We start from the raw sequence: 144,179 nt of genomic DNA, 5'->3' as shown, positions 1-144,179 counted from the left end.
TAGCAGTCTGCACCACACAGATTCACGTGGTAGCTGTGGCTGAGCAGTCAGACTTCTCTTAAGAAAAGTTGAGCAGTATGTGGAGTATACAAAATAGGGCAATTCTTCACAGCAAGACAAGCAAACACGCAACGAGGCTTAGTGTAAAGATATTAAGGTATTTATTTATAACAAAATGTCTATGAAAAACACTAAGGAAAATCACGGCAAACAAATCAAACACAATTACTCTACGGAGTAGACGATCAATCCCCCTAGCAATATCGACAACTCTAGGTTCTACTGGTACCACTTATTTTCAGACAGAGGTGTATACCTCAACCCAGATGACACTCGAATATTAGTTAGGACGGGAGAGAAAAAGATAGGCAGGTTACGAAATCAATTACCCCTACTAGTACGTCCACAATAAGATGGTTTGTACTAGTCCTGTTAGTAAATTTAGGTCTAGTAAAGCCAATGGTGACTTTACATGCCCGGGGAGACAGTAGTCAGTCCCCGGGTATGGAGTCTATGGTGGGGGACCCGCTAGGGCGCCCCCGTGTTACGGCATGTAGGGTGCGGTGTAACACACATAGAAAAACATATGAGACCCTATGGAGTAAAAGACCCCATAGCCCATCAAACACATTGACATTTCAAAAGGAATTACACACATACATGTCCAAGAGTGGGAGAAAAGAGTCTCACTCTTGGCAGGATGGAAAAAACAAACTCCAGAAATCCAGCAAAGCTGCTGGGGGACTCACTAGGTTAGGAAATTCAGCCTAAACAGAGAATTCTCCCTAACACGGGGCATGAGCGGGGGGTGGGGGCAACAAGAGGGAAACACGGGGCATGAGCAGGGGGTGGGGGGAGCAGGGCAGACACGGGGCATGAGCGGGGGGTGGGGGGTACAGGGGGAGACACGGGGCATGTGTGGGGGGTGGGGGGTAACACAAGGGAGACACGGGGCATGAGTGGGGGCTGAGGGGCAACACCAGGGAGACACGGGGCATCAGCGGGGGGTGGGGCAACATGAGGGAGACACGGGGCATGAGCGGGGGGCAGGGGGAGCAGGTCAGACACGGGGCATGAGCGGGGTTGGGAGGTACAGGAGGGAGACACAGAGCATGAACGGGGGGTAACACAAGGGAGACACGGGGCTTGAGCAAGGGGTGAGGGGCAACACGAGGGAGACACAGGGCATGAGCGGGGTGTGGGGGAACAGGGAAGACACAGGGAATGAGCGGGGGCTGGTGGTAACACGAGGGAGACACGGGGCATGAGCGGGGGGTGGGGGCAACACGAGGGAGACACGGGGCATGAGTGGGGGTGGAGGGCAACTCGAGGGAGACACGGGGCATGAGCAGGGGGTGGGGGCAACACAAGGGAGACACGGGGCATGAGCATGGGGTGGGGGGAACAGGACAGACACAGGGCATGAGCAGGGGGTGGGGGGGCAATAGGAGGGAGACACGGGGCATGACCGGGGGGTGGGGGGAACAGGGGAGACACGAGGGGTGGGGGGAACAGGAGGGAGACACAGGGATTGAGAGGGGGCGGGGGAACAGGAGGGAGACACGGGCATGAGCGGGTGGTGGGGGGTAACACGAGGGAGACACGGGGCATGAGCTGGGGGTGGGGGGCAAAAGGAGGGAGACACGGGGCGGGGGGTGGGGGTAACATGAGGGAGACACGGGGCATGAGCGGGGGTGGGGGTAACACGAGGGAGACACGGGCATGAGCAGGGGGTTGAGGGCAACCAGAGGGAGACACGGGGCATGAGCAGGGGGTGGGGGGCAACACGAGGGAGACACGGGGCATGAGCAGGGGTTTGGGGGCAACACAAGGGAGACACGGGGCATGGGGTGGGGGGCAACATGAGGGAGACACGGGGCATGAGCATGGGGTGGGGGCAACACGAGGGAGACACGGGGCATGAGCGGGGGTGGGGGTAACACGAGGGAAACACGGGGCATGAGCGGGGTTGGGGGTAGCATGGCAGACACGGGGCATGAGCGGGGGGTTGGGGGTACAGGAGGGAGACACGGGGCATGAGCGGGGGGTGGGTGGTAACACAAGGGAGACACGGGGCATGAGCGAGGGGTGGGGGGAACAAGAGACAAACATGGGGCATGAGCAGGGGGTTGGGGGCAACACGAGGGAGACACGGGGCATGAGCGGGGGTTGGGGGCAACATATGGGAGACACGGGGCATGAGAGGGGGGTGAGGGGAACAGGGCAGACACATGGCATGAGCGGGGGCTGGGGGTAACACGAGAGAGACACGGGGCATGAGCGGGGGCTGGGGGCAACAAGAGGGAGACACGGGGCATGAGCAGGGGGTGGGGGAGCAGGGCAGACACGGGGCACGAGTGGGGGGTGGGGAGTACAGGGGGGAGACACGGGGCATGAGCGGGGGGTGGGGGTAACACAAGGGAGACACGGGGCATGAGTGGGGGGTGGGGGGCAACACCAGGGAGACACAGGGCATGAGCGGGGGGTGGAGGCAACATGAGGGAGACACGGGGCATGAACGGGGGGTGGGGGAAACATGAGGGAGACACGGGGCATGAGCGGGGGGTGGGGGAACAGGACAGACACAGGGCATGAGCGGGGGGTGGGGGGCAATAGGAGGGATACACGGGGCATGACCGGGGGGGAACAGGGGAGACACGGGGGTGAGGGGAACAGGAGGGAGACACGGGGCATGAGCGGGAGGTGGGGGGAACAGGAGGGAGACACGGGGCATGAGCGTGGGGCAGGGGGAACAGGAGGGAGACACGGGGCATGAGCGGGTGGTGGGGGTAACACGAGGGAGACACAGGGAATTAGCGGGGGGTGGTGGGGAACAGGGCAGACATGTGGCATGAGCGGGGGGTGGCGGGAAAAGAGGGAGACACGTGGCATGATCGGGGGTACGGAGGAACAGGGGAGACACGGGGCATGAGCGGGGGGTGGGGGGAACAGGGGAGACACGGGGCATGAGTGGGTGGTGGGGGGCAACAGGAGGGAGACACGGGGCATGAGCGGGGGGTGGGGGCACAGGATGGAGACACGGGGCATGAGCGGGGGTGGGGGAACAATAGGGAGACACAGGGCATGAGTGGGGGGTGGGGGGATCAGGAGGGAGACACGGGGCATGAGTGGGGGGTGGGGGTAACAGGAGGGAGACACAGGGCATGAGCGGGGGTGGAGGGGAGCAGGGCAGACACGGGGCATGAGTGGGGGGTTGGGGGGTACAGGACGGAGACATGGGACATGAGCGGGGGGGGGTACAGTAGGGAGACACGGGGCATGAGCGGGGGGTAGGGGTACAGGAGAGAAACACGGGGCATGAGCGGCGGGTGGGGGGTAACACAAGGGAGACCGGGGCATGAGCGGGGGGTGGGGGAACAGGAGGGAGACACGGGCCAATTTGCGGGGGTTGGGGGTAACACGAGGGAAACACGAGGCATGAGCAAGGGGTGGGGGGGAACAGGAGCGACACGGGACATGAGCGGGGTGTGGGGGTACAAGAGGGAGGCACGGGCATGAGTGGGGGTGGGGGGTAACACGAGGGAGACACAGGCATGAGCATGGGTTGGGGGGCAATACGATGGAGACACAGGGCATGAGCGGGGGTGGCGGGCAACACGAGGGAGACACGGGGCATGAGTGGGGGATGGGGGCAACACAATGGAGACACGGGGCATGAGCAGGGGGTGGGGGAACAGGGCAGACACGGGGCATGAGCAGGGGCTGGGGGGGTAACACGAGGGAGACACGGGCATGAGCGGGGGGTGGGGGGCAACGCGAGAGAGACACGGGGCATGAGCCGGGGGTGGGGGCAACACGAGGGAGACACGGAGCATGAGCGGGGGGTGGGGGCAACACGAGGGAGACACGGGGCATGAGTGGGGGTGGAGGGCAACTCGAGGGAGACACGGGGCATGAGCAGGGGGTGGGGGCAATACAAGGGAGACACGGGGCATGAGCAGGGGGTGGGGGGAACAGGACAGACACAGGGCATGATCAGGGGGTGGGGGGGCAATAGGAGGGAGACACGGGGCATGACCGGGGGGTGGGGGGAACAGGGGAGACACGAGGGGTGGGGGGAACAGGAGGGAGACACGGGGATTGAGAGGGGGCGGGGGAACAGGAGGGAGACACGGGCATGAGCGGGTGGTGGGGGGTAACACGAGGGAGACACGGGGCATGAGCTGGGGGTGGGGGGCAAAAGGAGGGAGACACGGGGCGGGGGGTGGGGGTAACATGAGGGAGACCCGGGGCATGAGCGGGGGTGGGGGGTAACACGAGGGAGACACGGGCATGAGCAGGGGGTTGAGGGCAACCAGAGGGAGACACGGGGCATGAGCAGGGGGTGGGGGGCAACACGAGGGAGACACGGGGCATGAGCAGGGGTTTGGGGGCAACACAAGGGAGACACGGGGCATGGGGTGGGGGGCAACATGAGGGAGACACGGGGCATGAGCATGGGGTGGGGGCAACACGAGGGAGACACGGGGCATGAGCGGGGGTGGGGGTAACACGAGGGAAACACGGGGCATGAGCGGGGTTGGGGGTAGCATGGCAGACACGGGGCATGAGCGGGGGGTGGGGGGTACAGGAGGGAGACACGGGGCATGAGCGGGGGGTGGGTGGTAACACAAGGGAGACACGGGGCATGAGCGAGGGGTGGGGGGAACAAGAGACAAACATGGGGCATGAGCAGGGGGTTGGGGGCAACACGAGGGAGACACGGGGCATGAGCGGGGGTTGGGGGCAACATATGGGAGACACGGGGCATGAGAGGGGGGTGGGGGGAACAGGGCAGACACAGGGCATGAGCGGGGGCTGGGGGTAACACGAGAGAGACACGTGGCATGAGCGGGGGCTGGGGGCAACAAGAGGGAGACACGGGGCATGAGCAGGAGGTGGGGGAGCAGGGCAGACACGGGGCACGAGTGGGGGGTGGGGAGTACAGGGGGGAGACACGGGGCATGAGCGGGGGGTGGGGGTAACACAAGGGAGACACGGGGCATGAGTGGGGGGTGGGGGGCAACACCAGGGAGACACAGGGCATGAGCGGGGGGTGGGGGCAACATGAGGGAGACACGGGGCATGAACGGGGGGTGGGGGAAACATGAGGGAGACACGGGGCATGAGCGGGGGGTGGGGGAACAGGACAGACACAGGGCATGAGCGGGTGGTGGGGGGCAATAGGAGGGATACACGGGGCATGACCGCGGGGGGGGGGAACAGGGGAGACACGGGGGTTGAGGGGAACAGAAGGGAGACACGGGGCATGAGCGGGAGGTGGGGGGAACAGGAGGGAGACACGGGGCATGAGCGTGGGGCAGGGGGAACAGGAGGGAGACACGGGGCATGAGCGGGTGGTGGGGGTAACACGAGGGAGACACAGGGAATTAGCGGGGGGTGGTGGGGAACAGGGCAGACATGTGGCATGAGCGGGGGGTGGCGGGAAAAGAGGGAGACACGTGGCATGATCGGGGGTACGGAGGAACAGGGGAGACACGGGGCATGAGCGGGGGGTGGGGGGAACAGGGGAGACACGGGGCATGAGTGGGTGGTGGGGGGCAACAGGAGGGAGACACGGGGCATGAGCGGGGGGTGGGGGCACAGGATGGAGACACGGGGCATGAGCGGGGGGTGGGGGAACAATAGGGAGACACAGGGCATGAGTGGGGGGTGGGGGCTCAGGAGGGAGACACGGGGCATGAGTGGGGGGTGGGGGTAACAGGAGGGAGACACAGGGCATGAGCGGGGGTGGAGGGGAACAGGGCAGACACGGGGCATGAGTGGGGGGTTGGGGGGTACAGGACGGAGACATGGGGCATGAGCGGGGGGTAGGGGTACAGGAGAGAAACACGGGGCATGAGCGGCGGGTGGGGGGTAACACAAGGGAGACCGGGGCATGAGCGGGGGGTGGGGGAACAGGAGGGAGACACGGGCCAATTTGCGGGGGTTGGGGGTAACACGAGGGAAACACGGGGCATGAGCAGGGGGTGGGGGGAACAGGAGCGACACGGGACATGAGCGGGGTGTGGGGGTACAAGAGGGAGGCACGGGCATGAGTGGGGGTGGGGGGTAACACGAGGGAGACACAGGCATGAGCATGGGTTGGGGGGCAATACGATGGAGACACAGGGCATGAGCGGGGGTGGCGGGCAACACGAGGGAGACACGGGGCATGAGTGGGGGATGGGGGCAACACGATGGAGACACGGGGCATGAGCAGGGGGTGGGGGAACAGGGCAGACACGGGGCATGAGCAGGGGCTGGGGGGGTAACACGAGGGAGACACGGGCATGAGCGGGGGGTGGGGGGCAACGCAAGAGAGACACGGGGCATGAGCCGGGGGTGGGGGTAACACGAGGGAGACACGGAGCATGAGCAGGGGTGGGGGGAACAGGGCAGACACGGGGCATGAGCTGGGTGTGGGCGGCAACAGGAAGGCGACACGGGGCATGACCGGGGGGTGGGGGGAACAGGAGAGATACACGGGGCATGAGCGGGGGGTTGGGGGGTAACAGGAGGGAGACATGGGGCATGAGTGGGGGGTGGAGGGGAACAGGGCAGACACGGGGCATGAGAGGGGGGTTGGGGCCAACACGAGGGAGACACGGGGCATGAGCAGGGGGTGAGGGGAACAGGGCAGACACGGGGCATGAGCGGGGGGTCGGTGGAACAGGAGGGAGTCACGGGGCATGAGCGAGGGGTGGGGGGAACAGGAGGGAGACACGGGGCATGAGCGGGGGGTGGGGGGAACAGGGCAGAAATGTGGCATGAGCGGGGGTGGGGGTACAGGAGGGAGACATGGGACATGAGCGGGGGGTGGGGGTACAGGAGGGAGACACGGGGCATGAGCGGGGGGTAGGGGGCAACATGAGGGAGACACAGGTCATGAACGGGGGGTGGGGGCAACACGAGGGAGACACGGGGCATGAGCGGGGGGTGGGGGAATCAGGAGGGAGACAAGGGACATGAGCGGGGAGTGGGGGGAACAGGAGGGAGACATGGGGCATGAGCAGGGGATAGGGGGCAACATGAGGGAGACACGGGTCATGAGCGGGGTTGGGGGGCTCCACAAGAGACACGGGTCATGAGCGGGGGGTGGGGGCAACACGAGGGCGACATGGGGCATGAGCACAGGGGGTGGGGGGAACAGGGCAGACGCGGGGCATGAGCGGGGGGTGGAGGGTACAGGAGGGAGACACGGGGCATGAGCAGGGGGTGGGGAGCAACACGAGGGAGACACGGGGCATGAGCGGGTGGTGGTTGAAACACAAGGGGGACACGGGGCATGAGCAGGGGGTGGGGGGAACAGGGCAGAAACGGGGCATGAGCGGGGATGGGGGCAACAGGAGGGAGACACGGGGCATGTCCGGGGGAGTGGGGGGAAAAGGGGAGACATGGGGTATGAGCGGGGACTGGGGGGGAACAGGGGAGACACGGGGCATGAGTGGGGGCTGGGGGATCATCAGAGAGACACGGGGCATGAGCGGGGGGTGGGGTGGACAGGAGGGAGACATGGGGAATGAGCGGGGGTGGGGGGATCGTGAGGGAGACACCGGGGATGAGTGGGGGGTGGAGGGTACAGTAGGGAGACACGGGGCATGAGCGGGGGGTCGGGGGGACAGGAGGGAGACACGGGGCATGAGCGGGGGGTGGGGGGATTGTGAGGGAGACACGGGGGATGAGCGGGGGTGGGGGGAACAAGGTGTTACGCTCACCTGGCTCCCACAGAGGTGTCGATCTGAACTGGACAGCTGCGGTCTCCACCAATGTGACGCGTAGGGCCAAGGTGATGGACTGGACTTCTTCTGTAAATGGAGAAAGGGATTAACCACCCGTGGGGTTGAGCGTAAATCCTCCCACCCCCGCTGTTCTCCCCACAGATCACCTTTGATGTCTCCGCTTATAGTCTCACCTGATGGTTTGAAAAGATGAGCACTCCATCCTGCATTGAGCGCAGGGGCGCGCTCATAACCAGTTGCTTCACTGGCTCGAAGGAATTGGTGAGTTCCAGAGCAATATTGACTCCGAAATGTATGTAGTTCGTAAGAGTTCACATGCCTGACTTTCACTCTTGTCCGATTCCTTGCAGTTTGCAGCTTGACCCCAGCGAATAGTTCCTCGTGGTTGCTGACGAAGTTCAGGTAAGGATTTGGCTTATCCTACACAGTTCATTAAAATAAGGCCAGAATGTAACCTGTGGCTTGCTCCCTTATTCTGGTGTGGAGAGAAAATATGAAGTTCGGGGAATAGTGCCTCCGGCGGTAAAATTAGTTAAGTCTATTGTGGTGAAAAGAGTTCCCCTTCTTTGTCCCTTTGTTTCACCTTGTTGTCCTTTTGTTCACCTTAGGGGCCTGGGTACGGCAAGGATGCAATGAAGACTGCGCCGACTTTCAAATGCATCTGGTGTAAGTTGCTTTGCAAATGTAGCAATGAATATTCTATTTCAATTGACACCAATTGTTAACAATATTTACTTACACAGTACAGACCAATTGTGTTTGCAAATGTTAGTCCTTCATAGAAATGCAACAAACAATCCTGACAACACATACAGTATTTACGGAATAAGACAAGAATTGGACTAGTGTGCCCGGAATGGTCAGGTTCACTATAAACACACAAGAAGATCCACAATAATGTCTAATGTACTTACTACAAGTACTGGAAAACAAAAGAATACCTATAAATGAAATCTTCCAGATGTCATACATGTGGAAACATACATGCACTCTCTGTAGCAATGTCATACAGGAACAAATCCCAAATGAGCGATCCATACCTAATTGTGAATCCATTCCATTTCAGCAACTGGTACAGAATGCAAACGATGCCAGATTATGTACTATGTGCAATTCAGACAATCGCTCCACCTTACTGATACAAACACATAGTAAGTACATAATACTTATGCTGCTACGTTATAATGCAGATGGTACGAAAAACAACTGCAAGCTGACTGGATTCACACACGGTCAAGTGTCACTTGGAAAGAAAACCTTTACAACAGTAGGTATAATCTACCATGCAGAAGCTACAACCAATGCAGGCCACTACACTGCATACATTAAAAAGAAATGTGGATGGGTGGAATGTAATGATAGCACCTTTACTCTAAAGCAGAGATTGCCTCCTAATCTTACAAATGTGTATTTAATCTTCTTAAAGCCAAAATTTTGTGACTAATGTGTACTTCAACATTACCAAAAAATGAAGTGAAAGCCTACATATAGTTAGAATATGCCAACATGTATCTAACTGCCCACGAGTGTATTACAACAACAAAGATAAATGAATACCACAGAAGCATAATAGCAAATTCAGTTAGAATACGCCAACTGGTATCTAACTGCTCTTAAAAATATCAGCAAGGCAACAAACATAACATTAATCACAAAGAAAAAGGAAACACTGAAGGAAAGCAAAGAAATAGTTTGTAGCAAAGCAATTAAAGTTTGTAGTATAGCAATTAAAGTTTTTTTTTTTAAGCCAACGAGGATTTTTTTTCCCCCAGACACAAGGATTTCAAAAACAAACACAGAAACTGAGCAAAATGCACAGTATGCTGGTTTGTAAACTAAATATGAGGGTAAAAAAAAGCTAAACTGTCTATTATGCAATGTAATAAGTCTTCATAAAATGCAAACACCAACATGCTTTTTTCTTTTATCACAGAAATTAAAAAAGGCTAGGTCTGCCAAGTACTGCAGTCACGTAAAACATATGGATTCTGCACAAATTAAACAGTAAGTATAATTACAGTCATTTCATACATATGCAAAGCAACACAGCTGATCTATAGCAGTAATATGGTGCGGTGGCTGTAGGCTGGGCCTAGCATCTATGATGTATAACCTACCACCTACGCCCTTCGGCCAAGCAACCCACACTATAGGTCCTACCCACAACCATCGCTACATATCAAAACCATGGTGCTCTTCACTACTTCTAAGTTTAGTTTTGGGTGCATGGTCTGCAGCCATGCAACCAAGACACTAGAACATGCACACAACCACTGCACCACACCACGCCCATGTTCACTTATAACCTCACTGCTTATCACTTCAATCTTGGCTGCAGCCATGCACCCAAAACTCTGGGTCCTGGCCAGAAACAGCAAAGCATGTCGCAACCATTGTGGCTTCTAATTTCACTACTTACAAAGTTGGTTTTGGGAGCATGGCCTTTGGCGATGCTCCCAAAATGCTACGCCCTCCCCACAATTTCTTTTTGCAACAAAAATTCACAGTAGCCCATATATTTGCAAAGATTGATGATGATTTGTCCAGGGGGAGCGGAGTTATAAGCCGCCCAAAAAGTGCTCTTCCTATGGAAACAGCAACTTAACCATAACTACACGGCCACTAGGAATTTTTGGGTTTGCTTGTAATTTTGCCCGCCCTGTCAGATTCGTTCTGCAAAGGTTGGCGAGGTTTCGGCAAGGGGGGGCAAAGGTTTAGTGGGGAACCTAAAATGAGTGGTTTTTTTGTTCGCATAGACGCAGTGGAAAAATATTTTTTTCTCAAGTCTACAACCCAAACTGCTGGATGGATTTTCTCAAAATGTATGTCAGGAGCGGCGGCCTGGTACCGAATGCATACTTTTTCAAATATGGTGTAAATCTGTGCAGTATAGTTTTTTAAACAACCAAAAAGTAGGTACAAAACAATTTGTGATATCTGGGTTCGGTCCCTGGATTCACTTCCCTGTTGGGGCCTCCAATTTTTCCAGAGGCCAGCGTGTGGTCTGCATACATCGGACGTGACTGGCTGATTGGTCAATACAAAACGTGAGGTGCGTTACATTTTTGGAAACACCCGCCATTTTAGATTCGTGGACAAGTGCCTGTGTCCACGGACATCGCGATAAAAGCATATTGAAAAACACATTGCACTTGTCAAACCTATTAAACAATCTTTGGGGAGTTGAGGGATGATGAGGAAGGGATGTGCTATGGCCTTAAAAAGTAAAAAAACTGGTGTTTTTCTTCTCCAGGTACACAAACAGCTGAGGGCAATTCTTAGATGTTCGTAGGCATCTCTGCTTATTTGTGCATTATAGGGTTGGTGAAAAGCAATTGTTGGTTGGCTTATAACTTTGGTCGTCACTCAATGAAACTGCATGCAATTTTGGAATTTCATTCTAGACCTGATTCTGAATGGTTTTGGAAAGTGTGGTGTTGTTTTGTCAAGAATGAACACACTTAGGGGGGGTCCCAAAATATTGTAAAGGCGTATAGCTGTAGTGCCATTTAACGAATCTGCAAAAACATTTGCAAATAAATGCTAGATATAAATGGTTTTGCAATGTTTGGTGGGATTTTGTCAAGATGGAGCTAAATTAGAGGGGGTTCTCAACATTTGTATATGGCTTATAACAGAAATATTAGAGAACCAACCTTGAATGTTTGTGCAAGGTCTGAATGGATTTTGTCAAGTGAAGACTACGTTATATATGACTATTGCATGTACGTACATTTTGACACTTTTGAAAAAGTGTTTTTCCAAACAATAGTGACATATATTTGGTGACTGAGGTATAGCCTGTGGCCAGATTGTCAAGGTCATGGCATAAGTTCTTGATCTGAACAATCTGGCCACTGGCCATGACCACGAGGGATGACAACTGGGGATAAAGCGGCCATTCCCAACAGGGACCGGCTATGTGGTAAAGTCTTTCGAAATTGGGATGTGATAATATGGTCATCAGGTTCTCTCTTCGCCTCTGCAGGCCGCCATGGATTGGGAAGAAAGGATTTTCCTTCCTACAGTGGGACACAGCACGCATGTCCCGGTGTATAAAGAAATTTTATTTTTAACACCTCAGGTGCTACCTTCCCCACCTCCCCTTCCCCACCTACCCTGCGCTTGCGTTTCCTCAATGTCACCTGGCCTAGTGAGAATGTTGGCTCTGCCTTCCCTCTGTTCCCCTCCCTTGCCTCATCGCACCTTGAAACACTTGCATATAGGCGTGTTATATTTGCCATATCATATCATGTCATACCGCTCTGGCAAACCGGGGTGCTAATGGCTGTCATCCCCCATTGCAGGGGCTGGAATGGAGGATAATGGTCTGGAGCTTCACTAGGGTGGATAACAGGGAGTGGAACAGGGAATGAACACCAAATTATTCCCATTAACATAACACAAAATGCAAGTGGAAATGTTGGAAAATCATATTGAGTCTATGTACTTTACTGAGAAATGAAAAGTAGATGGAGTCTGTAAGATTCCATGATTCCGCATGAGCGGGGGGTGGGGGCACAGGATGGAGACACGGGGCATGAGCGGGGGGTGGGGGAACAATAGGGAGACACAGGGCATGAGTGGGGGGTGGGGGCTCAGGAGGGAGACACGGGGCATGAGTGGGGGGTGGGGGTAACAGGAGGGAGACACAGGGCATGAGCGGGGGTGGAGGGGAACAGGGCAGACACGGGGCATGAGTGGGGGGTTGGGGGGTACAGGACGGAGACATGGGACATGAGCGGGGGTGGGGGGTACAGTAGGGAGACACGGGGCATGAGCGGGGGGTAGGGGTACAGGAGAGAAACACGGGGCATGAGCGGCGGGTGGGGGGTAACACAAGGGAGACCGGGGCATGAGCGGGGGGTGGGGGAACAGGAGGGAGACACGGGCCAATTTGCGGGGGTTGGGGGTAACACGAGGGAAACACGGGGCATGAGCAGGGGGTGGGGGGAACAGGAGCGACACGGGACATGAGCGGGGTGTGGGGGTACAAGAGGGAGGCACGGGCATGAGTGGGGGTGGGGGGTAACACGAGGGAGACACAGGCATGAGCATGGGTTGGGGGGCAATACGATGGAGACACAGGGCATGAGCGGGGGTGGCGGGCAACACGAGGGAGACACGGGGCATGAGTGGGGGATGGGGGCAACACGATGGAGACACGGGGCATGAGCAGGGGGTGGGGGAACAGGGCAGACACGGGGCATGAGCAGGGGCTGGGGGGGTAACACGAGGGAGACACGGGCATGAGCGGGGGGTGGGGGGCAACGCAAGAGAGACACGGGGCATGAGCCGGGGGTGGGGGCAACACGAGGGAGACACGGAGCATGAGCAGGGGTGGGGGGAACAGGGCAGACACGGGGCATGAGCTGGGTGTGGGCGGCAACAGGAAGGCGACACGGGGCATGACCGGGGGGTGGGGGGAACAGGAGAGATACACGGGGCATGAGCGGGGGGTTGGGGGGTAACAGGAGGGAGACATGGGGCATGAGTGGGGGGTGGAGGGGAACAGGGCAGACACGGGGCATGAGAGGGGGGTTGGGGCCAACACGAGGGAGACACGGGGCATGAGCAGGGGGTGAGGGGAACAGGGCAGACACGGGGCATGAGCGGGGGGTCGGTGGAACAGGAGGGAGTCACGGGGCATGAGCGAGGGGTGGGGGGAACAGGAGGGAGACACGGGGCATGAGCGGGGGGTGGGGGGAACAGGGCAGAAATGTGGCATGAGCGGGGGTGGGGGTACAGGAGGGAGACATGGGACATGAGCGGGGGGTGGGGGTACAGGAGGGAGACACGGGGCATGAGCGGGGGGTAGGGGGCAACATGAGGGAGACACAGGTCATGAACGGGGGGTGGGGGCAACACGAGGGAGACACGGGGCATGAGCGGGGGGTGGGGGAATCAGGAGGGAGACAAGGGACATGAGCGGGGAGTGGGGGGAACAGGAGGGAGACATGGGGCATGAGCAGGGGATAGGGGGCAACATGAGGGAGACACGGGTCATGAGCGGGGTTGGGGGGCTCCACAAGAGACACGGGTCATGAGCGGGGGGTGGGGGCAACACGAGGGCGACATGGGGCATGAGCACAGGGGGTGGGGGGAACAGGGCAGACGCGGGGCATGAGCGGGGGGTGGAGGGTACAGGAGGGAGACACGGGGCATGAGCGGGGGGTGGGGAGCAACACGAGGGAGACACGGGGCATGAGCGGGTGGTGGTTGAAACACAAGGGGGACACGGGGCATGAGCAGGGGGTGGGGGGAACAGGGCAGAAACGGGGCATGAGCAGGGATGGGGGCAACAGGAGGGAGACACGGGGCATGTCCGGGGGAGTGGGGGGAAAAGGGGAGACATGGGGTATGAGCGGGGACTGGGGGGGAACAGGGGAGACACGGGGCATGAGTGGGAGCTGGGGGGATCATCAGAGAGACACGGGGCATGAGCGGGGGGTGGGGTGGACAGGAGGGAGACATGGGGAATGAGCGGGGGTGGGGGGATCGTGAGGGAGACACCGGGGATGAGTGGGGGGTGGAGGGTACAGTAGGGAGACACGGGGCATGAGCGGGGGGTCGGGGGGACAGGAGGGAGACACGGGGCATGAGCGGGGGGTGGGGGGATTGTGAGGGAGACACGGGGGATGAGCGGGGGTGGGGGGAACAAGGTGTTACGCTCACCTGGCTCCCACAGAGGTGTCGATCTGAACTGGACAGCTGCGGTCTCCACCAATGTGACGCGTAGGGCCAAGGTGATGGACTGGACTTCTTCTGTAAATGGAGAAAGGGATTAACCACCCGTGGGGTTGAGCGTAAATCCTCCCACCCCCGCTGTTCTCCCCACAGATCACCTTTGATGTCTCCGCTTATAGTCTCACCTGATGGTTTGAAAAGATGAGCACTCCATCCTGCATTGAGCGCAGGGGCGCGCTCATAACCAGTTGCTTCACTGGCTCGAAGGAATTGGTGAGTTCCAGAGCAATATTGACTCCGAAATGTATGTAGTTCGTAAGAGTTCACATGCCTGACTTTCACTCTTGTCCGATTCCTTGCAGTTTGCAGCTTGACCCCAGCGAATAGTTCCTCGTGGTTGCTGACGAAGTTCAGGTAAGGATTTGGCTTATCCTACACAGTTCATTAAAATAAGGCCAGAATGTAACCTGTGGCTTGCTCCCTTATTCTGGTGTGGAGAGAAAATATGAAGTTCGGGGAATAGTGCCTCCGGCGGTAAAATTAGATAAGTCTATTGTGGTGAAAAGAGTTCCCCTTCTTTGTCCCTTTGTTTCACCTTGTTGTCCTTTTGTTCACCTTAGGGGCCTGGGTACGGCGAGGATGCAATGAAGACTGCGCCGACTTTCAAATGCATCTGGTGTAAGTTGCTTTGCAAATGTAGCAATGAATATTCTATTTCAATTGACACCAATTGTTAACAATATTTACTTACACAGTACAGACCAATTGTGTTTGCAAATGTTAGTCCTTCATAGAAATGCAACAAACAATCCTGACAACACATACAGTATTTACGGAATAAGACAAGAATTGGACTAGTGTGCCCGGAATGGTCAGGTTCACTATAAACACACAAGAAGATCCACAATAATGTCTAATGTACTTACTACAAGTACTGGAAAACAAAAGAATACCTATAAATGAAATCTTCCAGATGTCATACATGTGGAAACATACATGCACTCTCTGTAGCAATGTCATACAGGAACAAATCCCAAATGAGCGATCCATACCTAATTGTGAATCCATTCCATTTCAGCAACTGGTACAGAATGCAAACGATGCCAGATTATGTACTATGTGCAATTCAGACAATCGCTCCACCTTACTGATACAAACACATAGTAAGTACATAATACTTATGCTGCTACGTTATAATGCAGATGGTACGAAAAACAACTGCAAGCTGACTGGATTCACACACGGTCAAGTGTCACTTGGAAAGAAAACCTTTACAACAGTAGGTATAATCTACCATGCAGAAGCTACAACCAATGCAGGCCACTACACTGCATACATTAAAAAGAAATGTGGATGGGTGGAATGTAATGATAGCACCTTTACTCTAAAGCAGAGATTGCCTCCTAATCTTACAAATGTGTATTTAATCTTCTTAAAGCCAAAATTTTGTGACTAATGTGTACTTCAACATTACCAAAAAATGAAGTGAAAGCCTACATATAGTTAGAATATGCCAACATGTATCTAACTGCCCACGAGTGTATTACAACAACAAAGATAAATGAATACCACAGAAGCATAATAGCAAATTCAGTTAGAATACGCCAACTGGTATCTAACTGCTCTTAAAAATATCAGCAAGGCAACAAACATAACATTAATCACAAAGAAAAAGGAAACACTGAAGGAAAGCAAAGAAATAGTTTGTAGCAAAGCAATTAAAGTTTGTAGTATAGCAATTAAAGTTTTTTTTTTTAAGCCAACGAGGATTTTTTTTCCCCCAGACACAAGGATTTCAAAAACAAACACAGAAACTGAGCAAAATGCACAGTATGCTGGTTTGTAAACTAAATATGAGGGTAAAAAAAAGCTAAACTGTCTATTATGCAATGTAATAAGTCTTCATAAAATGCAAACACCAACATGCTTTTTTCTTTTATCACAGAAATTAAAAAAGGCTAGGTCTGCCAAGTACTGCAGTCACGTAAAACATATGGATTCTGCACAAATTAAACAGTAAGTATAATTACAGTCATTTCATACATATGCGAAGCAACACAGCTGATCTATAGCAGTAATATGGTGCGGTGGCTGTAGGCTGGGCCTAGCATCTATGATGTATAACCTACCACCTACGCCCTTCGGCCAAGCAACCCACACTATAGGTCCTACCCACAACCATCGCTACATATCAAAACCATGGTGCTCTTCACTACTTCTAAGTTTAGTTTTGGGTGCATGGTCTGCAGCCATGCAACCAAGACACTAGAACATGCACACAACCACTGCACCACACCACGCCCATGTTCACTTATAACCTCACTGCTTATCACTTCAATCTTGGCTGCAGCCATGCACCCAAAACTCTGGGTCCTGGCCAGAAACAGCAAAGCATGTCGCAACCATTGTGGCTTCTAATTTCACTACTTACAAAGTTGGTTTTGGGAGCATGGCCTTTGGCGATGCTCCCAAAATGCTACGCCCTCCCCACAATTTCTTTTTGCAACAAAAATTCACAGTAGCCCATATATTTGCAAAGATTGATGATGATTTGTCCAGGGGGAGCGGAGTTATAAGCCGCCCAAAAAGTGCTCTTCCTATGGAAACAGCAACTTAACCATAACTACACGGCCACTAGGAATTTTTGGGTTTGCTTGTAATTTTGCCCGCCCTGTCAGATTCGTTCTGCAAAGGTTGGCGAGGTTTCGGCAAGGGGGGGCAAAGGTTTAGTGGGGAACCTAAAATGAGTGGTTTTTTTGTTCGCATAGACGCAGTGGAAAAATATTTTTTTCTCAAGTCTACAACCCAAACTGCTGGATGGATTTTCTCAAAATGTATGTCAGGAGCGGCGGCCTGGTACCGAATGCATACTTTTTCAAATATGGTGTAAATCTGTGCAGTATAGTTTTTTAAACAACCAAAAAGTAGGTACAAAACAATTTGTGATATCTGGGTTCGGTCCCTGGATTCACTTCCCTGTTGGGGCCTCCAATTTTTCCAGAGGCCAGCGTGTGGTCTGCATACATCGGACGTGACTGGCTGATTGGTCAATACAAAACGTGAGGTGCGTTACATTTTTGGAAACACCCGCCATTTTAGATTTGTGGACAAGTGCCTGTGTCCACGGACATCGCGATAAAAGCATATTGAAAAACACATTGCACTTGTCAAACCTATTAAACAATCTTTGGGGAGTTGAGGGATGATGAGGAAGGGATGTGCTATGGCCTTAAAAAGTAAAAAAACTGGTGTTTTTCTTCTCCAGGTACACAAACAGCTGAGGGCAATTCTTAGATGTTCGTAGGCATCTCTGCTTATTTGTGCATTATAGGGTTGGTGAAAAGCAATTGTTGGTTGGCTTATAACTTTGGTCGTCACTCAATGAAACTGCATGCAATTTTGGAATTTCATTCTAGACCTGATTCTGAATGGTTTTGGAAAGTGTGGTGTTGTTTTGTCAAGAATGAACACACTTAGGGGGGGTCCCAAAATATTGTAAAGGCGTATAGCTGTAGTGCCATTTAACGAATCTGCAAAAACATTTGCAAATAAATGCTAGATATAAATGGTTTTGCAATGTTTGGTGGGATTTTGTCAAGATGGAGCTAAATTAGAGGGGGTTCTCAACATTTGTATATGGCTTATAACAGAAATATTAGAGAACCAACCTTGAATGTTTGTGCAAGGTCTGAATGGATTTTGTCAAGTGAAGACTACGTTATATATGACTATTGCATGTACGTACATTTTGACACTTTTGAAAAAGTGTTTTTCCAAACAATAGTGACATATATTTGGTGACTGAGGTATAGCCTGTGGCCAGATTGTCAAGGTCATGGCATAAGTTCTTGATCTGAACAATCTGGCCACTGGCCATGACCACGAGGGATGACAACTGGGGATAAAGCGGCCATTCCCAACAGGGACCGGCTATGTGGTAAAGTCTTTCGAAATTGGGATGTGATAATATGGTCATCAGGTTCTCTCTTCGCCTCTGCAGGCCGCCATGGATTGGGAAGAAAGGATTTTCCTTCCTACAGTGGGACACAGCACGCATGTCCCGGTGTATAAAGAAATTTTATTTTTAACACCTCAGGTGCTACCTTCCCCACCTCCCCTTCCCCACCTACCCTGCGCTTGCGTTTCCTCAATGTCACCTGGCCTAGTGAGAATGTTGGCTCTGCCTTCCCTCTGTTCCCCTCCCTTGCCTCATCGCACCTTGAAACACTTGCATATAGGCGTGTTATATTTGCCATATCATATCATGTCATACCGCTCTGGCAAACCGGGGTGCTAATGGCTGTCATCCCCCATTGCAGGGGCTGGAATGGAGGATAATGGTCTGGAGCTTCACTAGGGTGGATAACAGGGAGTGGAACAGGGAATGAACACCAAATTATTCCCATTAACATAACACAAAATGCAAGTGGAAATGTTGGAAAATCATATTGAGTCTATGTACTTTACTGAGAAATGAAAAGTAGATGGAGTCTGTAAGATTGTCTTTTTAGTTCTATTTTTTAACTGTGAAACGTGGTTCCTAAAAGAACCTTTTTTGTTGTGTTTTGATTATTTATTTATTTTTGCAAGAGAGTTCAGAAAATAAGGTGGGAAGAGAAATGAAGGAAGAGGTACCAAGCACTAATATGGATGGGCATTTGGACAGGGGAAGATGTTGCGCGTGTAAAAGATCTAAGATAGGGGGCAGTGTTTTTCATGCTCTTTGGTTACAGTTTCAAAAGCACTTCCAAATTGCTCCTCCCTGCAGAGTGGTGTGTTGCAGTATATATAGAGGACTGTTGTCTTCGAACGATATGGATCAACAGCCTGTTTTATTGCTTGCAACATAGCTGGTGGGATTTTGTGCCCCACAGAAGTAGCCTGTGTGGCTACAGTATTGGTTGAGGAAGATGAGATGGAGGAAGACATCCTACTACCTGCTTAGTATGGAACAGCCTTTCTGAGAGCATTGCAGCGGTTGGATTGGGTGTGGGTGTGCATGGAGGTGATCCCGTAGAACACTGTCCAGGTAGTCCGCGACTGATTATAATGTTGCACTCAATGTATTTCACTTTGGTAGCTTTAGCCTTTGGTACATTCCCAACAGTGGTAAATAACTGCCACACCCATGATTCTCTCTTGGTGCTAGAGGTAGCCACTTCCTCTATCTCATTTTCAGTGACAGTTAGGTCATCAATGACATTTGTGATATCATCTTTGATGTCCTAGGTGTTAGCCTTAGTGGTGCATGTTGGTGGCGCGAGTTATGATTGCTTAACTTCATTTCAGAGGTTTTTCCGATTTTACTTGTAACCATTACATCCGTTTAACAAAGTGTTTTCATTGAATTTCATAGGTTTTTATTAGGGCGACTTTATGGTTAAGTTGCCCTAACAAAAACCCATGAAATTCACTCCCCTATGATTCTAGGCTTTGTGAATGCTGTTTGACATCTGCAGACTACCACACTGTTGGTGAACTCCATATTTGCCACATTGGTGGTGAATATATTATGAGGAACTTGTAGCAGATTCAGGGTACACTAGTAAAAACTTACAAAATTCACTGAAGATACTTTGCTAAAGGGACGTTATGGTTACGTTGCACTAATAAAAACCCATGAAATTCACTGAAAAAAGTTGTTAAAGGGACGTTAAGGATAAGTTGTACTAACAAAAAGCCATGAAATTCAGTGAAAAAACGCTGTTATAGGCACGTCATGCTTACAAGTAAAACCAAAACATTTCAGAAATTCGCCAGCTCTGGTAAACTAATCAACCATAACTTGTGCTACAGCACGCACTGCTAAGACTAACACCCAGGACATTTATATATATAATTGTTTTTTATAACCTGCCTAATACCATACCTGAGTTCAGTTTCTAAGCGCAGATCTGGGATTCAAACCGCTGTTGCTCTGCGTGGTGTTGCTTCCAAGACCAGCAAGTTTCCCCTGTGCTATCATCCGTTCACATTAAAGATGACATCACAAAAACAATCGGCCTCATTACGAGGAAGTCGGCTGCGGAATGAACGGTGCCGGTAAGGGACCGCACTGTTAATTCTGGGCCACCACATTATGAGGTCTGCAGCAGGTCCCACTCTGGATGTCTGTTCAGACATCCTTCGCGGCACCCGCTAGCAGACCAGGATGCTAACAACGTGCCCGTCATTAACTATGGGGATCCAAATGGGAATGGGAATGTACCGGGTCCAGGTCCCGAGAATGAGAATTACCGGGCCCGCTAAAGTTGACATGGCCCGGTAATTCCCTATTTCTGGAACCCGGAGCCGGTACCCGGTTTGGAGGTAGCCATGCCGCTAAAAACGGCATGGCTACCTCCAAACTCGGAATGAGGTCCAATGTCATGGCAACATTTCGAACAAAACCACACACAGCTTTATTGACGTTGCGCCTTGTTTTTCCATTTGTGATGCAAATGAACTGGAACACATTTAGATCTGTTCCTGGACAATGCATGACATTTATTATCTTCGAATTAGGGCACATTTCCTTCAACTTTCCCATGTCTCCTTCATTGCAAAAGGCAATGAAATTCCAGTCACGTTTCCCAAACTGTTCCCTCCACAATGAACGATAATAATGTCCAAATGTTTCAATTTAACAATATTTCCACATAATGCGAGCACATCCACCCACTTCATGATTCGCACTTCAGACCAGAACACTTCCAATTCATGGAATCCACAATGCTCAGCATACACCTTCAACCAATGGACCTAATAGTCCTCCAAAATCCAAACACTCTGTCTGCTGAAACACATTGCCATGGCCATTTTCAATCCTCTCATAACTCCCTCTAACAAAGCTCCTGCTATCCTCTTTTTCTGTAAACCACACCCAGGAAACCTGATTGGCTGATCCCTGATGCCCGCAGAAATCCACTACTGTCTGTGGTCCCTGCAGTCCCCTTAACATACCAGGCATCTTTAAAAGACCCAGATGTGGCACGTGCCGCCTGTGGATTACTGCAGTGTCCGTGGACAGATCATCCAATTAGATGGAGTGGCAAGGTTTACATTTAATGTAAACAATTTATTGTACAATAGTGGCTCTTAAAAGAGCCTTTTTATTAATCGTTTTGAGTTTTGATTTTTTTTTTGCTTTTCTGATTTGTATTTCCCAAAACAACTTACAAATGTTTTCATATGTACTGTACATCTTTTACACATACACTTTCTCAGTGCAATTGTTAATCTTTGCAAGAAACATCTGATTCCCAAATCAGTAAAATTCACTCCAACCCCCCCTCATGCCCCCTGTCTGAAAATTGTTTCAACATACACCTTGATGTTTTCATTTTCAAAAGATGCTGTGCCCACAGCGTTCAAAAAACATATACAGATTTATTTACAAGTTGCCCACTCTCTCCAAACCAATAGTACCAGAGATGGTAAACAACTCAGTGTACCTTTTCAAATTATTCAACCAACAATCTCCCAACATCCACACAGTGAGCTTTTATTTAGCACTAGCCACATCTATCTTGCCTACACACAACAATCACAATACCTATTACTCTCTCTTCCTGTAAAACACAACCAGAACACCTCATTGGCTAATCTCCACAGCCCCCTTTCCCTGCCAGCCATCCTAGAAAGATCCGGATGTGGCATGTGCGTCACAGCCACTCAAATGGTTGCGGGGGGAATTAAACACAATTTAAGTTATTTAATCTTTAGTGGTGGCACCTTTTTTTTCCTTTTTTTACTTGTATGTAGAGTAGTACTGTACACTCTACATCTTCCTTTAACATTTCCTTACAGGAACTTTTTCAATGCATTCCTTTGATTGTACAGGAAAATTGCATTTCTGACATCTGTGAAGTGAACTCCATCTTGACCAAAAAAATCACATCATCAGATCTTAGCAAAAATATGAAATTCCTGCAGCATATAAAAAGCAGATACAGCTTTATTGACAAGCTGGCTTGATTCTTCATTTTGTGGACTGAAAAAGTGTGGAGGACAACTCCATGTTCACCTCTGATTTATTTCTGAAAAATGATTTGACCAGCAGGAAACAGTTGCATTCGGCTCTAAAAGAATCCTTCAGGGCAACTTGCAAGGACACTGAAGTCACACACCCCAGACTTTCCCTTCCACAATTTTCCCTCCACAATGCCGAATCACAATGTCTGGACATTTAAAGTGAGCAATACTCTCACGGAATAAAAGCAAGCTTGCCCAGTTTAAGCCACAAACTACATGCCAGAAATCGTTCACTTCCACCAATCCAATATTTCCAAGGATGCCATGATTTTCAGCATACAGCTTCAAAGACTGAATTGAAGAGTCGCCCAGAATTCACATAGTCTTCCTTCTCAAACGCATATCCATAGCCATTGTCACTGCTCTCACAACTCCTGCAAACAATATTCCTACAACCCTCTCTTCTCACCACACCCAGAAAACATGATTGGCTAATCCGCAAAACCCCCTTTCCATTCCAGACATCCTCAAAAGACCCAGATGTGGAAGAAGCTGTCCGCGGACCACTGCACTGTCTGCAGCACCGATAACACTGAGGCAGCCCTTCTACCCTTTCCACTTTCATGTTCTCAACACTACCTCATTGGCTGCTTTTAAAGAGTCACACATCCATCCACCAATCACATTCAAAACCTCTACATCTAACACTGTCATCTCACTTCAACACTTCAGATGTACTTGTGAATTCTCAGAGTACATATCTCCTGTTAATGAAAGACATCAGCATCAAAAACTACTCTGCAACTGTCCAAGATTTCTATTTCCAGATTCAACAAGATCTGCATCTAACAAACCATTGCACACGTATGCTTAGATTTAAAAAAAAAAATTCAATTCCTTCACAAATATATATAAAATATAAAGGATTCCTGCCACAAACCCTGTAATAAGCTACTCAATAAGCATATTTGTTTTTTTAATCACTCTTGCAAATGCCATGCATTGCAGCATTCATCACCTGCTCAAATGAAGCAGCAAATAATTACAATGTTTTGCACTTCAACATGTTTCTATGTACAATCCTTGTGATGAAAGTTAAAAAAGTGCATATGTCAATGTACAACAGCACTGTGTCATTGTTTCATAACATAAAAGAAAAGCATATCAAATAGATCTTGAGACCACTTTAAGTGTCTGCCAATTTAATATGTTGGCAGCACATGCATACATCCGAACATGCCCATTCCCATCTATTTTTTCCTTTGCATTCTGTCACTTCCAATTAACTTTGCTCAGTATACATTTCAAACCATAACTCCCAGAATGTAAAACAAAAAACATGACTTAACTTCAAGATTCAAAACGGTAACATGTATATCAAATAAACATATCAAATGTTGTGCTTTTCAAAATATTTTTTGTAAGCATGTTGTAGAATGTTTAAAAATGCATTTTTGCTTCTGCAGCAGTACAGTGTCACTTTTTCATAATAGAAAGTAAATGCAGATAAAATAGATGTGTACACCATTTGTTATTGGCACTCAGTGTGTGGCAGTTTAATATATTGACAGTACATGTATACTTCCGAACATAACCCATCCCAATCATCAGCTGCTTATGCAGTTGTACTTTTTTCTCTACATTCTGTGACTTGTACTCCAACTTTCCCAATGGAAAAAGTTGAACTACAAGTCCCAGAACGCAAATAAAAAATCACAGACTACATGAACACCCTCAGATTAGAATGCATCATCTTTGCAAGTATGCTTATACTCCTACTCCTAACATATTCAACTTCCACACACCAACTGCCATTGACAAGTGTACTACAAATCTTTTCCAACAACTACCTTCCCTTTTACAAAACGTTTCAGAGCTTCTACAAATACACATATGCATTTCTTAACTTTCATGAAAATGCTCCTAAAAACAACAATTTTTAACTGTCCACCAATTTCATTAACTGTTTCCCCTCTACTCCTCCTTCCTTCAGAAATATGAACCTTGCTTACTAACAGTACTTCGCCATTACCACATATCCTCACTAACTTTCTTTTACAATTACAAGAAATAAGCACTTTACTGAAAAAATGCCAGAAAACGAATACACTTTGCATCCAACAAAGTAAGTACATTAATGTACCATGTATATGTATGTCATTACAGCTGCACAGTTCCACTATATATTTTCTATGACTACTCTTTTCAAACCAACATTTATTTCACTCTAGCCCATTATATTCCACCATTCACACTCTTATTATGCCCATCTACACACCACCATTGCAACACCCACTCTGTTGCTCAAAATGGCACAATCACCATTCTACTACAGAGAATCTTGTGCATTGACTATACTATGCAAAATGTTCTGCTCTAGAACTGCAAAATTTGAATAACATTCTCCTACATGGAACAGCCAAAGAATTGCTTCAAGAATTAGAGCACATCCCACATAAATGCTTTGGAACTGAATGTGGCTTCGAAACTCTTTTAGAAAACATGTCTGTAAACCACATAAACACCAATGTTCTAATGAAGACATACAAAAATGAAATAGCTTTGTTTAAAAACACATCTCCCGAAATACCAGACCAAATATGTGTCTGTTGTCGCAGAACGTTTTATTAGTAGATCTAGCCAACAAAATAGAAGACAGAGAAGAATCCCAATGGTTCCAATTAGTTTTATATCTAACAGCAGACACTAAATACAATATAACTAACCCCTGAACGGTGTGCATATACTGAAGCACAAAGCTTGATAATAACCAAATATGCCATCATTAATATTTCTACTTCTGAAAGCTCTCCAACAGCTCTCCAAGCTCTAATGTATTTACCATTTGATCTACAAGAAAATGTACAACAGCCAATAGATCAACATTGTATTGTACTAGTTAATGGCTTGCCAACAAAAGACAAACACATTTGGAAACAACTAGTTGATTTAAACAAAGTTAAACAAGCCCTACAATATCTAAAAAAAACAATGAATACTACAAAGAAATAAACATAGAGGAAAACGTAAGAGAAACCACCCAAATTATTCAAGACTAACCAGAAACTGGCAAATTTGAACATGTGGATCCTGTTACTGCAGCCACCATTTTAGAACAGCGTACAATTCACCCACTACATTCCAAAGACACTACAGACGATGTATTAGAAACATATCAAATGCATCAAGCCAAAGGATCCCCTATTTCCATCTATTCTTTCCTACAGGTAAAGGAAGATACAATGAAAGATCCACACAATTAGTGCATCAGAATTTCGCTCTTTACGAATGTATTCTGAAGAACCAACATTCAGACAAAATGTAGAAAACATGTATTGAAAGTGAACGGGCAACACTTTGTAATGGAGTTGCACACATATTAAAATAGGCTCTCTTTTCTTAAACATGTCAGCTATCCAACTGCTTCAAAAGATATAAAACAGAGATGCAATTTTGCAGTCAAGTATCACAAATCTCTTGGCAAACATGCATGGTATAAAAGTATACTGGTTCCTACGTCATGCTGATGTATGTTGTATGCTAAGGAACCTAACCCCACCCACATGGTGTGTTACTTTGAGTTGTGCACCGTATGCATGGGATGACTTGCATGACTTCTTACTCACTATAAATCAAAATAAAGAGGGAATAGATATAAAAACACGAGGAGAACTGTGGAATGATTCTGCCAAGTTGGGTGCAATTTCCTCAAAAGGCGGCCAAAGTTATAGGGGATCCCAACATTTTTGAAATCCTCACAGACACAATTGAAAAACACAATTATGCACCTACAGCCGAAACCGCTTGATCTATTTTCAACAAAGGCCAGAAGCAGTGGATTGGTCTTGAAAGCATGCTTTTGTAAATTTTGTGCAAATCTATCCAGTAGTTTTACAAACATTGCCCAAAAGTAGGTAAAACAAATAGTGATATATGAGTCCGGTCTGCGGACTGATTTTCTGGTTCGAAGTCCGCAGACACCCCTTGACCAATAAGTGGGTGGCTCGATGTCCACGACCAGCAAAAATGCATGCTGATTGGATGTTAAAAACGTGAGGTGCGTAATCATTTCTGAAACTTTCACCATGACCGTGGACACTGCAGTGATAAAAAAAGTCTGGAAAACTCACTTGGGGAATTTGGTGGCTGAATGAGGGCCTGGAAAGAGTGGACAGAGTGTAATAAAGTTAACATGGAGCTGTTTTTGCAGGTGATAAACAGGTTTACAGGTGTGGCTGAGTCCGCAGACTACGCTGCTAACCATGGATAGCACAGTGAGAAACAAGTCTGAAAACACATGTTGGGCTATTTGATGGCTGAAAGAGTGCCCCGGACAGGGTGGGGGAGTGAAATAAAGTTGACATAGAGTTGTGCTTATAGGTGTAAAAAAGGTTTGCAGGTGCCACTGAGTCCGCAGTCAGTTTTGGATTGCAGGGGGTTCTGTGTGAGTCTTGTTATTTGCCGGTGTATTGTATGTACTTGCTATATGGTTTCCTCACATTGTGGTGGCTGCGACCATTGGCCCCACATACTATATTAATATGTGTATAGTAATTATAGGTAAGGTAGGGGGAGTATAAAGTATTTGTATTATGGTGGAATTATATAATTAAAGTGTATATGGTATTTATGAATGTAGTACAATTGAGGATAGTGCTTATGGAATATGTATTTGTTTCTTTGTTAAGATAACAAATAGTATAATACTTTGTATGGTTACTCAGTTGCATACGGTAATAAAGCTGGCATCTTTGGTTGTTTTTCTGTGAGAAAAAGAAACAGTATAATTTGTTAACCAGGATACTTTAATGCTTTATTGCATACCATTTTACATTTAGATTTACTTTGTTGACCCTCAGAAATAGTACATTCCATTTACTATGTTTGGTACAACATTAATGTGTGCTACACTGTTGTTTTACTGACATGAAATACTCATTGGGTAAAATGAAAATCCATAGAGGATTTAAAAAAAAAAAACTACTGTCATTATATGAGTGTAAGTGTGATCGTATGTTTGTTTGAAGTGTGTTATAATTAAGGGAATGCTTAAAGTAGTTAGAAAACCGTTGGTGTATTCCAACTATATTGGACTTTACAAGACGTTTTTCAGTAAGAATGCATGTGATGGCATGTTTGAAGTGTATTGTAATGGAGGGTATTTTTGAAGTAGCTAGATACATGTTGGCGTATTCTAACTGTTTTGGGTTTTAAAAGTAAGCTTGTGGTATTGTAGACGTAGTTAGATACCAGTTGGGGTATAAAAACTGTTTATTGTACTATATAGTTCAGCGAGTACATTTGGGGTGAAGGAATATAAAGTGGGAATTTGTTGGATTTGGTGTTAACATTATCAACATTATATTGGCATATGCAAGAAATATTGCAGTAACAAGAACTGTGATGGCATATTTGAAGTGTATTGCAATGATCGTATTTTTGAAGTAGTTAGATACCTGTTTCCGTATCCTAACTGTCTTGGGTTTTAAAAGTACTATTGTAGTATTATGGATGTAGTTAGATACCTGTTGCCATATTCTAACTGTTTATTGTGCTACATTTTAGTGACTACATTTGGGTTGCCGTAATATTAAGTACACATTTGTTAGATTTGCTGGTAACCTATGTTTTGGAGTAACAGAGGTGTTGTTACATTCACACCAACCACTTCTTTTTTTGACATATGTAGTGTTGTGGCCTGAAGTGGTTGTAGCACCAGTGTGGTAGATTATGCCCACTGTTGTGAATGTTTTCTTTCCAAAAGATACTTGGCTCTGTCTGAAGCTGTGTTTTTGATACCATTTGCATTGTATCTTAGAATCATTAGAATCACATGTCAGTATATTTGTATGTTAGAACGATTGTCGGAAGTACAAAAATGGCATGATATGCTATGATTTGATTATGCAGAAGCTAGTCAAATGGAATGGATTCAGAATTTGGTATGGATACATGCACACATCGTTCATTAGGGATGTTTTCTTGGGAAAAATGGTTACAGAGAGTGCACGTGTTGTTCCACGTGTATTAATTCTGGAAGGTTTAATTTATAGAGATGTTTTTGGTTATCAGTACTTGTAGAAAGTACATAAGGAATTCATGTAGATTTCCCTGTGTGTTTATGGTAGATTTTACCATTCTTGTACAGTAGTACAATTTGTGTCTCATACATGAGACACTCTAAGTGCTATCAGAATTATTTGTGGCAAGCATTTGCAAACACAACTAGTCTGAGCCATTTAATTAAATGTTGTGAACAATTGTTGGCAATTGGAAGAGAAGATTGATTGCTATATGTGCATAGTGATTTACTCCAGTTATGTTGCTGAAATTAAATGGACCAGACAGTTGTGCCTCTGTATCCTTTGGTTTGCCTGCAGTTGGTTTTCGAGGAGAGACATGTGTCTCTTTGTCTTCTGATGTACATGCAGTTGATTTTGGACTGGACAGTTTTGGTAGTTTTCTTTTTAAAGTATTTCTTTTGTAGGTAAAGGGTACATATCTAGATGGGGGTTGTCCGTGCACATAGCCTGTTGTATTCTAGGATGCAAGGAATATCAGCGTTGATTTTGTTTGCATCAAAGTTAACTAGGAATAGACCTTTGAGTGTATGCAGACATAAAAGTGCAATGTAACACATACCTTCTTTAAAGAATGTGCTGCCAAAGTCAATCAATGCTTGACCTAATGTCCGTGCAATGTGTGAATAGCGGCAGCATATGCAAGCGATACAGAGAACTGTTCTCTGTGTAGGTTCTTGTTTTTGAAAAGAAGGAAATGTGCTATTGTTGCTCCTATTTCTTTTAACTTCTGCAAATTAGATGAAGATGAAGTAAACATTGTTTCCAACCTCATTTTACTTCATTTCAGAATTCAAGAAGTCCTAAAAACCGACTACATAGAACTGTGTGGAGGAAACAAGTTATTGTATAGAAACAATTGCATTAAGGCATTGCCCTCCCTTGCTGCAGGAGTGGACAATGGAAATACGCAATTGAAAAACAGACAGCAGGTATTACATTGGCAGTAGAAGATATGAAAAGCTTAATTGCCACAGTATTGGGGGACAAATCAGATGACATTTGGAAACAGGCAGGCTAGCCAGAGGTACGGTTAAGTGATGACAGTCATGGTGGGGCACACCTTAACGATTGTTTTGCTAGAGTGTGAGCTTCATTGAGAACAGCATATCCTGACACACCGGACATACATTTAATTATGGTACGCACTTTCTCAGAGGCATTCTTTCTTTTCCCACCTTCCCCCAGAACTCAATGTTTACAGAGCTCTGGTCGTCTCTAGGCTGTACTACTGCACCAGCCTCTTCCTCAATCTTCATTTATCCTCCCTTTGCCTCCTTCAACTAATCCAGAATAGGGCTGGAAGATGTATCCTTGGCCTAAAATGAGTCATATTTGATCGTTCACTTTCTTTGTCCCGTAAGAATTTAGAGATCGCATCAAGTCTTCAGGAGGCGGGTCTTTCCGTTTCTCCTTGTACATCTTCCAAAACTCTAAACTAGCTAGCCTTTTTTCCAATTTCTTTCTCATGTAGTACGCAGTGTGCAAATATGTAGTCAAGTGTTGAAAAACTGATTTTGACAGTGATACCCCTTGTGGCCATGGCATGAACATCTTATCTGCCATACCCATAACCCTTTCTATCCTATATTTCTTAAGCTTGAGTGTGTGTTTTGGCATCTGTTTGCACAGATGCATAAGTGAAGTAACATCCTCCATCGTGACAAGTCGCAATCGACTGTCAATACTTACCGTTATTTTACACAGAAAATATAGTTCAGAAAAACTATACAGTATAGGCACCAATCGTCGCCGCTCCAAACATCTATGTCTCACTTTACTTCAATCCACCTATTCAATCAACACCATTAACAACTAAGTAAATAAATAATCTATTCTCAGCCTTTTATCATAATCTATTATTTGTCGCTCTTTGACATTTCATAATTTTCTCAACACATATAACATATACAATACACACATGGGCAGACTGGCTGGCCCACATATATCTCTGCCAATGCTCCTATGGCTACTCTAGATCCTAAAATGACACCTGATGGCGAGTGTGAATTGTTTCCTTTGACAGATCTATCTGTTTTTAGCCTAAATATCCACTTGGATTTTGAAACAACTCCTTCTAGACATCCCTGGATGTAAGATTCTGGGCTTATTTTATGGTTCACTCCTCGTCCATATATCTTTAATTGACACTCTTCATCATAACTCAAATACCCAACCAACCCTCTGTTACTTTCTTCCCATTATCACTTTCCCCATTTAATACACAATCATTTTTGCCACCTCACCATTTGCTTTTCAGCTCCTCATCCTCGGGATCGTCTCCTCATCAATTGGCCACCTTAGCCTTTGGTACACTCAGCTGCCAGTAGAAACCGGGAGGGGAATTCCGTGAAAGAGGGACCCATCCCACCTGTCTCGTTGTGTCTTGCAAGATCTTATTTTGGCCGCTATCCACTGGAAGCCACATGGTCCTCCAGCTAAATGGCAGAGGACATCCGATATTTCTGATACCCTTAAAAGCTTAGTTGGCCAACAGATCTTGAAGCATCCTACCTCTGCTAACATTTGAACAAATAGACGTAGGGCCCTTTAAAACAAGGTTGCAATACTTAGAGATGGATGGGGATGCAGAATTTACTCAAACATCAATAATCAAAACCAACTCAGAAAGTTGGCAACATTTTGTTCTGTTTTATTTGCAATTGTCTAAAACAGGGAGGTTACAATGGACATCATCTGACGAGCTCTCAATACATTTCATAAAAAAACATAAATTTTATAGTCAAAATTCGTCATCAATGACATCACACTATGTGGCAAACTACAAAAACATACTTTGGGATATGATAGGCTTCCACGGAACATCTAAGTTTATGTTCCATAATAACGGGGGTAGTGATTGGATCTCTAATATCAGGTGGACAACTAAGCCTTCCTCTAATACAAGTCATCTTCATCATCATAAAATAAACAACAATCCATTGGTTACACAAATTATATGGCACTCTTAATGCATGGCATGCTGCAATTAGTTGGCACACTTGTAACCTTCATGAATATTCCACATGCTAGCAGCATGCAGTCTACCACTCCAGGTGCAGGGAAGGTCGGCGTGGTCATGCCTTTCCATCCAATTAGCCCAACATCTATCATCACTCATGCCGTTTGGCATTCAATTAAGGCTTTGAACTTGGCCTTGCAGAGGCTCTCTGTGCCTGAGAATTAAAGGAAGTATGGAATGGTCTTATCTTCTGGTTTCGGGTAAGCTCGACCCAATGTCTATTTTCATCAGACCATATGATTGGAGACCACATTTTCAATCTCTTTCCTGCATATAATACTATTAAATGATGAACTCTTGAAGCCTTCAGTGTTTTTCCATTCCATCTCAGACAGAAGTTTGTTTCTTTCTCACGTCATGTAACTACTTGACCTACAACCAGGCTCACAGTGGCCTCAATTCTTGGTGGTGGGCCAGCCAATCCATTCTTGAATTTCTCCTTTGCCAATAGCTGTTTTCCAACTGTGCCACACTAAAAACCCTTTCCAATCGCAGGTTGGAAAGGCCTTAAGCCAGCCTTAGGATCACTTTGTCTACTTGCATTACTGCAGCTGTACAAGTATAAACTGTTTTTGCCTTTTCTTCAGTGTTTCTTTGCATGAGCATTTTCATCTTGAGCCCAATATGTTGCTCATCTTTGACACCTCCTTTTCAGATCTTATAGAATGTGTATGTCCTTTTGTTTTACATATCTTTTCAGGATGCGTCAGTTCTGCTTCGTGTGACATCACCAGCCTTTATTCTCATTCATTGTCATACTTCTTCCGGGACTTCTTCCCGAAGAACGTTATTTCTTTGTGCATGCATATAGGGTTTTCTCAATGGATACCTTGTTTCAAGGATTCTTTGCGGTAGAGGCAGTCTCACTGGTACTGCACCTGTTGCAATTTCTGGTTCCCAACATATAGGCAACATGGGGGCGGAGCTTCTGGTGGGGGTATTTGACTCCTCCTCTACACAATAATAGAGTTTATTAATATTATCATTATAAAAACACATACACACAATTCATAATTGAATAAAGTGACGTGTGCAATTATTAAACTAGCTTATGCATAATAACAGCACAAAGTGCATATAATTAAAACTCAACAAAAACTAACATATGAGAACTTTAGGCAGATGAAAAAATAATGCCACAACGGCAAGCACCAGCTTATATTTTGGAATGGATCAGACGTTCTTAACATCTGACAGCAGAAATAGATTCTTAATGTCCTGTACGATCGAAGCACCTAAAAGCACATTGCAGAAAACAGCTACTATTAGTGCTGCTGTAAATGAACTTGGGTGCTCTTCCCAACATTTGTTAAAGAGGGGCTCTTACCACTGGATTCACATAAATACAGTCTTGGTGTGCCAAGCGTCTTATTAATAGAGGTATGCCTATCAAAAACAGACAAACAATATGTGTTGTGTCAAAACCATCCGCTCACCAGAACCAAACAAATTAAATCTCATACAGTCATTGCTCTAATACAAAAAAGCAATTATTGTACTGGACATAGGACACAAAATCCGTTATTCAACAGAGTGGCCTTTATAATGAAGATTTTTCAGGTGCTTACAACATCTAATCCATAGTTGCCTCGCAACTCTGTTCTGTATAAGTCACCCCCATAATAATAGAAAGAAAAAGTGGGGGGAGAATAAGAAAACAGGAACCAATAATCGTTAACCCGATTTCGAAAAATAAAACTAAGACCTCAATAACCCACTCTATTACAACTTTGTAATATGGGCTTCTTCACTTACTCATAACACTGCTTAGTACTGTATTATTTATTATTTACTTATTTATTTGCATTTCTAAAGCGCTCACACAGCCCGTGGGCATTGAGGCACTTTTACAGGAATTGTTTGTTTTTAGTTGCGTTGTTGTTTGAATTAGTTGCATATTTATAACGCGCTTAAATACCGAGAGGTTTCCAAGTGCGGACCCAGGGATGGAACAAGTTTGCTTCGTGTCATCTTGCTTCCAAAGAGAGCACTTTGCCTCTGAGCTATCCTCTCGTGACTGTAGATGAGCCAGTGTAGAAAAGTAACGGTCCTTAGCAAATCATTTAAAAAAAGCTGCAGCGTGCAAACAGTAGTATCTGCAAAACACAACCAAGCAGCAGATTGCAGATGTGAGCCACATACCCCGACACACCCAGCTCAGTTCCTCATCTGCCATGTTTATTGCTATACCTGTTTCGGAAGGAGAGCAAGTGCCTGATTGCGTCATTTATGAAGATTACAAAGGTGATTTGGTGTGGGAACAGGAGAACACACTGGATGCGCCGGGGTGTCCTTTTGTAACTGGGCACTCTTTTGTAAATTGTAGGCTTCATTCTCTCTTGTGAACACTCGAATATGTTTAGAAGGTCTAACCACTGCTTACTGCTGTCCACATTAAATCTGAAATATGGTCACATCAATAAACACATTCTGATGCCATTGTCCTTTCATCATGGCCATCCCAAAAGATGCGGCAGGGCATGTAAGTATGAATGTATATAAAACCTCAAGCCGTGAAGAGCACTGCAAACGATAAATATAAGATAAGATAGTGGTGATCTTCTGTGGGGTTGGTCAAAATCTCAATTTGCTTGGAAATTCACTGAACATTCTCTAAAATACAGTAACACTGCATGCAGATCAGTATTGCAAGTGTAAGTAAATGCAGGGTTATATTTGCAGAATATTTTGTTACACCATATACCAGGTGCAATCCAAAGGTGCAACACCACTCAATGCCTTACAGCAATCAGACAGGACAAGTGTCAGCAAAAAACAAACGCAAGAGGCGTGGGGGAACAGCAATCACAAGCGATCACTCGGTCAGGTTAATCACCTTTACTATCAACAACAAAGCACTTGTAGCAACAACAGCTGTTGATAGAGGAAGATTGTCCTAACACTGGCACATCCGAGAGATAAATCAATCGGTGCACAATGGATTCAAATTATTACATAATTTATTGTTATTGCATAATGGTTAAAACATATTGGTGCCTTATTTTGCATTGGTTCAATTCTTAAAGTTGTCACAGTAAGAAAAGAAAAAAAAAACAGATGTGCAGCGGAAAAGCAACAACTACAATTGTATTCTGATTGGTATATCCTTGTTAGTGGGAGCAGTACGAATGATGCATGCCATTGTATTTAACTGTATTTAACTTGTGGTCTAGCACATATTGCGGTGATTGGTCAACAGACGGAAAACAAAGATTGATATGTATCTATGTGATAAGGTTCTTGTTTTATTAATTGGGGAAGGAATAACAAGCTGATTCAAAGAAGTACAGATTTTTCAGTAAGGAAGTTTGAGCACATTATCATCACTTTTTTTGTCTCAAGAAGTAGTGCTGTCAATGGACATTTAAGAGTCTAATATCGCCATGGTGATGTATTATAATGGCATGCAGAGATGCACTAGGATAAAAGCCATATGATGATACCTACAGAGTTAACGGTAGATGTATTTGGGTAATAATCACACATTAAAGGCATGAAACGGAAGAAACAATTATGTAAAAGAGTGAAATGCACGGAATCTATTCATGGGGACAAGAATCTTAACAGCAGGACACCATACATCATGTTCAAGAGTGCTGGTCATAAGAATTACAAATACATTCAACAGAACAGTTTATACCCCCTTAAGAGCATCAACCACAGCATGTGGGAATACATTTTCAAGATGGCATAAACTGCCTAAGGGAAGAGCATGGAATGTTGGAAGCACAAATACACAATACATCAAAGACATGTATATGAGCTCTGGAACTTCTTACATCAATCATGATCAGTAACTCAAAAGTTTAATAGCAATATCCCCAATGTTGTTGTTAAAATAAGGTTATTCCAGGGAGCTTCCTGCACCCAACAGCATAACAACACCATTTTGGTAGTAAATCATCAAATATTGTGTTTCATTGGGATGGATTAGAGTAGCCAAACCGGCACTTAGCCTTTAGAGGAAGGAACGTTGTGCCATCCATTGCTTGTGTGTGAATGGTTAGAAGGCAATGTTGCAGCATCATTAACATCAAACTTGATTACAAATATATTTTAATATCTAAGTCCTAGTCACACATCTGCATAGGTTCTCATCAGGAGTTGGGCGGTATCCCAGTGATAAAACCACCGTGATACTGCCAATGCAATTGCCGTTACCGTTTGGAACTTCTTACATCAATCATGATCAGTAACTCAAAAGTTTAATAGCAATATCCCCAATGTTGTTGTTAAAATAAGGTTATTCCAGGGAGCTTCCTGCACCCAACAGCATAACAACACCATTTTGGTAGTAAATCATCAAATATTGTGTTTCATTGGGATGGATTAGAGTAGCCAAATTGGCACTTAGCCTTTAGAGGAAGGAACATTGTGCCATCCATTGCTTTGGGGTGAATGATTAGAAGGCAACGTTGCAGCATCATTAACATCAAACTTGATTACAAATATATTTTAATATCTAGATCCTAGTCACACATCTACTAAGGTTCTCATCAGGAGTTGGGCCGTATCCCAGTGATAAAACCACCGGGATACCGCGAAATGCAATTACCGTTACTGCAACTTGGTCCAGCAATATTATCGCCGGATAACCATCGTTGTGGTGGCAGTATAAGCACCATTTTTTTTTAGATATTACTGAAGCTGTAATTGCACTGCTGTAATTGTGACGTAAATGGGAAGAAAGTCCACGCATTCACCTCCTGCTCAGTTTTCCCCAAACACAGGACTGGGCACTGCAGTAATGCAGCAGTAATAGTGTTATCGCTGCATTTTTACTGCAACGCCCAACCCCTGAAGAGGTCATGTTGTAGAGACCATCTAGAAAATCCATGTGATATGCTTCCCACATTAAAGACATTCCAAGATTGTTTATGTTTTTCTTTTAGAATTCTTTATTTGCTGAGAAGTAGTTATGGTTTCTGACTCAACGTGTGCTATGTGCAATGGAACCCCTAACATTGACATAGAAAAATGAATGTAATTGTGCAGTTTAGTTAAACACATTTAATAATGCATTATGTGTTGATTTTCCTTTTTTATTACCCACACACAACCTCCTATTTCTGCTTCAGAATTCGTTTTTAAATTAGCAGCTGTGGAGGGGTGTCGCCAAGCCCATCCTGGCAAGGTAGGGGAAGTATTGGGTGGTATTAGGGCCAATAACACTCTACAAGAGAACACTGATCAAGGAGGTCTACAACCTCCACCTTGTTCATAGTTGACCCTGCTGGTCAGGTGTGATGGGTGTTGTATTGCAAGCCACCTGGAGAACTAGCTACTGTGGAGCTCTGCTCTAGGAGCAAGACGCCTCCTCATGTGCCTGTGGATGAGGTAGCAATGAAGTAAATAACAGTCCCAGTCGTTAGCAAAAGGGCCGTACTTGGACATTATGGGCACGATTCACAAAGAAAAATGCAATATTTAATAAGAGGTCTTGGCCACTGATGACACCGAGAATGGTTTAGACACAGGAAACACATTTACTGCCGTTTGGGTCTCAGATACAAGGCTTAGGTACACCATTAGGGAACATCAGGTAAGTTACATGGGGATAACATACACTGGCATTCTCTCTGTCACCCCATTTTACAACTGACCCTCACAGAACCAGTCAGAACATAACATGCTCACACACAGAATTCTATGTCAGTAACTTCTAGCATTCCATGCATACAGGCTAGGGTGAAGGGACAGGCAAGACACAACACACCTTCCCCCTTCAATGACACAAGACAACACCCACAAAGTAAGATACAAGCATACAAACACCCTCATGTGTGTACATCCCTCAACTTCCACAGCAAATCCTCTCGTCAGGCACCCAACAAAATCCCTGTAGCCGTCCTCACCTAGTGGGACATATTTTCACCAAGCAATGCCTCTCCCATTTTCTACAGAGTAAGAGAGAGACAACACACAACTGAACACAGAATAACACATCAGAACTCTCAATCAACTTCAGGCATAGAGTCCCAAACCACATGACACAGGCAAAACGATGCTGTACAAACATGTCAGTACTCCAGTGGGCATGGAGACAGGATTTCCTAAACACAAAACTACATATGCACTCGTACTTCCCATATGGAACAACTACTTCTCACAGGCCACACCATAAGAGGCATCCAATACCCCAGAAAATAGAGCACTCAATGCACTCTTGACAGCCAACACCCTAGAAGTCACAGCACTCCAAGCACCCTGGGTGTCCAACACCCCTCAGAAAGTCAATACACACCTGTGTTAGTGGACCACACACCATAACTCCAACATATGAAACCAGCCAAAATTCACATCAAATGCATTCACTCACACAAGACATAGGGGAAACACATGTTAGACAGTTTTCTAACACATGAGAATAAACATTTCTCTGAGCACCTTACAATGCAAATATGTTCCTGATAATGCACTGAACTCTGCACTTTAACAGTTATGCCCTCACTAAAGGTGAATCAAGAAAATCCAACCTGTAAACACAAAAGGTTAAACCAGAAACACGTCAACACCAGGACCATGTCCTATTATGCTTGATAAGTCCATGCCCTAACTAATATTCCAATATGTCCACTGTGAAGAAAACAGTGGTTAAAACACATGTATTTCACAATCTAACATCCTACTTCCTATAGACTTCAAACTCCTAAACAGAGGTCATGTCATTCAACGAATCCATTCAGTGCACTCTCAACAATAAATTCACCATCCCTCACATCAAACAATGAAGCAAATAAGCTTCCCTTGTCCCAAACGATATCTATCTAAAGAAATGTTAAAACTCTGGATCCAGCTCCTGCAAGAGTATTAGGTGACTGTTCCCGGCACTCTCAAAACAGGGCCACACTTTAGGTTATTAAGTCAATAACATGCTGCTTCCTCCTCAAACACTGCCTCGTGCAATCCAAAACAGTTACACAGGGATAACATCGACTGGCATCCTCTCTCAGTCACCCCATCTTCCAACTGACCCTCACAGAACCATTCAGAACATACCATTCTCACCCACAACATTCCCTGTCAGTCTCTCCTAGCAGTCCATGCCTACAGAGCAGGGTGCAGGGATAGGCAAGGCCCAACAAAACACATTTGGGTAAGCATATTTGAAAGTAAACAGCACTGATGCTGCATCCTAAATTCTCCCTGCCTTTTGTTGTTTCATTTAATTGTAATCACGTTTATTTCAACACAAGATATAGAAATACATATTTTGTAGATAACATTTACAGGACAATTCATAGATTTCAGCACAGAGGCAGCGCACACGAGCAGCGCAGAGAGCTAGCGTGCGCCAGCCATGTGCGCTAAACAGCATTCTGGCGCACCGTGTATTCATGGAATATCCAAGCCATTTTGAGCGCTGGCACAGAGAACAACCCCCCAGAGCCAGCTACCCCCCCAAGAACGCCACTTGTCCAAGGATAAGGCATTGAAATCCCCAATGCAGCGCAATGGGCCGCGCTAAACCTGCACCAGTTCACAGGGCTGGGACAGTGCATTTGGGGGGTGCGCGGGGAGATTCACATGCGATAGGCCTTGGGGAGCGGGGTACGTGTATTCCAGGGGTGCGTGTGGAGAATCACACGCGATCGGCCTTGTGCGAGCGGGGTACGTGTATTTCGGGATGCGAGTGGAGAATCACAAGCGATCGGCATTGTGCGAGCGTTCTATGTGTATTTCAGGGGTGCGCGTGGAGAATCATACGCGATAGGGCTTGTGCAAGCGGGGTACATATATTTCGGGGGTGCGCATGGAGAATCACATGCGAAAGGCCTTGTGCGAGCGGGGTATGCATATTTCGGGGGTGCGTATGGATAATTACACGCGATAGGCCTTGGGGAGCAGGGTACATGTATTCCAGGGGTGCGCGTGGAGAATCACACGTGATCGGCCTTGTGCGAGCGGGGTATGTGTATTTCGGGGGTGCGCGTGGAGAATCACACGTGATAGGCCTTGTGCGAGCGGGGTGCGCGTATTTCAGGGGGTGTGCGTGGAGAATCACACACGATAGGCTTGGGGAGCAGGGTACATGTATTCCAGGGGTGCGCATGGCGAATCACATGCGAACGGCCTTGTGAGAGCAGGATACGTGTATTTCGGGGGTGCGCATGGAGAATCACACGCAATATGGCTTGTGCGAGTGGGGTACGTGTATTTCAGGGGGTGCGCGTGGAGAATCACAAGCGATAGGCCTTGTGCGAACGGGGTACATGTATTTCGGGGGTGCACGTGGAGAATCATATGCGATAGGCCTTGGGGAGCGGGGTACATGTATTCCAGGGGTGCGCGTGGTGAATCACACGCGATCTGCCTTGTGCGAGCTGGGTACGTGTATTTCGGGGGAGCACGTGGAGAATCACACGTGATCTGCCTTGTGCGAGCAGGGTATGTGTATTTTGGGGTGTGCGTGGAGAATCACACGTGATAGGCCTTGGGAAGCGGGGTAGGTGTATTCCAGGGATGCGCGTGGAGAATCACACGCGATTGGCTTGTGTGAGCGGGGTACGTGTATTTCGGGGATGCGCGTGGAGAATCACACGTGATAGGGCTTGCGCGAGCGGGGTACGTGTATTTCGAGGGTGCGCATGGAGAATCACACGCAATAGGCCTTGTGCAAGCGGGTTACGTGTATTTCGGGGTGCGCGTGGAGAATCACAAGCAATAGGCCTTGGGAGTGGGGTACGTGTATTCCAGGGTGTGCATGGAGAATCACATGCAATCGGCCTTGTGCAAACGGGGTACGTGTATTTTGGGGGTGCGTGTGGAGAATCACACGCGATAGGCCTTGTGCGAGCAGGGTATGCATATTTCGGGGGTGCGCATGGAGAATCACACGCGATAGGCCTTGGGAAGCAGGGTACGTGTATTTTTCGGGGGAGCGTGTGGAGAATCACACATGATCTGCCTTGTGCGAGCAGGGTATGTGTATTTCGGTGGTGCGCGTGGAGAATCACACGCGATCGGCCTTGTGCGAGCGGGATAAGTGTATTTCGGGGGTGCGCGTGGAGAATCACACCAATAGGACTTGTGCGAGCGGGGTACGTGTATTTTGGGGGTACACATGGAGAATCACACGTGATAGGCCTGGGTGAGTGGGGTACGTGTATTCCAGGCATGCATGTGGCGAATCACACGCGATCTGCCTTGTGCGATCGGTGTATGTGTATTTCGGGGGTGCGCGTGGAGAATCACAGGTGATAGGCCTTGGGGAGCGGGGTACGTGGATTTCAGGGGAGCGCATGGAGAATCACACGCGATCGGCCTTGTGCGAGCGGGATAAGTGTATTTCGGGGGTGCGCATGGAGAATCACACGTGATATGGTTTGTGTGAGCGGGGTACATGTATTTCGGGGGTGTGCGTGGAGAATCACACGCGATCGGCCTTGTGCGAGCGGGGTACGTGTATTTCGGGGGTGCGCGTGGAGAATCACACGCGATAGGGCTTGTGCAAGTGGGGTACGTGTATTTCGGGGGTGCGCGTGGAGAATCACACGCGATAGGCCTTGTGCAAGCTGGATACGTGTATTTCGGGGTTGTGCATGGAGAATCACATGCGATTGGGCTTGTGCGAGCGGGATACGTGTATTTCGGGGGTGCGCGTGGAGAATCACACTCGATAGGCCTTGTGCGAGCGGGGTACATGTATTTCGTGGGCTGCGCAGGGAGTTTAACACACGTTTTCGCTGCCACAGGATGGGTACGTGTATTCCTGGTGTGCCCCAACATGAATTGGCAGTGTGTGTCCTCTCAGGTGTGCCCTCTCCCCCCTCCCCAGGCCCTGCAGGCAGCCCACAACACAGGGGACTACCCTGCACCCCTGGCCGTGCCCTGCAGGCAGCCCATCCACCCTGGCCATGCCCCCTAGCCAGCCCACATGTCACCATGCACAAGTGAGCATTGACACATGTCCCCCTGCACCATCACCCACCCAACAGTGACAGGTACCTGCCAGCAGGCCCCGACTCATGTCCCCCCACCCTCTCACCCACCCAGCAGTGACAGCACCTGCCTGCAGGCCCTACTCATGTCCCCCCACCCACTCACCCACCCAGCAGTGACAGGCACCTGCCAGCAGGTCCCGACACATGTCCCCCCACCCACTCACCCACCCAGCAGTGACAGGCACCTGCCAGCAGGCCCGACTCATAACCCCCCACATGTCATGATGATCCACAATCATGGGCTTTATGGCCACGCAAATGACACCACACACCACCCCAGTCCAAACACACAATCAGGTATTACATCCAGCCCACAATGAAATCCCCATGACATGACACATCCCAAATGGAAAGTATGCACATCAACACATTTCCGTCACACCCACACAATGGGTCCATGTGATTGAGAAAACACACATCGTGACATGCATGAAACCTAACAGAGAATACCAGACATTGAAGTAGGAAATAAAAATGTATTGAACACAAAAGCAAGGGAATGAAACAAAACACAAAAAATGGAATAAAATAATGAAAAGCTGCATGTACAAAATATAAACCAAAAATGCATGAAGCAAAATCCAAATCAATCCAAAAGCATGTGTCCAAAGTGTCAGTCCGGCAAAACAAATCCAAAGTGCAAAAACAAGAAAAAACCATTGATCCATGGAAAAAAATAAATAAGAAGCCAAATCCATTATCAAACTATTTACAAAGTACAAATCAAGGGTCCATGTGCCCAATCTTTCAAATGAAACCTATAAAAAAAAAAACCCTACCTAATGAAGAACTATATACAAAAACGTGGGGCATTGTCCAAGTGTCCCAAAATAAATCAAAACAGAAAGGATAACTCACACTTACTAACTATATACATGACTGCGGGCAAGTCCTACTCTGATGTCCCGGGCCAGGGCATCATCGAACTCCATGTCGATGTCCCGAAGGCGGGCCTCTGCCCTGGCCCCGAGGTCTTGCAGGGATGCAGTCATGTCCTGTTCCAACTCCCTGCGAGTTGCCTCGAGGCACTCAGCCCACCTCAATGCCCGGCGCATGGAGAACTCCGCCCTGACCATGGTGAGCCACGCCTCTTCCGCCTGCCGCCGCTCCGCATCTATCCGCTGGCCCAACCGCCGCCACACGGAATACACTCCCATTCCAGGGTCCTCCTGCCCTCTGGCCGATGTCTGCCCCTCTGATGTTGATGGCCCGAGACAGCATCGCTCCTACCTTGAGCCTGCTGCTGCTGTCCATGTGCCCTGCCCGATGATGCCGGCACATCCTCCATCTACTGGTCTCCAGTTGGTGAGGTGTCCACCCCTGCTGGACCTCCGACTCCCGACTGTGGCAGAGATGGGATCTCCACCAAGCTGGCTGCGTTGGTCGGGCCAGGTCCACAGGGGGCCCTGGTGGAATCAGGTCCGGAAGACGGCAGGGAGAATGACTAGCCCATAGTCTCCACAGAGGAGGAGAGGGCCGCCAGAGTGCTCGACACATGTAGGAACCCTCCGACCAGGGCCCCTCCCAACTGTGCCACGTTGCCACGCAGCTCTTTGTGATGGTGTGCGTGGTCCCCCCAGGAAGCACCCACGTCATCACGAATGACATGCGTGCGCAACGCGACACCAATCAGGACGGAAGCCATACGGTCAGGGGTCTCCTCGTCCACAGGTAGTGGAGTGCCAGATGACGTGGGCCTCCCCCTTACCTGCGGACGGGCCTGGGATGGGGCATCCCTGCTGGTGCATGGTGGTGCAGTCACAGGGTCGGGACAGTGACATGCACAGGCCCCTCCGCGCGACCTGTGCTGCCTCCTGTCCCTGGCCCTGGACTGCACCACTTGCACCAGCCAGTGGTACTACCCCCACCAGGCCCCAGGTGCGGCTCAGTAGCGGCCTCCTCCTCCTCTGTGTAGAGGACCAATCTGGATAGCTCTGCACCGTCTTCCGCCATTGTAAACCCCTGTGGGGGCTCACCCGGCCCTTCCGCTGCAGCCGTAGCGGCAGACGCGGCACCAGTTCCCTCGCTCCCAGATGATGTCAATTCCTGGAAGGGTGGCTGGGCCTTGCGTCACCGCCTGGTGGAGGCATCCCCACCGCTCTGCTCCACAGCGCTGTCTCCGCCCTCTTCTTCACTCAACGCTGCGTAGAGGGAGACACAGAACACAAGCATCAGGGTACTGTACAATAGTCCCCTAGACAGGAAGCAATAACACATTAGTGGCACTGTCAAACGTCACTTCCATCCTGTCCCTCAACAACACATGGGTCAATGCAGGCAACACACATGCAGAAACAGGCACGGCACATGCAATCAACATCAGCATCCATGTACAAGGGCCTATATTGACAGAAATGTTGGCTTCAAACTCACATGCATCATGGCTCATACTGATCCCATGCACACACATCACCGGAGGGTCATGCATCAGGGCTTGTACACCACAGACACAGTGGATGCAAGGATGACTAGACTCCATAAGTGAATCAACACATCATCACAGAAATATGCCATGCATCCATGGTGTTTCATAGTCACGCACATGCTACTCAGACACACAGACATGTACACCATACATGTACATGAGAGCACCACCCACCTCTCACACCACATCCATGTCCAGGAACAGAGACAGGCATGCATTAATGTGTACATTCCGAATGCTGCTCCCCATGTTGCATTGGAACACTTGCACCATCCATGTGGTTCACGCATGACTGGTCTCACATGCATTACCATGATGCCCCTTCACACACACATCCATACATGGCCTATGTCACACATACAGGCAATTAGCTGATTACCAGCACACTTCAACATGCCCTGTTTTACACAGCAATGCATGGCCACTTACTGCGCAACTCCAGACGGGTCTGTCTCTGTAGGATCTGGACGTGGAGCGCTGGGCTTATGCGTTCCAGGACCCTCATCTGGATGTTGGTCAGGCTGACCCGGCACCCCTCTGCATCCTCTGCCTTCAAGAGGTGCCGGGCCTTGTTGAGGGTCCTGGACCTGAAGTACTCCCAGCACTTCCGGATGTGTTTGATGTCGCGGGTTGCCCCCCGTGTGTTGATGGCAACCACTACGTCCTCCCAGATCTCCCGCCCTTCCTTGTTGGCACGACATGGTGTGAAGAGGGCTTCATAATGCCCCAGAACTTGCTCCACCAGGGTACCAACTTCCTTATAGGTGAAGCTGTTAGCCCTCTGCCTCTCTGGCTGGAGGTCACCAGTGGTCTCGGATGGTGTTTGCCCTGACATGGCGACTCCCGAGGCAGGTGTGGGTGGGCAACTGGGTCCTGGGGCTGGGCTGTTGAGCGATGATATCCCAGTCAGGAGTCCTCTTTTCCAGCAGGGGTGGACACAGCAACTGGACCCCTGCAGATGGCTGACATGCAGGCACCAAATAGCAGGGCACATGGGCAGCAGGCAGGCAGCAGCAGATGGCAGGTGGGAGCGTGATCTGGGCTGTGGGGGGCAGGAAAATGGCCTTTTGGGCACGAGCGTGGTCTTCCGTGTGTTGTCGCGTGGTCAGCTTGATACGGAGTGATTTGGCACGTGAAAAAACTGCACGTCAGGGTGTAATTCGAGGAAAGGCGCTTAGCGCGAATGCGCGTCTGTGACGTAAAGCGCACGGGCGTTTCCCTCAACATGGGTGCATAGTGAATCAGCACGTGATAAAACAACACGTCAGCGTGTGATTTGAGGAAAGCACCTCAGCCTGTAAGCGCCTCTGTGACGTGACGTGCAAGGGCGTTGCCCTCACTACGAGTGCATATTCATTGTACACGTGCAATAACTGCACGTCCGTGTTCACAGCGTGCAATTGGAGGAAAGGGCCTTGGCGCATACGCACCTAAGCGATGTTGCACCTGTGGGCTGGCTCAAAAGGCACGCGTATGATGCCATTTTCTCGTACGTGCTTTTTGTGGAGAGCGAGCGGGTGATTCCTGTACTTCTTGTCGGTTCACACACGATTACTTCACAACGGTTCCAGTAAGTACTCCCTGTTTACTCAGACAGCGTTCATTTCTTCTTTTGGCAGAGGTGTCGCCAACGCGCACACACGCATCTTTTTCACGTTCTTTTTCTAGGCAGACGGTGAGTTGCACACATATTTTCCAACTGTGGTTGCCCCCGTGTTTCACGTACCCCATCAGAGGTCATTGTAGGCTGTGTGTACCACGCGTACGTTTATTTTTCTGTTTCTGGGTTCCACAGCATAGTGCGGGTTTATTTTTCCATGCACGTGGTCTACCAGGGGTTGCGTGCACGTTTAATATTGTTTTCGGGGTGCCTGTGCGTTGTGTGACCCGTCATAAATAATAATTAAGCACTTATATAGCGCTACGAATCCTCAGGTATCTGTGCGCTGCTTATTATTACCCACGGTGTGTGGTGCTCATTTATCGACCTCAGAAGGATGAAAGGCTTTGTTTGGCCCTGCCGGGATTCGAACCTGCATTAGCAGGCTCTGCACGGTTGTCAAAGCGAGTGCTCTACTCACTGTGCCACTTGACCGGCTTCATCTTACCCCAGGGGTGACAGAGAGCATTGCTAGAGCACTAGGGTACGAATTCCATCTAGTACCCTACCCCTTTCACCCCAATTGCCCAGGACAATTGTTAACTGCAACTCCCATACGCACAAGAACATCAGTGACATGGTTGGGAGGCAACCAAGCAGTAAGGGAGGCAAAGGTGGCCAAGCCCAAAGAGGTGTGTGCAGTAGGGGATGTGGCCAGGATGTGCAGGGTGGCCCAAGAGGCCAGTGTGTGGAGGACCAATCGGGGACACCTATGTGTCCCCCCACAATGGTTGGGGGAAATATAGCTGACACCCTCCCAGCTCAGCCCTTGTTAAACCGGCCCATATTGTCAACTGAACCGGCACAGGATGACTCCCAGGCTGACTTCTGTGTCACCAAGTCTAGGCCACGTGTGGCGATGAAAGTTGCTGTCACCAGGCCACGTGGATCTGGCGCAGCAATGTCATCTGCTGCTCCAAGTAGCCAGGTTGAGGAGGCTGCAGGGGCAGCTGCAGCTCAATCCACCCCAGCTCTGAGTCTCCCAGCAGGGACAGTGTCGGTCCAACTCCATCACACCGAGGTTGGTCCTGCCAACATCACCCTGCAGCCAATGCCTGCAGTGAGACCTTTGGTCACTGTGCCTTTGGAAAATTCCAGTGCCCAGTCCACCTGCGCTTCTGCCCCTACCAACCAGAATGGCATAAGCCACTCAGGGTCCGCACCACCTTCCAAGAAGAAGAAGTGTGCTCTTGCAGTACAGGCTGGGACCCCAGACATGGCTACACATTCCGGCACGTCAAGGAAGCCTAGTTTCAATGACGCCGAACTAGATGCACTTGTGGCCTATGTGTTGGCACATAGCTGCGAAATGGTAGTGACTGCAGGGTGCAAGACTACGGCTGCTCAACGTAGGGCACACTGGCAGACCATCGTGGACTGCATTAGTTCCCTTGGATTTGTGAAGCGCACAGTTGAGGATTGCTCTAAGCGATGGAATGACCTGAAAAGCAGAGCAAAGAACAAGCTGGCTTCCAATCATGACTCTACTCTGGTGACTGGCGATGGGTCTCCACCATAGGACGACCAACTCACTAAACATGAGTCTGTGGCTGGAGGATTCATCGCAGAGGATCAGATCCGAGGCGTGGGAGACCTTCCAGATCTTGAAGCATTGTCCGGTGAGTGCCCATGCATGTGTGTGCAATCCATGTGTATGTTGCTTGGGTGATGTGTTCTGATTGAGTGCCAGGTGAGGCTTTGTAGTCATGACTGGTATGGGTCACCCATGTGGTCCCTCCAAACCATTCCCCGGCCTTGGGTTTGGGTATGACAGTATCCCTTCTAACCACAGTTGCCAATTTGCACCAGATTACAGCAGTTGCCCTTCAACTGTCATCTTGCAACAACATTGTTCAAAATGTTTTCCTGTTCATTCAGCCTGATTGTTTTAATCCTTGCCATTTTTGCCACTCGTTTTTTGCCGTACTGCCACAAATGTAACATACTTCTGTCATAGATTACACCCCACAATGGCCCACATTTATTACCTTGTTATGGGATTGATTTAACCATTCAGGCTGATTGAGTAATGGCCTGCACAGAATCATTTTTGGACCCCTTTTGAATGTTGAACATGACTGTTGTGTTCTGTCATGCTGAAGGGACCAACCATTGATGTATCCATCTACCTGCCATCACTGCATCAGTGAACACACGATTTGTTGCAGCGTGTGGCACATGCGTGTTTTGTCACACTACTTTGCATGTTTTATCACATGAGGTCCATCTCACATGGATGGGTGACAGTACTTATTTCCTACCATATTGCTGTACTTGTCAAATGTACCATGGCTATGCTATGTGCCATCTGTGTGCCGGCATGTGTCATGTATGTGTATTGGACATGCCACTCACAGGCTAATGTGTGATGCCAGTGCTATCCAGCATGCAGCACGTGTTGCTTTTCCATCTTGGAGTCCTCAGTGCCTGCTTTTTGCCTCCCCTTCCAACTCATTGACAGTGCATGCATGCAAGGGTTATTGTCATGTGGGACATGTGTAATGTATGTACTGGATCTCTGCCTCGTCAGGCCTATGTGCGTGTACTATGGTGCTCATGCCTGTTTCCATTTGTTATCGTTCATGGTTTTGCAGGTGATGAGGCACTTAACGCTGTTGAGGAGGAGGAGATGGTGCAGACCCAGGAAGAATCACAGCCACAACTGGGGACCACGGGAGGACGTGGGGTGGTGGTGGGTGAAAACCCATTTGTTCTACAGACCATGCTGTCCACGGGTGTCTCTGGGTACACCTCCGGAGACCTCTATGAATCAGGTGCTGAATCAGACATTGAGACATATGTGCCGTCGCAGGTGAGTGTTTCTGGCAGGGATGCTGTTCTGTCCAACCCACCTGCACTGGGGGTAGACCCCTCTATGGGGATGTCAGTATTGGAAAGTGCGCCTGTGGTGGTTATGGATGCAGGGTCACACTCCACAATGTTTGCTCCTGTTCCTGGGCCAGCAGATCAAAGGAGGAATGCAGTCCTGCAGCCTCAGGCAGTACCAGCACAGCAAGGTGCACATCACCTTGCCCCAAACAGGTGTGGTGCCCGCCAACGCGGTGGCCGTGCGCCACCAGGCAATACTGTGTGGGAGAACTCCATGTACAGTATAGCAGCACAAAAGGGTGCATTGTGTGAAATGATTGTTCAGGCAATGGATAGGGTGGCCACTTCCATTCTCCCCCCTGAAATGCAGATTGAGCTCCATCAGCAGGCAACAGACTCCATTTGCCACTCACACAGGGAGGACATGTTGGCGTCCAACAGGGACCGACGGGCTGGACCGGAGACTCTGAGCACAGCCATATCTGTAGAGTCACAGGCCCACAGGGCAGCCCTCAGGCTAAAACACAGCTCCCTCAGAGATACTCTGGGTGAACTTGAGGTATCCCGGAGTACAAGGGCAGAACAGCAGCTGGTGCAGCTGACATGTACACTGTCAGCTGAGCTCCAGGCAACACGTCAGGAGATCCGGGCATCACGCGAGGCCATGCAGGCAGAAATGTGTGCTACCCGTGAGGTGCTGCATGGGGATCTCCATACCATTATCCTCCAGAATCAAAACTTCCACACCTGCATGCTTGCTGCCATGGAGGACCATACCAGGGCTTTGCGTGGTCTGCCTCCCATATCACGGCCACCTCCTGATGTAGCAGCAGAGGGTGATGACAGTGATGACAGTTCCCCCACTGTAGTGTAGCCGTGCAGGCCATGAGCCCATGGAGGTCTTTTTTTATTTTACAGTGTGTTTCTTTGTGTGGCTCCCGTAGGCATCCACTGTGTATTCCAGCTGGGCACATGCAGGCTTGTCCTGTCTTTGGGTTAGATGCTTGGGTTCCTGACACACACACCCCTCCAGCTTCCCCTTTCCATGCACTTGCAAAGGGTGTGACCAAGTGACAGTAACTTACACAGTGACATTGGGCTCCCATGAGTTGTGTTGCCAGTCTGTAGTCAAAACTGTGTGTACATCCCCAGTGGGGATTGTTGTTCGATTCTCCACTGCATTGTGGATTGATATTTGCTTGTGCAACCATGTCTTTATCCTTATATACATGTAGCTTTTTCATGTCTTAACAAGCCCATCTCCTTTGCAGATGCAGTTCATGTTGTATGCAGTACACTGACACATTTGCCTGACAGCAACACTCTGCAGTTGGAAGGGGTCGATGTGCTGCCTTAGTCAGGTTGTGACACTTGCAGTACTTAAATGTTTTGCTGTCATATATTGCCACTGTTTCATCCTGTACTGATGCTTTGTGTTGCTGGCAAGTATTTGTTCATGTGTGCTGTTTCTTATTGATTACTGAGAGTATATTGTCTGTGGCCTGTTTACATTAGGGACAGTGCACTTTGTGAGACGTGTATCATGTGTTGTGCATTCATTTGGTTGCTTTCACATTGAATGCCATGCCATGGTGTGTTGGGTAGCTGAGATGGGGAGGGGCTGGGTGACATGGCACTATTTTGATGTGGTATTTTGCAAGGGGGTAGTCATTCATGCTGCATGAATGTGTGTCTTTTTGTGACACAGCATTGGGTGTCTTTAAGTAGCTAGGGATGCACACAATGTAACACTTCTAGGTGAACAACCTCAGGCTGGTATGGTTGTGACAGTTGACTGTCCCTTTTGTCATCATCATTGATTGTCAGCTGGTATGTGCCAAGGCTGTGTGCACTCCGCAGAGGTGGGGTTTTAGGTGAAGTAATTTGCCACCAGCTGGGTACGGGCTGCCTCACCACGTGCCCTTTCACCACCATGTCCACCGGCACGCCCCGGCGGGTTACAACGTTGTGCAAGACACATGCTGCCACTATGATCCTGCACACTTCTGGGGGCGCATATAGCAGCTGCCCACCAGAGCAGTCAAGGGAGCGAAAGCGTGACTTGAGCACTCCAAATGTGTGCTACACTATGCCCCGGGTTGGAATATGGGCTGTGTTGTACCTTACCTCGGGTGGTGTGGTGGGGTTCCGAATTGGCGTCATCATGTAGGTGCTCAGAGGGTAGGCACTGTCCCCTGGGGAGGTGATGATGGCTCTCATTAGTGGGGTTTTCACATTACTCAGTATCTGACATGCATGCATGTGCAGAGGCATTTATACTCAACAATCAGCCATGTGTCGCCATGCCGCCCAGCTTCCAGGTCCCGGTTTAGGGGTGACATTCTGAAAATGAAACTATCATGGCTTGACCCTGAATAGTTGGCATATACTGAAGTGATGATTCCCTCGGCATCACATACTACCTGCACATTGATTGAATGCCAGTGCTTGTGGTTTTGATATATGTGCTCAGTGGCCCTGGGAGGACGTAGAGCCACATGGGTGCAATCAATGGCACCTAGCACTTTGGGGACGTGTGCCACCCCATAAAAGTCCTGTACAATGGCCTGCCTTCTGCAGGTGTTCTGGGCATATATATGTGCCTGCGGACTGAGGGGCGTGCAGTTATGATGGCCAACACCTGGTGTAGGCAGAGTGACTGCGCGGCCTGTGATACACACCCCACTATGGCACCAGTCCGCTGAAATGAACTAGTAGCCAAGAAGTGCAGTATATTGAGCACCTTTTCCAAGGGGCTCAGTGCTTGTGAGCACAGGATGGGTGATGTGAGGCCATCCTCCCACTCACTCACCAGGTCTAGGTTTATGTGTGGTGGAAACCTGTACCTCCCATACACCTGGTCATCAGGCATCCCAAAATGGCTGGTCCTGGGTAAAAAAATTGCGGGGCCTGGCAATCCTCCTCCTCCTGCGGTGTCCCACAACCCCTGCTGCGAGGAACGATATATTCATCGTAGTGTCTGAGCTTCTTTGTTGTTTGCGCACACTTTTATGCTGTCCGAGGCCGCTTACGCCTGCTTCCTGCTGGCGTACGTGTTTCCGGATTAGCGCGTCATTTTTGGCGCACGCCTTTTCCCTGTTCGATTCCATGAATACGTGTTGTTGGCGCTCGTGTGGGCGTTGCGAGCATTTACCTCCTGTACTTGCGCCGTAACGCCCACATTTTCACGCGTTGTTCCCCATTCCGCATGTTTTGCCCCGTGTTTCGCCCACTTTTCTTGTGTGCGCTGCGCTATGTGTGCTTTCTCTGTGTGCGTAGCGCACGCCGTTTAATGATGTGTGCGCCTGCGTGCGCCACCCACAATTTTAGCGCACATCCCAGGATTTACATGGGACTGAATTCCATGAATCGATGTGCGCGGCTTTGGCACGCGTGCGCTGTTTTTTTCATGCTTGCTGGCTGAGTCAAGGCGTCCCATTTCCTTGCATCCCAGAGAAAGACTTCTAGAAAAGGACGGCCCCTATTTGGCTCTTTTTGGGTCTGGTAGGCCTATCGGCCTATACCCACATGACTTCTCATCTTGCTCATCTCTCACCATGGGTGTGCACATCCACTTTTCAGTCTTCATTCGTCAAATGGCAAACTGATTTCATTATCTGCGCTGTCAATTACCATCCTTCGAGTATTTGTTTTCATTGTCCTCCTAAATCAGCTTGTAACACTTCATATTTGCTACTGTATCGTACCAAATTATTTAAATCAAATTCAAAGGCCAATTCATTGGGTTTTCTTACCTGATTTATGCCACTGGCTTATTTGACTGGGACTATACACTTGATAAAGATCAGGCAAGTAATCATGTTGCATTCCCTTAGAGCTTATCTACCTCAAATGATATGTAATGCTGGTATTTAAATGTACATGCACTCCTTGACTTCACCATGGGTCTAATTTACAAAGTGCTTGTCAATGAGATTGCACCATTGTAAAACGCTTTTGTAAATCTGGCCCCATGGATCTTAGAAATAGACTCTTGAACCATACATCACTGTATTATGTTTTTATTTCTTCTGTTAGCCGCCTTATACTTACCATACTACTTGTCATTTATTTTAAATTTGTATTTATTGAGCTCTGGTTGGAACAAACAAATCTTTCCCAACGTGCATTAGCACAATAGTTAGATAACAATATTCACTCACATACATATAATAACAACATTAACATGATATTTCATTTCACAGTGTGATAAAATTTACCATCATTAAAACACAATTATAATTGCATAGGGAATATAGACTCTAAAAAGTGAATATTTACTAAAATAAGACTCACTTGAGCTCCACTTAAAATCATCATCCACCAGTCACCAGGTGTCAGAACTCTAAAGTGACTTAAAATTCGCTCAAAATGGAGATGTCCCATGTCAACAACGGCCTGGAAAAAAACATAGCATGTTTTAATGTTTCAACATCTTGATCATATTTGTAGAATTTACAGTAATAGAGATTTTGATTCAGCTGTTGGTGTGCCACTACTACCTCATGAATTGGGAACAAGTTTAACCTAAAACATAGAAATGTTGTCACAAAATTAGGAATATAATTGAGAGCTTTTTCTTCGTTCACAAAATGATAATACAATTTATAATTTCTACAGCCAGCTTTCCTTTTTATTCAATTGTGATCCCATATTTTATGTTTAACCGTGTTCGGGCTAGAAATAAGTAAATCGCAGGAAATTCTCAATCAATTAATTACATTCAAACTACTGTATTCGACTACAGACATTTTCTTAATAAAGAGAGGCACTTCCAGCTCGTGAATGCAGTCAAGGACAGTAAGCCCAACTCAAAAAGTTTGGTCTGTATCGACATGCCATTTGGTAGAAAAATAATGTTTCTCCAATATGCGCCTTCTAAAATGCCCCATGGAATAACCGACGATTTTAACAAAATGTCAGCACCAGAACGTCAGAGTAGGGACAGATATCCTTTTACAAAATGTTGTCATTGGACTTAAGGAAATCCTTCCAAATGTTGTCACTGGCTTGTGCTGTTGCATCAACAAAACACTCTGTTTCAAAAATCTAATCAAATTCACTGAATAACCTTTTGTTATGTTAAAACCTAAATATATAAAAGAATAGACCATCTCTAGCAGACCGGAGTTCAAATGCCAATTTATATTTCGGAATACTCAAAAATGTATCAATCATGCTCAACCAAAAAATACCTATTATAATACCAGGGCTACTACTCGTTATAAAAACACATACAAATAATTAATAATTGAATCAAGTGACAGGTGCAATTATTAAACTAGCTTATGCATAATAACATGACAAAGTGCATATAATTAAAAGTTAAAAAAAACTAACATCTGAGAACTTTAGGCAGATGAAAAAATAATGCCACAACGGCAACCGCCAGCTTATATTTTGGAATACTCAAAAATGTATCGATCATGCACAACCAAAAATGACTTATTATAATACCAGGTCTACTAATACGTAGCTCAAATATACATCAGTGTTAAATTGAAAAAGCTGTTCATCAGTGCGGTCAGTAATAACCCAACATGTTTTGTTCTCCTAAATACAATGAAAAAGATAGTAGAACTTCTTCAGGGGAATAATAAAACTCAGCAAAGGCAGAGTTCTCATAGAACAGTATTATTTCTTGGATCATACGTTCTTAGCATCAGACAGCTGAAATACATTCTTAATGTCCTGTAGTATTGAATCACCTAAAAACACATTGTAGAAACAGCTACTATTAGTGCTCCTATAAATGAACTTGGGTGCTCCTCTTGACAATTTTTAACGAGGGCCTCTTATCACCGGATTCACTTAAATGCTGTCTTGGTGTGCCAAGATTCTAATCAATAGACATATGCCTATCAAAAACAGACAAAATGTGTTGTGACAAAACCATCGCTCACCCGAACCAAACACATAATCTCATACAGTCATTGCTCCAATACACAAAAGCAATTATCTTATTGCACGTATGACACAAAATCCTTTATTCAAAGTGTGGCCTTTACAATGAAGACTTTTCAGGTGCTTACACAATCTTACACAATCTAATCCATTGTTGCCTCGCAACTCTATAATGTATAAGTCATCCCCATAATGATGGAAAGATAAAGTGGGGGAGAAAAATAAAACAGGAACCAATAATGGTAAACCCGAGTTCGAAAAATAAAACTCAGACCTCAATAACCCACTCAGACCTCAATAACCGACTCCATTACAACGCCACTTCCTCATAAAAGTGTGTAGTGCTGTAGATGAACCAGTGTAGAAAAGTAACGGCCCTTATCAAATCATTTTAAAAAGCTGCAGCGTGCAAACAGTAGTATCTGCAAAACACAACCAAGCGGCAGATTGCAGATGTGAGCCACATACCCCGACACACCCAGGTCAGTTCTTCATCTGCCACGTTTATTGCTATACCTGTTTTGGAAGGAGAGCAAGTGCCTGATTGCGTCATTTATGAAGATCACAAATATGATTTGGTGTAAGCATAGGAGGACCCACTGGAGGAAAGGGCAGAGGGACGTCCTTTTGTAACTAGACACTCTTTTGTAAATTGTAGGTTACATTCTCGGTTGTGAACACACAAACATGTTTATATCGTCTAACCACTGCTTACTGCTGTCTACATTAAGGGGCCGATTCAAATGTGCACTGAAAATCTTGGCGAAAGCCGGCGCAAGCGTGAAAAAGAAAACGCAGGTGCACGGGTGCGATTCATGGAAGGGCCTGCGCATTTTCACTGTGGGATGTGCGCAAATCTGAGCGTGACGTGAACGGGCACACACATCACAGCAGCATCCCGAACGCTGTGCGTGACGCACACAGGAAAAGCACACAACGTCGCCACACACAACAAAAAGGGGGCGGGACACGGGGCGTAATACGCGGAATGAGGAACAACGCGTGAAAAAGAAGGCATAACTGGGGAAGTACTGTAGGGAAATACACGGAATGCCCACACGCACGCAAACAACACGTATTCATGGAATCGAATACGGGAAACCCTCGCACGCTAAAAGATGCGCACAGGCGTCAACACGTCCAACACACGAAGGCAGGCGGGAGCGTCCCTGCACGCAGTATAAAAGTGCGCGCAAACAACAAACACATATATACAGCTACGATGAATGCGCCATTTTTCGCAGCACTGATCGTGAGACACGGCAGGAGGCGGAGAATAACTAGGGCCCGCATTTTTTTCCCCCGGACCAGCCTATTTGGGATGCCTGATGACCAGGTCTATGGCAGGTATAGGTTTCCACCTCGTATCATCCTAGACCTGGTCAGGGAGTGGGAAGATGACCTTACATCTCCCACCCTGTGCTCCCAAGCATTGAGCCCTTTAGAGAAGTTGCTCAATGTCCTGTATTTTTTGACCACTGGGTCATTTCAGCAGACAACTGCCATAGTGGGCCACACAGTCACGCTGCCTACACCAGGTGTTGGCAATCATGACTGTGCGCCCCTCAGTCCGCAGGCACATATACATGCCCAGAACACCAGCAGAAAGGCAGGCCGTGGTCCAGGACTTTTACAGGGTGGCACACTTCCCTAAAGTAATCGGTGCCATAGATTGAACCCATGTGGACCTACGTTCACCTAGGGCCACTGAGCACATCTGTCGAAACCGCAAGCACTGGCATTCCATCAACGTGCAGGTTGTATGTGATGCCAAGGGAATCATCACCTCTGTCTATGCAAAGTACCCTGGTTCAACCCATGACAGTTTCATATACAGAATGTCTGCCCTGAGCCGGGCCCTGGAAGCTGGGAAGTATGGCGACACATGGCTTCTAGGTGAGTACAAATGCCTGTGCACATGCATGCATGTCACACACAGACAAATACACAAACCCAACTAATCACAACCATTATCACCTCCCCAGGGGACAGTGCCTACCCTTTGAGCAACCACATGATGAGGCCAACCCGGAACCCCACCACACCACCCCAGGTAAAATACAACGCTGTCCATATTGCAACCAGGGGCATAGTGGAGCACAGATTCGGAGTGCTCAAGTCACGTTTCCGCTCCCTTGACCGCTCCCTTGACCCTTGACAGCTACTAGTGCAGTAGTGTGCATGATCATTGTGGCAGCATGTGTCCTGAACAATGTTGCAACACGGCAGGGTGTACCAGTGGACATGGTGGTGCCACCACATCCCCAACCACAGGCACAGTTGCTGCCCATGGGAGGGGAAAGGGCACGTGGCAAGGCAGCCTGGACCCAGCTTGTGGGCACATTTTTCACTTAAACTCCCACCCCTGCGGAGTGCACACAGGCCTGGCACCTTACCACCCTGGAAATGGTGCCATGGAAGTGCTACATTGTGTGCATCCCTAGCTACTTAAACATAACCAATCCCATGTGACCAAAAGTAACACATGCAAGGTGTGTGTCACACACCCCCGCAAAACAGGCCATGACAATCCCTGGTATGTCACCCAAACCCTCTCAACCCACATCACCCTTGTATGCCACACCATGACATGGCATGCAATAGCAAAAGCCCAACACATGACCAATAAGATACAAAGTGACATGTGATAAATGGAAAGTGGCCCGAGACAATGACGCCTGAAATGGAATCCGATGAAATGACTACCAACAACCTCACACACATACCAAGTCATACACAAATGCTTTTCACCAGTAGTAGCATGAACACAACACTGGATGCCTGTTCACATGCACATTGGGCAAGGCAAAATCGCTACTCCCGAACCCGTGTGCTGTGTGTGTCTCCTGCAACACACTGCTCAGCACACGCACAATGAGCAGCTATTGTGTTGGGGATACACCTTGAGCATCACATGAAAAGGACAAACAAAATAAATAACCTATTGACGCATGTACAGGATCCCCAATGGTAATTGATCATGTGCTGCAGGGACACAGTGTGCCCGAGAAGGCAATCTGTGTGCACCTGTGGGCATGGAAGAGTGGTTGTACGTGTGGTGTAGCATTGTGCAACTGTGTGTGTCAGTAGGGACATGCACTCAATATATGCATGTGAAATCAAGTGACTCTCTGTGTCCTGTACACATCACATGTGAACATTGCCCATGTGTACACCCCAGAATGTTAAACCACACCAATCCCCTGACACCTGAAAAGTAAACACAACACAGGAACAGGCATTGACCATCAGAACACATCATGTACATAGTACCCCACAATTACAATGTGAGAGTGCCCAAACACTGTAGCCCAAGCCAACTGTCAAAAAAAAAAGGCCCTCCCTCATTTACACATCACCATGACCTTCTGAACAACTGTGTCTGGGGTATGTAGCCTTCTTCCTTCAAGTCTACCTGGCTACAGTATCACCCTACCCCTTGTTCTCCTTGTTCCACCTTGCGTGTAAATAGGGTCCAGCCCCCTCAGAGGCCCCCTTGATTGGTAAAAATACCAAATCGCAGAGAACTCTAAGAAGCCAAACCCCCAAACCAGGGAAAAGCCTGTAGGCACCAAAAAACCCTGGAAGAGTCTCCAGTAGATGACTTGAAGTAGCAGAAAATGTCCAAGCACATGTCCAAGCAGAATGAGAGAACTACCAAGGTTGCACAGTTCAACAATGGTTCAACAGGATGGGTACCATTTTCAGTAGATAATGTACAATAAGAATGCAACAACTGATGGGTAGTGTCACAGCTCCTGTCTCCAGGCTCAGGAGTGGCACAAACCAACCACCCCCTCTGTGCAAGGTCAAACTTACACAGGCCTACGAAACCCCGGTGGGGAAAGAGGGTCAGGTATCTGTTGTTTGGACAGGCATTGGTATTCAGGATAACCGGTAAGAAGGGCAGGAGAGGGTAGTTGGATTGGTAAGGGAAAGTAGGCAAAATACAACTATTGACAATAACACATACTCAATCAGAGAAAAAATGTTCATCATGCACATTGTACCAAATGAGTCAAATGCAAGCCAAAGAGAGACATATCTCTGGGGTGAGTGCAGGCCTCCTGCCTGTGCACTCTCAGGTCTCGTAACAGGAGCAGTTCAATGCTGCAAAGAGAGTGTGAGTTACTAATCTGTGTGTGTTTGCAACACACACACAAAACCATTCATGCCCCAAAGTAAGTGACTTCTCCACAAACAAACACTCTTGTCTGCTGCTTTGTACGTATACGTTAGCTTGCCCCCATGATGGTTCATACACTGTCAATGCAGTAGGGCATGCGCACGTGGGCGTGCGGAAAATGGAAGACCAATGCGTCAAGAATCACACATGAAAGAATGGTCCCTGGGTGAGCTGCTAGACGCGTATAGTGAGGTGCAACTTCAGTACAAGTCGTGTTCTGGCAGCCGTGGATATGCACTGCACACAAGTCTGTGCCTCGCTGGGTGTCCCTGTGCGCTCTATTCGTTTCTGGCTAGGAACGCTATTGCGCTAATAACTCAGCTTCTATGGAGCAGGGGGGACTGGATGATATGTTCGATGGCCCATGCGTATGCCCCTGACAACTTGTAAAGCTACTTGGCATTTGTCCCACAACGCATCTTATCTGTACTGTGCGCTTCTACAACAATGCCAGGCCAAGCTCCCCAGCACTGACACTACTTAGCATGCATGTGTAAGTGGCCTGGTGGAAGGTTGGCTGCGGTGTGGCCCCTTGTGCTGCTCACCTTGCTTGGAGCTCCTGCAAACACGTCTGCTTTTGTGGGACGTCTGAGCACAAGGCCTGTGCTTCTGCTTGCACACACATGCACATGTCTGCACCACCAAACGTGGCCAGGTTTCAGTAGTACTTTGCCATGCGTCTGCTGGCAAGGGTAGGCTGGAGGCTCATTTTCCTGCAGAAAGGGCATACTAGATATTAATCAGGCTGGAAAGTTCCCTGTGTGTGTGTGTCTTCATGCTGGTTGTCACTGGGCCATGTTAGAGACCTACATCCGAACTCCTCCCACCATCAGTTTGACTTTGACAGGCATAGGGTGCAGGCTACTATCTAAAACATGAAGTGCATCAAGCAAATATACAGGCAAGAATAGAACATACATCACAATCCACATCAATTAACGGAGATATCAATCATGTACTCACCCAAATTGATTACAGGCATGCCATTGATAAAACCCATTAAATCGCCACTAGGGGTGTTAACACAAGTAGTACAGCAGCAGACAGGCCACAGATATGACGAAAGTCCAAAGCCCATGTGTAAATGGTTGTTACACCGAACCATCCTTGCAAGCCCATGGATAAGGGAAGCAGGAGTGGCCTATGTGAGTCAGGACCCCAAGCTGCAAACACATACACGAGACAAGCTTGAAGGGCCCAGCTGGAACAGACAGTGGATGCTTTCAAAAGCCACAAAGCACCATACTGTCACATGAATGCACAATAGACAAGCAATTTTAAACTATATTAACTAATTAAACTAACTATGAAAACCTATATTACCTAATTAAACTAACTATCAACAACCATATTAACTAACTAAACTAACAATACAAATGAAAAATGGCCACATACGACCTGGGGCAAGGGGGGGAAGGCACCCAGGATGGGGAAGGTACAGGGTGCACCTCAACACCCACATGCGATGATGTTGAGACAAAAAAAAACCTCCATGGGCTCAACGCCTGCAGAGCCCGACCTGTGTGGGAGATAACTTGTCATCCTCACCACCCTCTGGCTGAAAAGGTTGACGTGGCACAGTACCCTGACTACGCCTAGGTGCAGCTTGCCCCTCGTCGGCAGCAAGTCTGCGGGATGGGTGAGCCTGGTTCTGTGCGGCGATGACACGTAGGTCAGCATGTAGAACCTTGCGTGATACGCGTGCTTCCTCTGGCAAGTTAACACATTTAACACAGAGTTCTTCCTGTATGGCCTGGCTGGACAACTGGTACACCTCCCGGCAAGCACGTAGCTCAGCCGAGATGGTATTCTCTATCTGCTCTAACATCCGTCTGACCGCGTCCTCTGGGACATCAACAGCACGGCCAGAGTAGATTTGAGGGATTCCTAGTCAACCCTCATGGCCTCCACGTGTACCTCTGTGTGAGCAGCAATTGCATGATGCAAAGACACAATTTCAGCCCTGCGTGCCCTGTCTGAGGCCGCCATGCCCAGCCTGAGCAAGTGTGCCGTGGACTGTGCTCCCCGCTGCTGGAGTTCCGCCTGCCTAGCAGGGCGTAGCACGGATTGGGCCACACGTTCCATGCTCTCAGAGATGTATCAATTGCTGCCCCCTGGTGTTCTGAATTGGCAACCATGGCTTGCTCCCACTCAGTATACACCAGTGGCGCACGGCCACTGCGTTGCTGGGCTTGACACATGCGGGGCCCAAGGCGCCGATGTCCTTGTTGGGTTGGCACCGCCCACGGTTGCAGGACTACATTCCTCCGTTCACCTGATGCCCCAGGCACATCAGCAACTGGAGTGGAGGTGACCCTGCGTCCCGATCCATCACAAGCTGAGGTCCCACCACCGTCTGGCCCCTCAGTGCAGGTGTCGCAGACAGAGGTGCGTCCACATCAGAATCACTCACCCCTGACGAATGGACCCGATGCACATCCAACTCGACATTGTCGCCAGAGTGATCATCCGGGCTAGACTCATTGCCAGCCGTAGACAAAATGGTCTGTAACACAAGTGGGTTCTCGTGGTCTACCACCCCATGACCCCCAGTTGTGCTGGGTTGCTGGTGTGATAGCAACCCTGTGCCTGGTATGACAACACCATCCTCTCGCTCCATTGCGTCATCATCTGAAAGTGGAGAAAATTAAGATTAGTACACATGTCAGAAGCACACACACATAGACATCACATAGACAGCCAACACATGAAGCACACATGTCACACTCAAATGAGAACCTGGCATGCATCCAGTGGCCTTGATATGCAAACACATCCCAAAAGCAGAAATGGATGTGTCTAAATAGCAAAGCCAACACAAGTACAACATGTAGTATATGAACTCCATCAGACACCACCTCTGTCAGGCACATTTCAAAGGCAGAAAAGACAGATGGCAACTAAGAGATGCAACACACCATAAGTATTTCTGAACTGGAAATTGACCACTGCTGCAAGTGAATCCAAACACACAATGACACAGGTAACATGCATGTAGACATGCATCACTAAAGCATCATCATCAACATAGCTACATCCATCTGCAGCTCGGCCCATACCGGGTGGCATGGGCCATTTAGAAATAGTGAATGTCCCAAGCAAAGCAAGGGAACTGCAACCAGGCATGAGGGACCATAACGCCCAATACTGTCCGAGCGGCAGAGCATGAGGCCTCCACAACACCCCTCAGGGCCTGATTGAGCACATTGGGCTATGAATGTGCCCTATTACATCATTCCTTGTGGAAATCTCCATGCCCAGGAACCACCATAGTAGCTAAGTGGGCCTGAGCATACACATACTGCACAACAGTGAACCTTTGGGATCATGCCAGTTCCACATAACATGCGCAATGCAAAAATCTCAGCAGCATAAACGTCTATCAACTACATATTAGTCAACAAAAAAGATGCGGAAGACACATGTGTAAATGGACACTTTCATAAACACATAAGAGATTACTCGCAATGTTGCACCACACAACATTGAATCTGCGTGCATATGTACATGTGAAAGCTTTCAAAAACACCCATTTCCCCATAGACACTGCTTGCTTTGATGTATGTGGAAGTGCACACATACACATGTGAAGGAGGATCCACAGTCATTACAACCCGATTGGCAGGCTACATCCAATCAGTACCCTATGCCAGTTGGTATAGGGGGCAGATTGACCAATCAACTCATCTAAACAACCACTAGGGAGTTCCAATACTGAGTACATGTGTCACAGGCTGCACCTGTGCCCATGGCATTCATGCCAGAGAAGGGATGAAAATCTGACCATACATGCCAGGTGACTTTGACATTGCATCAGTGAGTACGCATGTAGAAGGGTGTAACACGGCTCAGAAGTGGGTTGATTCAGTGCAGAACATTTGTACGTTACCGACTATCTACATGAACAAGTACATTATGATGTCTATCAATAAACGTGAAGGCAGTGCAAGGGCAAGTTCAGGCATCACATGCAATGTGCATGCAATGGGTTGCATGGCTACAAGCAAACCCCCTAAGTGAAAATGCAGGGAGGCATTACATGTCAGCGAAAGGGTGACCAGAGACCTGTGTATTGGCAGACAGTGTTGACTAGCGTCAATGCATCATCTGAGCCAACTGACAACACAGCAGATGATGATCGGACAGTAAGCAGGACACATGATGAACCCTCAGTAGTACACCCAAGTGGGCAGAACCCACTACACCAGTTGAACAGAGTCAGTGGGCCTGAAACAGGAGGAGGCCTGTGCCCCACATAGACTGTGACACCCTAAACCTGTGTGTGATGCTGGTCTGAGCCAGAGTGGGCATGGAATGGATGATCAAATGCCATGAAATGTAGGTCATCCTGGACACGTATTACAATGATCATCCTGTCAAGGACACATAGGGGCATGCATGGAATGCACATGGAGCATAATGGGCACTCATGTCCCTGCGGAGCATCTGCCATCTGCACAGTCAAAGTTAGACCCCCTGCATCAAGGACAGAGGATGTACCCCAATGTATGTGTCTGGCAGGTTGGCTGGTGGAAGTTTGCATGTACACAGGAGACTTGAACAGGCCATTGTAGTATGCCAACATGATGCACACCAGTGCCATGGTCAAATTGGGGTTCAGGGGGGCTTGAGGGGCAAGGGAGCATGCCTACCTGGAGTACCCGCATGCAGGCAGAAGACACATTCACGTCAGTCATGCAATGACATAATCCCAGTGCTGAGAGGAAAGACATCCCAGGCTACATGCAGAAGGGCCAGTGAACTGGAACATGGACCGAAGGGGCAGCCTGGTGAGTAGCATGTGAGTAGGGTGCAAGTGTGGCGATGAGGACAGTCCCCGTCTGCTCTACATGTCCAGCATCCTGCACAGCAGGCACGGATCAGTGAAGCATTGGATGACTTGCACATGAGAACCATATACACATGACATGTAGTGGCAGTAAAGCACAACACATCACACAAGCAAACCACACATGTCCTCGACAAACACGGTACAATACTCATTGGACGGGGCATAAAAGTCCAGTATCTCTCCCACTCCTTTGACCATTCCTGCCGGTATGAACTCCACAGCGACTGACTCGTGCGAAGTGAGGTCTTCCTCCTCAGGTGGCGGCCCATTGCCAGTTACCAGAGCCATGTTGTAATTAAAGGCACGCTTCGCCTTAGTAGTGCGTTTGAGGTCATCCCAACGCTTTTTGCACTCTTGAGCTGTGCGCACCTCATGGCCGAAAGCACTCACATGATCCGCAGCTTGCTTCCAGTGGAACATACGATTGGCAGCCGTAGTTTGACAATTCGGCCCCACTAGCATATCACGGTTGTGGTTCCACATGTAGTCCACAAGGAAGTCCAGTTCCTGCACGCAGAAAGGCTTCTTCCTCGACATGCAAGAGGCCAGAGCTGTGTCTGGGGCCCCAGCCTCTACTGCAGGTGCAACCTTCCTCCTCTTGGACAGTGGTCCGGACCCTGGCTGGCAAATGCCACCCTGATCAGTATGGGCTGTGGCGCTGGTGGGTTGAACCGAAGGAGTGGCAGGTGGAACGAGGACAGAAGCCCTGACTTGCGTCAGTGGCTGATGGGTGCCTTGGAATGGACCCTGCGCAGCAACATCCGCTGTGCCAGGGTCATTGACCGGGACTGTCCTGGATGGTAGATTCACAACCGGGGTGGTGTCGGCTGCATATGCCCATGCACTTGCCAACACCGGGCTGGTTGGGGCAGCAGATGACATTACTGCCCCAGGGACACGTGCCTCTGTCAGGGCAGCACTGCCTGCACATATGGTGTGCCTCCTGACCTCCTGTAAATCTTCCAGGGACTCTTCAGGTGCCAACGCAGCCTGCTCTGGCAGACCCTGAACCTGGGTGGTGGTGTCCACAGCTGCACCTGCAGCTACCACTACTCTTGGGCTCGTGGCAGTTGATGAAACGGACTGCCAGGTCACATGGGCGCCAGTGCCTGATGCAAGAACTGCATCTCCCCGAGCCGCAGGGGGTGGTGGCATGACTGCACCAACACGTGGCACAACATCGTGCGAAGTGGTGCACCCATGCCTCGTCCCCCTCTGCAGCCACCCTGGACACCCTGGAGTCCCCCTACTACCTTGTCACCCCAGCCACATCCCTGACCATGCCCGCCACGTGGAGTACACCCAGCTGAGGCGCCCCTCACCTTTCGTGGCCTCCCAGCTATGACACAGATTTAGTAGTGCCGGCACAGATGTAGTAGTGCCAATGGGAGGTGTACACGACAATTGTCCTGGGCAATTGGGGTGAAGGGGGTGGGATACAAGATCTTAACAGCACCCCTGCACCTGCAAGGCTGTATGTGACCCCGGTGATAAAGTGATGGGGCACGCAACGCTCAGGCACCCCAAAACTGCATTAAAACTGTGCACGCAACCCCCAGTAGCCAACGTGTGTGGAATTAACCTCCCACAGTATGCGGTGACACCCAGGGACATGAAAAACACGTACGTGTGGGACACGCAGACTACTATGACCTCGAAAACGGGTACGCAATATACAGGGGCACCCGCAGTGGGAAAAATACCATGCGCGACTCACCGTCAGACTAGCGTGATAATGAAAAACACGCGTAGCCAATACCCCCGCCAAAAGAAGAGATACATCCTTGATAAACTGTGAAGTAGTGATGGCGCGCGAAACAACACGAAGTAGCAACACACACATCGGTCTCCATGAAAGGCACGTAGAGCGAACTGCTGGCCCCGCTCACCTTTAACACGTGCTGAGGGATAGGCCCGTGCGCGTCACTTCTCTTACGCGCTTAGTCCCTTTTCTCGGATTACATGCATTAACACGCGTACGTGATTTTTTTGCATGTGCGGATGCACCCATGCTGAGGGAAACGCCTGCACGTATCATGTCACATACGGGCTCACGCGCTAAGAACCTTTCCTCGAATTTCACGCTGACGTGCACTATTTTCACGTGCCAAATCACTCCATATCAAGATGGCCACGCGACAACACATGGAACACCACACTCCTGCCCAGAAGGCCATTTTCCTGCCCCACAGAGCCCCAAGCACACTCCCATCTTCCATCTGCTGCTGCCTGCCTGCCTGCTGCCACGTGCCCTACACGTCAGCCATCTGCAGGGGTCCAGTTGCTGTGACCACCACTGCTGGAACAGAAGACTCCCGACTGGTATTCCATCGCTCCACAGCCCAGCCCCAGGACCCAGTTGCCCACCCACACCTGCCTTGGGGGTTGCCATGTCCGACACAACACTATCTGGCACCAGTGGCAACCCCCTAGCAGAGAGGCAGAGGGCTGCCACCTTCACTGCCAATGAAGTTGGCATCCTGGTGGAGCAAATCCTGGGGCATTATGATGCCCTCTTTGGAAGTTCACACGACGACAATGAAGGACGGAAGAGGATCTGGAAGGACATCGTGGTTGCCATCAACGTGGAGCGGGTGGCAGTCTGTGACATGCAACACGTCCGGAAGCCCTGGGAGGACTTCAGGTCCAGGACCATCCTAAAGCATGCAAAGGGGTGCTGGGTCCGCCTTACCAACATCCAGATGAGGTTCCTGGAACGCATAAACCCATCGCTCCACCTCCAGATCCTTTAGAGGCAGACCCGTCCGGAGTCGAGCAGTAAGTGACCATGATTACTGATTGGACGCTGTACATATCGAGGTGTGGCAGGAGTGTGCAGGTTGGACATATGTCTTGGTAGGCCTATGTATGGATGTGTATGTACATGGACATGAGCCTGCCGCATGTGAGTCCAGTCTTGTGTGAGGCACATCAATGGTGTGTGTGTTCAAATGCAAATACATGGTTACCAAATGCATATGTCGGTACACACATCTTTTAAATTATGTGTATGTACTGTGGCATGGTTGTGCTGTGACACATGGATGCTGGTTCCACCTTCATGTATGTGCACAATGTACATGTGCATGTGTGTGTATTTGACATGTGCGCCACTGTGATACACCATGGATGCATGTGACACTGACATGTAGGAGGCTGATTGGCAGATGTGACATGGATGCCGATGATTTAACTGCAGCAGGTGGTGGAGATGTACAGATGCATGTATGTCAGGTGGCGTGTGTGCATGTGTTTGGCAATCCCCGTGTTGCATGTGATGTCAGGCTAACCTTCGGATGCTCATGCTGTTGTATGTGTATGTATGGTGCTGCCTGCTGCAACATTCCTGTTAATTTGTGCATGTGTGTGTGTTCAAATGATAGGTGTGTTGGGGATTGTGATGCCATGTGTGAAGTTTGACACTGCCACTCATGTGCAACTGTCATGTGTGTATCAGACCATTTTACAGTGGCCTTATGCCTGTGTTCTGTCTCTCCCTGTCTGCAGCGTCAAATGATGAAGAGGGCGGAGATGGTGCTGTGGAGCACAGCGGCAGGGATCCCACTGCCAGCCGGAGACGCAAGGCCCAGCTCCCCTCCCATGTTGTCATCTCATCGGGGAGTGAGGGGTCTGGTGCCGCGTCCGTGGCAACAGCTGCCGTGGGTAGGTCCAAGAGGCAGAGGTCAGAGGTGGTCTCATCAGCAGCAGAAGGGGCAGTTGAGAGCTCACAGGGGCCTATGGAGGAAGATGGCACCGAATCATCCAGGTTGGTGGAGGGTTTGGTTGAGGAAGGGGCCATGGAGGGCCACACACGGGGTCTGGAGGGGGGATTCCACTGGTGCTAGTGGTGCAGTCCAGGGGCAGGGACAGGAGGCAGCACAGGCGGCCGCGGAGGTGCCTGTGTGTAATCCTGTCCCCGATCCTGTGACTGCCTCATCCCGCACCAGCAGGGATGCCTTCGTCCAGACCTGTTTTCAGCGAGGGCATGTGCAAACAACAACTGGCCTTCCTCTCCCTGCGGACGTGGCAATCTGGGACCGTGTTGAGCCTGTCCTGGCTCGGGTGGCATTGTGTCAACGTGGCATCCGGCATGACGTGCAGGGTTCCCGTGAGGACTCTGCACGTTATTTCGGATGCCTCATTGACCACGTCGACATACTAGGATGGGTCACCAGTGCTAGGTTCCTCCGTGTGCTGGACCTTCTACCGACCCCCTCTTCAACTAAACCCCCTACGTGCCAGTCATCCTCCGTGCCATCTTCCTGCCCAAGTATCACCTGGGCACCCTCTGGAGCTGCCTCTCACCCAGTGGCCAGGCCAGTGGAGGACACATCCCTGCCACAGTCTGGAGTCAGAGGTCCAGCGGGGGTGACCACCCCAACAACTGGAACCCAGCAGGAGGAGGACATGCAAGCATCAACAGGCAGGACACATGCACGGCAGGATCAGGCTCAAGGTGGTAGCGATGGTGGCTCGGGGCCATCAACATCAGAGGGGCAGGCATCGGCCAGAGGGCAGGAGGACCCTGGATTGGGAGTGTCTTCCGCCTGGCAGCTGTTGGGCCAGAAAATAGATGCAGAGCAGAGGCGGGCGGAAGAGGCACGGCTCTCTATGGTCAGGGCGGAGAACTCCATGTGCAGGGCATTGAGGCGGGCTGAGTGCCTGGAGGAAATTCGCAGGGAGTTGATGGTGGAGATGGCTGTATCCCTGCGAGACCTCAGGGCCAGGGAACAGGCCCGCCTCCAGGACGTTGAAGAGGAGTTTGATGATGCCCTGACCCGGGACATCAACAAGTGAGCCGTTGGTCTTGCCCGCTGCCTTTGTAAATAGTTCTGTAGGTGTAAGTTTCCTTTCTATTTTTTTTCATTCGGGGCACATGGACTATGCCCCACCTTTTTGTAAATAGTTATTTATTAGGTAGGGGTTTTTTGTAGGTTTCCTTTGTATTGTTGGGCTCATGGACCCTTGGATGTTCTTTTATAAATAGTTTTCGATGTGGATTTCATTTTCTTGGACCCATGGTGGAATACTTTGGTTTTTTTGAACTTTGATTTTTTTTTTTTTTATGGGCATGTATTCATGGGCATGCTGGTTATGTATTTTCTATCATGACTTTGGGAATTCAATGTGGGGTGTTTGGACTGGGATGGCCTAGGGTGGGAATTGGGTGGCATAATGCTGATGTGTCTGAAGTGTGATGCCGTGTCGGGTGGGGGGACATGAGTTGAGGCCTGCTGGCAGGTGCCCGTTACTGCTAGGTGGGTGGGGGTGCAGGGGAACATGAGTCGGGGCCTGCTGGCAGGTGCCCATCACTGCTGGGTGGGTGGGGGTACAGGGGGACATGAGTAGCAGGAGGACATGAGTCGGGGAATGCTGGCAGGTGCCCGTCACTGCTGGGTGGGTGGGGGTGCAGAGAGACATGAGTCGGGGCCTGCTGGCAGGTGCCCGTCACTGCTGGGTGGGTGAGTGGGTGGGGGGGACATGTGTCGCGGCCTGCTGGCAGGTGCCCGTCACTTCTGGGTGGGTGGATGAGTGGGGGACATGAGTTGGGGCCTGCTGGCATGTGGTCGTTACTGCTGGGTGGGTGGGGATGCAGGGGGACATGAGTCAGGGCCTGCTGGCAGGTGCCCATCAATAGTGGGTGGGTGAGTGGGTGGGGGGACAAGAGACAGGGCCTGCTGGCAGGTGCCCGTCACTGCTGGGTGGGTGGGGGTGTAGGGGGACATGAGTCAGGGCCTGCTGGCAGGTGCCCGTCACTGGGGGTGGGTGGATGGGTGGGGGACATGAGTTGGGGCTCACAAGTGTGCTCACAAGTGCATGGTGCCATGTGAGCTGCCTGCAGGGCATGGTGAGGGTTGTAGGGTAGTCCTCTGTGGTGAGGGCAGCCTACAGGGCATGGGGAGGAGGGAAACCGCACACCCGGGAGGGGCAGAATGCCAAATCGCGTGTGAAACTCCCCACGTACACCACAAATACACATACCCCACTCTCTCCTGGAGTATCACGTGTGAACCTTCCCCCGCACCTCCCAAATACACATACCCCGCTCGCACAGGGCCTATCGCGTGTAAAGCTCCCCGTGTAGCCCCCAAATACACGTACCCCGCTAACACAGGGCCTATTGCATATGAAACTCCCCCACTACCCCCCAAATACACATACCCCGCTCTCACCTGGTGTATCGTGTGTGAAACTTCACACGCACCCCCGAAATACACGTACCACGCTAGCACAGGGCCTATCACGTTTGAAACTCCCCGCGTACCCCCCAAATACACGTACCCCGCTCGCACAGGACCTATTGCCTGTGAAACTCCCCGCCTACCCCCCACATACACGTACCCCGCTCTCACCTGGAGTATCGCGCGTGAAACTTCCTGCGCTCCCCGAAATACATGTACCATGCTCGCCCAAGGCCTATCGCGTGTGAAACTCCATGCGTACCCCCCAAATATACGTACCCCACTCTCACAAGGCCTATCGCGTGTGAAACTTCTCGCGTACCCCCAAAAACACTTACCCCACTCGCACATGGCCTACCACGCATAAATCTGCCCGCGTAACCCCCAAATACACGTACCCCGCTCTCGCCCAAGGCCTATCGCGTGTGAAACTTCCTGAGCAACCCTGAAATTAGTGCAGGCTGCCCATCCACCCTGGCCATGCCCCACAGGCAGCCCACACCACGCAATTTACCTGGGGTACGTGTATTCCGAGGGGTGCCCGGGGAGTTTTACACGTGATAGGACTGACGCGAGCGGGGTACGTGTATTCTGAGTGGTGCGTGGCGAGTGTTACATGTGATAAGCCTGGTGCGAGCAGGGTAAGTGTATTCCGAGGGGTGCGCTGGGTGTTTTACTCGCGATGGGCCTGGCGCGAGCGGGGGACGTGTATTCTGGGGCGTGCATGGGAGTTTCACACACATTTTTGTGGTTGGGAGGCTGTATGCTGGTCCACTGGCTTTTGCGCCATGTACTGGATTTGTGCAATGTTTTTGCCGCAGGGGGCGGGGTTGGGGGCATAACTGGCACTGCTACAGGGTCACTGCGCCACTCTGCGCCACGGCTGTTTATGGATGTATTAATCCATGAATACGCTGTGCGCCTGAATGGGTTTTGGCGCACGCAGCTGGCGGAGACTGCCGCACGCGCCCTCTGTGCGTCAGCCGCGTGCGCCACTTGTGCGCCGAATTCTATGAATTAACTCCTATATCTGAAATATGGTCACATCAATAAACACATTCTGATGCTATTTTCCTTTCATCATGGCCATCCCAAAAGATGTGGCAATGCATGTAAGTATGAATGTATGTATGCGGTATAAAAACTTCAAACCGTGCCAGAACACTGTACAATGTAAATATAAGATAAGATAGTGATGATCTTCTGTGGGGTTGGTCAAAATCTCAATTTGCTTGGAAATTCACTGAACATTCTCTAAAATACAGTAACACTGCATGCAGATCAGTATTGCAAGTGTAAATAAATGCATGATTATATTTGCAGAATATTTTGTTACACCATATACCAGGTGCAATCCAAAGGTGCAACACCACTCGACAGTACAAGTGTCAACAACAAAAACAAAAACCGCAAGAGGCGTGGGAGAACAGCAGCCACAAGCGATCACTCGGTCAGGTTAATCACCTTCAACTATCAACATCAAAGCACGTGTAGCGATACCTGTAAATAGAGGAAGATTCTCCTAACACTAGCACATCAGAGAGATAAATCAATCTGGGCACAATGGATTCAAGGTATTACATATTGTATTGTTATCAGATAATGGTTAAAAACATATGAGTGCATTATTTTAAGTTTAAGTTGTCACAGTAAGAAAAGAAAAAACAGGGATCAGCAAAAACTACAATTGTATTCTGATTGGTATATCCTTGTTAGTGGGAACAGTTAGAATGATGCATGCCATTGTATTTAACTGTATTTAACTTGTGGTCTAGCACATATTGCGGTGATTGGTCAACAGGCGGAAAACAAAGATTGATATGTCTCTATGTGATAAGGTTCTTGTTTTATTAATTGGGGAAGGGATAACAAGCTGATTCAAAGAAGTACAGGTTTTTCAGTAAGGAAGTTTGAGCACATTATCATCACTTTGGTTTGTCTCAAGAAGCAGTGCTGCCAATGGACATTTAAGAGTCTAATATCGCCATGATGATGTATTATAATGCCATGCAGAGATGCACTAAGTTAAAAGCCATATGATGATGCATACAGCGTAAAAGGTAGATGAATTTGGGTAATATCAAACATTAAAGGCATAAAATGGAAGACGCATGTATGTAAAATAGTCAAATGCACAAACTCTATTTATGGGAACACGGGTCTTAACAGCAGGACACCATAAATCTTGTTCATGAGTGCTGGTCATAAGAATTACAAATACATCCAACAGAATAGTTTATACCCCTGTAATAGCTGCAACCACAGTATGTGGGAATACATTTTCAAAATGGAATAAACTGCCTAAGGGAAGAGCACCGAACGTTTGAAGCACAAAAACAATATAAATCAAAAAACATGTATATGAGCTTTCTAAAGTTAGAGCAATCCGGATAACATCTATTCTAGATCCTGAAAAGCTCTGGAACTCCTTACATCAATCATGATCAGTAACTCAAAAGTTTAATAGCAATATCCCCAATTTTGTTGTTAAAAAAGAAGATTATTCCAGGGAGCTTCCTGCACCCAACAGCATAGCAAGCCTGTTTTGGTACTAAATCATCAAGTATTTGTATTTGTTTTTCATTGGGATGGATTAGAGTAGCCAAACTGGCACTTAGCCTTTAGAGGAAGGACGTTGTGCCATCCATTGCTTTGGGGTGAATGGTTAGAAGGCAACGTTCCAGCATCATTAACATCAAACTTGATTAATAAGATATTTTAATATCCAGGTCCCAATCACACATCTACTCAGGGTCTCATCAGGAGTTGGGCGTTACCCCGGTGGTAAAACCACTGGGATACCGCCTAATGCATTAACTGTTACTGCAACTTGGTCCAGCGATATAATAGCCGGATCCCAAGTTGTGGTGGCAGTGTAAGTCCCAAATTTCTTTAGTCCATAGGGGCATATTCGGAGCAATTAAAGCAGCTGTAATTGCATTTCGGTAGTTGTGCCGAAAATGGGTGGAAAGTCTGCACATTCACGTTCAGCTTAGTTTTCCCCAAACTCAGGACTGGGCAGTGCAGTAAGCAGCGGTAATAGCGCTATCGCTGAATTTCTACCGCACCACCCAACCCCTGATGAGGCCCTTATGTTGTACAAACTGACTACCAAATCCATGTGATGTACTTCCAACAATAAAGACATTCGAAGATTGTTTCTATTTTACTTTTAGAAGGCTTTATATGCTGAGATGTTGTTATGGTTTCTGACTCAAAGTGTACTATGTGCAATGGAAGCCCTAACAGATCATTGACATAAAAAAATGAATGTAAGTTGTGCAGTTCAGTTAAACGAATGTAATAATGCATTATTTTTGATTTTCCTTTTTTTTTTTTGCTCACACAAAGCCTCCCATTTCTGCTTCAGAATTTGTTGTTTTTAAACTAGCATCTGTGCAATGTGTCGACAAGCCCATCCTGGCAAAGTAGGGGAAGTAGTGGGTTTTATTAGTGCCATTGACACTCTACAGAAGAGAACACTTATCACAGAGGCCTACCCTCTCTGCTTTGTTCACAGTTGACTATGGTCGTCAGGTGTGATGGGAGTTGTATTCCAAACCATCTGGAGAACTAGCTGCTGAATAGCTCTGCTCTAGGAACAAGACGCCTCCTCATGTACCTGTGGATGAGGGAGCAATGTAGTAAATAACAGCCCCAGTCATTAGCAAAATGGCTGTACTTGGACATTATGGGAGCGATTCCCAAAGACAACTGCAGCATTTAATAAGAGGTCTTGGTCACTGATGACACTTAGACTGGTGTAGACACAGTAATCATATGTACTGAAGTACCGGTCTCAGATACAAGATTAGGTACACCTTTAGGGAACATCAGATAAGCTATATGGGGATAATATCAACCGGCATTCTCTCTGTCAGCCCATCTTCCAACTGACCCTCACAAAACCATTCAGAACATACCATTCTCACACACAGCATTCCATGTCAGTCACTCCTAGCATTCCATGCATACAGGGTAGGGTGCAGGGAAAGACAAGACACAACACATCTTCCCCCTTTGACGACACAAGTCAACACCCACGAAGTAAGAGTCATACATACACACACCCTCATGTGTGTACATCCCTCAACTTCCACAGCAAATCCTCCCAAAACGCACCCAACAAAGGCCCTGTAACCGTCCTCACCTATTGGGACAAATCTGCACCATGCAATGCCTCTCCCTTTTTCTACAGAGTGTTCGAGAGACACCAGACAACTGAACACAGGATACCACATCAGAACTTTCAAGCAACTTCGAGCTTCCAGCCCCAAACCACATGAAACAGGAAAAACCACACTGTACAAACATGTCAGGTGTCCTCCAGCGATCATGGAGAAATGATGTCCTAATCACAATCCTACATATGTACTCATACTTCCCAAATGGAACAGCTACTACTCACAGGCCACTACATAACAGGCATCCAATAACCCACAACACAGAGCACTTTTGGCATTAAACACCCTACAAGACAAAGCACTCCAAGCATCCCGGGTGTCTACCAAATATCAGAAAGGCAACACACACCTGCACCAGTGGACCAAACACCACAACTCCAACATATGAGCACCAGCCACAACTCACACCAAATGCATTTACTCACACATGACATAGGGTAAACACATTTTAGCCAGCTCTCTAACCACATGAGAATAAACATTTCTCTGAGCACCTTACAATGCAAACATTTTCCTGAAATAATGCATTTACTTTAAAAGTTATGCCCTCACTAAAGGTGAATCAAGAAAGCCCAACCTGTAAACACAAAAGGTTAAACTAGAAACACTTCAACAGCATGAATGTGTCCTATTGTGCTTAATAATCCTGGTCACCTTGAAAACAAGACAACACTAAGCAACACAGGTTCGATTCCCAGGTCTGTGCTCATAAACCTCTGGTTAATAAGCGTGTTATAAATACGCAACTAAGACATATTCCAGTAACAGCGCCTCGATGCCCCCGGGCTGTGTGAGAGCTTTAAAAATGCAAAAATTTAAATAAAAAAAATCCATGCCCTAACTAATATCCCAAAATGTCCAACTGTTGACAAAACTGTGGTTAAAATATATGTATTTCAAAATCTAACATCCTACTCCTTATAGCCTTCAAACAACTCCTAAACAGAGGCCATGTCTTCCAATCAATCCATTCAGTGTACACTCAATAATAAATTCAACAGCCTTCACATCACATCAAACAATGAAGCGAATAAGCTTCCCTTGTCCCAAACGATATCTATCTAAAGACATTTTAAAACTCTGGATCCAGCTCCTGTAGGACTATTAGGTGACTGTTCTCGGCACTCTCAAAACCGGGCCACACCTTAGGCAAAAATATGAATTATGTTAATAACATGCTGCTTCCTTCTCAAACACTGCCTCCTGCAATCCAAAACAGTTACACAGGGATAACATCCACCGGCATTCTCTCCCAGTCACCGCGTCTTCCAACTGACCCTCACAGAACCATTCGGAACATACCATTCTCACCCACAACATTCCCTGTCAGTCTCTCCTAGCTTTCCATGCATACAGGGCAGGGTACAGGGATAGGCACATTGGGGTAAGCATATTTTAAAGTAAACAGAACTCATGCTGCATCCTAAATTCTCCCTGCTGTTTGTCATTTCATTTCGTTTTAATCTCTTTTTTTCACCACGAGATATAGAAATACATATTTTGTAGATAACATTTAATATGTAGAATCAGATAATGATAGCCTCCGTAATTAGTACCCACATGGGAGGAGGCGCTGTGAGAATACTAGAAGTTTTTCCCAGTATAGTGATCTGCATTTTTTAAACTGGAAATATACTAAGATTGTGAAAATTGGCATAGGCTGAGATTGTATTATAAATCAGAGGATTATCAACTACATACATTTAAATAACCTAACCTTAATCACAATGTATCCAAAAGAATACATCAATTCTCAATCAGTATAGGAAACTGTATCGTTGTAACCATAATGAATAGACGTGTGTTGCTTCACATTGAACATACACATGCATGTCTACTGACATGCCAATCAGTTTTACGAAAATAAAATTATGCACAATAATTCCAATAGCCCAAATTATAACGTATTAAAAATATATAGAAATAGCAGAACGTGCATAATTTTTATCTGACGGCACATCCTTATGTTTGTGTAGGTAGGAGGCTTGTGCACGCCTGACATCACAAATGTTTTCATTCGTCGTGTCCTCACTTTCTGCTGCTCTTCGCTGAGTAATCTCGAGCATCTTGATCTGTGACCCTGCACATGTAGCATAATGCTACAAGAGAACGAGCTGCAAGAAAAGCCTTGTGCGCCCGCCTTCTGCACGTCAGGCAGGGTTAGGATTGAATGCCAGGAACACAGCTTTCTTGCTGGCTGAGTCAATGCGTCCAATTTCCTTGCATCCCAGAGAAAGACTTATAGAATAAGGCGGTCCCTATGTGGCTCTGTTCGTGTCTCATGGTCCTATCGGCCTATACCCACATGACTTCTCACCTCTCACCATGGGTGTGCACATCCGCCTTTCAGTCTTCGTTCATCAAATGGAGAACAGAGTTCATTATCTTTGCTGCCAATTACCGTCCCTCGAGTATTTGTTTTCATTGTCATCCTAAACCAGATTGTAACACTACACACTTGGTACAGTATCTTACCAAATTCTTTAAATCAAATGCAAAGGCCAATTCATTGGGTTTTCTTACCTCATTTATGACACTGGCTTATTTGACTGGGAATAGACTCTTGATAGAGATCAGGCAAGTAATCACGTTGCATTCCCTTAGAGCTTATCTCCCTCAAATTGTAACTCAGGATATGTAATGCTGGTATTGTAATGTAAATGCACTCCTTGACCTCACCATGGGCCTGATTTACAAAGTGCTTGTCAATGGTATTGCTCCATTGTAAAACACGTTTGTAGATCCGACCCCATGGATCTTAGAAATATACTATTGAGCCATACATCACTGTATTCTTTTTCTTCTGTTAGCAGCCATATATTTACCATAATACTCGTCATTTTTTTTGTTTTTCTTTTGTATATAGTGTGTAAAAACGTCATGCCCGGTTCCAATCTTATCACAGCAAAAGGTACTGTTGATGGCAATCCCAAACGTGACCTAAGTAACTTTCCTTCTAGGGTATCAAACCATCCCACCTGTTTTTCAGGCATGAGTTCTAACCCATAGAGGTTGCAAGTGACAATTGCTTTTATATATTCTTCCAATAGACCCCAATCTGAGTCCCCACCAAATCTTTTAATACATCCCTTCAGGACGAGTCATCAGCACAGAGCTTTATCTTCAATATAGGCATTATATTGAGATGATAGAGGGATGCTACAAAAGGGAAACCTATATATATATATATATATATATATATATATATATGTCTTAACAGGATGTTGCCGGAGCGACTACTGCACTGCCTCTTCATTCCATCTGGAGCCCTTCATGGCACTCATTTCATCTAAATCACGAAGGTAAGCCCTCCCAGGTTATAGTGAGCGAATACACGATTGCGCTACATTTGAATAGATGTGTTTTTTATTTGCTACTGGTACCTGCTGCACTGTTCATCCTGTGTGTTCATTTACAAGAGCTATCTGATCTCGGCTTTTGTGCCCGTTAAGGCAATCCCTCATTGTTTCCCTCCGTCAACCCTTCCTGTTTTGCCATACCAAGATGCATCGGAGTGCTGTATGCAAGTCTACATCTGGCCTGGGATTGGCCTTTGCCTTACTGAAATGAGCTTATCAGAAGGCCCACCGTCTTGGCTGGCCCTGCAACAATAGCCCACTCCTAAGGCCCTGTCTGCTCCCTGTCTGCTGCAAGGACGCTCTCAGGTGAAACCCTGTACCTTGCTGTCCCTTGTGCCCATGTGTCCTTACTGCATCTTTGTGTTGCAGCAGCACTGCAACATGGGGCTAGGCTCCTTAAATGTACCCATCTGACTGACTTTCATGCATCTTTGTCGCAGCTGCCCTGCAACATGGGGCTAGGCTCCTTGAATGTACCCATCTGATTGATGTTAATACATCTCTGTCACAGCTGCCCTGCAACACTAGGTTAGGCTCCTTGAATATGCTCATATGATGGACTTTAATGGATCTTTATCGCAGCCGCCCTGCAGCTTGGATTTAGGCTCCTTGAATGTACCTATCTGATTTACTTTAATGCATCTCTGTCACAGCCACCCTGCAACATTGGGTTACGCTTCTTGAATGCGCCTATCTGATTGACATTTCTGCATCCTTGTGTCACAGCCGCATTGCAACATGAGATAATGCACTAGAGGGTATATCCCTACTCTGTCAAGGACCGGGAAATCACTGAACCAAAAAACAAAAAGATGTCCTGACAGGTTCACTAAACATATATATAAATCTAATTTATAATAAACTTCTCAATACCAACAATATGGCAGAGGCTATCTAAAGTATATCCTAGGTATGTGTTTTACAGTTTTCTGTGTCCACCTAAGTTTCATAGGGATACATTTTACAAAAATCACCATTTCGTACTTCTGTTTAAGCATTATATAGAAGTAACTTTTTATTATTTCAGTTATTACTCATAAGCAAGGTCTGTCAATTACCAAGCACTATTAACTCAACATAAATTCCAAAACGAGCACAATATGTACAAAAAAGAACCAATAAAACTTTTTATTATTTCAGTTATTACTCATAAGCAAGGTCTGTCAATTGCCAAGTACTATTAGCTCAACATAAATTCCAAAACAAGCACAATATGTACAAAAAAGAACCAATAAATATCCATGTTCATGTACACAGTATTTCATGCAATGCAAAAGACAGTTATATACACACATTAGAAAAGAACATTTGAAAAAACCTTTTCTCAGAATAGTCAACACTATCTAAATTTTGAAGTTGATAGGCCCCCACTCAGTGGTAGAAACCATATGTCTCTGAATTATAAATTTTCAGTTCCATGGGGGGCATTTTCAATTGGTTAACTAAACTCAAGGTCTACTAGCTAAACTCTGGGTCTACGTGTGACACCAGGGTGAATCTAGAAGGTGTCATACTCGCACATGAATAAAACAGAAAGTGCGAGTAAACTACGTTTCGGCGGAGTAGGCCATTCCGCCTTCCTCAGGACCAGTAGAAGTCGTGACCCCTGAGGTGCAGGAAAAATAATAAAAAGGAGAAAAAGACAAAAAACATAGTCTTACTAGGAACCACAGGGTCCCAATCAAGAAACCTCAAAATAATGTGTCCCGTGACTCTTAAGGCATGCAACTACAAGGTCCACAATGCATTGGGCTCATAAATCTGTGAAAACAGAGTGATGTGCATGAAACCAATGCTGCTATAAAGGGAACCTTTAGGAAATATTCACCTCTTGTGCAAAAAACAAAGAAGCATTATTTCGATAGAGCTGGATAAAAACCAATGTAAAACCATTAGTAATGTATCATAAAACAGACATATGTATAAAACTTGCAGAGAGCATAGCCACTAGACCATGGAGCGAGGTTAATCAAAAACCAAAAGTTACAGTTAAAAAGTAGTGCAGTGCAATCCAGTTTTGAAATATTAACACCTTGTATGTATCTGCACTAATGAGAAAAAGTGCACCAAAAAGTGTGAAACACCAAATGTGCGCACTCACATGTCTGGGGCTCAAGCTCAGATTCGTTCCTTCACATTTGACAAATTGACGTTACTGTTTCAAAGGTGAAATCAACATATGGAATTAGTGTCGGCGAACCGGCATTAGCATAATAATCCAGAGGTTGTAAACAAAAAAATAAATGTTGGCAACAACCAGTCGCTAACTCTACCTTTAAATGGGAGAAGCTGTGCAGTAGTCGCTTGGCGTCTCTCTATGTATGCAGGGCACTGGGATGTTATTTAGGAAGCTTTGCACGATTCAAAAATGTGCCCGGCATGGACTGGAGCCTCCCGCTCCATTATGTTTGAGATCTACAACAAAATGGCATGATCAAAAGTTGCCGCTTGTCCGCATAAAATAAAGGGCAATGCGGAGGCTGAAGCAAGGCTGCCTGGATTTGTTACCTTTGTGCTGAAGCCGTGATGTGCAGGTTGTGTCTCTCTCTCTCAGAGCTAGAAACGAGTGTGTCAGAGAGTCTTGCAGGCATGACCATAGTACACCTAACTAGCATACGAGCCTCGGCAGGGACCTCGCCTTGCAACAGCGCCACAGGGGCTGTGTGGTAAGAAGTGGAATAGCAACCAAATGCTTCTAAAAACGGAAGAGGCACAGATACACGGTAATATTCATTAGTCTGCAACCCCTCGTTTTAATGCACCAACAATTGAATCACATGGGCTAAAAGGAAAAACAAAATAGAGTCAGCTGTGTGCAGAGGCACATCATCTGGATGTAAAGGGTAGCAGAAATATCCTGCAAATGCACCTGAGTGTAAATCCCCACAAAAGGATACACATATCTCCACTCATGCCTACTGCAGATGATCCCTTAAGGCATGTGTTATTAAAAGGCGTTGCTATGCCCACCTAAAAGTAGACTCCTCATTTAAACCTTTAGTTTTATTCATGGAGTCAAGCCTATAAATCCATCTCGCCTCCTTGTACAGTAAGGTTTTTTGTGTGTTCATGCTGTTTTTCACAACATCAATCACCCACCATTTAAGGTCATCTGGGGAGTGTTGCAATTCCAAAAAGTGTGATACCATTGGGGCTGCATGATTGCGACATCTAATTCTCGAACGGTGTTCACCGATCCTTATGGAGATGGCACGAGTGGTCTGGCCTACATACCTCAAGCCACAAGGGCATTCAATGCAATAAATCACATTGCATGATTTGCAATTGGACATGAATCTAATGTCCCATTGTTTTGTACCAATCTGGAAATTTAAGGTTTTACTCGTAAATTTGCACGCCCTGCAATTCCCGCAGGGGAAGTGTCCCACAATGGGACGTAAAACTCGTTGACTGATGTTAGTTCTGTAATCAGATTTTGCATGCACCAATTGATCGCGAAGGTTCTTTGATCTTTTAAAGGCGAACAGGGGCTTTCCTAGATTTGGTAAACAGGTAGAAATCATAGGCCAATATTTCAATAGGGCCTTTTTCACTGCAAAGGATTCAGTGCTGTAAGTAGTGACACAGGCAACCCTCTCTTGTGTTGTGGTTTGAGGGTTTCTTCCATTGTTCATTTTTTGTTCCTTTTTTTCTCTTCCTTCCTCCCCAGTATACATTCTACTAGTTTCATTTTTCTTTTTGGAACACACACATGTCTTGCACTTTCTGGTTTTAGTAGCGTGTGAGTGCTGTTCTGTTTGTCCCCCGGTTTTCTTAATTTTTTCAAAAATTTTTTATTTTTTACTTTTCAGTTCTGTTTTGTTTACATATGATACTAAAGTATGGCAGAGAGCGCCACTTTAAGTTACAGTGAAGAAGAAATCACTAACATTATTCAAGGCCCATCCCTTTTTGATTCCAACAATGGTATTGGCCCTGTGCTTGTGAGCAACAATGCTGATGAATTATTAAAACTTAAGAAAAAGGGCTTCAGGACCGATCTCCACGGTCATTTTCTGAGGGAATACCTCAGAGCAAATATCATCCCAGCCGGCCTTGTAGTACGGAATGAACCAGGGTTGTTTCTAGAAGACGAGTTGTATAAAACAGGATTTAGCCAAATTGCAACTAAGTGCAGTAGGGACCTTATGGTTTTAACAGTCTCTACTGCACAGAGATTATCAATTGCGGCACAGAGGGAAGTGGAAGCAGAAGAACTCAAATTCACTACGAACCAGCTTAATATTAATGCCAACGAGAAAATTCGGGAAATAGAAAAAATCTTTGAGGAATTTAAGACTGCAACTTTAACTAAAAAAACAAAGAAATTAAGCAAAGATATACAAGAGTTTAGAGTTGAAACAATTTACCCATATTTAACTGCTGAGTATTTACAACAACGGAATCAGCCGAGACAACAGCAACCAACAAATAATAGAAGGGGGCGCCAAAGATGGGTAACCTTCTCCGATACAAGCAGTGACTCCTCTGGTGACATTCCGTATCAAACAGGACAGCAACAGCAAATACATAGACTAAGCGGACAAAGGCCTTTTTTAGGGAGAGGTCAATTTTACGGATCCCAAGGAACACTTTACAACCAAGGATGGGAACCTTGGCCAGGCAGGAGACGGCAACGCCAGTGGAGGAGGGGCTTCTCGCAATAGACCCTACAGTTAGGCCATCAGCTTGCCCCGGAGTTGACATAAGGCAACCATCAAATATCCCCATTTTCAATCTCTCTGGGATTGAGCTATCTTCGATCCAGATGAAAATATTGGGCATGGGGCTTTCATTTGTCCCGACGAACCATACGGATTGGTTCACGACAGAAATGGAGATAAAAACTTTTTTTAGAAAACTCCGTTTGAGATACTATTTCCAAGATAAAGATGAAGGACAAAATATACAAGACACGAGTCTTCGGATCCCTTCGACCTTTACGCCGACGGAAAACCAAGTGGCGAACGAAATTGTATTATTTGAAAAATGCATTCTGGGCGATCTTCATAGACTCAAAGGTAAAGCAACAAACAACAGGAATAACCTTTCCAATGAAGAAAGAAAAGCATTGACAGAACTAATGGCAGACCAAAGGCTGGTGATAAAACCAGCGGACAAGGGAGGGGGCATCGTAGTCTTCTCCCAGACAACATACAATAGGATGGTTTTGGACCTCCTTGAAGATAGACAGTGTTATCAACCACTACGTAAGGATCCATCAACAAACATTCAGGAGCTCATCCGAGAGGCTACACAACTGGGAGCAGAAAGAGGGTGGATATCCCAAGAAGAATTAGAATATCTTAATCATTCGGAAAATAGGACCCCCTCTTTCTATGCCCTCCCTAAAATACACAAGCACTCCTCTAGACCACCAGGGAGACCAATTGTGTCAGGTTGTGGCTCCCTGTTGGAACCACTATGCAAATTTGTTGATCTATTTTTACAACCGATCAGTCAGCAGACTAGAACATATCTCAAAGACACTACTGCAACCATCAACATCTTTGAAGGAACCAGTTTTGACAACGAGCAGCAGCTACTAGTGACAATGGATATCCAGGCACTTTATACTAATATACCACAGGAAGAAGCAATAGACATTATACATCAGCAACTTATCCATAATGCCACCCAACAAAGAGTACCAGCAGCATTCATTGTAGAACTTATGGCCATTGCTTTACAGAAAAATTTCTTCAAGTATGCAGACCAGTTCTACCTCCAAATTGGAGGTACGGCGATGGGTGCAGCATTTGCCCCGAGTTTAGCGATATTGTTTATGGCTAACTTTGAAAACAGATTTGTACTAAGTGACAACAACCCCTTTATTTCACACATTTCCAAATGGTACAGATATATAGATGATATTATTTTCATCTGGGAAGGGAACAAAGAACTACTTGGGCAATTCTTATCATATCTCAACGGACTACATGATACTATTACTTTCACCATGGAGTATGACCACCATACAATCAATTTTCTGGACCTACAAATTACTGCCAATATGGGTTATCTATCTTGCTCTCTCTATAAAAAAACTACAGACCGCAACACTACTCTACATTTCTCCAGTTTTCATCTGAGGGCACTGAAAGAAAATTTGCCATACAGCCAGTTCCTTAGACTCCGTCGGAACTGCACTACAGTCTCAGACTATTATAAGCATGCAGACCAACTAGCTGGAGACTTAAGAGAACGCGGATATCCTAAAAAACTAGTAAACAAAGCCCTCAAAAGGGCTAGGTTCACAACAAGAGAGAGCTTATTGACGCCCAAAATTCAAACCACAACACAAGAGAGGGTTGCCTGTGTCACTACTTACAGCACTGAATCCTTTGCAGTGAAAAAGGCCCTATTGAAATATTGGCCAATGATTTCTACCTGTTTACCAAATCTAGGAAAGCCCCTGTTCGCCTTTAAAAGATCAAAGAACCTTCGCGATCAAATGGTGCATGCAAAATCTGATTACAGAACTAACATCAGTCAACGAGTTTTACGTCCCATTGTGGGACACTTCCCCTGCGGGAATTGCAGGGCGTGCAAATTTACGAGTAAAACCTTAAATTTCCAGATTGGTACAAAACAATGGGACATTAGATTCATGTCCAATTGCAAATCATGCAATGTGATTTATTGCATTGAATGCCCTTGTGGCTTGAGGTATGTAGGCCAGACCACTCGTGCCATCTCCATAAGGATTGGTGAACACCGTTCGAGAATTAGATGTCGCAATCATGCAGCCCCAATGGTATCACACTTTTTGGAATTGCAACACTCCCCAGATGACCTTAAATGGTGGGTGATTGATGTTGTGAAAAACAGCATGAACACACAAAAAACCTTACTGTACAAGGAGGCGAGATGGATTTATAGGCTTGACTCCATGAATAAAACTAAAGGTTTAAATGAGGAGTCTACTTTTAGGTGGGCATAGCAACGCCTTTTAATAACACATGCCTTAAGGGATCATCTGCAGTAGGCATGAGTGGAGATATGTGTATCCTTTTGTGGGGATTTACACTCAGGTGCATTTGCAGGATATTTCTGCTACCCTTTACATCCAGATGATGTGCCTCTGCACACAGCTGACTCTATTTTGTTTTTCCTTTTAGCCCATGTGATTCAATTGTTGGTGCATTAAAACGAGGGGTTGCAGACTAATGAATATTACCGTGTATCTGTGCCTCTTCCGTTTTTAGAAGCATTTGGTTGCTATTCCACTTCTTACCACACAGCCCCTGTGGCGCTGTTGCAAGGCGAGGTCCCTGCCGAGGCTTGTATGCTAGTTAGGTGTACTATGGTCATGCCTGCAAGACTCTCTGACACACTTGTTTCTAGCTCTGAGAGAGAGAGACACAACCTGCACATCACGGCTTCAGCACAAAGGTAACAAATCCAGGCAGCCTTGCTTCAGCCTCCGCATTGCCCTTTATTTTATGCGGACAAGCGACAACTTTTGATCATGCCATTTTTGTTGTAGATCTCAAACATAATGGAGCGGGAGGCTCCAGTCCATCCCGGGCACATTTTTGAATCGTGCAAAGCTTCCTAAATAACATCCCAGTGCCCTGCATCCATAGAGAGACGCCAAGCGACTACTGCACAGCTTCTCCCATTTAAAGGTAGAGTTAGCGACTGGTTGTTGCCAACATTTATTTTTTTGTTTACAACCTCTGGATTATTATGCTAATGCCGGTTCGCCGACACTAATTCCATATGTTGATTTCACCTTTGCAACAGTAACGTCAATTTGTCACATGTGAAGGAACGAATCTGAGCTTGAGCCCCAGACACGTGAGTGCGCACATTTGGTGTTTCACACTTTTTGGTGCACTTTTTCTCATTAGTGCAGATACATACAAGGTGTTAATATTTCAAACTGGATTGCACCGCACTACTTTTTAACTGTAACTTTTGGTTTTTGATTAACCTCGCTCCATGGTCTAGTGGCTATGCTCTCTGCAAGTTTTATACATATGTCTGTTTTATGATACATTACTAATGGTTTTACATTGGTTTTTATCCAGCTCTATCGAAATAATGCTTCTTTGTTTTTGCACAAGAGGTGAATATTTCCTAAAGGTTCCATTTATAGCAGCATTGGTTTCATGCACATCACTCTGTTTTCACAGATTTATGAGCCCAATGCATTGTGGACCTTGTAGTTGCATGCCTTAAGAGTCACGGGACACATTATTTTGAGGTTTCTTGATTGGGACCCTGTGGTTCCTAGTAAGACTATGTTTTTTGTCTTTTTCTCCTTTTTATTATTTTTCCTGCACCTCAGGGGTCACGACTTCTACTGGTCCTGAGGAAGGCGGAATGGCCTACTCCGCCGAAACGTAGTTTACTCGCACTTTCTGTTTTATTCGTGTGCGAGTATGACACCTTCTAGATTCACCCTGGTGTCACACGTAGACCCCGAGTTTAGCTAGTAGACCTTGAGTTTAGTTAACCAATTGAAAATGCCCCCCATGGAACTGAAAATTTATAATTCAGAGACATATGGTTTCTACCACTGAGTGGGGGCCTATCAACTTCAAAATTTAGATAGTGTTGACTATTCTGAGAAAAAGTTTTTTCAAATGTTCTTTTCTAATGTGTGTATATAACTGTCTTTTGCATTGCATGAAATACTGTGTACATGAACATGGATATTTATTGGTTCTTTTTTGTACATATTGTGCTTGTTTTGGAATTTATGTTGAGCTAATAGTACTTGGCAATTGACAGACCTTGCTTATGAGTAATAACTGAAATAATAAAAAGTTTTATTGGTTCTTTTTTGTACATATTGTGCTCGTTTTGGAATTTATGTTGAGTTAATAGTGCTTGGTAATTGACCGACCTTGCTTATGAGTAATAACTGAAATAATAAAAAGTTACTGCTTAAACAGAAGTACGAAATGGTGATTTTTGTAAAATGTATCCCTATGAAAACTTAGGTGGACACAGAAAACTGTAAAACACATACCTAGGATATACTTTAGCCTCTGCCATATTGTTGGTATTGAGAAGTTTATTATAAATTAGATTTATATATATGTTTAGTGAACCTGTCAGGACATCTTTTTGTTTTTTGGCATTGCAACATGAGGTCAGGCTCCAAGAATGTGCCCATCTGATTGATTTTACTGCATCCTTGGGTCGGAGCCACCTTGCAACATGGGTTTAGGCTCCATAAATGTGCCCACTTGAACTCTTTCTGCACTTTTGCCTGTTTTTTAATAACCTTCTGTACTGCTCTCCTTGATGTAATTACTTCCTGTGCTTTCTGTCCTGTAACCATAAGCACTGTAACCAATCTCTTGAGCATAAGCGCCTAGATACTTCTGGGTTTGGTGCGCTATAAAAATACATATAAATAAACCTCTACTTTGGTTCCCCTAATGTGCCTTCTATACATAGTAGCATGTTGTCCTTTGCCCCAAATCAGCCTAACCTTAGTTTTAGTATGGTTAATCTTCACGTGATTAGCCTCCGCAAAGTGGACCAGTGTGTCTGTGGCGCAATCTAATAACACTGTGTCATCTCCATAGGAGATCCACGGAGTAACAACCACCCCAATCTGAGGCGGAAACATCCCACACACACCCATCATCAACCCACTGTCGACTACATAGAGATTAAATAACAGAGGTGCTGAAACACACCCCTTCTTGAATCATCTATTGGTGGGTTTTGGGGAAATAAATGGCACCCTCCTGAGATAGTCGGACTGTGACCATAATATTGGTGTAAAGGGAAATATGCAAAAACAAGGGAGTGCTGGGAGTTTCTCTACTTTCAAGTAACTTTGGGTCTCACCCTAAATTACTAGGGAAATACAGACGTGGAACCCTTGCTCACTATTCTTAGAGAGGCACAGCGACACTAAACTGATGAGGTTCAACCAGACTGAAACTCGTGTCTGGGGTTGCTGTTGGTACTCTTGTTCAGAGGAGAATTACCTATCATTTTGGTGCTGGACTGCCCCAGGGCAGGACAAAGACTGATATGTTTGGGATATTTCATCTCTGTGAATGATAGTAAGCTAAAGACTCTGGGTAAGGCTCTTGTAACTAGGACTCATGTCTGGCAGAGAGTCTCCCAGGACCCCCTTTGTTATTTGCATATTTCAAGTAACTTTGGGTCTCACCCTAAGTTACTAGTGAATCCAGACGTGGACCCCTTGGTCACTATTCTTAGAGAGGCACAGCTACACCCTACTGATGAGGTTCATCCAGACCAAAACGGGTGTCTGGGGTTGCTGATGGTACTCTTGTTCAGAGGAGAATTGCCTATCATTTTGGTGCTGGACTGCCCCAGGGCAGGACAAAGACTTATATGTTTGGGATATTACTTCTCTGTGAAAGATAGTGAGCTAAAGACTCTGGGTAAGGCTCTTGTGACCAGGACTCATGTCTGGCAAAGAGTCTCCCAGGACCACCTTTGTTATTTGCATATTTCAAGTAACTTTGGGTCTCACCCTAAGGTACTCGGGGAATCCAGATGTGGACCCCTTACTCAATACTCTTAGAGAGGCACAGCCACACCCTACTGATGAGGTTCAACCAGACCAAAACATTTGTCTGGGGTTGCTGTTGGTATTCTTCTTCAGAGGAGAATTGCCTATCATTTTGGTGCTGGACTGCCCCAGGGCAGGACAAAGACTTATATGTTTGGGATATTACTTCTCTGTGAATGATAGTGAGCTAAAGACTCTGGGTAAGGCTCTTGTGACCAGGACTCATGTCTGGCAGAGAGTCTACCAGGACCCAGTGTGTTATTTGCATTTTTCAAGTAACTTTGGGTCCCACCCTGAGTTACTAGGGGAATCCAGACATGGACCCCATTCTTAGAGAGGCATAGCCACACCCTACTGATGATGGTCAACCAGACCGAAACATGTGTCTGGGGTTGCTGTTGGTACTCTTGTTCAGAGTAGAATTGCCAATCATTTTTGTGCTGGACTGCCCCAGGGCAGGACAAAGACCGACCTGTTTGTGATATTTCTTCTCTGTGAAAGATAGTGAGCTAAAGACTCTGGGTAAGGATGTTATAACCAGGACTCATGTCTGACAGAGAGTCTCCCAGGACCCAATTTGTTATGTGCATATTTCAAGTAACTTTGGGTCTCACCCTAAGTAACTAGGGGAATCCAGACGTGGACCCATTGCTCACCTTTCTTAGAGAGTCAATGCTACACCCTACTGATGAGGTTCAACCAGACTGAAACACGTGTCTGGGGTTGCTGTTGGTACTCTTGTTCAGAGGAGAATTGCCTATCATTCCGGTGCTGGACTGCCCCAGAACAGGACAAAGACTGATATGTTTGGGATATTTCTTCTCTGTGAAATATAGTGAGCTAAATACTCTGGGTAAGGCTCTTGTAACCAGGACTCATGTCTGACAGAGAGTCTCCCAGGACCCCATTTGTTATGTGCATATTTCAAGTACCTTTGGGTCTCACCCTAAGTTACTATGGGAATCCAGACGTGGACCGCTTCCTCACTATTCTTAGAGTGGCGCAGCCACACCCTACTGATGAGGTTCAATCAGACTGAAACACGTATCTGGAGTTGCTGTTGGTACTCTTGTTCAGAAGAGAATTGCCTATCATTCCAGTGCTGGACTGCCCCAGGGCAGAACAAAGACTTATATGTTTGGGATATTTCTTCTCTGTGAAAGAGAGTGAGCTAAAGACTCTAGGTAAGGCTCGTGTAACCAGGACTCATGTCTTGCAGAGAGTCTCCCAGGACCCCCTTTGTTATTTGCATATTTCATGTTACTTTGGGTCTCACCCTAAGTTACTAGGGGAATCCAGACGTGGACCCCTTGCTCACTATTCTTAGAGAGGCGCAGCCACACCCTACTGATGAGATTCAACTAGACCGAAACACATGTCTGGGGTTGCTGTTGGTAGTCTTGTTCAGAGGAGTATTGCCTATCATTTTGGTGCTGGACTGCACCAGGGCAGGACAAAGACTGATATGTTTGGGATATTTCTTCTCTGTGAAATATAGTGAGCTGAAGACTCTAGGTAAGGCTCGTGTAACCAGGACTCATGTCTGGCAGAGAGTCTCCCAGGGCCCCTTTTGTTATTTGCATATTTCAAGTAACTTTGGGTCTCACCCTAAGTTACTAGGGGAATCCAGACGTGGACCCCTTACTCACTATTCTTAGAGAGGCACAGCCACACCCTACTGATGAGGTTCAACCAGACCGAAACATGTGTCTGGGGATGCTGTTGGTACTCTTGTTCAGAAGAGAATTGCCTATCATGTTGGTTTTGGACTGCCCCAGGGCAGGACAAAGACTGATATGTTTGGGATATGTTTTCTCTGTGAAAGATAGTGAGCTAAAGACTCTGGGTAAGGATCTTGTAACCAGGACTCATGTCTGGCAGAGAGTCTCCCAGGACCCCCTTTGTTATTTGCATATTTCAAGTAAATTTGGGTCTCACCCTAAGGTACTAGGGGAATCCAGATGTGGACCCCTTACTCACTACTCTTAGAGAGGCACAGCCACACCCTACTGATGAGGTTCAACCAGACCAACACATTTGTATGGGGTTGCTGTTGGTACTCTTCTTCAGAGGAGAATTGCCTATTATTTTGGTGCTGGACTGCCCCAGGGCAGGACAAAGACTGACATGTTTGGGATATTTCTTCTCTGTGAAAGATAGTGATCTAAAGACTCTGGGTAAGGCTCTTGTAACCAGTACTCATGTCTGGCAGAGAATCTCCCAGAACCCCCTTTGTTATTTGCATATTTCAAGTAACTTTGGGTCTCACCCTAAGTTACTAGGTGAATCCAGACGTGGACCCCTTCCTCACTATTCTTAGAGAGGCACAGCTACACTCTACTGATGAGGGTCAACCAGACTGAAACACGTTTCTGGGGTTGCTGTCAGTACTCTTCTTCAGAGGAGAATTGCCTATCATTCCGGTGCTGGACTGCCCCAGGGCAGGACAAAGACTGATATGTTTGGGATATTTCTTCTCTGTGAATGATAGTGAGCTAAAGACTCTGGGTAAGGCTCGTGCGACCAGGAATCATGTCTGGCAGAGAGTCTACCAGGACTCCCTGTGTTATTTGCATATTTAAAGTAACTTTGGGTCCCACCCTGAGTTACTAGGGGAATCCAGACATGGACCCCATACTCACTATTCTTAGAGAGGCACAGCCACACCATACTGATGAGGGTCAGCCAGACTGAAACATGTGTCTGCGGTTGCTGTTGGTACTCTTGTTCAGAGGAGAATTGCCTATCATTTTGGTGCTGGACTGCCCCAGGGCAGGACAAAGACCGACCTGTTTGGGATATTTCTTCTCTGTGAAAGATAGTGAGCTAAAGACTCTGGGTAAGCCTCTTGTGACCAGGACTTATGTCTGGCAGAGAGTCTCCCAGGACCCCATTTGGTATGTGCATATTTCAAGTAACTGTGGGTCTCACCCTAAGTAACTAGGGGAATCCAGACGTGGACCCATTGCTCACTTTTCTTAGAGAGGCAATGCTAACCCTACTGATGAGGTTCAACCAGACTGAAACACGTGTTTGGGGTTGCTGTTGGTACTCTTGTTCAGAGGAGAATTGCCTATCGTTCCGGTGCTGGACTGCCCCAGAACAGGAGAAAGACTGATATGTTTGAGAAATTTCTTCTCTGTGAAATATAGTGAGCTAAATACTCTGGGTAAGGCACTTGTAACCAGGACTCATGTCTGACAGAGAGTCTCCCAGGACCCCATTTGTTATGTGCATATTTCAAATAACTTTGGGTCTCACCCTAAGTTACTATGGGAATCCAGACGTGGACCCCTTCCTCACTAACCTTAGAGTGGCGCAGCCACACCCTACTGATGAGGTTCAATCAGACTGAAACACGTATCTGGAGTTGCTGTTGGTACTCGTGTTCAGAGGAGAATTGCCTATCATTCCAGTGCTGGACTGCCCCAGGGCAGGACAAAGACTTATATGTTTGGGATATTTCTTCTCTGTGAAAGATAGTGAGCTAAAGACTCTGGGTAAGGCTCTTGTGACCAGGACTTATGTCTGGCAGAGAGTCTCCCAGGACCCCCTTTGTTATTTGCATATTTCAAGTAAATTTGGGTCTCACCCTAAGTTATTAGGGGAATCCAGATGTGGACCCATTACTCATTATTCTTAGAGAGGCACAGCCACACCCTACTGATGAGGTTCAACCAGACCAAAACATTTGTCTGGGGTTGCTGTTGGTACTCTTCTTCAGAGGATAATTGCCTATTATTTTGGTGCTGGACTGCCCCAGGGCAGGGCAAAGACTGACCTGTTTGGGATATTTCTTCTCTGTGGAAGATAGTGAGCTAAAGACTCTGGGTAAGGCTCTTATAACCAGGACTCATGTCTGACAGAGAGTCTCCCAGGACCCCTTGTGTTATATGCATATTTCAAGTAACTTGGGGTCTCACCCTAAATTACTAGGGGAATCCAGACGTGGACCCATTGCTCACTTTTCTTAGAGAGGCAATGCTACACCCTACTGATGAGGTTCAACCAGACTGAAACACGTGTCTGGGGTTGCTGTTGGTACTCTTGTTCAGAGGAGAATTGCCTATGATTCCAGTGCTGGACTGCCCCAGGACAGGACAAAGACTGATATGTTTGGGATATTTCTTCTCTGTGAAATATAGTGAGCTAAAGAATCTGGGTAATGCTCTTGTAACCAGGACTCATGTCTGACAGAGAGTCTCCAAGGACCCCCTTTGTTATTTGCATATTTCAAGTAATTTTGGGTCTCACTCTAAGTGACATGGGGAATCCAGACGTGGACCCCTTACTCACTATTCTTAGAGAGGCACAGCCACACCCTACTGATGAGGTTCAACCAGACCGAAACATGTGTCTGGGGTTGCTGTTGGTACTCTTGTTCAGAAGAGAATTGCCTAGCATGTTGGTGCTGGACTGCCCCAGGGCAGGACAAAGACTGACATGTTTGAGGTATTTCTTCTCTGTGAAAGATAGTGAGCTAAAGACTCTGGGTAAGGCTATTGTAACCAGGACTCATGTCTGGCAGATAGTCTCCCAGGACCCCTTTGTTATTTGCATATTTCAAGTAACTTTGGGTCTCACCCTAAGTTATTATGGGGAATCCAGACGTGGACCCCTTGCTCACTATTCTTAGAGAGGCACAGCTACACCCTAGGCACAGCTACACCCTACTGATGAGGTTCAACCAGACCGAAACATGTGTCTGGGTTGCTGTTGATACTCTTGTTCAGAGGAGAATTGCCTATCATGTTGGTGCTGGACTGCCACAGGGCAGGACAAAGACTGACATGTTTGGGATATTTCTTCTCTGTGAAAGATAGTGAGCTAAAGACTCTGGGTAAGGCTCTAGTAACCAGGACACATGTCTGGCAGAGAGTCTCCAAGGACCCCCTATGCTATTTGCATATTTCAAGTAAGTTTGAGTTTCACCCTAAGTTACTAGGGGAATCCAGACGTGGACCCCTTGCTAACTATTCTTAGAGAGGCACAGCTACACCATACTGATGAGGTTCATCCAGACCAAAATGGGTGTCTGGTATTGCTGTTGGTACTCTTGTTCAGAGGAGAATTTCCTATGATTTTGGTGCTGGACTGCCCCAGGGCAGGACAAAGACTGATATGTTTGGGATATTTCTTCTCTGTGAAAGATAGTGGGCTAAAGACTCTGGGTAAGGCTCTTGTAACCAGGACTCATGTATGGCAGAGAGTCTTCCAGGAACCCCTTTGTTATTTGCATATTTCAAGTAACTTTGGGTCTCACCCTAAGTTACTAGGGGAATCCAGATGTGGACCCTTGCTCACTATTCTTAGAGAGGCACAGCTACACACTACTGATGAGGTTCAACCAGACCGAAACACGTGTCTGGGGTTGCTGATGGTACTCTTGTTCAGAGGAGAATTGCCTATCATTTCGGTGCTGGACTGCCCCAGGGCAGGACAAAGACTTATATGTTTGGGATATTACTTCTCTGTGAAAGATAGTGAGCTAAAGACTCTGGGTAAGGCTCTTGTGACCAGGACTCATGTCTGGCAAAGAGTCTCCCAGGACCCCCTTTGTTATTTGCATATTTCAAGTAACTTTGGGACTCACCCTAAGGTACTAGGGGAATCCAGATGTGGACCCCTTACTCACTACTCTTAGAGAGGCACAGCCACACCCTACTGATGAGGTTCAACCAGACCAAAACATTTGTCTGGGGTTGCTGTTGGTACTCTTGTTCAGAGGAGAATTCCCTATCATTTTGGTACTGGACTACCCCAGGGCAGGACAAAGACTGACTTGTTTGGGATATTTCTTCTCTTTGAATGATAATGAGCTAAAGACTCTGGGTAAGGCTCTTGTGACCAGGACTCACGTCTGACAGAGAGTCTCCCAGGACCCCATGTGTTATATGCATATTTCAAGTAACTTTGGGTCTCACCCTAAGTTACTAGGGAATCCATACGTGGACCCCTTGCTCACTATTCTTAGAGAGGCACAGCCACACCCGACTGATGAGGTTCAACCAGACCGAAACATGTGTCTGGGGTTGCTTTTGGTACTCTTGTTCAGAGGAGAATTCCCTATCATTTTGGTACTGGACTACCCCAGGGCAGGACGAAGAATAATATGTTTGGGATATTTCTTTTCTGTGAAAGATAGTGAACTAAAAACTCTGGGTAAGGCTCTTGTAACCAGGACTCATGTTTGGCAGAAAGTCTCACAGGACACCCTTTGTTATTTGCATATGTCAAGTAAGTTACTATGGGGAATCCAGACGTGGTCCGCTTGCTCACTATTCTTAGAGAGGCACAGCTACACCCTACTGATGAGGTTCATCCAGACCGAAACACGTGTCTGGGGTTGCTGTTGGTACTCTTGTTCAGAGGAGAATTGCCTATCATTTTGATGCTGGACTGCCCCGGGGCAGGACAAAGACCGACCTGTTTGGGATATTTCTTCTCTGTGAAAGATAGTGAGCTAAAGACTCTGGGTAAGGATCTTATAACCAGGACTCATGTCTGACAGAGAGTCTCCCAGGACCCCATTTGTTATGTGAATATTTCAAGTAACTTTGGGTCTCACCCTAAGTTACTATGGGGAATCCAGACGTGGACCCCTTGCTCACTATTCTTAGAGAGGCACAGCTACACCCTACTGATGAGGTTCAACCAGACCGAAACACGTGTCTGGGGTTGCTGTTGATACTCTTGTTCAGAGGAGAATTGCCTATCATTTCGGTGCTGGGCTGCCCCAGGGCAGGACAACGACTGATATGTTTGGGATATTTCTTCTCTGTGAAATATAGTAAGCTAAAGACTCTGGGTAAGGCTCTAGTAACCAGGACACATGTCTGGCAGAGAGTCTCCCAGGAACCACTTTGTTATTTGCATATTTCAAGTAACTTTGGGTCTCACCCTAAGTTAATAGGGGAATCCAGACGTGGACCCTTGCTCACTATTCTTAGTGAGGCACAGCTACACACTACTGATGAGGTTCAACCAGACCGAAACACGTGTCTGGGGTTGCTGTTGATACTCTTGTTCGGAGGAGAATTCCCTATCATTTCGGTGCTGGACTGCCACAGGGCAGGACAAAGACTGATATGTTTTTGATGTTTCTTCTCTGTGAAAGATAGTGAGCTAAAGACTCTGGGTAAGGCTCTTGTAAGCAGGACTCATGTCTGGCAGAGAGTCTCCCAGGACCCCCTTTGTCATTTGCATATTTCAAGTAACTTTAGCTCTCACCCAAAGTTACTAGGGGAATCCAGACATGGACCCCTTGCTCACTATTCTTAGAGAGGCACAGCTAGACCCTACTGATCAGGTTCAACCAGACTGAAACACGTGTATGCGGTTGCTGTGGTACTCTTGTTCAGAGGAGAATTGCCTATCATTTTGGTACTGGACTTCCCCAGGGCAGGACAAAGAATGATATGTTTGGGATATTTCTTCTCTGTGAAAGATAGTGAGCTAACGACACTGGGTAAGGCTCTTGTAACCAGGACACATGTCTGGCAGAGAGTCTCCAAGGACCCCCTTTGCTATTTGCATATTTCAAGTAAGTTTGAGTTTCACCCTAAGTTACTAAGGAATCCATACGTGGACCCCTTGCTCACTATTCTTAGAGAGGCACAGCCACACCCGACTGATGAGGTTCAACCAGACCGAAACATGTGTCTGGGGTTGCTTTTGGTACTCTTGTTCAGAGGAGAATTGCCTATCATTTTGGTACTGGACTACCCCAGGGCAGGACAAAGAATAATATGTTTGGGACATTTCTTTTCTGTGAAAGATAGTGAACTAAAAACTCTGGGTAAGGCTCTTGTAACCAGGACTCATGTTTGGCAGAAAGTCTCGCAGAACACCCTTTGTTATTTGCATATGTCAAGTATCTTTGGGTCTGACCCTAAGTTACTAAGGAAATCCAGACGTGGACCCCTTGCTCACTGTTCTTAGAGAGGCACAGCTACACCCTACTGATGAGGTTCAACCAGACCGAAACACGTGTCTGTGGTTGCTGTTGATACTCTTGTTCAGAGGAGAATTGCCTATCATTTTGGTGCTGGACTGCCCCAGGACAGGACAAAGACTGATATGTTTGGGATATTTCTTCTCTGTGAAATATAGTGAGCTAAAGACTCTGGGTCAGGCTCTTGTAACCAGGACTCATGTTTGACAGAGAATCTCCCAGGAACCCCTTTGTTATTTGCATATTTCAAGTAACTTTGTGTCTCACCCTAAGTTACTAGGGGAATCCAGACGTGGACCCTTGCTCACTATTCTTAGAGAGGCACAGCTACACACTACTGATGAGTTTCAACCACACCGAAACATGTGTCTGGGTTTGCTGTTGGTACTCTTGTTCAGAGGAGAATTGCCTATCATTCCGGTGCTGGTCTGCCCCAGAGCAGGACAAAGACTGATATGTTTGGGATAGCTCTTCTCTTTGAAAGATAATGAGCTAAAGTCTCTGGACAAGGCTCTTGTAAGCAGGACTCATGTCTGGCAGAGAGTTTCCCAGGACCCCCTTTGTCATTTGCATATTTCAAGTAACTTTGGCTCTCACCCAAAGTTACTAGGGGAATCCAGACGTGGACCCCTTGCTCACTATTCTTAGAGAGGCAAAGCTACGCCCTACTGATGAGGTTCAACCAGACCGAAACACGTGTCTGGGGTTGCTGTTGGTACTCTTGTTCAGAGGGGAATTGCCTATCATTCCGGTGCTGAACTGCCCCAGGACAGGACAAAGACTGATATGTTTGGGATAGTTCTTCTCTGTGAAAGATAAAAGTCTCGGGGTAAGGCTCTTGTAACCAGGACTCATGTCTAGCAGAGTGTCTCCCAGGACCCCCTTTGTTATTTGCATATTTCAAGTAACTTTGGGTCTCACCCTAAGTTACTAGGGGAATCCAGACGTGTACCCCTTACTCCCTATTCTTAGAGAGTTACAGCCACACCCTACTGATGAGGTTCAACTAGACCATGTCTGGGGTTGATGTTGGTACTCTTGTTCAGAGGAGAATTGCCTATCATTTTGGTGCTGGAATGCCCCAGGGCAGGTCAAAGACTGATATGTTTCAGATATTTCTTCTCTGTGAAAGATAGTGAGCTAACGACTCTGGGTAAGGCACTTGTAACCAGGATTTATGTCTCATGGAGAGTCTCCCAGGACCCCATGTGGTATATGCATATTTCAAGTAACTTTGGGTCTCACCCTAAGTTACTATGGGGAATCCAGGCGTGGACCCCTTGCTCACTATTCTTAGAGAGGGATAGCTACACCCTACTGATGAGGTTCAACCAGACCGAAGCACGTGTCTGTGGTTGATGTTGGTACTCTTGTTCAGAGGAGAATTGCCTATCATTTTGGTGCTGGACTTCCCCAGGGCAGGACAAAGAATGATATGTTTGGGACATTTCTTCTCTGTGAAAGATAGTGAACTAAAAACTCTGGGTAAGGCTCTTGTAACCAGGACTCATGTTTGGCAGAAAGTCTCACAGGACACCCTTTGTTATTTGCATATGTCAAGTAACTGTGGGTCTCACCCTAAGTTACTATGGGGAATACAGACGTGGTCCCCTTGCTCACTATTCTTAGAGAGGCACAGCTACACCCTACTGATGAGGTTCAGCCAGACCGAAACACGTGTCTGGGGTTGCTGTTGGTACTCTTGTTCAGAGGAGAATTGCCTATCATTCCAGTGCTGGACTGCCCCAGAACAGGACAAAGACTGATATGTTTGGGATATTTCTTCTCTGTGAAAGATAGTGAGCTAAAGACTCTGGGTAAGCCTCTTGTGACCAGGACTTATGTCTGGCAGAGAGTCTCCCAGGACCCCCTTTGTTATTTGCATATTTCAAGTAACTTTGGGTCTCACCCTAAGTTATTAGGGGAATCCAGACGTGGACCCCTAACTCACTATTCTTAAAACAGGCACAGCCACACCCTACTGATGAGGTTCAACCAGACCGAAACATGTGTCTGGGGATGCTGTTGGTACTCTTGTTCAGTAGAGAATTGCCTCTCATGTTGGTTTTGGACTGCCCCAGGGCAGGACAAAGACTGATATGTTTGGGATATTTTTTCTCTGTGAAAGATAGTGAGCTAAAGACTCTGGGTAAGGCTCTTGTAACCAGTACTCATGTCTGGCAGAGAATCTCCCAGGACCCCCTTTGTTATTTGCATGTTTCAAGTAAATTTGGGTCTCACCCTAAGGTACTAGGGGAATCCAGACGTGGACCCCTTCCTCACTATTCTTAGAGAGGCACAGCCACACCTTACTGATGAGGTTCAACCAGACCGAAAAACGTGTCTGGGGTTGCTCTTGTTACTCATGTTCAGAGGAGAATTGCCTATCATTTTGGTGCTGGACTGCCCCAGGGCAGGGCAAAGACTGACCTGTTTGGGATATTACTTCTCTGTGAAAGATAGTGAGCTAAAGACTCTGGGTTAGGCTCTTGTAACCAGTACTCATGTCTGGCAGAGAATCTCCCAGAACCCCCTTTGTTATTTGCATATTTCAAGTAACTTTGGGTCTCACCCTAAGTTACTAGGTGAATCCAGACGTGGACCCCTTCCTCACTATTCTTAGAGAGGCACAGCTACACTCTACTGATGAGGGTCAACCAGACTGAAATACGTTTCTGGGGTTGCTGTCAGTACTCTTCTTCAGAGGAGAATTGCCTATCATTCCGGTGCTGGACTGCCCCAGGGCAGGACAAAGACTGATATGTTTGGGATATTTCTTCTCTGTGAATGATAGTGAGCTAAAGACTCTGGGTAAGGCTCGTGCGACCAGGAATCATGTCTGGCAGAGAGTCTACCAGGACCCCCTGTGTTATTTGCATATTTCAAGTAACTTTGGGTCCCACCCTGAGTTACTAGGGGAATCCAGACATGGACCCCATACTCACTATTCTTAGAGAGGCACAGCCACACCATACTGATGAGGGTCAGCCAGACTGAAACATGTGTCTGCGGTTGCTGTTGGTACTCTTGTTCAGAGGAGAATTGCCTATCATTTTGGTGCTGGACTGCCCCAGGGCAGGACAAAGACCGACCTGTTTGGGATATTTCTTCTCTGTGAAAGATAGTGAGCTAAAGACTCTGGGTAAGGATCTTATAACCAGGACTCATGTCTGACAGAGAGTCTCCCAGGACCCCATTTGGTATGTGCATATTTCAAGTAACTGTGGGTCTCACCCTAAGTAACTAGGGGAATCCAGACGTGGACCCATTGCTCACTTTTCTTAGAGAGGCAATGCTAACCCTACTGATGAGGTTCAACCAGACTGAAACACGTGTTTGGGGTTGCTGTTGGTACTCTTGTTCAGAGGAGAATTGCCTATCGTTCCGGTGCTGGACTGCCCCAGAACAGGAGAAAGACTGATATGTTTGAGATATTTCTTCTCTGTGAAATATAGTGAGCTAAATACTCTGGGTAAGGCACTTGTAACCAGGACTCATGTCTGACAGAGAGTATCCCAGGACCCCATTTGTTATGTGCATATTTCAAATAACTTTGGGTCTCACCCTAAGTTACTATGGGAATCCAGACGTGGACCCCTTCCTCACTAACCTTAGAGTGGCGCAGCCACACCCTACTGATGAGGTTCAATCAGACTGAAACACGTATCTGGAGTTGCTGTTGGTACTCGTGTTCAGAGGAGAATTGCCTATCATTCCAGTGCTGGACTGCCCCAGGGCAGGACAAAGACTTATATGTTTGGGATATTTCTTCTCTGTGAAAGATAGTGAGCTAAAGACTCTGGGTAAGGCTCTTGTGACCAGGACTCATGTCTGGCAGAGAATCTCCCAGAACCCCCTTTGTTATTTGCATATTTCAAGTAACTTTGGGTCTCACCCTAAGTTACTAGGTGAATCCAGACGTGGACCCCTTCCTCACTATTCTTAGAGAGGCACAGCTACACTCTACTGATGAGGGTCAACCAGACTGAAACACGTTTCTGGGGTTGCTGTCAGTACTCTTCTTCAGAGGAGAATTGCCTATCATTCCGGTGCTGGACTGCCCCAGGGCAGGACAAAGACTGATATGTTTGGGATATTTCTTCTCTGTGAATGATAGTGAGCTAAAGACTCTGGGTAAGGCTCGTGCGACCAGGAATCATGTCTGGCAGAGAGTCTACCAGGACCCCCTATGTTATTTGCATATTTCAAGTAACTTTGGGTCCCACCCTGAGTTACTAGGGGAATCCAGACATGGACCCCATACTCACTATTCTTAGAGAGGCACAGCCACACCATACTGATGAGGGTCAGCCAGACTGAAACATGTGTCTGCGGTTGCTGTTGGTACTCTTGTTCAGAGGAGAATTGCCGATCATTTTGGTGCTGGACTGCCCCAGGGCAGGACAAAGACCGACCTGTTTGGGATATTTCTTCTCTGTGAAAGATAGTGAGCTAAAGACTCTGGGTAAGGATCTTATAACCAGGACTCATGTCTGACAGAGAGTCTCCCAGGACCCCATTTGGTATGTGCATATTTCAAGTAACTGTGGGTCTCACCCTAAGTAACTAGGGGAATCCAGACGTGGACCCATTGCTCACTTTTCTTAGAGAGGCAATGCTAACCCTACTGATGAGGTTCAACCAGACTGAAACACGTGTTTGGGGTTGCTGTTGGTACTCTTGTTCAGAGGAGAATTGCCTATCGTTCCGGTGCTGGACTGCCCCAGAACAGGAGAAAGACTGATATGTTTGAGATATTTCTTCTCTGTGAAATATAGTGAGCTAAATACTCTGGGTAAGGCACTTGTAACAGGACTCATGTCTGACAGAGAGTCTCCCAGGACCCCATTTGTTATGTGCATATTTCAAATAACTTTGGGTCTCACCCTAAGTTACTATGGGAATCCAGACGTGGACCCCTTCCTCACTAACCTTAGAGTGGCGCAGCCACACCCTACTGATGAGGTTCAATCAGACTGAAACACGTATCTGGAGTTGCTGTTGGTACTCGTGTTCAGAGGAGAATTGCCTATCATTCCAGTGCTGGACTGCCCCAGGGCAGGACAAAGACTTATATGTTTGGGATATTTCTTCTCTGTGAAAGATAGTGAGCTAAAGACTCTGGGTAAGGCTCTTGTGACCAGGACTTATGTCTGGCAGAGAGTCTCCCAGGACCCCCTTTGTTATTTGCATATTTCAAGTAACTTTGGGTCTCACCCTAAGTTATTAGGGGAATCCAGATGTGGACCCATTACTCATTATTCTTAGAGAGGCACAGCCACACCCTACTGATGAGGTTCAACCAGACCAAAACATTTGTCTGGGGTTGCTGTTGGTACTCTTCTTCAGAGGAGAATTGCCTATTATTTTGGTGCTGGACTGCCCCAGGGCAGGGCAAAGACTGACCTGTTTGGGATATTTCTTCTCTGTGAAAGATAGTGAGCTAAAGACTCTGGGTAAGGCTCTTATAACCAGTACTCATGTCTGGCAGAGAATCTCCCAGAACCCCCTTTGTTATTTGCATATTTCAAGTAACTTTGGGTCTCACCCTAAGTTACTAGGTGAATCCAGACGTGGACCCCTTCCTCACTATTCTTAGAGAGGCACAGCTACACTCTACTGATGAGGGTCAACCAGACTGAAATACGTTTCTGGGGTTGCTGTCAGTACTCTTCTTCAGAGGAGAATTGCCTATCATTCCGGTGCTGGACTGCCCCAGGGCAGGACAAAGACTGATATGTTTGGGATATTTCTTCTCTGTGAATGATAGTGAGCTAAAGACTCTGGGTAAGGCTCGTGCGACCAGGAATCATGTCTGGCAGAGAGTCTACCAGGACCCCCTGTGTTATTTGCATATTTCAAGTAACTTTGGGTCCCACCCTGAGTTACTAGGGGAATCCAGACATGGACCCCATACTCACTATTCTTAGAGAGGCACAGCCACACCATACTGATGAGGGTCAGCCAGACTGAAACATGTGTCTGCGGTTGCTGTTGGTACTCTTGTTCAGAGGAGAATTGCCTATCATTTTGGTGCTGGACTGCCCCAGGGCAGGACAAAGACCGACCTGTTTGGGATATTTCTTCTCTGTGAAAGATAGTGAGCTAAAGACTCTGGGTAAGGATCTTATAACCAGGACTCATGTCTGACAGAGAGTCTCCCAGGACCCCATTTGGTATGTGCATATTTCAAGTAACTGTGGGTCTCACCCTAAGTAACTAGGGGAATCCAGACGTGGACCCATTGCTCACTTTTCTTAGAGAGGCAATGCTAACCCTACTGATGAGGTTCAACCAGACTGAAACACGTGTTTGGGGTTGCTGTTGGTACTCTTGTTCAGAGGAGAATTGCCTATCGTTCCGGTGCTGGACTGCCCCAGAACAGGAGAAAGACTGATATGTTTGAGATATTTCTTCTCTGTGAAATATAGTGAGCTAAATACTCTGGGTAAGGCACTTGTAACCAGGACTCATGTCTGACAGAGAGTCTCCCAGGACCCCATTTGTTATGTGCATATTTCAAATAACTTTGGGACTCACCCTAAGTTACTATGGGAATCCAGACGTGGACCCCTTCCTCACTAACCTTAGAGTGGCGCAGCCACACCCTACTGATGAGGTTCAATCAGACTGAAACACGTATCTGGAGTTGCTGTTGGTACTCATGTTCAGAGGAGAATTGCCTATCATTCCAGTGCTGGACTGCCCCAGGGCAGGACAAAGACTTATATGTTTGGGATATTTCTTCTCTGTGAAAGATAGTGAGCTAAAGACTCTGGGTAAGGCTCTTGTGACCAGGACTTATGTCTGGCAGAGAGTCTCCCAGGACCCCCTTTGTTATTTGCATATTTCAAGTAACTTTGGGTCTCACCCTAAGTTATTAGGGGAATCCAGATGTGGACCCATTACTCATTATTCTTAGAGAGGCACAGCCACACCCTACTGATGAGGTTCAACCAGACCAAAACATTTGTCTGGGGTTGCTGTTGGTACTCTTCTTCAGAGGAGAATTGCCTATTATTTTGGTGCTGGACTGCCCCAGGGCAGGGCAAAGACTGACCTGTTTGGGATATTTCTTCTCTGTGAAAGATAGTGAGCTAAAGACTCTGGGTAAGGCTCTTATAACCAGGACTCAGGTCTGACAGAGAGTCTCCCAGGACCCCTTGTGTTATATGCATATTTCAAGTAACTTGGGGTCTCACCCTAAATTACTAGGGGGATCCAGACGTGGACCCATTGCTCACTTTTCTTAGAGAGGCAATGCAACACCCTACTGATGAGGTTCAACCAGACTGAAACACGTGTCTGGGGTTGCTGTTGGTACTCTTGTTCAGAGGAGAATTGCCTATGATTCCAGTGCTGGACTGCCCCAGGACAGGACAAAGACTGACATGTTTGAGGTATTTCTTCTCTGTGAAAGATAGTGAGCTAAAGACTCTGGGTAAGGCTATTGTAACCAGGACTCATGTCTGGCAGATAGTCTCCCAGGACCCCTTTGTTATTTACATATTTCAAGTAACTTTGGGTCTCACCCTAAGTTATTATGGGGAATCCAGACGTGGACCCCTTGCTCACTATTCTTAGAGAGGCACAGCTACACCCTACTGATGAGGTTCAACCAGACCGAAACATGTGTCTGGGTTGCTGTTGCTACTCTTGTTCAGAGGAGAATTGCCTATCATGTTGGTGCTGGACTGCCACAGGGCAGGACAAAGACTGACATGTTTGGGATATTTCTTCTCTGTGAAAGATAGTGAGCTAAAGACTCTGGGTAAGGCTCTAGTAACCAGGACACATGTCTGGCAGAGAGTCTCCAAGGACCCCCTATGCTATTTGCATATTTCAAGTAAGTTTGAGTTTCACCCTAAGTTACTAGGGGAATCCAGACGTGGACCCCTTGCTAACTATTCTTAGAGAGGCACAGCTACACCATACTGATGAGGTTCATCCAGACCAAAACGGGTGTCTGGTATTGCTGTTGGTACTCTTGTTCAGAGGAGAATTTCCTATGATTTTGGTGCTGGACTGCCCCAGGGCAGGACAAAGACTGATATGTTTGGGATATTTCTTCTCTGTGAAAGATAGTGGGCTAAAGACTCTGGGTAAGGCTCTTGTAACCAGGACTCATGTATGGCAGAGAGTCTTCCAGGAACCCCTTTGTTATTTTCATATTTCAAGTAACTTTGGGTCTCACCCTAAGTTACTAGGGGAATCCAGATGTGGACCCTTGCTCACTATTCTTAGAGAGGCACAGCTACACACTACTGATGAGGTTCAACCAGACCGAAACACGTGTCTGGGGTTGCTGATGGTACTCTTGTTCAGAGGAGAATTGCCTATCATTTCGGTGCTGGACTGCCCCAGGGCAGGACAAAGACTTATATGTTTGGGATATTATTTCTCTGTGAAAGATAGTGAGCTAAAGACTCTGGGTAAGGCTCTTGTGACCAGGACTCATGTCTGGCAAAGAGTCTCCCAGGACCCCCTTTGTTATTTGCATATTTCAAGTAACTTTGGGACTCACCCTAAGGTACTAGGGGAATCCAGATGTGGACCCCTTACTCACTACTCTTAGAGAGGCACAGCCACACCCTACTGATGAGGTTCAACCAGACCAAAACATTTGTCTGGGGTTGCTGTTGGTACTCTTCTTCAGAGGAGAATTGCTTAACATTTTGGTGCTGGTCTGCCCCAGGGCAGGACAAAGACTGACTTGTTTGGGATATTTCTTCTCTTTGAATGATAATGAGCTAAAGACTCTGGGTAAGGCTCTTGTGACCAGGACTCACGTCTGACAGAGAGTCTCCCAGGACCCCATGTGTTATATGCATATTTCAAGTAACTTTGGGTCTCACCCTAAGTTACTAGGGAATCCATACGTGGACCCCTTGCTCACTATTCTTAGAGAGGCACAGCCACACCCGACTGATGAGGTTCAACCAGACCGAAACATGTGTCTGGGGTTGCTTTTGGTACTCTTGTTCAGAGGAGAATTGCCTATCATTTTGGTACTGGACTACCCCAGGGCAGGACGAAGAATAATATGTTTGGGATATTTCTTTTCTGTGAAAGATAGTGAACTAAAAACTCTGGGTAAGGCTCTTGTAACCAGGACTCATGTTTGGCAGAAAGTCTCACAGGACACCCTTTGTTATTTGCATATGTCAAGTAAGTTACTATGGGGAATCCAGACGTGGTCCCCTTGCTCACTATTCTTAGAGAGGCACAGCTACACCCTACTGATGAGGTTCATCCAGACCGAAACACGTGTCTGGGGTTGCTGTTGGTACTCTTGTTCAGAGGAGAATTGCCTATCATTTTGATGCTGGACTGCCCCGGGGCAGGACAAAGACCGACCTGTTTGGGATATTTCTTCTCTGTGAAAGATAGTGAGCTAAAGACTCTGGGTAAGGATCTTATAACCAGGACTCATGTCTGACAGAGAGTCTCCCAGGACCCCATTTGTTATGTGAATATTTCAAGTAACTTTGGGTCTCACCCTAAGTTACTATGGGGAATCCAGACGTGGACCCCTTGCTCACTATTCTTAGAGAGGCACAGCTACACCCTACTGATGAGGTTCAACCAGACCGAAACACGTGTCTGGGGTTGCTGTTAATACTCTTGTTCAGAGGAGAATTGCCTATCATTTCGGTGCTGGACTGCCCCAGGGCAGGACAACGACTGATATGTTTGGGATATTTCTTCTCTGTGAAATATAGTGAGCTAAAGACTCTGGGTAAGGCTCTAGTAACCAGCACACATGTCTGGCAGAGAGTCTCCAAGGACCCCCTTTGCTATTTGCATATTTCAAGTAAGTTTGAGTTTCACCCTAATTTACTAGGGGAATCTAGACTTGGACCCCTTGCTAACTATTCTTAGAGAGGCACAGCTACACCCTACTGATGATGTTCATCCAGACCGAAACACATGTCTGGGGTTGCTGTTGGTACTCTTGTTCAGAGGAGAAATGCCTATCATTTCGGTGCTGGACTGCCCCAGGACAGGACAAAGACTGATATGTTTGGGATATTTCTTCTCTGTGAAATATAGTGAGCTAAAGACTCTAGGTAAGGCTCTTGTAACCAGGACTCATGTCTGACAGAGAGTCTCCCAGGAACCACTTTGTTATTTGCATATTTCAAGTAACTTTGGGTCTCACCCTAAGTTAATAGGGGAATCCAGACGTGGACCCTTGCTCACTATTCTTAGTGAGGCACAGCTACACACTACTGATGAGGTTCAACCAGACCGAAACACGTGTCTGGGGTTGCTGTTGATACTCTTGTTCGGAGGAGAATTCCCTATCATTTCGGTGCTGGACTGCCACAGGGCAGGACAAAGACTGATATGTTTTTGATGTTTCTTCTCTGTGAAAGATAGTGAGCTAAAGACTCTGGGTAAGGCTCTAGTAACCAGGACACATGTCTGGCAGAGAGTCTCCAAGGACCCCCTTTGCTATTTGCATATTTCAAGTAACTTTGGGTCTCACCCTAAGTTACTATGGGGAATCCAGACGTGGACCCCTTGCTCACTATTCTTAGAGAGGCACAGCTACACCCTACTGATGAGGTTCAACCAGACCGAAACACGTGTCTGGGGTTGCTGTTGATACTCTTGTTCAGAGGAGAATTGCCTATCATTTCGGTGCTGGACTGCCCCAGGGCAGGACAACGACTGATATGTTTGGGATATTTCTTCTCTGTGAAATATAGTGAGCTAAAGACTCTGGGTAAGGCTCTAGTAACCAGGACACATGTCTGGCAGAGAGTCTCCCAGGACCCCTTTGTTATTTGCATATTTCAAGTAACTTTGGGTCTCACCCTAAGTTACTATGGGGAATCCAGACATGGACCCCTTGCTCACTATTCTTAGAGAGGCACAGCTACACCCTACTGATGAGGTTCAACCAGACCGAAACACGTGTCTGGGGTTGCTGTTGGTACTCTTGTTCAGAGGAGAATTGCCTATCATTTCGGTGCTGGACTTCCCCAGGACAGGACAAAGACTGATATGTTTGGGATATTTCTTCTCTGTGAAATAAAGTGAGCTAAAGACTCTAGGTAAGGCTCTTGTAACCAGGACTCATGTCTGACAGAGAGTCTCCCAGGAACCCCTTTGTTATTTGCATATTTCAAGTAACTTTGGGTCTCACCCTAAGTTAATAGGGGAATCCAGACGTGGACCCTTGCTCACTATTCTTAGTGAGGCACAGCTACACACTACTGATGAGGTTCAACCAGACCGAAACACGTGTCTGGGGTTGCTGTTGATACTCCTGTTCAGAGGAGAATTCCCTATCATTTCGGTTCTGGACTGCCACAGGGCAGGCCAAAGACTGATATGTTTTTGATGTTTCTTCTCTGTGAAAGATAGTGAGCTAAAGACTCTGGGTAAGGCTCTTGTAAGCAGGACTCATGTCTGGCAGAGAGTCTCCCAGGACCCCCTTTGTCATTTTCATATTTCAAATAACTTTAGCTCTCACCCAAAGTTACTAGGGGAATCCAGACGTGGACCCCTTGCTCACTATTCTTAGAGAGGCACAGCTAGACCCTACTGATCAGGTTCAACCAGACTGAAACACGTGTATGAGGATGCTGTGGTACTCTTGTTCAGAGGAGAATTGCCTATCATTTTGGTGCTGGACTGCCCCAGGGCAGGACAACGACTGATATGTTTGGGATATTTCTTCTCTGTGAAAGATAGAGAGCTAAAGAATCTGGGTAAGGCTTTGTAACCAGGGCTCATGTCTGGCAGAGAGTCTCCCAGGACCCCTTAGTTATCTGCATATTTCAAGTTACTTTGGGTCTCACCCTAAGTTACTAGGGAATCCATACGTGGACCCCTTGCTCTCTATTCTTAGAGAGGCACAGCCACACCCGACTGATGAGGTTCAACCAGACCGAAACATGTGTCTGGGGTTGCTTTTGGTACTCTTGTTCAGAAGAGAATTGCCTATCAATTTGGTACTGGACTACCCCAGGGCAGGACAAAGAATAATATGTTTGGGACATTTCTTTTCTGTGAAAGATAGTGAACTAAAAACTCTGGGTAAGGCTCTTGTAACCAGGACTCATGTTTGGCAGAAAGTCTCACAGGACACCCTTTGTTATTTGCATATGTCAAGTAAGTTACTATGGGGAATCCAGACGTGGTCCCCTTGCTCACTATTCTTAGAGAGGCACAGCTACACCCTACTGACGAGGTTCATCCAGACCGAAACACATGTCTGGGGTTGCTGTTGGTACTCTTGTTCAGAGGAGAATTGCCTATCATTTTGATGCTGGACTGCCCCAGGGCAGGACAAAGACCGACCTGTTTGGGATATTTCTTCTCTGTGAAAGATAGTGAGCTAAAGACTCTGGGTAAGGATCTTATAACCAGGACTCATGTCTGACAGAGAGTCTCCCAGGACCCCATTTGTTATGTGAATATTTCATGTAACTTTGGGTCTCACCCTAAGTTGCTATGGGGAATCCAGACGTGGACCCCTTGCTCACTATTCTTAGAGAGGCACAGCTACACCCTACTGATGAGGTTCAACCAGACCGAAACACGTGTCTGGGGTTGCTGTTCATACTCTTGTTCAGAGGAGAATTGCCTATCATTTCGGTGCTGGACTGCCCCAGGTCAGGACAACGACTGATATGTTTGGGATATTTCTTCTCTGTGAAATATAGTGAGCTAAATACTCTAGGTAAGGCTCTTGTAACCAGGACTCATGTCTGACAGAGAGTCTCCCAGGAACCACTTTGTTATTTGCATATTTCAAGTAACTTTGGGTCTCACCCTAAGTTACTAGGGGAATCCAGACATGGACCCCTTGCTCACTATTCTTAGAGAGGCACATCTAGACCCTACTGATCAGGTTCAACCAGACTGAAACACGTGTATGCGGTTGCTGTGGTACTCTTGTTCAGAGGAGAATTGCCTTTCATTTTGGTGCTGGACTTCCCCAGGACAGGACAAAGACTGATATGTTTGGGATATTTCTTCTCTGTGAAATATAGTGAGCTAAAGACTCTGGGTAAGGCTCTTGTAACCAGGACTCATGCCTGACACAGAGTCTCCCAGGACCCCTTTGTCATTTGCGTATTTCAAGTATCTTTGGGTCTGACCCTAAGTTACTAAGGAAATCCAGACGTGGACCCCTTGCTCACTGTTCTTAGAGAGGCACAGCTACACCCTACTGATGAGCTTCAACCAGACCGAAACACGTGTCTGTGGTTGCTGTTGATACTCTTGTTCAGAGGAGAATTGCCTATCATTTTGGTGCTGGACTACCCCAGGACAGGACAAAGACTGACATGTTTGGGATATTTCTTCTCTGTGAAAGATAGTGAGCTAAAGACTCTGGGTAAGGCTCTTGTGACCAGGACCCCCTTTGTTATTTGCATATTTCAAGTAACTTTGGGTCTCACCCTAAGTTACTAGGGGAATCCAGACGTGGACCCCTTACTCACTATTCTTAGAAAGGCACAGCCACACCCTACTGATGAGGTTCAACCAAACCGAAACATGTGTCTGGGGATTTTGTTGGTACTCTTGTTCAGAAGAGAATTGCCTCTCATGTTGGTTTTGGACTGCCCTAGGGCAGGACAAAGACTGATATGTTTGGGATATTTCTTCTCTGTGAAAGATAGTGAGCTAAAGACTCTGGGTAAGGCTCTTGTAACCAGGACTCATGTCTGACAGAGAGTCTCCCAGGACCCCATGCGTTATATGCATATTTCAAGTAACTTTGGGTCTCACCCTAAATTACTAGGGGAATCCAGACGTGGACCCATTGCTCACCTTTCTTAGAGAGGCAATGCTACACCCTACTGATGAGGTTCAACCAGACTGAAACACGTGTCTGGGGTTGCTGTTGGTCCTCTTGTTCAGAGGAGAATTGCCTATGATTCCGGTGCTGGACTGCCCCAGGACAGGACAAAGACTGATATGTTTGGGATATTTCTTCTCTGTGAAATATAGTGAGCTAAAGACTCTGGGTAATGCTCTTGTAACCAGGACTCATGTCTGACAGAGAGTCTCCAAGGACCCCCTTTGTTATTTGCATATTTCAAGTGACTTTGGGTCTCACTCTAAGTGACATGGGGAATCCAGACGTGGACCCCTTACTCACTATTCTTAGAGAGGCACAGCCACACCCTACTGATGAGGTTCAACCAGACCGAAACATGTGTCTGGGGTTGCTGTTGGTACTCTTGTTCAGAAGAGAATTGCCTATCATTTCGGTGCTGGACTGCCCCAGGGCAGGACAAAGACTCATATGTTTGGGATATTTCTTCTCTGTGAAATATAGTGAGCTAAAGACTCTAGGTAAGGCTCTTGTAACCAGGACTCATATCTGGCAGAGAGTCTCCCAGGACCCCTTTGTTATTTGCATATTTCAAGTAACTTTGGGTCTCACCCTAAATTACTATGGGGAATCCAGACATGGACCCCTTGCTCACTATTCTTAGAGAGGCACAGCTACACCCTACTGATGAGGTTCAACCAGACCGAAACACGTGTCTGGGGTTGTTGTTGATACTCTTGTTCAGAGGAGAATTGCCTATCATTTCGGTGCTGGACTGCCCCAGGGCAGGACAAAGACTCATATGTTTGGGATATTTCTTCTCTGTGAAATATAGTGAGCTAAAGACTCTAGGTAAGGCTCTTGTAACCAGGACTCATGTCTGACAGAGAGTCTCCCAGGAACCCCTTTGTTATTTGCATATTTCAAGTAACTTTGGGTCACACCCTAAGTTAATAGGGGAATCCACACGTGGACCCTTGCTCACTATTCTTAGAGAGGCACAGCTACACACTACTGATGAGGTTCAACCAGACTGAAACACGTGTCTGGGGTTGCTGTTGATACTCCTGTTCAAAGGAGAATTCCCTATCATTTCAGTGCTGGACTGCCACAGGGCAGGACAAAGACTGATATGTTTTTGATGTTTCTTCTCTGTGAAAGATAGTGAGCTAAAGACTCTGGGTAAGGCTCCTGTAAGCAGGACTCATGTCTGGCAGAGAGTCTCCCAGGACCTCCTTTGTCATTTGCATATTTCAAATAACTTTAGCTCTCACCCAAAGTTACTAGGGGAATCCAGACGTGGACCCCTTGCTCACTATTCTTAGAGAGGCACAGCCACCCCCTACTGATGAGGTTCAACCAGACTGAAACACGTGTCTGGGGTTACTGTTGGTACTCTTGTTCAGAGGAGAATTGCCTATCATTTCGGTGCTGGACTGCCCCAGGACAGGACACAGACTGATATGTTTGGGATATTTCTTCTCTGTGAAAGATAGTGAGCTAACGACACTGGGTAAGGCTCTTGTAACCAGGACTCATGGCTCACGGAGAGTCTCCAAGGACCCATGTGTTATATGCATATTTCAAGTAACTTTGGGTCTCACCCTAAATTACTAGGGGAATCCAGACGTGGACCCATTGCTCACTGTTCTTAGAGAGGCACAGCTAGAACCTACTGATCAGGTTCAACCAGACTGAAACACGTGTCTGGGGTTGCTGTTGGTACTCTTGTTCAGAGGAGAATTGCCTATGATTCCGGTGCTGGACTGCCCCAGGACAGGACAAAGACTGATATGTTTGGGATATTTCTTCTCTGTGAAATATAATGATCTAAAGACTCTGGGTAATGCTCTTGTAACCAGGACTCATGTCTGACAGAGAGTCTCCAAGGACCCCTTTGTTATTTGCATATTTCAAGTAACTTTGGGTCTCACCCTAAGTTACTATGGGGAATCCAGACGTGGACCCCTTGCTCACTATTCTTAGAGAGGCACAGCCACACTCTACTGATGAGGTTCAACCAGACCGAAACATGTGTCTGGGGTTGCTGTTGGTACTCTTGTTCAGAAGAGAATTGCCTATCATGTTGGTGCTGGACTGCCCCAGGGCAGGACAAAGACTGACATGTTTGAGGTATTTCTTCTCTGTGAAAGATAGTGAGCTAAAGACTATGGGTAAGGCTCTTGTAACCAGGACTCATGCCTGGCAGAGAGTCTCCCAGGACCCCTTTGTTATTTGCATATTTCAAGTAACTTTGGGTCTCACCCTAAGTTACTATGGGGAATCCAGACGTGGACCCCTTGCTCAATTTCTTAGAGAGGGATAGCTACACCCTACTGATGAGGTTCAACCAGACCGAAGCACGTGTCTGTGGTTGATGTTGGTACTCTTGTTCAGAGGAGAATTCCCTATCATTTCGGTGTTGGACTGCCCCAGGGCAGGACAAAGACGGATATGTTTGGGATATTTCTTCTCTGTGGAAGATAGTGAGCTAAAGACTCTGGGTAAGGCTTTGTAAACAGGACTCATGTCTGGCATAGAGTCTCCCAGGACCCCTTAGTTATTTGCATATTTCAAGTTACTTTGGGTTTCACCCTAAGTTACTAGGGAATCCAGACATTGACCCTTGCTCACTATTCTTAGAGAGGCACAGCTACACACTACTGATGAGGTTCAACCAGACCGAAACACGAGTCTGGGGTTGCTGTTGGTACTCTTGTTCAGAGGGGAATTGCCTATCATTCCGGTGCTGGACTGCCAAAGGGCAGGACAAAGACTGATATGTTTGGGATAGTTCTTCTCTGTGAAAGATAAATATCTCAGGGTAAGGCTCTTGTAACCAGGACTCATGTCTAGCAGAGTGTCTCCCAGGACACCCTTTGTTATTTGCATATTTCATGTAACTTTGGGTCTCACCCTAAGTTACTAGGGGAATCCAGACGTGTACCCCTTACTCCCTATTCTTAGAGAGTTACAGCCACACCCTACTGATGAGGTTCAACTAGCCCATGTCTGGGGTTGATTTTGGTACTCTTGTTCAAAGGCAGAGGAGAATTGCCTATCATTCCGGTGCTGGACTGCCCCAGGGCAGGACAAAGACTGATATGTTTGGGATATTTCTTCTCTGTGAAATATAGTGAGCTAAATACTCTTGGTAAGGCACTTGTTACCAGGACTCATGTCTGACAGAGAGTCTCCCAGGACCCCATTTGTTATGTGCATATTTCAAATAACTTTGGGTCTCACCCTAAGTTACTATGGGGAATCCAGACGTGGACCCCTTGCTCAATATTCTTAGAGAGGGATAGCTACACCCTACTGATGAGGTTCAACCAGACCGAAACACGTGTCTGGGGTTGCTGTTGATACTCTTGTTCAGAGGAGAATTGCCTATCATTTCGGTGCTGGACTGCCCCAGGGCAGGACAAAGACTCATATGTTTGGGATATTTCTTCTCTGTGAAATATAGTGAGCTAAAGACTCTAGGTAAGGCTCTTGTAACCAGGACTCATGTCTGACAGAGAGTCTCCCAGGAACCCCTTTGTTATTTGCATATTTCAAGTAACTTTGGGTCACACCCTAAGTTAATAGGGGAATCCACACGTGGACCCTTGCTCACTATTCTTAGAGAGGCACAGCTACACACTACTGATGAGGTTCAACCAGACTGAAACACGTGTCTGGGGTTGCTGTTGATACTCCTGTTCAAAGGAGAATTCCCTATCATTTCGGTGCTGGACTGCCACAGGGCAGGACAAAGACTGATATGTTTTTGATGTTTCTTCTCTGTGAAAGATAGTGAGCTAAAGACTCTGGGTAAGGCTCCTGTAAGCAGGACTCATGTCTGGCAGAGAGTCTCCCAGGACCTCCTTTGTCATTTGCATATTTCAAATAACTTTAGCTCTCACCCAAAGTTACTAGGGGAATCCAGACGTGGACCCCTTGCTCACTATTCTTAGAGAGGCACAGCCACCCCCTACTGATGAGGTTCAACCAGACTGAAACACGTGTCTGGGGTTACTGTTGGTACTCTTGTTCAGAGGAGAATTGCCTATCATTTCGGTGCTGGACTGCCCCAGGACAGGACACAGACTGATATGTTTGGGATATTTCTTCTCTGTGAAAGATAGTGAGCTAACGACACTGGGTAAGGCTCTTGTAACCAGGACTCATGGCTCACGGAGAGTCTCCAAGGACCCATGTGTTATATGCATATTTCAAGTAACTTTGGGTCTCACCCTAAATTACTAGGGGAATCCAGACGTGGACCCATTGCTCACTATTCTTAGAGAGGCACAGCTAGAACCTACTGATCAGGTTCAACCAGACTGAAACACGTGTCTGGGGTTGCTGTTGGTACTCTTGTTCAGAGGAGAATTGCCTATGATTCCGGTGCTGGACTGCCCCAGGACAGGACAAAGACTGATATGTTTGGGATATTTCTTCTCTGTGAAATATAATGATCTAAAGACTCTGGGTAATGCGCTTGTAACCAGGACTCATGTCTGACAGAGAGTCTCCAAGGACCCCTTTGTTATTTGCATATTTCAAGTAACTTTGGGTCTCACCCTAAGTTACTATGGGGAATCCAGACGTGGACCCCTTGCTCACTATTCTTAGAGAGGCACAGCCACACTCTACTGATGAGGTTCAACCAGACCGAAACATGTGTCTGGGGTTGCTGTTGGTACTCTTGTTCAGAAGAGAATTGCCTATCATGTTGGTGCTGGACTGCCCCAGGGCAGGACAAAGACTGACATGTTTGAGGTATTTCTTCTCTGTGAAAGATAGTGAGCTAAAGACTATGGGTAAGGCTCTTGTAACCAGGACTCATGCCTGGCAGAGAGTCTCCCAGGACCCCTTTGTTATTTGCATATTTCAAGTAACTTTGGGTCTCACCCTAAGTTACTATGGGGAATCCAGACGTGGACCCCTTGCTCAATATTCTTAGAGAGGGATAGCTACACCCTACTGATGAGGTTCAACCAGACCGAAGCACGTGTCTGTGGTTGATGTTGGTACTCTTGTTCAGAGGAGAATTGCCTATCATTTCGGTGTTGGACTGCCCCAGGGCAGGACAAAGACGGATATGTTTGGGATATTTCTTCTCTGTGGAAGATAGTGAGCTAAAGACTCTGGGTAAGGCTTTGTAAACAGGACTCATGTCTGGCATAGAGTCTCCCAGGACCCCTTAGTTATTTGCATATTTCAAGTTACTTTGGGTTTCACCCTAAGTTACTAGGGAATCCAGACATTGACCCTTGCTCACTATTCTTAGAGAGGCACAGCTACACACTACTGATGAGGTTCAACCAGACCGAAACACGAGTCTGGGGTTGCTGTTGGTACTCTTGTTCAGAGGGGAATTACCTATCATTCCGGTGCTGGACTGCCAAAGGGCAGGACAAAGACTGATATGTTTGGGATAGTTCTTCTCTGTGAAAGATAAATATCTCAGGGTAAGGCTCTTGTAACCAGGACTCATGTCTAGTAGAGTGTCTCCCAGGACCCCCTTTGTTATTTGCATATTTCATGTAACTTTGGGTCTCACCCTAAGTTACTAGGGGAATCCAGACGTGTACCCCTTACTCCCTATTCTTAGAGAGTTACAGCCACACCCTACTGATGAGGTTCAACTAGCCCATGTCTGGGGTTGATTTTGGTACTCTTGTTCAGAGGCAGAGGAGAATTGCCTATCATTCCGGTGCTGGACTGCCCCAGAACAGGACAAAGACTGATATGTTTGGGATATTTCTTCTCTGTGAAATATAGTGAGCTAAATACTCTTGGTAAGGCACTTGTTACCAGGACTCATGTCTGACAGAGAGTCTCCCAGGACCCCATTTGTTATGTGCATATTTCAAATAACTTTGGGTCTCACCCTAAGTTACTATGGGAATCCAGACGTGGACCCCTTCCTCACTATTCTTAGAGTGGCGCAGCCACACCCTACTGATGAGGTTCAATCAGACTGAAACACGTATCTGGAGTTGCTGTTGGTACTCGTGTTCAGAGGAGAATTGCCTATCATTCCAGTGCTGGACTGCCCCAGGGCAGGACAAAGACTTATATGTTTGGGATATTTCTTCTCTGTGAAAGATAGTGAGCTAAAGACTCTGGGTAAGGCTCTTGTGACCAGGACTTATGTCTGGCAGAGAGTCTCCCAGGACCCCCTTTGTTATTTGCATATTTCAAGTAACTTTGGGTCTCACCCTAAGTTACTAGGGGAATCCAGACGTGGACCCCTTACTCACTATTCTTAGAAAGGCACAGCCACACCCTACTGATGAGGTTCAACCAGACCGAAACATGTGTCTGGGGATGCTGTTGGTACTCTTGTTCAGAAGAGAATTGCCTCTCATGTTGGTTTTGGACTGCCCCAGGGCAGGACAAAGACTGATATGTTTGGGATATTTTTTCTCTGTGAAAGATAGTGAGCTAAAGACTCTGGGTAAGGCTCTTGTAACTAGTACTCATGTCTGACAGAGAATCTCCCAGGACCCCCTTTGTTATTTGCATATTTCAAGTACATTTGGGTCTCACCCTAAGGTACTAGGGGAATCCAGACGTGGACCCCTTCCTCACTATTCTTAGAGAGGCACAGCCACACCTTACTGATGAGGTTCAACCAGACCGAAACACGTGTCTGGGGTTGCTCTTGGTACTCATGTTCAGAGGAGAATTGCCTATCATTTTGGTGCTGGACTGCCCCAGGGCAGGACAAAGACTGACCTGTTTGGGATATTTCTTCTCTGTGAAAGATAGTGAGCTAAAGACTCTGGGTAAGGCTCTTGTAACCAGGACTCATGTCTGACAGAGAGTCTCCCAGGACCCCATGTGTTATATGCATATTTCAAGTAACTTTGGGTCTCACCCTAAATTACTAGGGGAATCCCGACGTGGACCCATTGCTCACCTTTCTTAGAGAGGCAATGCTACACCCTACTGATGAGGTTCAACCAGACTGAAACAGGTGTCTGGGCTGCTGTTGGTCCTCTTGTTCAGAGGAGAATTGCCTATGATTCCGGTGATGGACTGCCCCAGGACAGGACAAAGACTGATATGTTTGGGATATTTCTTCTCTGTGAAATATAGTGAGCTAAAGATTCTGGGTAATGCTCTTGTAACCAGGACTCATGTCTGACAGAGAGTCTCCAAGGACCCCCTTTGTTATTTGCATATTTCAAGTGACTTTGGGTCTCACTCTAAGTGACATGGGGAATCCAGACGTGGACCCCTTACTCACTATTCTTAGAGAGGCACAGCCACACCCTACTGATGAGGTTCAACCAGACCGAAACATGTGTCTGGGGTTGCTGTTGGTACTCTTGTTCAGAAGAGAATTGCCTATCATTTCGGTGCTGGACTGCCCCAGGGCAGGACAAAGACTCATATGTTTGGGATATTTCTTCTCTGTGAAATATAGTGAGCTAAAGACTCTAGGTAAGGCTCTTGTAACCAGGACTCATGTCTGACAGAGAGTCTCCCAGGAACCCCTTTGTTATTTGCATATTTCAAGTAACTTTGGGTCACACCCTAAGTTAATAGGGGAATCCACACGTGGACCCTTGCTCACTATTCTTAGAGAGGCACAGCTACACACTACTGATGAGGTTCAACCAGACTGAAACACGTGTCTGGGGTTGCTGTTGATACTCCTGTTCAAAGGAGAATTCCCTATCATTTCAGTGCTGGACTGCCACAGGGCAGGACAAAGACTGATATGTTTTTGATGTTTCTTCTCTGTGAAAGATAGTGAGCTAAAGACTCTGGGTAAGGCTCCTGTAAGCAGGACTCATGTCTGGCAGAGAGTCTCCCAGGACCTCCTTTGTCATTTGCATATTTCAAATAACTTTAGCTCTCACCCAAAGTTACTAGGGGAATCCAGACGTGGACCCCTTGCTCACTATTCTTAGAGAGGCACAGCCACCCCCTACTGATGAGGTTCAACCAGACTGAAACACGTGTCTGGGGTTACTGTTGGTACTCTTGTTCAGAGGAGAATTGCCTATCATTTCGGTGCTGGACTGCCCCAGGACAGGACACAGACTGATATGTTTGGGATATTTCTTCTCTGTGAAAGATAGTGAGCTAACGACACTGGGTAAGGCTCTTGTAACCAGGACTCATGGCTCACGGAGAGTCTCCAAGGACCCATGTGTTATATGCATATTTCAAGTAACTTTGGGTCTCACCCTAAATTACTAGGGGAATCCAGACGTGGACCCATTGCTCACTGTTCTTAGAGAGGCACAGCTAGAACCTACTGATCAGGTTCAACCAGACTGAAACACGTGTCTGGGGTTGCTGTTGGTACTCTTGTTCAGAGGAGAATTGCCTATGATTCCGGTGCTGGACTGCCCCAGGACAGGACAAAGACTGATATGTTTGGGATATTTCTTCTCTGTGAAATATAATGATCTAAAGACTCTGGGTAATGCTCTTGTAACCAGGACTCATGTCTGACAGAGAGTCTCCAAGGACCCCTTTGTTATTTGCATATTTCAAGTAACTTTGGGTCTCACCCTAAGTTACTATGGGGAATCCAGACGTGGACCCCTTGCTCACTATTCTTAGAGAGGCACAGCCACACTCTACTGATGAGGTTCAACCAGACCGAAACATGTGTCTGGGGTTGCTGTTGGTACTCTTGTTCAGAAGAGAATTGCCTATCATGTTGGTGCTGGACTGCCCCAGGGCAGGACAAAGACTGACATGTTTGAGGTATTTCTTCTCTGTGAAAGATAGTGAGCTAAAGACTATGGGTAAGGCTCTTGTAACCAGGACTCATGCCTGGCAGAGAGTCTCCCAGGACCCCTTTGTTATTTGCATATTTCAAGTAACTTTGGGTCTCACCCTAAGTTACTATGGGGAATCCAGACGTGGACCCCTTGCTCAATTTCTTAGAGAGGGATAGCTACACCCTACTGATGAGGTTCAACCAGACCGAAGCACGTGTCTGTGGTTGATGTTGGTACTCTTGTTCAGAGGAGAATTCCCTATCATTTCGGTGTTGGACTGCCCCAGGGCAGGACAAAGACGGATATGTTTGGGATATTTCTTCTCTGTGGAAGATAGTGAGCTAAAGACTCTGGGTAAGGCTTTGTAAACAGGACTCATGTCTGGCATAGAGTCTCCCAGGACCCCTTAGTTATTTGCATATTTCAAGTTACTTTGGGTTTCACCCTAAGTTACTAGGGAATCCAGACATTGACCCTTGCTCACTATTCTTAGAGAGGCACAGCTACACACTACTGATGAGGTTCAACCAGACCGAAACACGAGTCTGGGGTTGCTGTTGGTACTCTTGTTCAGAGGGGAATTGCCTATCATTCCGGTGCTGGACTGCCAAAGGGCAGGACAAAGACTGATATGTTTGGGATAGTTCTTCTCTGTGAAAGATAAATATCTCAGGGTAAGGCTCTTGTAACCAGGACTCATGTCTAGCAGAGTGTCTCCCAGGACACCCTTTGTTATTTGCATATTTCATGTAACTTTGGGTCTCACCCTAAGTTACTAGGGGAATCCAGACGTGTACCCCTTACTCCCTATTCTTAGAGAGTTACAGCCACACCCTACTGATGAGGTTCAACTAGCCCATGTCTGGGGTTGATTTTGGTACTCTTGTTCAAAGGCAGAGGAGAATTGCCTATCATTCCGGTGCTGGACTGCCCCAGGGCAGGACAAAGACTGATATGTTTGGGATATTTCTTCTCTGTGAAATATAGTGAGCTAAATACTCTTGGTAAGGCACTTGTTACCAGGACTCATGTCTGACAGAGAGTCTCCCAGGACCCCATTTGTTATGTGCATATTTCAAATAACTTTGGGTCTCACCCTAAGTTACTATGGGGAATCCAGACGTGGACCCCTTGCTCAATATTCTTAGAGAGGGATAGCTACACCCTACTGATGAGGTTCAACCAGACCGAAACACGTGTCTGGGGTTGCTGTTGATACTCTTGTTCAGAGGAGAATTGCCTATCATTTCGGTGCTGGACTGCCCCAGGGCAGGACAAAGACTCATATGTTTGGGATATTTCTTCTCTGTGAAATATAGTGAGCTAAAGACTCTAGGTAAGGCTCTTGTAACCAGGACTCATGTCTGACAGAGAGTCTCCCAGGAACCCCTTTGTTATTTGCATATTTCAAGTAACTTTGGGTCACACCCTAAGTTAATAGGGGAATCCACACGTGGACCCTTGCTCACTATTCTTAGAGAGGCACAGCTACACACTACTGATGAGGTTCAACCAGACTGAAACACGTGTCTGGGGTTGCTGTTGATACTCCTGTTCAAAGGAGAATTCCCTATCATTTCGGTGCTGGACTGCCCCAGGACAGGACAAAGACTGATATGTTTGGGATATTTCTTCTCTGTGAAATATAATGATCTAAAGACTCTGGGTAATGCGCTTGTAACCAGGACTCATGTCTGACAGAGAGTCTCCAAGGACCCCTTTGTTATTTGCATATTTCAAGTAACTTTGGGTCTCACCCTAAGTTACTATGGGGAATCCAGACGTGGACCCCTTGCTCACTATTCTTAGAGAGGCACAGCCACACTCTACTGATGAGGTTCAACCAGACCGAAACATGTGTCTGGGGTTGCTGTTGGTACTCTTGTTCAGAAGAGAATTGCCTATCATGTTGGTGCTGGACTGCCCCAGGGCAGGACAAAGACTGACATGTTTGAGGTATTTCTTCTCTGTGAAAGATAGTGAGCTAAAGACTATGGGTAAGGCTCTTGTAACCAGGACTCATGCCTGGCAGAGAGTCTCTCAGGACCCCTTTGTTATTTGCATATTTCAAGTAACTTTGGGTCTCACCCTAAGTTACTATGGGGAATCCAGACGTGGACCCCTTGCTCAATATTCTTAGAGAGGGATAGCTACACCCTACTGATGAGGTTCAACCAGACCGAAGCACGTGTCTGTGGTTGATGTTGGTACTCTTGTTCAGAGGAGAATTGCCTATCATTTCGGTGTTGGACTGCCCCAGGGCAGGACAAAGACGGATATGTTTGGGATATTTCTTCTCTGTGGAAGATAGTGAGCTAAAGACTCTGGGTAAGGCTTTGTAAACAGGACTCATGTCTGGCATAGAGTCTCCCAGGACCCCTTAGTTATTTGCATATTTCAAGTTACTTTGGGTTTCACCCTAAGTTACTAGGGAATCCAGACATTGACCCTTGCTCACTATTCTTAGAGAGGCACAGCTACACACTACTGATGAGGTTCAACCAGACCGAAACACGAGTCTGGGGTTGCTGTTGGTACTCTTGTTCAGAGGGGAATTACCTATCATTCCGGTGCTGGACTGCCAAAGGGCAGGACAAAGACTGATATGTTTGGGATAGTTCTTCTCTGTGAAAGATAAATATCTCAGGGTAAGGCTCTTGTAACCAGGACTCATGTCTAGTAGAGTGTCTCCCAGGACCCCCTTTGTTATTTGCATATTTCATGTAACTTTGGGTCTCACCCTAAGTTACTAGGGGAATCCAGACGTGTACCCCTTACTCCCTATTCTTAGAGAGTTACAGCCACACCCTACTGATGAGGTTCAACTAGCCCATGTCTGGGGTTGATTTTGGTACTCTTGTTCAGAGGCAGAGGAGAATTGCCTATCATTCCGGTGCTGGACTGCCCCAGAACAGGACAAAGACTGATATGTTTGGGATATTTCTTCTCTGTGAAATATAGTGAGCTAAATACTCTTGGTAAGGCACTTGTTACCAGGACTCATGTCTGACAGAGAGTCTCCCAGGACCCCATTTGTTATGTGCATATTTCAAATAACTTTGGGTCTCACCCTAAGTTACTATGGGAATCCAGACGTGGACCCCTTCCTCACTATTCTTAGAGTGGCGCAGCCACACCCTACTGATGAGGTTCAATCAGACTGAAACACGTATCTGGAGTTGCTGTTGGTACTCGTGTTCAGAGGAGAATTGCCTATCATTCCAGTGCTGGACTGCCCCAGGGCAGGACAAAGACTTATATGTTTGGGATATTTCTTCTCTGTGAAAGATAGTGAGCTAAAGACTCTGGGTAAGGCTCTTGTGACCAGGACTTATGTCTGGCAGAGAGTCTCCCAGGACCCCCTTTGTTATTTGCATATTTCAAGTAACTTTGGGTCTCACCCTAAGTTACTAGGGGAATCCAGACGTGGACCCCTTACTCACTATTCTTAGAAAGGCACAGCCACACCCTACTGATGAGGTTCAACCAGACCGAAACATGTGTCTGGGGATGCTGTTGGTACTCTTGTTCAGAAGAGAATTGCCTCTCATGTTGGTTTTGGACTGCCCCAGGGCAGGACAAAGACTGATATGTTTGGGATATTTTTTCTCTGTGAAAGATAGTGAGCTAAAGACTCTGGGTAAGGCTCTTGTAACTAGTACTCATGTCTGACAGAGAATCTCCCAGGACCCCCTTTGTTATTTGCATATTTCAAGTACATTTGGGTCTCACCCTAAGGTACTAGGGGAATCCAGACGTGGACCCCTTCCTCACTATTCTTAGAGAGGCACAGCCACACCTTACTGATGAGGTTCAACCAGACCGAAACACGTGTCTGGGGTTGCTCTTGGTACTCATGTTCAGAGGAGAATTGCCTATCATTTTGGTGCTGGACTGCCCCAGGGCAGGACAAAGACTGACCTGTTTGGGATATTTCTTCTCTGTGAAAGATAGTGAGCTAAAGACTCTGGGTAAGGCTCTTGTAACCAGGACTCATGTCTGACAGAGAGTCTCCCAGGACCCCATGTGTTATATGCATATTTCAAGTAACTTTGGGTCTCACCCTAAATTACTAGGGGAATCCCGACGTGGACCCATTGCTCACCTTTCTTAGAGAGGCAATGCTACACCCTACTGATGAGGTTCAACCAGACTGAAACAGGTGTCTGGGCTGCTGTTGGTCCTCTTGTTCAGAGGAGAATTGCCTATGATTCCGGTGATGGACTGCCCCAGGACAGGACAAAGACTGATATGTTTGGGATATTTCTTCTCTGTGAAATATAGTGAGCTAAAGATTCTGGGTAATGCTCTTGTAACCAGGACTCATGTCTGACAGAGAGTCTCCAAGGACCCCCTTTGTTATTTGCATATTTCAAGTGACTTTGGGTCTCACTCTAAGTGACATGGGGAATCCAGACGTGGACCCCTTACTCACTATTCTTAGAGAGGCACAGCCACACCCTACTGATGAGGTTCAACCAGACCGAAACATGTGTCTGGGGTTGCTGTTGGTACTCTTGTTCAGAAGAGAATTGCCTATCATTTCGGTGCTGGACTGCCCCAGGGCAGGACAAAGACTCATATGTTTGGGATATTTCTTCTCTGTGAAATATAGTGAGCTAAAGACTCTAGGTAAGGCTCTTGTAACCAGGACTCATATCTGGCAGAGAGTCTCCCAGGACCCCTTTGTTATTTGCATATTTCAAGTAACTTTGGGTCTCACCCTAAATTACTATGGGGAATCCAGACATGGACCCCTTGCTCACTATTCTTAGAGAGGCACAGCTACACCCTACTGATGAGGTTCAACCAGACCGAAACACGTGTCTGGGGTTGTTGTTGATACTCTTGTTCAGAGGAGAATTGCCTATCATTTCGGTGCTGGACTGCCCCAGGGCAGGACAAAGACTCATATGTTTGGGATATTTCTTCTCTGTGAAATATAGTGAGCTAAAGACTCTAGGTAAGGCTCTTGTAACCAGGACTCATGTCTGACAGAGAGTCTCCCAGGAACCCCTTTGTTATTTGCATATTTCAAGTAACTTTGGGTCACACCCTAAGTTAATAGGGGAATCCACACGTGGACCCTTGCTCACTATTCTTAGAGAGGCACAGCTACACACTACTGATGAGGTTCAACCAGACTGAAACACGTGTCTGGGGTTGCTGTTGATACTCCTGTTCAAAGGAGAATTCCCTATCATTTCGGTGCTGGACTGCCACAGGGCAGGACAAAGACTGATATGTTTTTGATGTTTCTTCTCTGTGAAAGATAGTGAGCTAAAGACTCTGGGTAAGGCTCCTGTAAGCAGGACTCATGTCTGGCAGAGAGTCTCCCAGGACCTCCTTTGTCATTTGCATATTTCAAATAACTTTAGCTCTCACCCAAAGTTACTAGGGGAATCCAGACGTGGACCCCTTGCTCACTATTCTTAGAGAGGCACAGCCACCCCCTACTGATAAGGTTCAACCAGACTGAAACACGTGTCTGGGGTTACTGTTGGTACTCTTGTTCAGAGGAGAATTGCCTATCATTTCGGTGCTGGACTGCCCCAGGACAGGACACAGACTGATATGTTTGGGATATTTCTTCTCTGTGAAAGATAGTGAGCTAACGACACTGGGTAAGGCTCTTGCAACCAGGACTCATGGCTCACGGAGAGTCTCCAAGGACCCATGTGTTATATGCATATTTCAAGTAACTTTGGGTCTCACCCTAAATTACTAGGGGAATCCAGACGTGGACCCATTGCTCACTATTCTTAGAGAGGCACAGCTAGAACCTACTGATCAGGTTCAACCAGACTGAAACACGTGTCTGGGGTTGCTGTTGGTACTCTTGTTCAGAGGAGAATTGCCTATGATTCCGGTGCTGGACTGCCCCAGGACAGGACAAAGACTGATATGTTTGGGATATTTCTCTCTGTGAAATATAATGATCTAAAGACTCTGGGTAATGCTCTTGTAACCAGGACTCATGTCTGACAGAGAGTCTCCAAGGACCCCTTTGTTATTTGCATATTTCAAGTAACTTTGGGTCTCACCCTAAGTTACTATGGGGAATCCAGACGTGGACCCCTTGCTCACTATTCTTAGAGAGGCACAGCCACACTCTACTGATGAGGTTCAACCAGACCGAAACATGTGTCTGGGGTTGCTCTTGGTACTCTTGTTCAGAAGAGAATTGCCTATCATGTTGGTGCTGGACTGCCCCAGGGCAGGACAAAGACTGACATGTTTGAGGTATTTCTTCTCTGTGAAAGATAGTGAGCTAAAGACTATGGGTAAGGCTCTTGTAACCAGGACTCATGCCTGGCAGAGAGTCTCCCAGGACCCCTTTGTTATTTGCATATTTCAAGTAACTTAGGGTCTCACCCTAAGTTACTATGGGGAATCCAGACGTGGACCCCTTGCTCAATATTCTTAGAGAGGGATAGCTACACCCTACTGATGAGGTTCAACCAGACCGAAGCACGTGTCTGTGGTTGATGTTGGTACTCTTGTTCAGAGGAGAATTCCCTATCATTTCGGTGTTGGACTGCCCCAGGGCAGGACAAAGACGGATATGTTTGGGATATTTCTTCTCTGTGGAAGATAGTGAGCTAAAGACTCTGGGTAAGGCTTTGTAAACAGGACTCATGTCTGGCATAGAGTCTCCCAGGACCCCTTAGTTATTTGCATATTTCAAGTTACTTTGGGTTTCACCCTAAGTTACTAGGGAATCCAGACATTGACCCTTGCTCACTATTCTTAGAGAGGCACAGCTACACACTACTGATGAGGTTCAACCAGACCGAAACACGAGTCTGGGGTTGCTGTTGGTACTCTTTTTCAGAGGGGAATTGCCTATCATTCCGGTGCTGGACTGCCAAAGGGCAGGACAAAGACTGATATGTTTGGGATAGTTCTTCTCTGTGAAAGATAAATATCTCAGGGTAAGGCTCTTGTAACCAGGACTCATGTCTAGCAGAGTGTCTCCCAGGACACCCTTTGTTATTTGCATATTTCATGTAACTTTGGGTCTCACCCTAAGTTACTAGGGGAATCCAGACGTGTACCCCTTACTCCCTATTCTTAGAGAGTTACAGCCACACCCTACTGATGAGGTTCAACTAGCCCATGTCTGGGGTTGATTTTGGTACTCTTGTTCAGAGGCAGAGGAGAATTGCCTATCATTCCGGTGCTGGACTGCCCCAGAACAGGACAAAGACTGATATGTTTGGGATATTTCTTCTCTGTGAAATATAGTGAGCTAAATACTCTTGGTAAGGCACTTGTTACCAGGACTCATGTCTGACAGAGAGTCTCCCAGGACCCCATTTGTTATGTGCATATTTCAAATAACTTTGGGTCTTACCCTAAGTTACTATGGGGAATCCAGACGTGGACCCCTTGCTCAATATTCTTAGAGAGGGATAGCTACACCCTACTGATGAGGTTCAACCAGACCGAAACACGTGTCTGGGGTTGCTGTTGATACTCTTGTTCAGAGGAGAATTGCCTATCATTTCGGTGCTGGACTGCCCCAGGGCAGGACAAAGACTCATATGTTTGGGATATTTCTTCTCTGTGAAATATAGTGAGCTAAAGACTCTAGGTAAGGCTCTTGTAACCAGGACTCATGTCTGACAGAGAGTCTCCCAGGAACCCCTTTGTTATTTGCATATTTCAAGTAACTTTGGGTCACACCCTAAGTTAATAGGGGAATCCACACGTGGACCCTTGCTCACTATTCTTAGAGAGGCACAGCTACACACTACTGATGAGGTTCAACCAGACTGAAACACGTGTCTGGGGTTGCTGTTGATACTCCTGTTCAAAGGAGAATTCCCTATCATTTCGGTGCTGGACTGCCACAGGGCAGGACAAAGACTGATATGTTTTTGATGTTTCTTCTCTGTGAAAGATAGTGAGCTAAAGACTCTGGGTAAGGCTCCTGTAAGCAGGACTCATGTCTGGCAGAGAGTCTCCCAGGACCTCCTTTGTCATTTGCATATTTCAAATAACTTTAGCTCTCACCCAAAGTTACTAGGGGAATCCAGACGTGGACCCCTTGCTCACTATTCTTAGAGAGGCACAGCCACCCCCTACTGATGAGGTTCAACCAGACTGAAACACGTGTCTGGGGTTACTGTTGGTACTCTTGTTCAGAGGAGAATTGCCTATCATTTCGGTGCTGGACTGCCCCAGGACAGGACACAGACTGATATGTTTGGGATATTTCTTCTCTGTGAAAGATAGTGAGCTAACGACACTGGGTAAGGCTCTTGTAACCAGGACTCATGGCTCACGGAGAGTCTCCAAGGACCCATGTGTTATATGCATATTTCAAGTAACTTTGGGTCTCACCCTAAATTACTAGGGGAATCCAGACGTGGACCCATTGCTCACTATTCTTAGAGAGGCACAGCTAGAACCTACTGATCAGGTTCAACCAGACTGAAACACGTGTCTGGGGTTGCTGTTGGTACTCTTGTTCAGAGGAGAATTGCCTATGATTCCGGTGCTGGACTGCCCCAGGACAGGACAAAGACTGATATGTTTGGGATATTTCTTCTCTGTGAAATATAATGATCTAAAGACTCTGGGTAATGCGCTTGTAACCAGGACTCATGTCTGACAGAGAGTCTCCAAGGACCCCTTTGTTATTTGCATATTTCAAGTAACTTTGGGTCTCACCCTAAGTTACTATGGGGAATCCAGACGTGGACCCCTTGCTCACTATTCTTAGAGAGGCACAGCCACACTCTACTGATGAGGTTCAACCAGACCGAAACATGTGTCTGGGGTTGCTGTTGGTACTCTTGTTCAGAAGAGAATTGCCTATCATGTTGGTGCTGGACTGCCCCAGGGCAGGACAAAGACTGACATGTTTGAGGTATTTCTTCTCTGTAAAAGATAGTGAGCTAAAGACTATGGGTAAGGCTCTTGTAACCAGGACTCATGCCTGGCAGAGAGTCTCCCAGGACCCCTTTGTTATTTGCATATTTCAAGTAACTTTGGGTCTCACCCTAAGTTACTATGGGGAATCCAGACGTGGACCCCTTGCTCAATATTCTTAGAGAGGGATAGCTACACCCTACTGATGAGGTTCAACCAGACCGAAGCACGTGTCTGTGGTTGATGTTGGTACTCTTGTTCAGAGGAGAATTGCCTATCATTTCGGTGTTGGACTGCCCCAGGGCAGGACAAAGATGGATATGTTTGGGATATTTCTTCTCTGTGGAAGATAGTGAGCTAAAGACTCTGGGTAAGGCTTTGTAAACAGGACTCATGTCTGGCATAGAGTCTCCCAGGACCCCTTAGTTATTTGCATATTTCAAGTTACTTTGGGTTTCACCCTAAGTTACTAGGGAATCCAGACATTGACCCTTGCTCACTATTCTTAGAGAGGCACAGCTACACAAAACTGATGAGGTTCAACCAGACCGAAACACGAGTCTGGGGTTGCTGTTGGTACTCTTGTTCAGAGGGGAATTGCCTATCATTCCGGTGCTGGACTGCCAAAGAGCAGGACAAAGACTGATATGTTTGGGATAGTTCTTCTCTGTGAAAGATAAATATCTCAGGGTAAGGCTCTTGTAACCAGGACTCATGTCTAGTAGAGTGTCTCCCAGGACCCCCTTTGTTATTTGCATATTTCATGTAACTTTGGGTCTCACCCTAAGTTACTAGGGGAATCCAGACGTGTACCCCTTACTCCCTATTCTTAGAGAGTTACAGCCACACCCTACTGATGAGGTTCAACTAGCCCATGTCTGGGGTTGATTTTGGTACTCTTGTTCAGAGGCAGAGGAGAATTGCCTATCATTCCGGTGCTGGACTGCCCCAGAACAGGACAAAGACTGATATGTTTGGGATATTTCTTCTCTGTGAAATATAGTAAGCTAAATACTCTTGGTAAGGCACTTGTTACCAGGACTCATGTCTGACAGAGAGTCTCCCAGGACCCCATTTGTTATGTGCATATTTCAAATAACTTTGGGTCTCACCCTAAGTTACTATGGGAATCCAGACGTGGACCCCTTCCTCACTATTCTTAGAGTGGCGCAGCCACACCCTACTGATGAGGTTCAATCAGACTGAAACACGTATCTGGAGTTGCTGTTGGTACTCGTGTTCAGAGGAGAATTGCCTATCATTCCAGTGCTGGACTGCCCCAGGGCAGGACAAAGACTTATATGTTTGGGATATTTCTTCTCTGTGAAAGATAGTGAGCTAAAGACTCTGGGTAAGGCTCTTGTGACCAGGACTTATGTCTGGCAGAGAGTCTCCCAGGACCCCCTTTGTTATTTGCATATTTCAAGTAACTTTGGGTCTCACCCTAAGTTACTAGGGGAATCCAGACGTGGACCCCTTACTCACTATTCTTAGAAAGGCACAGCCACACCCTACTGATGAGGTTCAACCAGACCGAAACATGTGTCTGGGGATGCTGTTGGTACTCTTGTTCAGAAGAGAATTGCCTCTCATGTTGGTTTTGGACTGCCCCAGGGCAGGACAAAGACTGATATGTTTGGGATATTTTTTCTCTGTGAAAGATAGTGAGCTAAAGACTCTGGGTAAGGCTCTTGTAACTAGTACTCATGTCTGACAGAGAATCTCCCAGGACCCCCTTTGTTATTTGCATATTTCAAGTACATTTGGGTCTCACCCTAAGGTACTAGGGGAATCCAGACGTGGACCCCTTCCTCACTATTCTTAGAGAGGCACAGCCACACCTTACTGATGAGGTTCAACCAGACCGAAACACGTGTCTGGGGTTGCTCTTGGTACTCATGTTCAGAGGAGAATTGCCTATCATTTTGGTGCTGGACTGCCCCAGGGCAGGACAAAGACTGACCTGTTTGGGATATTTCTTCTCTGTGAAAGATAGTGAGCTAAAGACTCTGGGTAAGGCTCTTGTAACCAGGACTCATGTCTGACAGAGAGTCTCCCAGGACCCCATGTGTTATATGCATATTTCAAGTAACTTTGGGTCTCACCCTAAATTACTAGGGGAATCCCGACGTGGACCCATTGCTCACCTTTCTTAGAGAGGCAATGCTACACCCTACTGATGAGGTTCAACCAGACTGAAACAGGTGTCTGGGCTGCTGTTGGTCCTCTTGTTCAGAGGAGAATTGCCTATGATTCCGGTGCTGGACTGCCCCAGGACAGGACAAAGACTGATATGTTTGGGATATTTCTTCTCTGTGAAATATAGTGAGCTAAAGACTCTGGGTAAGGTTCTTGTAACCAGGACTCATATCTGGCAGAGAGTCTCCCAGGACCCCTTTGTTATTTGCATATTTCAAGTAACTTTGGGTCTCACCCTAAGTTACTATGGGGAATCCAGACATGGACCCCTTGCTCACTATTCTTAGAGAGGCACAGCTACACCCTACTGATGAGGTTCAACCAGACCGAAACACGTGTCTGGGGTTGCTGTTGATACTCTTGTTCAGAGGAGAATTGCCTATCATTTCGGTGCTGGACTGCCCCAGGGCAGGACAAAGACTGATATGTTTGGGATATTTCTTCTCTGTGAAATATAGTGAGCTAAAGACTCTAGGTAAGGCTCTTGTAACCAGGACTCATGTCTGACAGAGAGTCTCCCAGGAACCCCTTTGTTATTTGCATATTTCAAGTAACTTTGGGTCACACCCTAAGTTAATAGGGGAATCCAGACGTGGACCCTTGCTCACTATTCTTAGAGAGGCACAGCTATACACTACTGATGAGGTTCAACCAGACCGAAACACGTGTCTGGGGTTGCTGTTGATATTCCTGTTCAGAGGAGAATTCCCTATCATTTCGGTGCTGGACTGCCACAGGGCAGGACAAAGACTGATATGTTTTTGATGTTTCTTCTCTGTGAAAGATAGTGAGCTAAAGACTCTGGGTAAGGCTCTTGTAAGCAGGACTCATGTCTGGCAGAGAGTCTCCCAGGACCCCCGTTGTCGTTTGCATATTTCAAGTAACTTTAGCTCTCACCCAAAGTTACTAGGGGAATCCAGACGTGGACCCCTTGCTCACTATTCTTAGAGAGGCACAGCTAGACCCTACTGATCTGGTTCAACCAGACTGAAACACGTGTATGAGGTTGCTGTGGTACTCTTGTTCAGAGGAGAATTGCCTATCATTTTGGTGCTGGACTGCCCCAGGGCAGGACAAAGACTGATATGTTTGGGATATTTCTTCTCTGTGAAAGATAGTGAGCTAACGACACTGGGTAAGGCTCTCGTAACCAGGACTCATGTCTCACGGAGAGTCTCCCAGGACCCATGTGTTATATGCATATTTCAAGTAACTTTGGGTCTCACCCTAAATTACTAGGGGAATCCAGACGTGGACCCATTGCTCACTTTTCTTAGAGAGGCACTGCTACAGCTTGCTGATGAGGTTCAACTAGACTGAAACACGTGTCTGGGGTTGCTGTTGGTACTCTTGTTCAAAGGAGAATTGCCTATGATTCCGGTGCTGGACTGCCCCAGGACAGGACAAAGACTGATATGTTTGGGATATTTCTTCTCTGTGAAATATAATGATCTAAAGACTCTGGGTAATGCTCTTGTAACCAGGACTCATGTCTGACAGAGAGTCTCCAAGGACCCCTTTGTTATTTGCATATTTCAAGTAACTTTGGGTCTCACCCTAAGTTACTATGGGGAATCCAGACGTGGACCCCTTGCTCACTATTCTTAGAGAGGCACAGCCACACTCTACTGATGAGGTTCAACCAGACTGAAACATGTGTCTGGGGTTGCTGTTGGTACTCTTGTTCAGAAGAGAATTGCCTATCATGTTGGTGCTGGACTGCCCCAGGGCAGGACAAAGATTGACATGTTTGAGGTATTTCTTCTCTGTGAAAGATAGTGAGCTAAAGACTATGGGTAAGGCTCTTGTAACCAGGACTCATGCCTGGCAGAGAGTCTCCCAGGACCCCTTTGTTATTTGCATATTTCAAGTAACTTTGGGTCTCACCCTAAGTTACTATGGGGAATCCAGACGTGGACCCCTTGCTCACTATTCTTAGAGAGGCACAGCCACACTCTACTGATGAGGTTCAACCAGACCGAAACATGTGTCTGGGGTTGCTGTTGGTACTCTTGTTCAGAAGAGAATTGCCTATCATGTTGGTGCTGGACTGCCCCAGGGCAGGACAAAGACTGACATGTTTGAGGTATTTCTTCTCTGTGAAAGATAGTGAGCTAAAGACTATGGGTAAGGCTCTTGTAACCAGGACTCATGCCTGGCAGAGAGTCTCCCAGGACCCCTTTGTTATTTGCATATTTCAAGTAACTTTGGGTCTCACCCTAAGTTACTATGGGGAATCCAGACGTGGACCCCTTGCTCAATATTCTTAGAGAGGGATAGCTACACCCTACTGATGAGGTTCAACCAGACCGAAGCACGTGTCTGTGGTTGATGTTGGTACTCTTGTTCAGAGGAGAATTGCCTATCATTTCGGTGTTGGACTGCCCCAGGGCAGGACAAAGATGGATATGTTTGGGATATTTCTTCTCTGTGGAAGATAGTGAGCTAAAGACTCTGGGTAAGGCTTTGTAAACAGGACTCATGTCTGGCATAGAGTCTCCCAGGACCCCTTAGTTATTTGCATATTTCAAGTTACTTTGGGTTTCACCCTAAGTTACTAGGGAATCCAACATTGACCCTTGCTCACTATTCTTAGAGAGGCACAGCTACACAAAACTGATGAGGTTCAACCAGACTGAAACACGAGTCTGGGGTTGCTGTTGGTACTCTTGTTCAGAGGGGAATTGCCTATCATTCCGGTGCTGGACTGCCAAAGGGCAGGACAAAGACTGATATGTTTGGGATAGTTCTTCTCTGTGAAAGATAAATATCTCAGGGTAAGGCTCTTGTAACCAGGACTCATGTCTAGTAGAGTGTCTCCCAGGACCCCCTTTGTTATTTGCATATTTCATGTAACTTTGGGTCTCACCCTAAGTTACTAGGGGAATCCAGACGTGTACCCCTTACTCCCTATTCTTAGAGAGTTACAGCCACACCCTACTGATGAGGTTCAACTAGCCCATGTCTGGGGTTGATTTTGGTACTCTTGTTCAGAGGCAGAGGAGAATTGCCTATCATTCCGGTGCTGGACTGCCCCAGAACAGGACAAAGACTGATATGTTTGGGATATTTCTTCTCTGTGAAATATAGTAAGCTAAATACTCTTGGTAAGGCACTTGTTACCAGGACTCATGTCTGACAGAGAGTCTCCCAGGACCCCATTTGTTATGTGCATATTTCAAATAACTTTGGGTCTCACCCTAAGTTACTATGGGAATCCAGACGTGGACCCCTTCCTCACTATTCTTAGAGTGGCGCAGCCACACCCTACTGATGAGGTTCAATCAGACTGAAACACGTATCTGGAGTTGCTGTTGGTACTCGTGTTCAGAGGAGAATTGCCTATCATTCCAGTGCTGGACTGCCCCAGGGCAGGACAAAGACTTATATGTTTGGGATATTTCTTCTCTGTGAAAGATAGTGAGCTAAAGACTCTGGGTAAGGCTCTTGTGACCAGGACTTATGTCTGGCAGAGAGTCTCCCAGGACCCCCTTTGTTATTTGCATATTTCAAGTAACTTTGGGTCTCACCCTAAGTTACTAGGGGAATCCAGACGTGGACCCCTTACTCACTATTCTTAGAAAGGCACAGCCACACCCTACTGATGAGGTTCAACCAGACCGAAACATGTGTCTGGGGATGCTGTTGGTACTCTTGTTCAGAAGAGAATTGCCTCTCATGTTGGTTTTGGACTGCCCCAGGGCAGGACAAAGACTGATATGTTTGGGATATTTTTTCTCTGTGAAAGATAGTGAGCTAAAGACTCTGGGTAAGGCTCTTGTAACTAGTACTCATGTCTGACAGAGAATCTCCCAGGACCCCCTTTGTTATTTGCATATTTCAAGTACATTTGGGTCTCACCCTAAGGTACTAGGGGAATCCAGACGTGGACCCCTTCCTCACTATTCTTAGAGAGGCACAGCCACACCTTACTGATGAGGTTCAACCAGACCGAAACACGTGTCTGGGGTTGCTCTTGGTACTCATGTTCAGAGGAGAATTGCCTATCATTTTGGTGCTGGACTGCCCCAGGGCAGGACAAAGACTGACCTGTTTGGGATATTTCTTCTCTGTGAAAGATAGTGAGCTAAAGACTCTGGGTAAGGCTCTTGTAACCAGGACTCATGTCTGACAGAGAGTCTCCCAGGACCCCATGTGTTATATGCATATTTCAAGTAACTTTGGGTCTCACCCTAAATTACTAGGGGAATCCCGACGTGGACCCATTGCTCACCTTTCTTAGAGAGGCAATGCTACACCCTACTGATGAGGTTCAACCAGACTGAAACAGGTGTCTGGGCTGCTGTTGGTCCTCTTGTTCAGAGGAGAATTGCCTATGATTCCGGTGCTGGACTGCCCCAGGACAGGACAAAGACTGATATGTTTGGGATATTTCTTCTCTGTGAAATATAGTGAGCTAAAGACTCTAGGTAAGGCTCTTGTAACCAGGACTCATGTCTGACAGAGAGTCTCCAAGGACCCCCGTTGTTATTTGCATATTTCAAGTAACTTTGGGTCTCACTCTAAGTGACATGGGGAATCCAGACGTGGACCCCTTACTCACTATTCTTAGAGAGGCACAGCCACACCCTACTGATGAGGTTCAACAAGACCGAAACATGTGTCTGGGGTTGCTGTTGGTACTCTTGTTCAGAAGAGAATTGCCTATCATGTTGGTGCTGGACTGCCCAAGGGCAGGACAAAGACTGACATGTTTGAGGTATTTCTTCTCTGTGAAAGATAGTGAGCTAAAGACTCTGGGTAAGGTTCTTGTAACCAGGACTCATATCTGGCAGAGAGTCTCCCAGGACCCCTTTGTTATTTGCATATTTCAAGTAACTTTGGGTCTCACCCTAAGTTACTATGGGGAATCCAGACATGGACCCCTTGCTCACTATTCTTAGAGAGGCACAGCTACACCCTACTGATGAGGTTCAACCAGACCGAAACACGTGTCTGGGGTTGCTGTTGATACTCTTGTTCAGAGGAGAATTGCCTATCATTTCGGTGCTGGACTGCCCCAGGGCAGGACAAAGACTGATATGTTTGGGATATTTCTTCTCTGTGAAATATAGTGAGCTAAAGACTCTAGGTAAGGCTCTTGTAACCAGGACTCATGTCTGACAGAGAGTCTCCCAGGAACCCCTTTGTTATTTGCATATTTCAAGTAACTTTGGGTCACACCCTAAGTTAATAGGGGAATCCAGACGTGGACCCTTGCTCACTATTCTTAGAGAGGCACAGCTATACACTACTGATGAGGTTCAACCAGACCGAAACACGTGTCTGGGGTTGCTGTTGATATTCCTGTTCAGAGGAGAATTCCCTATCATTTCGGTGCTGGACTGCCACAGGGCAGGACAAAGACTGATATGTTTTTGATGTTTCTTCTCTGTGAAAGATAGTGAGCTAAAGACTCTGGGTAAGGCTCTTGTAAGCAGGACTCATGTCTGGCAGAGAGTCTCCCAGGACCCCCGTTGTCGTTTGCATATTTCAAGTAACTTTAGCTCTCACCCAAAGTTACTAGGGGAATCCAGACGTGGACCCCTTGCTCACTATTCTTAGAGAGGCACAGCTAGACCCTACTGATCTGGTTCAACCAGACTGAAACACGTGTATGAGGTTGCTGTGGTACTCTTGTTCAGAGGAGAATTGCCTATCATTTTGGTGCTGGACTGCCCCAGGGCAGGACAAAGACTGATATGTTTGGGATATTTCTTCTCTGTGAAAGATAGTGAGCTAACGACACTGGGTAAGGCTCTCGTAACCAGGACTCATGTCTCACGGAGAGTCTCCCAGGACCCATGTGTTATATGCATATTTCAAGTAACTTTGGGTCTCACCCTAAATTACTAGGGGAATCCAGACGTGGACCCATTGCTCACTTTTCTTAGAGAGGCACTGCTACAGCCTGCTGATGAGGTTCAACTAGACTGAAACACGTGTCTGGGGTTGCTGTTGGTACTCTTGTTCAAAGGAGAATTGCCTATGATTCCGGTGCTGGACTGCCCCAGGACAGGACAAAGACTGATATGTTTGGGATATTTCTTCTCTGTGAAATATAATGATCTAAAGACTCTGGGTAATGCTCTTGTAACCAGGACTCATGTCTGACAGAGAGTCTCCAAGGACCCCTTTGTTATTTGCATATTTCAAGTAACTTTGGGTCTCACCCTAAGTTACTATGGGGAATCCAGACGTGGACCCCTTGCTCACTATTCTTAGAGAGGCACAGCCACACTCTACTGATGAGGTTCAACCAGACTGAAACATGTGTCTGGGGTTGCTGTTGGTACTCTTGTTCAGAAGAGAATTGCCTATCATGTTGGTGCTGGACTGCCCCAGGGCAGGACAAAGATTGACATGTTTGAGGTATTTCTTCTCTGTGAAAGATAGTGAGCTAAAGACTATGGGTAAGGCTCTTGTAACCAGGACTCATGCCTGGCAGAGAGTCTCCCAGGACCCCTTTGTTATTTGCATATTTCAAGTAACTTTGGGTCTCACCCTAAGTTACTATGGGGAATCCAGACGTGGACCCCTTGCTCACTATTCTTAGAGAGGCACAGCCACACTCTACTGATGAGTTTCAACCAGACCGAAACATGTGTCTGGGGTTGCTGTTGGTACTCTTATTCAGAAGAGAATTGCCTATCATGTTGGTGCTGGACTGCCCCAGGGCAGGACAAAGACTGACATGTTTGAGGTATTTCTTCTCTGTGAAAGATAGTGAGCTAAAGACTATGGGTAAGGCTCTTGTAACCAGGACTCATGCCTGGCAGAGAATCTCCCAGGACCCCTTTGTTATTTGCATATTTCAAGTAAATTTGGGTCTCACTCTATGTTACTATGGGGAATCCAGACGTGGACCCCTTGCTCACTATTCTTAGGGAGGGATAGCTACACCCTACTGATGAGGTTCAACCAGACCGAAGCACGTGTCTGTGGTTGATGTTGGTACTCTTGTTCAGAGGAGAATTGCCTATCATTTCGGTGTTGGACTGCCCCAGGGCAGGACAAAGACGGATATGTTTGGGATATTTCTTCTCTGTGGAAGATAGTGAGCTAAAGACTCTGGGTAAGGCTTTGTAAACAGGACTCATGTCTGGCATAGAGTCTCCCAGGACCCCTTAGTTATTTGCATATTTCAAGTTACTTTGGGTTTCACCATAAGTTACTAGAGAATCCAGACATGGACCCTTGCTCACTATTCTTAGAGAGGCACAGCTACACACTACTGATGAGGTTCAACCAGACCGAAACACGAGTCTGGGGTTGCTGTTGGTACTCTTGTTCAGAGGAGAATTGCCTATCATTCCGGTGCTGGACTGCCCCAGGACAGGACAAAGACTGATATGTTTGGGATATTTCTTCTCTGTGAAATATAGTGAGCTAAAGATTCTGGGTAAGGCATTTGTAACCAGGATTTATGTCTCACGGAGAGTCTCCCAGGACCCCATGTGTTATATGCATATTTCAAGTAACTTTGGCTCTCACCCTAAATTACAAGGGGAATCCAGACCTGGACCCATTGCTCACTTTTCTTAGAGAGGCAATGCTACACCCTACTGATGAGGTTCAACCAGACTGAAACATGTGTCTGGGGATGCTGTTGGTACTCTTGTTCATAAGAGAATTGCCTCTCATGTTGGTTTTGGACTGTCGCAGGGCAGGACAAAGACTGATATGTTTGGGATATTTCTTCTCTGTGGAAGATAGTGAGCTAAAGACTCTGGCTAAGGCTTTGTAACCAGGACTCATGTCTGGCAGAGAGTCTCCCAGGACCCCTTAGTTATTTGCATATTTCAAGTTACTTTGGGTCTCACCCTAAGTTACTAGGGAATCCATACATGGACCCCTTGCTCACTATTCTTAGAGAGGCACAGCCACACCCAACTGATGAGGTTCAACCAGACTGAAACATGTGTCTGGGGTTGCTTTTGGTACTCTTGTTCAGAGGAGAATTGCCTATCATTTTGGTGCTGGACTACCCCAGGGCAGGACAAAGAATGATATGTTTGGGATATTTCTTCTCTGTGGAAGATAGTGAGCTAAAGACTCTGGGTAAGGCTCTTGTAACCAAGACTCATGTTTGGCAGAAAGTCTCACAGGACACCCTTTGTTATTTGCATATGTCAAGTAACTGTGGGTCTCACCCTAAGTTACTATGGGGAATACAGACGTGGTCCCCTTGCTCACTATTCTTAGAGAGGCACAGCTACACCCTACTGATGAGGTTCATCCAGACCGAAACACGTTTCTGGGGTTGCTGTTGATACTCCTGTTCAAAGGAGAATTCCCTATCATTTCGGTGCTGGACTGCCACAGGGCAGGACAAAGACTGATATGTTTTTGATGTTTCTTCTCTGTGAAAGATAGTGAGCTAAAGACTCTGGGTAAGGATCTTATAACCAGGACTCATGTCTGACAGAGAGTCTCCCAGGACCCCATTTGTTATGTGCATATTTCAAGTAACTTTGGGTCTCACCCTAAGTAACTAGGGGAATCCAGACGTGGTGTCACGGATGATGGGAACCAGCGGATTATTCTCCAAATCTGATAAATCAACGTCCACCTCCCCTTTCTCCTCACCTGTCTCTTTCGGAACGGTTTCTCGTCTGGAGGCCTTGTTTTTGGGCTTCTTCTTCTTTGTGAAGAGGTACGGCCGTCCGCGGGAAGACGCCACCCTGATCCCCTGATAAACAGGGAAGCAGCCGGCCCCCGTCCCGCAGAAACCAAGACGAGAGGAAAAAAGCAGCCGCTAAAAAAAAACCTCTCTACGGATGTAGTTGGTACGGATGCTGTGCAGGAAGAGATGACTGGAGAGCCCGGGAAATGCAGGAAAAATCCGGAGCAGGAGAATCAAGGTAAGTCTCTCGATGCGGCAGTAAGCTGGATAGTCCGGAGATGCTGATACTGAGTTAGGAGCAGTGCGAGGGACTGGAATGGAAGCACCGCCAGGAACCAGGAACGAGATCCGGGAGAAAGGAAGGAGAGGAGAAACCCCGAAAGGTAAGAGGACCGAGAGGACGGAAAGGCAGATAAAGGGAAGGAAGGGGGAGAAGCTGAGTGAAAAGGATACTGCGATAGACTCCACGGAAAATGGCAACAGGAAAAGGCACGGAAAACAAAGTAGCACGGCAACCAGGAAAAGGAAACAAAGTTGCAACGCACAGAGCCCTGGGGAGGGCATGGTTAAATACAGAAACAAGAGAAAAAGACTAGACCGTCAAACCAGGAAGCGAAAGGAAAAAACACAGAGCAATCTAATGGCGCCGCCAACGCCAAGCCTTCCATAACCGCCAGCGACCACCAAAAGACGGCGGCATGACACGTGGACCCATTGCTCACTTTTCTTAGAGAGGCAATGCTACACCCTACTAATGAGGTTCAACCAGACTGAAACACGTGTCTGGGGTTGCTGTTGGTACTCTTGTTCAGAGGAAAATTGCCTATCATTTTGGTGCTGGACTGCCCCAGGGCAGGGCAAAGACTGACATGTTTGGGATATTTCTTCTCTGTGAAAGATAGTGAGCTAAAGACTCTGGGTAAGGCTCTTGTAACCAGTACTCATGTCTGGCAGAGAATCTCCCAGGACCCCCTTTGTTATTTGCATTTTTCAAGTAAATTTGGGTCTCACCCTAAGGTACTAGGGGAATCCAGACGTGGACCACTTCCTCACTATTCTTAGAGAGGCACAGCCACAACTTACTGATGAGGTTCAACCAGACCGAAACACGTGTCTGGGGTTGCTCTTGGTACTCATGTTCAGAGGAGAATTGCCTATCATTTTGGTGCTGGACTGCCCCAGGGCAGGACAAAGACTGACCTGTTTGGGATATTTCTTCTCTGTGAAAGATAGTGAGCTAAAGACTCTGGGTAAGGCTCTTGTAACCAGGACTCATGTCTAACAGAGAGTCTCCCAGGACCCCATGTGTTATAGGCATATTTCAAGTGACTTTGGGTCTCACCCTAAATTACTAGGGGAATCCAGATGTGGACCCATTGCTCACCTTTCTTAGAGAGGCAATGCTACACCCTACTGATGAGGTTCAACCAAACTGAAACACATGTCTGGGGTTGATGTTGGTACTCTTGTTCAGAGGAGAATTGCCTATGATTCCAGTGCTGTACTGCCCCAGGACAGGACAAAGACTGATATGTTTGGGATATTTCTTCTCTGTGAAATATAGTGAGCTAAAGACTCTGGGTAATGCTCCTGTAACCAGGACTCATGTCTGACAGAGAGTCTCCAAGGACCCCCTTTGTTATTTGCATATTTCAAGTAACTTTGGGTCTCACTCTAAGTGACATGGGGAATCCAGACGTGGACCCCTTACTCACTATTCTTAGAGAGGCACAGCCACACCCTACTGATGAGGTTCAACCAGACCGAAAATTGTGTCTGGGGTTGCTGTTGGTACTGTTGTTCAGAAGAGAATTGCCTATCATGTTGGTGCTGGACTGCCCCAGGGCAGGACAAAGACTGACATGTTTGAGGTATTTCTTCTCTGTGAAAGATAGTGAGCTAAAGACTCTGGGTAAGGCTCTTGTAACAGGACTCATGTCTGGCAGAGAGTCTCCCAGAGCCCCTTTGTTATTTGCATATTTCAAGTAACTTTGGGTCTCACCCTAAGTTACTATGGGGAATCCAGACGTGGACCCCTTGCTCACTATTCTTAGAGAGGCACAGCCACACCCTACTGATGAGGTTCAACCAGACCGAAACATGTGTCTGGGGTTGGTGTTGGTACTGTTGTTCAGAAGAGAATAACCTATCATGTTGGTGCTGGACTGCCCCAGGGCAGGACAAAGACTGACATGTTTGAGGTATTTCTTCTCTGTGAAAGATAGTGAGCTAAAGACTCTCGGTAAGGCTCTTGTAACCAGGACTCATGTCTGGCAGAGAGTCTCCCAGGACCCCTTTGTTATTTGCATATTTCAAGTAACTTTGGGTCTCACCCTAAGTTACTATGGGGAATCCAGACGTGGACCCCTTGCTCACTATTCTTAGAGAGGCAGAGCTACACCCTACTGATGAGGTTCAACCAGACCGAAACATGTGTCTGGGGTTGCTGTTGATACTCTTGTTAATAGGAGAATTGCCTATCATTTTGGTGCTGGACTGCCCCAGGGCAGGACAAAGACTGATATGTTTGGGATATTTCTTCTCTGTGAAATATAGTGAGCTAAAGACTCTAGGTAAGGCTCTTGTAAGCAGGACTCATGTCTGGCAGAGAGTCTCCCAGGACCCCCTTTGTCATTTTCATATTTCAAGTAACTTTAGCTCTCACCCAAAGTTACTAGGGGAATCCAGACGTGGACCCCTTGCTCACTATTCTTAGAGAGGCACAGCTAGACCCTACTGATCAGGTTCAACCATACTGAAACACGTGTATGCGGTTGCTGTGGTACTCTTGTTCAGAGGAGAATTGCCTATCATTTTGGTGCTGGACTGCCCCAGGTCAGGACAAAGACTGATATGTTTGGGATATTTCTTCTCTGTGAAAGATAGTGAGCTAACGACACTGGGTAAGGCTCTTGTAACCAGGACTCATGTCTCACAGAGAGTCTCCCAGGACCCCATGTGTTATATGCATATTTCAAGTAACTTTGGGTCTCACCCTAAATTACTAGGGGAATCCAAACGTGGACCCATTACTCACTTTTCTTAGAGAGGCAATGCTACACCCTACTGATGAGGTTCAACCAGACTGAAACACGTGTCTGGGGTTGCTGTTGGTACTCTTGTTCAGAGGAGAATTGCCTATGATTCCGGTGCTGGACTGCCCCAGGACAGGACAAAGACTGAAATGTTTGGGATATTTCTTCTCTGTGAAATATAATGATTTAAAGACTCTGGGTAATGCTCTTGTAACCAGGACTCATGTCTGACAGAGAGTCTCCAAGGACCCCTTTGTTATTTGCATATTTCAAGTAACTTTGGGTCTCACCCTAAGTTACTATGGGGAATCCAGACGTGGACCCCTTGCTCACTATTCTTAGAGAGGCACAGCCACACTCTACTGATGAGGTTCAACCAGACCGAAACATGTGTCTGGGGTTGCTGTTGGTACTCTTGTTCAGAAGAGAATTGCCTATCATGTTGGTGCTGGATTGCCCCAGGGCAGGACAAAGACTGACATGTTTGAGGTATTTCTTCTCTGTGAAAGATAGTGAGCTAAAGACTATGGGTAAGGCTCTTGTAACCAGGACTCATGTCTGGCAGAGAGTCTCCCAGGACCCCTTTGTTATTTGCATATTTCAAGTAACTTTGGGTCTCACACTAAGTTACTATGGGGAATCCAGACGTGGACCCCTTGCTCACTATTCTTTAACGAGGGATAGCTACACCCTACTGATGAGGTTCAACCAGACCGAAGCACGTGTCTGTGGTTGATGTTGGTACTCTTGTTCAGAGGAGAATTGCCTATCATTCCTGTGCTGGACTGCCCCAGGGCAGGACAAAGACTGATATGTTTGGGATAGTTCTTCTCTGTGAAAGATGAAAGTCTTGGGGTAAGGCTCTTGTAACCAGGACTCATGTCTAGCAGAGTGTCTCCCAGGACCCCCTTTGTAATTTGCATATTTCAAGTAACTTTGGGTCTCACCCTAAATTACTAGGGGAATCCAGACGTGTACCCCTTACTCCCTATTCTTAGAGAGTTACAGCCACACCCTACTGATGAGGTTCAACTAGACCATGTCTTTGGTTGATTTTGGTACTCTTGTTCAGAAGAGAATTGCCTATCATGTTGGTGCTGGAATGGCCCAGGGCAGGACAAAGACTGATATGTTTCGGATATTTCTTCTCTGTGAAAGATAGTGAACTAACGACTCTGGGTAAGGCATTTGTAACCAGGATTTATGTCTCACGGAGAGTCTCCCAGGACCCCATGTGTTATATGCATATTTCAAGTAACTTTGGGTCTCACCCTAAATTACTAGGGGAATCCAGACCTGGACCCATTGCTCACTTTTCTTAGAGAGGCAATGCTACACCCTACTGATGAGGTTCAACCAGACTGAAACATGTGTCTGGGGATGCTGTTGGTACTCTTGTTCAGAAGAGAATTGCCTCTCATGTTGGTTTTGGACTGCCCCAGGGCAGGACAAAGACTGATATGTTTGGGATATTTTTTCTCTGTGAAAGATAGTGAGCTAAAAACTCTGGGTAAGGATCTTGTAACCAGGACTCATGTCTGGCAGAGAGTCTCCCAGGACCCCCTTTGTTATTTGCATATTTCAAGTAAATTTGGGTCTCACCCTAAGGTACTAGGGGAATCCAGACGTGGACCCCTTGCTCACTATTCTTAGAGAGGCACAGCCACACCTTACTGATGAGGTTCAACCAGACCGAAACACGTGTCTGGGGTTGCTCTTGGTACTCATGTTCAGAGGAGAATTGCCTATCATTTTGGTGCTGGACTGCCCCAGGGCAGGACAAAGACTGACGTGTTTGGGATATTTCTTCTCTGTGAAAAATAGTGAGCTAAAGACTCTGGGTAAGGCTCTTGTATCCAGGACTCATGTCTGACAAAGAGTCTCCCAGGACCCCATGTGTTATATGCATATTTCAAGTAACTTTGGGTCTCACCCTAAATTACTAGCGGAATCCAGACGTGGACCCATTGCTCACTTTTCTTAGAGAGGCAATGCTACACCCTACTGATGAGGTTCAACCAGACTGAAACACGTGTCTGGTGTTGCTGTTAGTACTCTTGTTCAGAGGAGAATTGAATATGATTCTGGTGCTGGACTGCCCCAGGACAGGACAAAGACTGATATGTTTGGGATATTTCTTCTCTGTGAAAGATAGTGAGCTAAAGACTCTGGGTAAGGCTCTTGTAACCAGGACTCATGTCTGGCAGAGAGTCTCCCAGGAACCCTTTGTTATTTGCATATTTCAAGTAACTTTGGGTCTCACCCTAAATTACTATGGGGAATCCAGACGTGGACCCCTTGCTCACTATTCTTAGAGAGGCACAGCTACACCCTACTGATGAGGTTCAACCAGACCGAAACACGTGTCTGGGGTTGCTGTTGGTACTCTTGTTCAGAGGAGAATTGCCTATCATTTTGGTACTGGACTTCCCCAGTGCAGGACAACGAGTGATATGTTTGGGATATTTCTTCTCTGTGAAATATAGTGAGCTAAAGACTCTGGGTATGGCTCTAGTAACCAGGACACATGTCTGGCAGAGAGTCTCCAAGGACCCCCTTTGCTATTTGCATATTTCAAGTAAGTTTGAGTTTCACCCTAAGTTACTAGGGGAATCTAGACTTGGACCCCTTGCTAACTATTCTTAGAGAGGCACAGCTACACCCTACTGATGATGTTCATCCAGACCGAAACACGTGTCTGGGGTTGCTGTTGGTACTCTTGTTCAGAGGAGAATTCCCTATCATTTCGGTGCTGGACTGCCACAGGGCAGGACAAAGACTGATATGTTTTTGATGTTTCTTCTCTGTGAAAGATAGTGAGCTAAAGACTCTGGGTAAGGCTCTTGTAAGCAGGACTCATGTCTGGCAGAGAGTCTCCCAGGACCCCCTTTGTCATTTGCATATTTCAAGTAACTTTAGCTCTCACCCAAAGTTACTAGGGGAATCCAGACATGGACCCCTTGCTCACTATTCTTAGAGAGGCACAGCTAGACCCTACTGATCAGGTTCAACCATACTGAAACACGTGTATGCGGTTGCTGTGGTACTCTTGTTCAGAGGAGAATTGCCTATCATTTTGGTACTGGACTTCCCCAGGGCAGGACAAAGAATGATATGTTTGGGATATTTCTTCTCTGTGAAAGATAGTGAGCTAACGCCACTGGGTAAGGCTCTTGTAACCAGGACACATGTCTGGCAGAGAGTCTCCAAGGACCCCCTTTGCTATTTGCATATTTCAAGTAAGTTTGAGTTTCACCCTAAGTTACTAAGGAATCCATACGTGGACCCCTTGCTCACAATTCTTAGAGAGGCACAGCCACACCCGACTGATGAGGTTCAACCAGACCGAAACATGTGTCTGGGGTTGCTTTTGGTACTCTTGTTCAGAGGAGAATTGCCTATCATTTTGGTACTGGAC

Source organism: Ambystoma mexicanum, chromosome 6q (genome assembly GCF_040938575.1).
Source record: "Ambystoma mexicanum isolate Mex_15411 chromosome 6q, UKY_AmexF1_1, whole genome shotgun sequence".
Lineage (NCBI taxonomy): Eukaryota > Metazoa > Chordata > Amphibia > Caudata > Ambystomatidae > Ambystoma > Ambystoma mexicanum.
Note: the sequence above shows the minus strand (reverse complement) of the source record.